Source organism: Canis lupus, chromosome 10, assembly GCF_048164855.1.
Source record: "Canis lupus baileyi chromosome 10, mCanLup2.hap1, whole genome shotgun sequence".
In the NCBI taxonomy this organism is placed as follows: Eukaryota; Metazoa; Chordata; class Mammalia; order Carnivora; family Canidae; genus Canis; species Canis lupus.
In genome coordinates this window covers 23,928,750-24,059,665 of record NC_132847.1, presented here as the reverse complement: position 1 = coordinate 24,059,665, position 130,916 = coordinate 23,928,750, and the positions used below count along the sequence as shown (strand labels likewise).

General features: G+C 39.2%; 3 protein-coding genes across 4 annotated transcripts; 1 reads left to right on the top strand and 2 right to left on the bottom strand.

The window, feature by feature from the left end:
• Window positions 1-1,837: 1,837 nt before the first annotated feature.
• CAMLG (calcium modulating ligand) lies at window positions 1,838-12,803 on the bottom strand. The gene is made up of 4 exons (XM_072841065.1): window positions 12,496-12,803; window positions 10,273-10,733; window positions 8,424-8,489; window positions 1,838-2,452 (listed from the first exon to the last, which is right to left on the bottom strand). The coding sequence occupies exons 1-4, from the start codon at window positions 12,665-12,667 to the stop codon at window positions 2,261-2,263; spliced, it is 891 nt and encodes a 296-aa protein (XP_072697166.1). The 5' UTR covers window positions 12,668-12,803; the 3' UTR covers window positions 1,838-2,260.
• Window positions 12,804-18,517: 5,714 nt separating this feature from the next.
• Window positions 18,518-127,001, bottom strand: SEC24A (SEC24 homolog A, COPII coat complex component). Of its 2 annotated transcripts, XM_072841101.1 has the most exons (25): window positions 126,899-127,001; window positions 115,771-115,834; window positions 115,271-115,337; window positions 64,777-65,268; window positions 59,419-59,589; window positions 57,051-57,128; window positions 56,297-56,457; window positions 55,857-56,029; window positions 54,479-54,581; window positions 52,289-52,415; window positions 50,590-50,699; window positions 48,655-48,767; window positions 46,239-46,357; window positions 40,179-40,234; window positions 38,899-39,105; window positions 37,373-37,493; window positions 36,653-36,811; window positions 33,428-33,601; window positions 30,818-30,928; window positions 27,630-27,805; window positions 25,993-26,130; window positions 23,673-23,777; window positions 23,263-23,355; window positions 21,745-21,848; window positions 18,518-21,474 (listed from the first exon to the last, which is right to left on the bottom strand). In XM_072841101.1, exons 4-25 carry the CDS (start codon window positions 65,246-65,248, stop codon window positions 21,360-21,362), a joined length of 3,186 nt encoding a protein of 1,061 aa, XP_072697202.1. In that variant the 5' UTR covers window positions 65,249-65,268; window positions 115,271-115,337; window positions 115,771-115,834; window positions 126,899-127,001; the 3' UTR covers window positions 18,518-21,359. The 2 variants fall into 2 exon arrangements, with proteins under 2 accessions (XP_072697202.1, XP_072697201.1); XM_072841100.1 differs by lacking the exons at window positions 115,271-115,337; window positions 115,771-115,834; window positions 126,899-127,001 and adding an exon at window positions 81,535-81,963.
• On the top strand, window positions 92,746-122,487 carry SAR1B (secretion associated Ras related GTPase 1B). Its single transcript, XM_072841102.1, has 7 exons — window positions 92,746-92,886; window positions 103,450-103,525; window positions 108,371-108,490; window positions 113,583-113,648; window positions 114,899-115,002; window positions 116,143-116,274; window positions 117,812-122,487. The coding sequence occupies exons 2-7, from the start codon at window positions 103,468-103,470 to the stop codon at window positions 117,926-117,928; spliced, it is 597 nt and encodes a 198-aa protein (XP_072697203.1). The 5' UTR covers window positions 92,746-92,886; window positions 103,450-103,467; the 3' UTR covers window positions 117,929-122,487.
• Window positions 127,002-130,916: the final 3,915 nt, after the last annotated feature.

Below are 130,916 nucleotides of genomic sequence, written 5' to 3'. Positions count from 1 at the left end.
TGATCATGATCTGAGTCAAAATCAAGAGATGGACATGTTGCCAACTGAGCAACCCCGGCATCCCTATAAATCTCCTTTAAGAGAACACATTCATGTGACAATTTTGAGAGGCTTTTTATGTTCATGAGATGTTTATGTTAGATTCACAGCAATTCTATGTCCCAGAAAAAGCTGTTTTAACTATTAGGGCAGGTAAAAGAAGTAATTATATTCGAGTATGTCTCCAATACATCACTTTTAACAAAATCCCCCAACTTCTTTTTTTTTAATGCCCCAACTTCTAAATCAGATTTTGATTCTCATTAACCCAGTTCTAGCTGTCTCAGAACCTTCTTGCTGTTTTTAGTACAAATGGTGGTGCACACACATCTGTTTATACACTAGTTTTAACCCATATACATTTCAAGCCCTTGATATTTTTAAGTAAAAACTTAATTACTTCCGACACTAAGAAACTACCATTTCTGTGTGATATTATTAAACATACTTAATTAGGAAGATGCCAATTGGCTAAATATTTTTTTAAGTGGCAACAAAAGACAGATACCTTACAGCTAAGCTCTTCTCCGAAAAAAAAATCAATAATGATCTACAAGTAGTAAAGCTTTGCAAGTGTCAACTGCAGGGTTTTGTTTTGTTTTGTTTTTAAGAAACAAAAGAATATGCAAAAGAAGTAAACATGTACAATTGAAGATCACTAGTATTTTCCCAGGGGTTGGGGGGGGGGCAATGACAAACCCCAGGGTGCTTTCTAATCCTCTAGATACTAGATGCATTAGGGAGTCAGGAAGGATGTATACTCAAAAAAAAATTTTTTTAAGATTTATTTATTTATTTATGATAGACAGAGAGGCAGAGACACAGGAGGAGGGAGAAGCAGGCTCCATGCCTGGAGCCCAACGTGGGACTCGATCCCGAGACTCCAGGATCGCGCCCCAGGCCAAAGGCAGGCGCTAAACCACTGAGCCACCCAGGGATCCCTTATACTCAAAATCTTATACTATGTCAGAGGAATACACTTAAACTATAGTTATTCTCTATTATTGTGGTTCAAAGTAAAATGCCAATGACATCAGGAGTGATAAAAAAAGGCATATATGTTTATAATTTCACAAGGATTAATCAATATGCCATACAAAAATCTTTAAGGAAATGTAATACCAAGCAATATAACTTAATTAACTTAATCTTATAACTTTCCAAATTATGGTAGCATTACCAAGTTATTTAAACGGGTATTTATGATACTAGGTTACATACCTCAGTTAATTTTCAAATCCCATTTTTATATGTACTAAACATGATGTTCTAGTTTACTTAAAAATCTTACTTCTAGGAGCACCTGGCTGGCTCAGTAGGAGGAGCATGCAACTCTCAATCTCGGGATTGTGAGTTTGAGCCCTGCATTGGGTGTAGAGATTACTTAAAAAAAATTTAAATCTTTAAAAAGTAAAAAATAAAAATAAGGGGCATCTGGGTGGCTCAGTGGTTGAGTGTCTGCCTTCAGCTCAGGGTGTGATCCGGGGTCCTGGATCGAGTCCCACATAGGGCTCCCTGCAAGGAGCCTGCTTCCCCCTCTCGCTATGTCTCTGCCTCTCTCTGTGTCTCTCATGAATAAATAAATAAAACCTTTAAAAAAAGTTTTTTTCATAAGTAAAAATTAAAATACATACCTTCATAAATACCTTCTAATTTCACATGTACGAATGTTAATCATTTCTTCCATTACTCCATATTTGCACCAGAGTAAAAATTAAGATATTCAACAAAAGAAGACAAAATTAGCTACCTTATTTAGCCCTTATAAGTTAACATGTGCAGACTTCACATTAGACAATTCAGTTTCATTCATTTTATTTTTAACATGGCTCCATTTCTCAAGACAGAACAACACAAATAGAAGTTGCAGCCCTTGGTGCTGGCTGTGACCGTGTTCATCTGCTCTCCCTAAAAGAACAGCTCAGCTCCCAAAAGAGGAATTACAAATCTTAGAAGTTAGTGAAAGGTAGAGACTAGGGATTCTAATTAAACAAGAAAAGTCAATTAATGACAATGGTAGTCTATTCTTCCCATTAGTGTTAATACAAACTCAATGCTTTTAAATCAGGGAACCTGCCATTCCATTCCTAATCAAATTATTTTAAAACTCCTATAAAGTAAAAGAATTACATAAAGGTGTAAACCCATTTGCCTCCTTTAGAGACACTGCACTATAGAAGAGAAGGTGCTTTTTGGAAAGCTTCTCTGAGTGATGCAAGCTTCATGGTACTTCAGAGCCCCAGTAATTAAAGAGTTCATGACAAAAGATAAAAGTGAAAAAGTAGACACAGAGATCTGTGAAAACTTCGCCCATTTTGCTATAGGTATCCATTGACCGATTTATCACTTCAGCAGGGATTCCAGACAATAGAAGAGCAGCTGTTAGTACGGTTGTCTTTATCTTCTTTTCACCCTGTATACAGAAAGAGTTCAATAAATCTTACAGCTTTCAGAAGACTACTTAAGCTCTATACAAACATTATCAGTGCTGCAATTTTTGCCTGATTCAGAGCTGTTAACAAAGTTTCAAAACATCAATCAGTAATATATCAACAACTATTTATTCAACATTAATATGTAAAGCAGAGAACTGCTAGGCAGTAGGAAAAAGACATCATTCATGCCATCAAAAGTGAAAAAAAAAAGTCTTATCTTGGAAGGCAAGACATAAATAACAATTTAAGATATATACAACAGCACAAGAGAAAAACAGGAAAAACATTACTACACGAGACATATATAACTGCTAAATGAAACACATGAATAATGTATGGCATACTGGCTCAAAGAAGAGAGAAATTACTTCAGGGTTATATGTATAAAGAAAGCCCAGGGAAGGATTTCAGGAGGAAGTAAAATTAAAAACAGGCCTTCAAGAATGAGCAAGATTTAGATGGAGAAAAATGAGAGGAGAAATCTCATCGGAGCTAAGTCTTATGACAGCAAAAGTCAGAAGAAGTCAGAAGAGTGAAAGCCATACTAAAGGAGTTATTTGTGACAGAATGATAGAAACTTTCTGTAGAGCCCTAAGGGTCATGCAAAGGAATTCACACTTGTTACACATGCAGTAGGATATTACTGAATATCTATTTCCTGATGAAATTTTCTTGTCTAATTTTTAAAGACATTCAAGGCTGAATTTTCATTTACTTAATCAATTTGGCATCACCAAATTCAGTCACTTGATTAAAAAACTTTTTAAATACAGAAGGCTCTTGTTACCCAGGAGAAATCAAAGCCTAGTCCACAAAAATAGTCATACAAATTCTCAGCTGCTTTAGTTCTTTTTTAAGACTTTATTTATCTGAGAGATAATTATTTATTTGAGAGAGACAGAAATAGCAACAGAGATAAAGAACAAGCAGAGAGGAGAGGGAGAAGCAGATCCTCCCAGGACCCTGGGATCATGACCTGAGCCGAAGGCAGACATTTAACCAACTGAGCCACCCAGATGCCCCTTTAGCTGCTTTTAAACATAATAACCAAAAATTCGAAATACCAAGATATCCACGGACAGGAGATCAGATAAACAATGGATAGTCACAAAATGGAATACTACTCAGAAAAAACAAAAGGGGAGGGGATGGCCCAATAAACTCAACAACATGAATGACTTTCAAAATTATTTTTTTAAGATTTTATTTATTTATTCATGAGAGACACATAAAGAGAGGCAGAGACTTAGGCTGAGGGAGAAGCAGGCTCCCCCTGGGGAGCCTGATGCAGGACTCGATCCCAGGATCCCACCCTGAGCCAAAGGCAGATGCTCAACCACTGAACCACCCAGGCATCCTGAATGAATCTCAAAATTATGCAGAATAAAAGAAGCTTTGTTCAAAAAAGTACAGACAGAAATTATCCCTTATATCTGAAGTACTAAAACAGGGGCCCCTGGGGGGCTCCGTCAGTGAAGCATGTAACTCTTGATCTCACGGTTGAGTTCAAGCTCCATAATGGGTATAGAGGTGGTGAAGAAGAAGGAAGAGGAGGAGGGGAAGGAGGAAGAGGAGGAGGAGGAGGAGGAAGAAGAAGAAGGAAAAGAAGAAGAGAAGAAGGAGGAGGAGGAGAGGAGGAGGGAGGACGGGGAGGAGGAAGAAGAAGGAGGAGGAGGAGGAAGAAGAAGAAGAAAGAAGAAGAAGAAGAAAAAGAAGAAGAAGAAGAAGAGGAGGAGGAGGAGGAGGAGGAGGAGGAGAGGAAGTAGCAGCAGCAGCAGCAGCAGCAGTAGTAGTACTAAAACAGGCAAAAACTAATCTACAGTGGGAAAAACTCAGTCAGACGCTGAGGTTGTACGGGCTAAAGATGACGAAAGGGGCATGGTGGAATGCCCTGACAATCACGTTTTAAATGTTGAAAGGATTTGAGTTTCACAAGCTGTCAAAATTCACTAAATCATATACTAAACACTTGAACGTTTCACTGTAAGAAAATTTTACCTTAAAGTTAAGAAGCACCACAAACCACCACTGAATTGTAGTTAATGATATTAGGCTGATACGTGTAGGGGTAAAGTACACGGATATCTATACCTACAACATACTTTGAAATGCATCAAGAGAAAAAAAAAAAGATGCGTTGAAAATGGATAAATTGGATAGATACAGGATAACATAACAAAATGTTAAAGAATTTATGTAATAAGTATAAATAAATGGGTGTTCACTGCACAGTTCTTCAAACATTTGATTTTCTTTTTTTAAGATTTTATTTATTTATTCATGAGAGGCACAGAGAGATAGGCAGAGACATAGGCAGAGGGAGAAGCAGGCTCTCCACCGAGCAGGAAGCCTGATGCAGGACTCAATACCAGGACCCCAGGGTCACACTCTGAGCCAAAGGCAGATGCTCAACCGCTGAGCCACCCAGGAGTCCCAATTTCTCTGTATTTAAAAACTGTCAAGGGAATCCCTGGGTGGCTCAGCGGTTTGGCACCTGCCTTTGGCCCAGGGCATGATCCTGGAGTCCCGGGATCCAGTCCCGTGTCGGGCTCCCAGAATGGAGCCTGCTTCTCCCTCTGCCTGTGTCTCTGCCTCTCCCTCCCTCTCTCTCTGTCTCTCTCTATGTCTATCATAAATAGATAAGTAAATAAATCTTTTTTTTTTTAATTTTTTATTTGTTTATGATAGTCACACACAGAGAGAGAGAGAGTCAGAGACATAGGCAGAGGGAGAAGCAGGCTCCATGCACCGGGAGCCTGATGTGGGATTCGATCCCGGGTCTCCAGGATCGCGCCCTGGGCCAAAGGCAGGTGCCAAACCACTGCGCCACCCAGGGATCCCAAATCTTTAAAAAAATAATAAAATAAAAACTGTCACAAGGGGTTCCTGGCTGGCTCCATTGGTGGAGTGTGCAACTCTTGATCTCAGGGCTCTAAGTTCTAGCTCCATGTTGCTTGTGAAGATTACTTTAAAAAAAAATCTTGGGATGCCTGCATGGCTCAGCGGTTGGGCGCCTGCCTTTGGCTCAGGGTGTCATCCTGGAGTTTCAGGATCGAGTCCCACATCAGGCTTCCTGCATGGAGCCTGCTTCTCCCTCTGCCTGTGTCTGTGTCTCTCTCTCTCTCTGTCTCTCATGAATAAATAAATAAATTCTTTAAAAAAAAAAAAAAAATCTTGGGTACCTGAGTGGCTCAGTCAGTTGAGTACCTGACTCTTGATTTTAGCCTAGGGTGTGATCTCATAGTCTTGGGATCAAGTTCTGCATCCAACTTGGTGCTCACTGGGAAATCTACTTGGGATTCTTTCTCTCTCTCTTTCTCTCTCTCTCTGCCTCCCTCAGTCCTCCCCCGCCCCACCCTATGCTTGCGCATGTGCGTGCGCTCTCTCTCTCTCTCACTCTCTCTCAAATAATAATAAAATAAATAAAATAAAATAAAATAAAATAAAAATAAAATAAAATAAAATAAATAAAATAAAATAAAATAAAATAAAATAAAATAAAATAAAATAGGTGCCTGGGTGGCTCAGTTAAGTGCCTGCCTTTGGCTCAGATCATGATCCCAGAGTCCCAGACTGAGCCCTGGAAGTAGGATTCCCTGTGCAGCGGGGAGCCTGCTTCTCCCTCTCTCTGTCCCTCCCTCTGCTTATACTCTCTCTCTCTCTCTCAAATAAAATATTTTAAAATAAATAAATCTTAAAAAAGAGTTACAAGAAAATGTTTTGTTTAGAGAAAAGTATATATACTATAGTCTCCCTTCCTTTTCTCTCTCCCATTTACCTAACAACACATACACTCCTAGCACAAATAACCACTGTTAATAGTTTCATGTAACATTCCTCCAGAGTGTTTGGGGCACCTGGCTGGCTTAGTCAGTGGAGTGTGTGAATCTTGATCTCAGGGTTGTAGGGTTTTGTTTTTGTTTTTTGTTTTTTAAGTAGGCTCCTTGCCCAGTGTGGAGCCCAATGCACGGATCAAACTCAGGACCCTGAGATCAAGACCTGAGGTGAGAGGCACCTGGGTGGCTCAGTCAGTTAAGCACCTGCTTTCAGCTCAGGTCATGATCCCAGGGTCCTGGGATACAGTCCCATGCTGGACTCCCTGCTCAGTGGGAGCCTGCTTCTCCCTCTCTGTCTGCCCCTCTCCCCCCTGCTCATGCTCTTGCTCTCCTTCTCTCTCAAATAAATAAATAAAATCTTAAAAAAAAAAAGGGGGACCTAAGCTGAGATAAAGAGTCAGACACCTAACTAACTGAGCCCCAAGGCGTCCCTCAGGGTTGTATGTTTGGGCCCCACATTGGCTGTAGAGATTACTTAAAAATAAAATCTTAAAAAAAAAAAAAAGATTCTTCCAGTTTTACATATACACAAGCAATTATTTTCCACCTTTCGATGAAAAAAGTAGCATACTATAGATCCTATCCTGCATTTTTTCTTCTCTTAATATTTCTTGGCAGGCTTACCATTATCTATATATCAGAGCTTCATCATTCTAAACAGGCCAGAATTTAATGAGTCATTTATTAATAGACATCTTTGTTGTTTCCAAACTTTGCTATTGAAAAACTGTAACTTGGGACGCCTGGGTGGCTCAGTAGTTGAGCGTCTGCCTTTGGCTCAGGGTATGATCCTGGAGTCGCAGGATCAAGTCCCACATCAGGCTCCCTGCAGGGAGCTTCTCCCTCTGCCCATGTCTCCGCCTCTCTCTCTGGATCTCTCATGAATAAATAAATTAAATCTTAAAGAAGAAAGAAAGAAAAACTATAACCAATCTTTCAATAAATACATATTACCCCTCAAAATTAATTTACATATAAAATAAAATCACATTACTTTATTCTTTTACTTTATATATAAAACCTATTTGACTCTTCATAAATATAAATGTTTCAAACCCATTAAAAACACATATGAGGTCTATCAGTTCATTACAAATGACTAAGCAAATGACCATGAACCTGTTTTTCAGTTAAAAATTCACACAACACTCAATGACATAAGTGAGGTTACCCTCTATGCCAGCCAAGTCCCATAAAACTGTGTATACATTTGTAGTTAAGCAGACTAGGTAAACATGACACTCTCCAGGATTCTGTTCTGCAATTTTGGACAAGTATTTCTTGCAAATACCAGGCCCCTGACATTAAAGATAAAGTGTGTTGTTACTAGGTGTCCAATAAGGAGCACAGTAAGGTAATTTAACCCGTTTTAAAATTAATTTCTGGGATGCCTGGGTGGCTCAGAGGTTAAGCATCTGCCTCTGGAGTGATCCCAGGACTCCGGGATCACATCTCGCATCCGGCTCCCCACAGTGAGCCTGCTTCTCCCTCTGCCTCTCTGTTTCTCATGAATAAATAAATAAAATATTTTTATTTTTATTTTTTTAATTATTTATTTATTTATGATAGTCACACAGAGAGAGAGAGAGAGAGAGAGGCAGAGACACAGGCAGAAGGAGAAGCAGGCTCCATGCACCGGGAGACCAACGTGGGATTCGATCCCGGGTCTCCAGGATCGCGCCCTGGGCCAAAGGCAGGTGCCAAACTGCTGTGCCACCCAGGGATCCCTAAATAAAATATTTTTTAAAAATTAATTTCCTTTATTACAGATAAAATGTATTACTAAATTCACTAAGTAATTAAACTGAACACTTTCTCAGACAAGTATTATTCAAACTCCATGGTTAAGTTTTCCCTCCAATCCACGGTGGACCAAAATTTTGTTAAATGTTAAGGCAACGTGGAATTGCTAAGAAGTTTCTAATCACTTGCTTTCTGAACTTGTTACAAACAAATAAATAGCTTTAAGATCAGCACTGGTGGGCCAAGGATACTTCTAGTAGCACTGATTCAGACCATGAGTATGACTAATTTTTTTTTTTAAGTTCTTAAAATTGTCAAATCATTAATCAGTCTAAATACATCACCATAATTTAGAAAAAGCTTAATTTACCTTGGGAAAATATTTGTATAGTCCCATGTACGCAAGTTGTAAAGTAAGAAACGGAGCAAATATGGACTGTGAAGATAGAAGATAAAATTATGTATTTCCAACATCATCATTTAAACCACAACAAATTAAACTAACAGCAACAATAAAATTCCAGGCAAAATAATTGTAATATATATATTTTAGAAGCTGAAAATAGTCTTGTTTCTGCTCAAGGGTGAAAAAAATAAAGGGAATGGATTTCCTTATCATAAAATATGTTTCTCAAGTCAAGTTACATTCTTTTGATGTCCCCCCAAAGTCTACTCTCGCAAAAATTTATTCTTTCAATGATTTAAAGTATTCAGAGGTGATATAGATGTATAATACATCATGCAGCAACATCTCTCTTGTCTAGAGGTAATTAACTGACAATTTCAAAGCACACATAAAAGACCCAGTATTCAATAGATGCCATACATTCCCAGACACTGTGGCAAGTAATGATCTCACTAGCTACATTGTTAAGCATCCAAATGGCAAGCTATTCTCACTATAGATAAAATGGAGTGGTTGTCTTGCTTCTCACACAATAAAATCGGAAAGGTCAAAACAATAATTAATTTACATTTATTCCTAAAACTAAAAATATTATGAAGGGAGTGAAGGAGTAAACATTAACAGATGAATGTATAATATAAGCAGTGAGAAGTAACAGCTGAAAATCTGATAGCAAAAAACCCCAGAAAACCAAAAAAAACTCACACAAAAATGAGGCACAAAAATAGGACATAACTTTAAAATCCTAAAAACACATGGCCCTTTAGATAAGAAAAAGGAAAAAGGAAGCAGCCATACATCTCATTTTTAAATACTGAAAGCTATAATGACAATTTAACCTCAGAAAAAAAGTCTGTATGACAGATTCACTTTTTAAAAAATGTCCATTAAGTATATTTTTAAAACCTTTCTTGCTGTTTACTATAAACTTTAATTATCTGAAAAATTTGCTATGTGCAAATTGGGTACTGGGTAGATATTCTTAAAAAATCTAGTGAATGAAAGTTCTTCCAAAAGCAAGACACAGGGATCCCTGGGTGGCGCAGCTGTTTGGCGCCTGCCTTTGGCCCAGGGCGTGATCCTGGAGACCCGGGATCAAATCCCACGTCGGGCTCCTGGTGCATGGAGCCTGCTTCTCCCTCTGCCTGTGTCTCTGCCTCTCTCTCTCTCTGTGTGACTATCATAAATAAAAAAAAATTAAAAAAATTAAAAAAAGCAAGACACAGAAATATGAGCTATGATTTTCTTCATTTCTCCTGGCGAGTGAAGTGAAGGCGTGGTGAAGATGGACTGCCATCACGATGATACTACAACATTATAAAATGCTGAAGTGCTTGGTGAATCACAGGAAATTTACATCATGTTCAGGACCACAGGGACTGCATTTTAAGGTTTCAAATTATTTAAATAGTAGTAATTAATATATGATACATGTAGATACTTTACCCTTTGGTTTTGGAAAGAAATTGCCTGCATTAAAGCCCAGCTGTCATTTAGTAGCTATGTGACCTTGGGCAAATGACTTAACCTCTGAGTCTTCATTTCCTCATCTATAAAACACAGTCAGAAGGATGAGGTTCAAGGAGTTTATATATGGAAAGCACTCAGAATGCTGCCTAGAATACAGAGTTAAGTAATTATTATTGGGCTCTGTATTCAACCAGAACATTTCATCTATATCTAGGGGGAAGAGCAGTGTAATAATATATCTCAAAACAGCCATATTAATCTGGTAAATATTAATACCGGCAATCAACTCCATGGATCAAAAGCACTCATTATATAGCCAATCTGCATTTTCCATGTTTCTTACCAAGTATTTGCAAACAAAAGCTCGGACTCCAAAGGCAAGAAGAGCACATCCCACCAATCTAAAGATTCGAAAAGAGTCAAATTCTTCTGTTGTATTTCCATCTTCTTGATTGGGTTTTTCACTAATCAGCTGTTTCCGTAACTTCATTGCTTCTTCAAATCTGGACAGGTACTGTTCAAGGCCATGGCGTGAACCCCGCTGAACAGTGTCTGCTGTCAGGTCCCCTCTGTTCCGCTGCCGGAGCTCAAGATTTACATCATTACTGCACTCAGGTGGTTTAATGAAAGAGTCCAACTTGTCTCCCAGCTGAGTCCCCTTTACCTCGGCCACACCACTTTGCTGGTCAGTTGTTCCTATACTGACCGAATCGCCCAGCACTACTCTCTTTGAAACTGAAGGAATGCTGAGGGAGTTCAGTTTGTCACTGTCCTGCTGCTTTGATTTTGTCTGACTTTCTTCTTCTGAGAAAAGAAATTTAGAAGCCTTATGGAGTGTATACTGGCAAACAGCTCTTATATTAATATTAAAAAATATGCCGCTGCTAGAACTCTGCAGTCTCTGAATCTAAACACTGATTCTGCGTAAAACATAAACTAGTTTCTTCCTCTACACCCCCAGAAGAGTATTCTGGCAGAGGATACAACCCAAATTCTGGGAGTAGAAGATAAGACTAGCAGACAAATTGGGCAAGATGGTCATGGAGATGGAGCAAGCTATACAGACCAGGTTTTCATGGATAATATATCCCAGAAGAATGACTGCATTGCCTGCTGTAGCTTATTTGATTAAAATCATTAAAGCTTTTACAAATCTGTACTTTAATATCACATTTCTGAACCCAGAATCTGGTCAGCATAGGGTGTGGCATACCCTACAGCTACTGTTTACGTAATCCTTCTACTGTAGTGAGGGAGCCATTAGTAGGTAATTAAGCAATTTGAGGATGCTGTTCTGCTTCCAAAGCAAAACAAAAGCTTTAGTGATAGAATTATCATAATTAAAGAACAAAATATAGAATATAACTTGAGAAGGACAATAAATGTCTTGGGAAATAATAAATACCTGCTGTCTGTTATTAAAGGGAGAAATGCGTCTAACTATTGTTCTAGGATAATCTGAAATAGTGCTCCTTACCTTCCCTGGTAGTTTTGGCTGTGAACCTGCAAACTATCTAAGTGTTCAGGACTGACTATCAGAAGCCCACAGAAATCACAAAGCGTTCAGTAGCTTGCAAATACTGAGTAAAGGTCAATTACTAAAGAAGCTCCATGGAAACTTAAGAGAACACTAGCACATACTACATGTTCAATAAATATTCACATGAATATTCATTGAATTGTACACGCACTGGGGGAGAAATGAGGAACTCTCTTTCGGGTTAAACGCGGTTCCTGACTTCAATCACATCAATCTCAGCAAATTGGGAGAAAAGACCTGGGGGTGGGGGTGGGGGTGGGGCACGTCCCACTTGTTGGGGTAAAGAATGGTCACTCAGTTTTATCTGTTTAGAAAGCCTGAAGAGGACAGTGTTGAGAGCACTGGACACAGGCACCAGGATAGATGACCACGTAGGAAGGACTGGGGGAGCAGGTAAATAAACACAGGCTCCGGGGGGCGGACAGAGCAACAGCGAAAGGCAAAAGAAGGTAGACAGACGCTATGGCAAAGGCACTGGAAGGAAAAGCATTTCGAAGGGAAAGAACCGAAGAGCAATTTTACCGAGGGACATAACAGGCAGAGCGGTGCAACCGGGGACAGAAGGGAGAGCGTGGGGAATGAAGCTGGGGGTGTCTGGCATAACGGGCCAGAAGGCGCCAAGGCGGAGGCGCCAAGGCTTCGCAGCCTGGGGCGGAGATGGGGACAAGCAGAGCGAAGCCCGCACAAAACGGGGGAAACGTGTGTGTGTGTGGGGGGGGGGGGTGGGTGACAAGTGAGAACTTGGGACATCACCTAAAAAGAGGGGACAGACGGGCACCTGGGTGGCTCAGGGCGTGATCCCAAGGAGCCTGCTTCTCCCTCTGCATCGGTCTCTGCCTTTCTCTCTGGGATTCTCATGAATAAATAAAATCTTAAAAAAAAAAAAAAAGTCCGGGACAGAGGGAAGGTCAGAGAGCAAGGCTCTGTCAAAAAGGCCAGCGGGGCGCTGGAGGGAAAGAGAGCAGGAATGGCCCTGGAGACTCAAAGCGGCGGGCGGGAGAGTAAGGGGAGACGGGAGGCTCTCACCCGCGCCACTCCCGGGCCTGTGAAAGCCCATGATGCGGTTGATGCGCTGCTCCGAGTTCATGAGCAGCTTCCTCCGCCGCAGCTCCGCACGACGCTGGGAAGCCGACAGGCCAGAGGTCGCTGGAGCTCCCGGCCGGTCGCCGCTGTCAGACGCGACAGTCAACGGCTCCATCTTCCCCACCAACACCAGGGAACGCTGAAGGTGTTGCTGGCAGCGGCAGCCGAGCCGCAGATGACTTCAGGCCAGGCCGCAGGGTACGAGCGCACCACCGCCCCCCCACCCCGCCGTAGACCCGCCCCCGAGCGCCAAGCCAGACAGGCGTGCTAGGCATGCGTGCCATCCGACCGGACAAAGCGCGAGGCTTGCGCCGCCATCTTGAATGAGGGCAGTCGGGCGGGGGGCGAAGCGTGGGGGAGGTACGAAGCGTTGGGGGAGGTCCTCCTCCCTGGGCTAGCCCTCGTGGCCACTCTCCCAGGCCACCGGGCTTCTCTACTGTTACCTCGAAAGTGAAGAAAATTAGCCCCCAGGCTGAAAAGAAGGAAAGGAAGGAGGGCAAGGCCCCAACCCACCAACGGCTGGTGCCCAAAAGCAAAATGGAGGCTATTGCGCCAGGCACTTGTTTCTAGTGACCGTCTGCGACCTCGCTTCTAAACGACGGAAATACGTCAGTAGGGAGCGACGCTTTAGAGAGAGTTGCGTTTAGGATGTGTTCTTGGCGCAGGTTTATTCTTTCTCCTCAGTCGCTCTTCTCCCAAATATTTATCTTACGTGTTTCTGGCCTTCTTCACGTCTTTGTTCAGGGTTGTCCCAGTGGAGATTTCCCTGTCCATTCTGTTTAAATTGCCACCCTTCTCAAGACTCCATATTCCCCTTACCTGCCTTATTTTTCTTAACAGTTACAACTGACTTGCATGCTAAATGTACTTATTTTGAATGTTTCTCATTAGATAGAATGTAGGCTCCATGAAGACAAGCATTTTTTTTTATTTTTATTTTTTACAATCCTGAGGTCTTTTATTTTCTTTACAGTTATCATGCCATGAATTCATAGGGAATGGGTTCCAGCAGTTCAGGCTCCTTTCCATTGGTTCTCACAAAGTGTGCTTCTCTGGGTGGGGCAGGCTGGCGCTTCAGTAGGACCCAAGTACCTTTCTCTTTGGCTTCCTTCTTTTTCTGATCATTTTCCTTCACACGCTTCAGGAAGCTACCTCGGCTCTTTGAGTGTTTAATATGCTCAATGCGGACATTAATTCTCTTGGCAAGAATCTTGCCCTTAACTTGTTTGTTTACAACAATGCCAACAAAAAAAAATTAAAAAAAAAAAAAAAAATAAAAAATAAAAAATAAAAAAATAAAAAAAAAAAAAAAAAAAAAAACAATGCCAACAGCATGCTGAGTAACACTGTAGACCCTTCCAGTTTTGCCATGGTAACATTTGTGGGGCATTCCTTTTTGAACAGTGCCCATTCCCTTGATGTCCACAATATCCGCTTTCTTATAGATTCGCATGTTATGTGGCCAAAGGAACAACTCTATGTTTTCTAAAAGGCCTAGAGAACATATAGCGGGTACCTCTCCTCTTTCCCTTTGTGTTGGTCATTTTGGCAAATTACTGGAAGATGGAGGTTCCGGCCGAAAGGCACAAGCATTGCATTTTGTTGGGAACTGCAACTCCTGGAATAGCATGAGCACTCAGCAGGGCCAAGTTATTCAAGGCAGCGTTGAGGACCACGGTAGCGGGAGGGACCCGAGAAAGTGTGTTTTATTAAAGTCAGAAGAAAGGTGTAATGACAATTAATATATAATAATAAATCTAGGGGGGATCCCTGGGTGGCGCAGCGGTTTAGCGCCGCCTTCAGCCCAGGGCGCGATCCTGGAGACCCAGGATTGAATCCCACGTCGGGCTCCCCGTGCATGGAGCCTGCTTCTCCCTCTGCCTGTGTCTCTGCCTCTCTCTGTGTCTCTCTTGCATAAATAAATCTAAAAAAAAAAAAAAAAAGAAAGAAAAAGAAAGAAAGAAAAAGAAAGAAAGAAAGAAAGAAAGAAAGAAAGAAAGAAAGAAAGAAAAGAAAGAAAAGAAAGAAAAGAGGAGCCAAGGTATAAACACGGACTTTCTCCCTTGATTGGATAAAAGCTAAATCGCAAGGACACACCCTATTTAATAATTATGAAGCACTAGAAAAGGTTGCCCTGCCTGTATGTACAGAACTATATCTCTAAGCCAGTTTTTTTTAAACTTCTAAAACTGAAGTAATTGTTAAGCATAATAAACGTACAGAACAAAAAAACAAATGTACAGAACATAATGACATAAAAAATTGATGAACCAAAACTAAATATAATTCCAGGATAAACTATTTTTTTCATTTAATAGACCCTATAGAAGCAAAATTTAAATTTTGTCTGTGTCGATGCATGATAGTGCCCTTAGTTTGCTAAGGATTCAAAGTGTGAGGATTTTATGTTACATGCTCACTTATCTCTTGGGAACCACTTCCCTGTGGGGTTTCTGTAGTTTGATTAAACTGCCTAGTACTTCTCCATGGTATAAAGGATTCTTTGATAAATGGTGTGAATACTTAAGATTCTTATATTAATTTCTATTACCCTCATTATGGACTTTACAAGGGCATACCCACTCATTTTTTTTTAAATTTACCACTTTCCTGAGTGCCTGGATGGCTCAGTTGATTAAGCGGCTGTCTTAAGTGGCTCAGTTCATGATCTCTGGGATTGAGTCTGGTATGGGGCTTACTGATCAGCAAGAGTCTGCTTCTCCCTCTGCCCTCTTCCATGCTCCTGTTCTCTCTCAAATAAATAAAATGTTTTTTTTTAAAAATTTACCACTTTGCCCCAAACCTATAGCAAAGCACTGATAGCACTAGGTCAAACCTTTATGAATAGTTGCAAAAATCTTTAAAATTTTACTATGTATTATTTTTTTAGAGATTTCATTTATTAGAGAAAGAGAGAGAGAGAGAGAATGAATGAGTGGGGGGAGGAACGGAGGGAGAGAGACAAGCAGACCCCATGCTAAGTGCAGAGCCAAATGCCAGGCTTATCCCATGACCTGAGATCATTACCTGAGCTGAAATTAAGAGTTGGACACTTAACCAATTGAGCCACCCAGGCATCCCTCTTTTAGTTTCAATTTTTGTTTTAGGGATCCCTGGGTGGTGCAGCGGTTTGGCGCCTGCCTTTGGCCCAGGGCATGATCCTGGAGACCCAGGATCGAATCCCACATCGGGCTCCCAGTGCATGGAGCCTGCTTCTCCCTCTGCCTGTGTCTCTGCCTCTCTCTCTCTCTGTGTGACTATCATAAATAAATAAAAATTAAAAAAAATTTTTTTTGTTTTATTAAGCAGGCTCCAAGCTGGCATGACCCTGAGATCAAGACCTGAGCTGAAAGAGTCAGATACTTAACTCACTAAGCCACTCAGGCACCCCAAAGAAATCTTTCTTTTAGAGGAAGTGTCAAAATAAGGCATTTTCAATTAGTTTCATGTATCATTTTTTAAATTTTTATGTAGCATTGTTTAGGCAGGTTAGCAATAATACTTTATTGATAACATGTAATACGAAGTTGAAGAGATTGAGTCAGAAAGTGATGAAACTAGAATTCAATTTCTGGGGTGAAATTTAGGTAGGAAGTTCATGCTCAGATCCCTCTTTACACAGAAATAACAGCTAGAAATATGAAGGGAGAAAAAGAAATAGCAAGACTAAAAAACAGGGGGTACCTGGTTGGCTCAGTGGTTTAGCATCTGCTTTCAGCTCAGGTCATGATCCCAGGGTCCTGGGATGGAGTTCCGCATTGAGCTCCCCACAGGGAGCCTGCTTCTCCCTCTGCCTATGTCTCTGCCTCTCTCTGTGTCTCTCATGAATAAATAATTTTTTAAAAACCTCAAAAACAAGAGAAACATCTTAGCAGATAAAAAGTATCAGAAACAGCATCGCAGAGCTAAACAAGTCAGGTGCCTATGGGGCTGCAGGTCTAGAGGCAGGCAACAGTAGCACGTTCTAGGGGCTAAAAGCCACTGAAAGTCCTCCACACAACACACAGAGACAAACAGGTTGAACTCACTTCTTGAGGCCTTCCCTCCCTCCAAAAATATTCAAAGTATCATTCACTATTGACCCACAAAGTTTTGGACTTCAACTTTTAATCTGGGAGGCAGAAGAAGGCAACAACTAGTCTTCCCACTGCTGGTGACTGAAATGGTGATTTCAGTCAAATCACTGCAGCACAGAAGCCCTAAAACACCACTATGAGCCCTCGTTTTGGGGAAAGGGCTAGAAAATATGACTAAAAACACCCATAGATAGGTGAAGGGGCTTGGATAGAGACAAGCTAAAACAAAAACAAAAATTCTCCCACTCAGGGCAGCCCGGGTGGCTCAGCGCTTTAGCGCCACCTTCCGTCCAGGGCATGATCCTGGAGACCAGGGATTGAGTCCCATGTTGGGCTCCCTGCATGGAGCCTGCTTCTCCCTCTGCCTGTGTCTCTGCCTCTCCCTCCCTCTCTCTCTCTCTCTCTCTCTCTCTGTCTCTCTCTCTCGGTGTCTCCATTAATAAAATACATCTTTTTAAGAAAAAATTCTTAAAAAAAATTCTGATTCTCTCACTCCAATGAGTCTACAAACTCAAATTTTGAAAAACATGGATATTTAAATTGCCAGCCGAATTAAAAATTGGAATTCGTGGGGGGTGAGGGTATAGATCAAATAGGGGATTAAAGAATGGGGAATGGGGATTAAAGAATGCAGTTGTTGAGGGGTGCCTGGCTGGGTCAGTTGAAAGAGCATGCAATTCTTGATCTTAGAGTCCTGAGTTCAAACCCCACAGGGTGGGGTAGAGTTGAAATTAAAAAAAAAAAAAAAAAAAAGAGGAAGAAGTGTACTTATGATGAGCACCAGGTGATGTATGTAAGTGCTGAATTATAGTATTGTACACCTGAAACTAATATAACACTGTTAACTAAATAGAATTAAAATAAAAACTTAAAAAATTACAATTTGCTCCAGAAAGAAATAATTTTATGAAAAGGCCTTTATAATTTTTTAATTATAAGCCTCTCTCTCTTTTTATTAATCCCTTTACAAAATCGGGGATTAATCAATCAAAACTACACGGATATTTTTAAAAAAATCAATCTTGAAAATGAAAAATAGTTATATAAATATAAAACTCATTAGATGAAATTAAAACTGCAACCTGGACACAGTTACAAGATGAATTAGTGGAAATATTCATCTAATAGGAACTCTGAGAGTAAAAAAGAAAATGACAACTTTTTTAAACGACACATTTTTAAAAGAAAATAGCTTTATGTCAATCATCTCTCACTTAAAAAAATAAACAGCTGAGAATTTTCCAGATATCAAGATACATGAGGATTTTCAGATTAAAATGTGCTCTGAAAAACAAGCACTATAAACTATAAACTCAAAGTAGCCAAACTATAGAATATTAAGGAAAAAAGAAAAATCTTGAAAGCTAACAGATTATCTTCAAAATAACAATCAGGTTGACAGTAGGCATCTTATCAATAACCAAAGGGTCCAGAAGACAACGGAGTAGTATCTTAAACATGTCAAGAATTTTAAAAAACAAAAACAACCCCTTTCAATCTAGAATTTTAAACCCAGCAATCCTTGAGGAGTGAGCATCCAAGAATTTGGTTTATGACATCCCAGACACCAGCTTAGATTCAAAGTGCTTTCCGCAATAGCCTCCGTTGACTTGAATGTAAAACATGGCACAATTCAGTGACTAGCAGGTATTCATATCCCTTTAAAAAATTAGTCACTTGGGGATCCCTGGGTGGCGCAGCGGTTTGGCGCCTGCCTTTGGCCCAGGGCACGATCCTGGAGACCTGGGATCGAATCCTACGTCGGGCTCCCGGTGCATGGAGCCTGCTTCTCCCTCTGCCTGTGTCTCTGCCTCCTCTCTCTCTCTCTCTCTCTCTCTCTGTGACTATCATTAATAAATAAAAATTTAAAAAAAATTAGTCACTATATGTAAGCTCTTTCAATAACTTTATTGAATAGCCAAATTGATAAGTTAGCACAGTTCAAACGATTATTTGCATGGGTTACAAATGACTGTTTCTTTTTACAGGAATAAAACAGTGAAAATTACAAACTGTAAAAAGGAAGACAAATCTTGTCTCTAATAGTTAAGAGAAGCAAGATTTAACACAGCACATTGAAGATCAATACATATTTGAATCTGAGAACAAGAATTTAATGTTACAATATTATACACTACTTTACAAAATTAAAATTTCTATATAAGGATTATATTTGAAATAGTTAACAAAATCTTGAAATCACATTTGATGGTCCCCTAGATAATAGCTGTTACGCATCTTTGATTAGAAGAAATAAATCTTTTGTTCTAATTATTGTGAAACAGTCTGTTAGACTCAATACATTAAATAAAACAATGAAATATATGCAAACTAAAAGGTACACAGCTTGAGCGAATATTACTATGTCAGACACACAGAAATGTTATTTTAAAAATCCTAGAAATTAGAAAAATAGAGTACTTTTTATGGTAGAATTGCCATGCTCAGATTTAAATACCAAGATTGCCCTTGTCTGTACTTTAGTAGTTGTAGATCTGTAGAAAATTCAAGGATCTTTCATAATTTACAACTACAATAAAAAAAAATATGGCATAGTGTAAATATTAGTTGCTTTACATTAAAAAGTAATACAAGATGAGATAGCAGGTAGTGCCCTACTGCAAAAAAAAAAAAAAAACTAAAAAAACATTCAATATTACAAAAAATAATTACTTACTATCAATATCTCCAAAAGGTTCATTCATTCCCTCATTATCCGGAGAACAAATATTACGAATTTTAACTAAAATTGTGTTTATGACCTATTATAAAATTATTCTAGGTTGCACATGTTATACACTATTGAAAATCATTTTTAAAGTGAAATTTTAAAAGTAAATTTGTGAACTATACTAAAAAAGCATGCTGTGGCAATAACAAGAGTCCTACCCACTCGGGGATGAAGTGAGGCACAAGGAAGGTTATTGTCCCTAGAAGCACAAACTTTTCCCTCTGGAAGATTCTTCACTACTATTAAGAAAGGACCTACAAATAATAACATTTACAATTCACATTAAGAAGAGAATTTTAGTTATTTTAAGAAACATCAATCAGTGCACAAGGATGACTGTTTCTGTAAAAGAGGGGAAAATAGAAATTTATTTTAATTTGCTACGATGTGAAAATTGCTTCCTAATCAATGAAGCAGCTTTCAAGAAAATTTCCAGTTCAATGCACCACTCACATACTGAAGAGAAATCTTAACACTGCTTAAGGGAGATGATATTCCTAAAAAACCCAGTTAGTCTGATCCAGCAGGCAGGTAGTAGTGTATACTCCAATGGGACCTGCTTCTTCCATATCCCCCAACAACTCAGTTAAAGTCAGCTCATACTGATGTAAACTTGAAAGTTACTATTTCATTGGTGATCCTATGAGACCAAGATTGTAAACACATTTTTCTAACTCATTGAAACAAAGAAACAAAAATCTTTTCATCAAGTATTACACACTGAACAACTTTTACTTTAAGAAGTTTATACAAGACAAGGTGAATCTGTGAAAAATGAGCCAAACTCTTTTAAAGATATCCTACCACAGCACTTTAAATATACAAATGTTTAATTTATCTATTTGTAAACAAAATCCATTCAATGGTTTTGACTATAATATTTCTCTGGCTCAATCAAAAAAGCAGTCTCTTGAGCATGTTCAGAAATCAAGTTTCTACCATAACTTCAATATTTTGGATTTGTGTAATCTTAATATCCACCAAATCAAAAGCAGCATTCATGCTTTAATAAGTTTTAATATCCAAGAATAAATAGCTTATGAGTGGCTTCCAATTATTAAATTCCTTAGAAAAATGTTACTGATGCATGAGACAGAATTTTAAAAACCTTTAATTCATCAATTCACCAATAATATAACACTTTTATTGTACATCACAGAGCAGAAATGAACCAAAGCCCATTTCAAGAATCAAGATAATCAGTTTCTCATCTCCCTATTATCATTGCCAGTCCCAATATATTTATGAAGACAGCTGATTCTTTTCACTGCAGAACATGATAGTGTGTCCAAACAAGTCTTCTGCAGTCACATCACATCAGAAAACCACTTAGTTTTCACTTCAAATCAAAGTGACTTTGTTCTTCAAGTATAGAGAATACTGATAGATTTTAAAGCTTGACTGTATTATTTCATATTTTTCTTCTCAAACTAGAGTGAGTTTACTCTAGCTTTAGTTAACATGATCCTTTTTCTTCCTTATATAAAAAAAACAACACAGGTATGGGGGATGGGTTCTAGTTTTCTACATAATATTTACTTCTGAAACTTTTTGATTTTAAAAAGATCATTATCAATGAATTGGTAACATCCCTGCAACACTAAGTCTTGTGAGGTTTTAAATGTAGCAGCCAAAATTTCAGGAAAAAATGAGAAATATACATTTGAAACACAGAAGTCTTTATTTTACAAAATTTACTTTGCCTCTGCAATATTGTCTCATCCTATTTCAATCCATAACAACTCAAACATTATTGGCAGCAAAGGAAAAAAAAGTATCCAATCAAATGTATGTAGATCTATTTTGATTTGAAAAATACAGTATTTCAGAGTTGCATGTTTGATTCTCTGTTGTGGTCCTTTATTTGCTATAGTTTGTTGAAATCACAGTGAGAACATATAATCATCACATTAGTCCACAAACCTAATAGAAAAGGAAGGTATTACACATTCTCAGGTGTTCTGCATTATCATGACTTTAAGTCAAATATCTTCATTTATTCATTTGTTCACTTGTTGTTGTATATGCAAAAGGAATTCATAATATGATAATGCAGATTCTGTTCTGTCTTCTACCATGTTTTGAAGGAAGTTTGCTTTCATTGGACTTTCATCCCTGTGGAATAAGACAAAAATATATACATTACATAAAATGCAATAGTAAAATAAACAGTGGATTTGTCCATTGTCATGATGCTTTTAACATACTCTTTGCTAGTAACTGAATAGAAAGCATAATTGAGTAATATTTATTGAACATTCTTTCTTTTTTTCTTTTCTAAAGGGTTTCCTTAAGCAATATGTCATGGGTAACTATAACTCAAAATAGGTCCTTGTAAAGCTAAATAAATTATTTCCCAATTAGCAAACAAAAAATGCAACTTACCTTATTACATAAAGTATGGGGAAAAATGGTCTCTGCTCTCTAAGCCAAGAGATGAATGCTATTATTCTGGCAGATTCTGGTGTATCAAGTTCTGGAAGATCTGTCTATTAAACAAAAATCAGCAATATCCAACTTACTTGAATCACACAGTTAATGCATCATTTACAGTGCTTCTCAAACTTTATCATGTATATTATTCACCTGGAGATCTTGCTGAACTGCAAGATTGACTTAGGAGGTCTTAGGGAAAGGGGCCTGGGAGTATGTATATCACAGTTTTCTAGTAAGGGGTAGGCAAACTTCTGAAAAGGCCAAACAATAGAAATACTTTAGGCTTGCACGTCATTTGGTCTCTGCTGCAATACACAACTCTGCCAATGTTCCACTACAGAGCCATAGACAATACATAAGTGAATGGACACAGCTATGTTCCAATAAAACTTTATTGACAAAAACTTTGGCACACTTTACTGAGCCCTGATCCAGAAGAAATCCAACCTCTTCATTTTATTATGACATCTAAAATTAACTGATTCAAAAAAAATAAAAATAAAAAAAATAAAAAAAATAAAAAAATAAAATTAACTGATTCAGGCAGTTATTACAAATATGACAATTATTTACCTCATTACCTAAAATGCCTTGTCAACCAAGCCAATAGTTTTATTTACAGCTTTAAAGATAGTGCTTATTCCAGCTATACTCCTGACACAAACATCTTTTAAATACATGATTTCCTAATGACTTCTGTGAATGGAGTTAAACCCATAAATATGAAAAAGCACTAACATAAAATACATATTCCAATGTTGGGGACAAATTGATAGTAGGGTCTAAAATATATGATACTAAATAATACCATGTTATAATCAATTCTAATTTTAATATTATACCTTTTTATTTATTTTTTAAAAGATTTTATTTATTTATTTATGAGGGACAGAGAGAGAGAGAGGCAGAGACAAAGGCAGAAGGAGAAGCAGGCTCCATGCAAGGAGCCTGACGTGGGACTTGATCCCCGGTCCCCAGGATCAGGCCCTGGGCTGAAGGCGGCGCTAAACCACTGAGCCACCTGAGCTGCCCATATTATACCTTTTAAAAAAAAGATAGATAGATAGATAGATAGATAGATAGATAGATAGATAGATAGATAATGAGAGAGGGAAGAGAGAAGCAGATTATCCACTGAGCACACAGAATGACCCTGAAATCATGACCTGAGTTGAAACCAAGAGTCAGATGCTTAACCAAATGAGCTACCTAGGCACCCCTAATTCTAACTTTAAAAGTGAAAATTAGGGGTATCTTGGTGGTTCAGTGGTTGAGCATCTGCCTTTGGCTCAGGTCATGATCCTGGGGTTCTGGGATCAAGTCCCGAATCGGGCTCCCCGCAGGGAGCCTGCTTCTCCCTCTGCCTATGTTTCTGCCTCTGTCTCTGTGTCTCTCATGAATAAGTAAATAAAATCTTTAAAAAAAAAAAAAAAGTCTACCACAATCACTATAATAAAAAAGTCTTACCATAGTCTGTGGAATTAATGCATAGTTTTGAACTCCTAGAACTTGGCTGAGAAAATTTTGTCCACAATTTTTTCCAACCCAAAGCATCAGCACCTGGGAACAGGAAGAAAATTATTTTGAGACACACACAATAGTGAGCTGCTGATTCACCTTTACCACTGAGTATGTTTTAAAAGATCAAAACGAAGAGTATGTTTAGTAAGATTATACAGATTTCAGCTGAACTAATAATTACTTTTTACCATGATGAGACTTTTATGCTTGGCATGAAAAGAGGTTATAGAGGGAGAAGGTAGCTCATACAAAAATAGATTAAGTAGCAAATAATCTGTTCAGGAAAAGAGATACTAAAGTGAATGAAGGTATAATAGTATGTAGAGGGAAGGATCCCGATCAATCAGACTACTCACAGAGCCTGCATCCATGAGGAAAGCTCCATCTCTGCTCAGCTTCTCCACGGAAAGCTGAAGAATAGGTGGCTGAGGTATGGTGCGATCATTGATGTTGAGTGCCCCCTGAGGATTTAAGCAAAAAAATTAAAGCTTTTGGACTTTATTAATTTGAGAGAGAGAGAGAGAGAGAGAGAGAGAAAGGGGGGAGGAAAAGAGGGAAAGGGAGCAAAAAAAAAAAAATCTCAAGCAGACTCCCCACTGAGTGTGGAGCCCAATGCAGGACTTGATCTCACAATTGTGAGATCATGACCTGAGGTGAAATCAAGTTAGATGCTTAACTGACAGAGCCACCCAGGTGCCCCCCAAAAAGTTAAAGCTTTTAGATACAACTGAAGAACAAAATACCCCAATAATTAGACAACAAGAGCTGACAAGATGCATTCCCCCATGTCAAGGGAGAAAAAATAAACTTTTAATCAGGCCAAATGACCATGGAGAACAAAACCAGTCAACAACATAGCCTGAGGTAACAAGCCCACACAAAATTCAGCACAATTTGCTGCCACACATCTTATCAGCTGGAGCTGCTACCATATCTTGAAGCTGCTACCAGAAATACTGAATTATATACAGCTTATCATTCTGCTCCTGAAGCTATAGTTTGGGACCTCAGTCAGAGGTCCCAAAGGACACAGAACTTGCAGTTTTTGCCTATTTAACCCTGTGGTGACTTTCTCCTTCAGAGCGGACTTCCAGTTTGCAAACTCTACAGCACTAGAGCTTTCCCGGCCTCTGACCTTTGCATTCCAAGAATTTTTTGTTGACATAGTTAAAAGCAGTCATAATTGTTTTTTAAGATTTTATTTATTTATTTATTTATTTATTTATTTATTTATTCATTCATTCATTCATTCATTCATTCATTCATGAGAGACAGAGAGAGAGAGAAGCAGAGACACAGGTACAGGGAGAAGCAGGCTCCATGCAGGGAGCCCAATGCAGGACTCGATCTCGGGACTCCAGGATCACACCCTGGGCTGAAGGCAGGCGCCCAACCTCTGAGCCACCCAGGCGTCCCAAATGCAGTCATAATTTTTTTTAAAGATTTTATTTATTTATTCATGAGAGACACAGAGAGAGAGAGGCAGAGACACAGGCAGAGGGAGAAGCAGGCTCCATCCAGGGAGCCTGATGGGACTCGATCCCCGGTCTCCAAGATCACGCCCTGGGCTGAAGGCGGCACTAAACCACTGAGCCACCCAGGGTGCCCGAAACCTCATATTTCATAGGTAATTTGTCCTTGATATATGTAAGACATCTTAAATTCTTTAAATTTTGTAAGGTTTTTAACCAAAATATTACTTCTAATATGTATATCCTAACTTGATCACAATTTTAGAAAAAAGATTATGATTTAACATTTTATGCATGTGACTTTAACTCAGGTTAAATTTCCTAATAAGGGCAAATAATATCTCGGTGGGACCTTCCAAAAAAAAAGAAAAGAAAAGAAAGGAAAAAAGGGGGCAAATAATGTTACAACTTAAATATTTTTTTCTTTAATTCAATAATACTATTAAACTCAATATTGACTTAGGGCTTTCAGATGTAATTCCACTCTCAGGACACTCCAGATCAATTTGTTTAAATAAATAAATCAGATGTCAATTTGATTATTCATTTACTTAGATCTGCTATAGAGATCTGTCTTAACAAAGTTTATTACTTTTATATCTTAAATAATATTTTAGTAAGAAAGGAGGCTCTATTCTCAGAGCTTCCTCAAACCAAGATTTCCTTACACAGATCTACCAAAGGAATAGAATTAATAGCTTTAAGAAACAAAACTTTACTGGGACGCTTGAGTGGTGCAGTCGGTTGACTGTCCACCTCTTGGTTTCAGTTTAGGTTGTGATCTGCCCTGATATGGGCTCCACGCTCAGTATGGACTCCGTTTGAGACTCTCTCTCACTCTGGCCACCATCCCACCCACACTCACATGCACACGTGCTGTGCTCTCTCTCTGTAAAATGAATAAATAAATCTTTATTTATTTTTTTTTTTTTAAGATTTACTTATTCATGAGAGACACACAGAGAGAGGCGGAGATACAGGCAGAGGGAGAAGCAGGGTCCCCGCAGGCAGCCCGGTGCGGGACTCAATCCTAGATCCTGGGATCAGCCCCTGAACCAAAGGCAGACACTCAACCGCTGAGCCACCCAGGTGTCCCTAGATAAATCTTTAAAAGCAAAACAAAACTTTCCTCATTTCTACAAGGGACTTAGTATAATTAAGCTTGTGAACCTCTAAGAAAAAGTCACTAAAAAAATAATCTTACCTCATCTGAGAGATTGTCAACTCTATACAAAGTGGGATGAGTTGTGAGCATAAGGTAAACCAAAGGCTGATTTTTCACTTGACACATGGCAAAAATGCGTTCATCCAGACGTGCATTTGTCCCAGTCTGAAACGATTTCTGTAACAGAAAACCACTGCTCATCAAAAAAAAAAAAGGGTATTTAATAACAAATACAAAGCTTTGCAAATATCAGATGTTAAAACAAAATTTTCAGGCAGAATTAGCAAATTTACTGTTATTCTTTTAATTCGTTCTGTTAGGTATCTTTTAAGAAGTTGCCCATCTATTAAAATGTGACTATATCCCCACCTGAAAGAAATTAACCACCTGACTATGGCAAAGTCATTAGATCTCTCTAGTGTTTTCTAATCAGTGAAATATATCTAAATACTCTATCTACCATAGAGGTATAGTGATATAAAAATCTAAATAATAGGGACGCCTGGGTGGCTCAGCAGTTTAGTGCCTGCCTTCGGCTCAGGGTGTGATCGCGGTCTGGGGATTGGGTCCTGCATCGGGCTCCCTGTGAGAAGCCTACTAAGTTATAAATAAGGAAAATACTCATAGGTCAGTGTTAAATGCTATGGAGAAAAATAAGGGCAGGAAGAGAAGTAAGAATGTAGGTTAGGTTGGCTAAAGAACATTGCTCAGTAAATGGGGAGATCAGGAAAAATAAGCCTCAGTGACAGGACAGCATTTAAGAAAAGACCTAAGGAGGGAAAAGCAGAGATTTTTAAATGTTAACATTTAAGTATATATGTAATTTCTGTACATTAACATCATATTCAGAAGTAGAAATATATATATATAAAAAAAAGAAGTAGAAATATATAATTTGGGTTAAAGAAACTACAAGTTGATCCTAATAGGATGAGTAGGGTTGCCCTTCTCACCTAGAAGAGATGACATACACCAGACAGGTCAATCCTGGAGTTCAGAAGATTATACAAATTGACAAGATCAGAGTAGTTTTCATCAATTTTGGAATCCAGGATCCTCTCCCAGGTGATTTATTAACATGAACTTTTTAATAAAATTTATAAGGGAAGGTTATCCTAAGTATACAAGCTTGGAAAAATAAGCCTCCTCTACTTGCCTAGTTGCCTTTCTTTTTTGGGCGGTGGGGAGAAGGGAGAGCCAGCAGAAGGGGCAAACAGCTGGCAACGGAGATAAGTAATAAATATCAAATGAAAAACTCTATAAGATCATAGAAGGAAAGGCAACTGCCAGAGAGGAACATTTGAGCTCAAACATAGGAATAGGAAAGTACAATGCAAGTATGGAAATAAGTACACAGATATGAGAAGGCATATCTACGATTAAGAAGTAGTATGTGGCTGAAATACTGTAGAAAGCAGGAAAAAGCTAAAAGAAGAGTTTTATCTGTGACTTTTTGCATAAGCAATAAAATATACAGCTCTTTTGTTTGGAAAACTGGGAAACTGATCATCATTGGCATCTTTGATTTCTTTCAAGATTTGAATAAAGTCAAAGTCACTGACTTCAGAAAATTTAACTGGCTTACAGTTAAACATACAGTGTTTAGTCATTCACAGGATAAAAATTTGAGCTATTTACATTTTTACTGTCTTAGTTTCTGATTTTGATTCTCTTACCTGTTTAAGGAGAGCCAACACAAAGAGTGGGAAAAGCCGCAAAGAAAAGGGAACCATGAGTCCAGGCTGCTGGCTACTTAAGACTGAAGAATGATAAGCTGAAAGAGAGTCTATGACGGCATTCACTAGGGCATCCCGAGCATCACTCAGACTGGCAGTCACAGATCTGTCAACAGCTAACAGAGTTGGAGGTAGGGACAAACAAGAGAAAAGAGAGTTTAGCTATCCACTGTTAAGGATAGAAGATATATAATTTTTTTTAATTATACAAAATCTCTCACCAATTTATTACATATATAAGGACACAAGTATAGCAGCAGTTAAAAGCCCATAATTTGAAGAATCAAAATGCATCTCTATTTCCTACCTGTATGACAATATGGCAAGGGATCTAACCTTTATGAGTCTGTTTTCCTATCTGTAAAATGGGAAAACTGTATCTTGTTGGATTTAAGATGTTATTAATTATAATCCATTATAACGTTTATAATTATAGATCTTTTATACACCACAGAGAAAGAAAAAATTGCAACTAAAAACACATGCTTTCACAGAGAATTTTATGTTTATTGAAAGACCTCTTAGAGAGCTACTTAGATGATTCTTATCACCTGTTATGCTTCTGTTTCTATGCATTTCTGCAAACTTGAAAAAAATTTTTCTAAAAAAACCCCTTTTTTAAATACTAAGAGCACTATTATTGTTTTGAAGACTTCTCCAACTACAACTAAACTCAATTCATGTGCTCTCAAAAATACAATCAATAAAGTGAGGTTATTAACTCCTATAACCAAATTTGTACATAGTAAAGAAAAAAGACCACTGTTACCTGGTCAACAGTAGCACTTTTTTTTTTTAAGTAGGCTCCACACTGTATGTGGAGCCCATCACAGGGCTTGAACTCATCATGACTCTGAGATCAAGACCTGTGCTGAGAACAAGAGATGGATGCTTAACAGACTGACCCCACCCAGGTGCCCCAATAGTAACTCTTAAGACTTTAATTGAAGACTTCCTGATTTTCAAGATTTTGATAAAATGTGAAAAAATGTGCATGTTGGGATAAGCCAAATTTAGTAACATAACTAACACCTGTTAAGCCAATTGTTGTGAAAAAATTTTTAATCTACAAATATTACCTGAAACAGTTCTTATTGATGATAATAATGATCATACAATTACTAAAAAGCATTAGCTCAACAAAATATAAAGGCAGTGACTCTCAAATTCTTAGGTCACATCTTTAAACAGTGTATAAGACTTATATGGAGTTGGATTCCTTTTTTTTTATTTCAAGATTTTATTTATTTATTCATGAGAGACACACACAGAGAGAGAGAGGCAGAGACACAGGCAGAGGGAGAAGCAGGCTCCACGCAGGGAGCCTGATGCGGGACTTGATCCCAGGACTGCAGGATCATGCCTTGGGCCGAAGGCAGGTGCTAAACCGCTGAGCCACCCAGGGATCCCCTGGGGTTGGATTCTTTATCAGGCTTCAATAAAGAAAGAATTTCCCAATAGGAAATTCAAGAAAATGGGTGGTTATTCCTACTACAGGCAGGCAGATTTGAGTTTGAAGCAAATGGACCCCAATGGCATCTTTCCTGAAGGAGAAAAAAAATAAGAACCAAAATGATGTTGGACACCTGGATGGCTCATTAGTTGAGCATCTGCCTTTGGCTTAGGGCATGATCCCGGAGTCCTGGGATCAAGTCCCACATCAGGCTTCCTGCATGGAGCCTGCTTCTCCCTCTGCCATGTCTCTGCCTCTTTCTTTCTCTGTCTCTGAATGAATGAATGAATGAATGAATGAATAAATAAAATCTTTAAAAACAAAACAAAAAAAACAAAATGATGGTAAGTTCTATGTATGTAAAAAGGGGCCAAAAAAGAAAAAGAGGGATGCCTGAATGGCCCAGTGGTTAAGCATCTGCCTTTGGCTCAGGGCATGATCCTGGAATCCCAGGATCAGGTCCCACATAGGGCTTCCTGCATAGAGCCTGCTTCTTCCTCTTCCTACATCTCCGCCTCTCTCACTCTGTGTCTCTCACGAATAAATAAAATAAAATATTTAAAAAAAGAAACTTTCCCTTTAGGGTTAAAACGAAAAAAAGGAAAATTTAAGGAGGCAACTCTATCTGATACGGAAATAAAGAGGTGAAGTTTGAAGTTATCAGTAAATTTTCTCCTAGCTCATGTGATCTGACCAAGGCTGCACATTTATGTGTGAGAGTAAACTGATCTTCTATCCTGAATTGCAAGTCTAAAGATCTTTTACAGTTCAAACTCTCTTGTAAATCCAAGTTACAGAGCTCATAAAATAGCTATTCACTACTAGCATTGAACATTAAGTAAAATATGGTTATTTAAGTCCATCATAGGCAGATTATGAGACAGAAAGTAGTTTAGTAGCTCCCTGAGGTCAGTGAGGGATGGAGGAGGAAGGAGGCCAGTAACTGCTGATGTGCATGAGGTTCTTTTGGGATAATAAAAATGTTCTAAAATCAGATTGAGGTGATAGCCACACAATTCTATAAATATACTATAAATAGTAGGGTCATATACTTAAAATGGGTTATATGATATGGTAAACTATTTTTCAATAGTTGTTAAAAATTTTTTTAAAATGAGGTTACCGGGCAGCCCGGGTGGCTCAGCGGTTTAGCACGCCGCCTTCAGCCCAGGGCCTGATCTTGGAGACCTGGGATCCAGTCCCACGTCAGGCTCCCTGCATGGAGCCTGCTTCTCCCTCTGTCTTGTGTGTCTCTCGTGAACAAATAAATAAAATATTAAAATAAATATATAAATAAATAAGGTTACCTACAACAGATCCTTTCATTCAAGTAGTTAGTTACTTAAGAGGTATACAGAAGATCCAAAACATTGAAATCTTTAAAGCTACATATTTATTTACTTATTTTTAAGATTTATTTATTTATTCATGAGAGACACAGATTGAGAGGAGAGACAGAGACATAGGCAGAGGGAGAAGCAGGCTCCTTGCAAGGAGCCCAATGCGGGACTTGATCTCGGATCCAGGGATCATGACCTGAGCCAAAGGCAGGCACCCAACCAGGGAGCCATCTAGGCCCCCGTAAAGCTACGTATTCTAAGGAAAATAACACTATATGAGTTTTTCTAATGTTATTACTTGTGAAATATTTATAATAGCTGATAACAATTCTTACCCATATTGGCCAATAACCCTGAAATTGCTTGAACATCAGCTCCCAGAAAGACTTCATTCAGAGTTGAAACTACAGGCAAACACAAAGTATGAACTCGAATTCTTCTTTCACCTTTGGGGAAAACACATAAATGATAGTAAGGCACAACTCCATTAAAAAAACTCTTTTTTAAAAAATTTTATTTATTCATGAGAGAGAGAGAGAGAGAAGCAGAGACACAGGCAGAGGGAGAAGCAGGCTCCATGCAGGGAGCCCGACATGGGACTTGATCCCCAGATCCCTAGACTCCAGGATCATGCCCTGGGCCGAAGGCAGGCACTAAACTGCTGAGCTACCCAGGCGTTCCATTAAAAAACTTATATTAAAGTCCCTTGGAAAAATCACTTCTTTTCAATTTAGAACCAAAAAGGGTTATTCAGTATGCAGAAATAATATCAAATATTTAATGAATAAAACTTTTAAGTTTCATCCCTTTTATTATTTGGCTACAAAATTATTTCTGTTTGGTGCACCTCAGATCAAGCCCCGCATAGGCATCCACACCTTCTTGCTCAGCAGGGAATCTGCCTCTTCCTCTCCAACTCTGCTCTTACCCACCCCCCACCCCACCCCACCCCACCCCCGACTTGAGCACACATGCCCGCTCTTTCTCTCAAAAATTCTTGTTGTTCAAGTTATTACTGAAAAGGGATAATTAAATGATGGTAACATACTACCTTCTTAATAATCTCTTTTCTGAACCTTTTGGTTACTTTATCTTTTTTCCTTTTATTTTTTATTTTTTATTTTTTATTTTTTTTATCTTTTTTCCTAATAAAAACTTTGAATATACATGCTACAACAACACTACTTCCACATGTGTTTTCGAGTCTGATTTGATATTTAAAGCCCAGAGAAATCTTACACTTTCTTCCTTAAACACAGAAAACAATTTTTTTTTTTTTAATTTATGATAGTCACACAGAGAGAGAGAGAGAGAGAGGCAGAGACATAGGCAGAGGGAGAAGCAGGCTCCATGCACTGGGAGCCCGACATGGGATTAGATCCCGGGTCTCCAGGATCGCGCCCTGGGCCAAAGGCAGGCGCCAAACCGCTGAGCCACCCAGGGATCCCCCAGAAAACAATTTTTAAAAGAGATCACTTAATATAGTATTTTCTTTTTGGTAATTACCAACAATAACAAAAACCAATATAGAAACAAAAATGAAAACTTTTTGGCAATCATCAAATATCAAATATTATGTCAATCTTTTAAAAATTTCTAAGCAGCAAGACCTTGAAAACTACTAAAAAAGAACAAGTAAAAAAACCTAGAAATGATACGCAATATACTCACAACCTACCTGTCTTGAGACATGAAGACTGATGAAAATGTACATATAAGGAGCTCATACATACTTTTTATTTTTTTTTATTTTTTATTTTTTTTTAATTTTTATTTCTTTATGATAGTCACAGAGAGAGAGAGAGAGAGAGAGGCAGAGACACAGGCAGAGGGAGAAGCAGGCTCCATGCACTGGGAGCCCGACGTGGGATTCAATCCCGGGTCTCCAGGATCGCGCCCTGGGCCAAAGGCAGGCGCCAAACCGCTGCGCCACCCAGGGATCCCTCATACGTACTTTTTAAAAAATTTTTATTTATTTATTGAGAAAGAAGAGAGAGAGTGTGTACTCAAGCATGAGCAGTAGGAGGGACAAAGACAGAAGCAGACTTCACCCTGAGCAGGAAGCCAGACATAAGGTTCAACCCCAGGACCCCAGAATTATGACCTGAGTGGAAGGCAGAGGCTTAACCAAGTGAGCTACCCAGGCACCCCCAAATTACTTTTAAAAAGACTAAACAGTATCTGCAAAAAAGAGTAACATTGTTTAGAGTTTCTATTTGAGACAAGAACAGTGAGACCTGAAAGAAAACAGATACAATGTTTAGCCTAAGGGACGCCTGGGTGGCTTAGTTGGTTAAAAGTCAGCCTTCAGCTCAGGTCATAATCCCAGCATCCTGAGATGAGTCCCACATTGAGCTCCTTGCTCAGCGGGGTGCCTGCTTCTCTCTCTGAGTGCTATTCCTCCTGCTTGTGTGTACTCTCTGACAAATAAATACAATCTTAAAAAATAAAAGTTTAGCTTATCATAACAGCAACTAAACATAGAGACAGAGAGAGACACAAAGACACACAAAATCAGAGACTGAAATAAAAAGGGCCCTTGATAGGACCACAAAGTGGTACCTTTCTGAAAAACAATCTGGCAATACCAAGGTTTTTCTAAACAATCAGTCTGACACTAAGAAGACTCTCAGTAAATATCTGTTAAATAAAATGGTTAAGGAAAATAAATATGACACGTTTTAGCTTTACCAGGGATAGCAACAAAGATTTTAAGATTAGAAATACTCTTTTGGTTTAATAGACATGAGTATCTCCAAAAGAGGGGGTATTTAGTATAAGCCAAAGAATACATGACCGAATCAAAAAACTTACCTTTGTTGCCACACACTGTATTTATAGTTAACAATACTGGATTGTAAACTTAGAAATCTGTTAAAAGTGTAGACCTCATGTTATCTGTCTTTGCCACGATAAAAACGAAATGATACAAAAAACACACTCACCTTTGCTGGATGTATACAAGAGTGCAGACTGAAAGGAAACCAACTGGGTGTCAGTAAGACTCTCTTCTACAGACATCTGTACTGCATACCCAGCATCTGGGTTTACATTAGGCAAAGACAGTAAGTCTGTTGACCGAACAAAGAAGTTCCCATGGAAAGTATGAATGGAAAGACCTAGAAGAGAAAACTTTATCAGAATGACTTATATAAACCTATATACAGATATGTATATTATATACTTATCCGATTGGCTGAGAGTAAATTTAAAATTTTAGATGTGAGGGACACCTTGGTGGCTTAGTCAGTTAAGCATCCGACTCAATTTCAGCTCAGCTCTTAATGTGAGACTTGTGAGTTCAAGACCCTCACAGGGCTCCACACTAGGTGTGGAGCCTACTTAAAAAAAAAAAGTTTAGGTGTGATATTGTGACTTATAATAAGAAATATGTACTTTATTTTCACTCATTTCTGGCACAGAGCTCCTAAACTCTTAAAATTTCCTATGTAACAAAAATCACCACAGTGTCTTTTGCTATGTTAATGGAGTGACTTTGGAAAGCACCTACATAACTAAAGGATAGGGGCTGGTTGGTTACCAGAGGACACAACCATATGAGTAGAAGGTTGGAAATTCCAGTCCAACCTCTTCCCCAACAATATCCTTCAGGGAGGAGAGATAAACTGGAGGTTCAATCAGTCATTAATGACCAATAATTTAATCACCCATGACTATGTAAAGAAGCCTTCATAAAAACCCAGTAGGTTGGGGACCTTTGGAAAGCTTCCAGATTGGTGAACACATGGAGATATATGAAGAGTAATGCATTCAGAGAGAACATGGAAACTACACAAGCTCTATGGCTTTCTTTCCCCTTCTCTGTACCTTGCCTTTTACATCTCCTCTTCAATCTGGATGTTCCTGAATTTTATCCTTTTATTTTTTAAATTAATTTTTTAATTTAAATTCAATTTGCCAACATATAGTATAATACCCAGTGTTGGGATCCCTGGGTGGCGCAGTGGTTTGGCGCCTGCCTTTGGCCCAGGGCGCGATCCTGGAGACCCGGGATCGAATCCCACGTCGGGCTCCCGGTGCATGGAGACTGCTTCTCACTCTGCCTGTGTCTCTGCCTCTCTCTCTCTCTGTGACTATCATAAATAAATAAAAAATAAAAAAATAAAAATAAAACACCCAGTGTTCATCCCATCAAGTGCCCTCCTTAGTGCCTGTCTGAATTTTATCCTTTTATAATAAACCAGTAACCTAGAAAATAAAATGTATCTCTGAGTTCTGTAAGCTTCTCTAGCAAATTAATTGAACCCAAGAAGGAGGTCGTGGGAGCCTCCAATCTATAGCCAGCCAATCAGATCACAAAAAGAAGCAGAAACAGAAAGCTACTGCGGTAACTAATTGGTTATGAGTGACACTACAAGTTGTTGGAGTGACAACCAACAAGTTGTTTGGAGATGTGACAACCTTAGAGAAGTGTTTGATACCTTACATAAGATATTACAAATGCTTTATTGTTAGTTGTTTCACTCAAACATTTTTTCTTTTTATTACAGTGATGGATAACAGAGAACTTCATTTGGCACACGGTTTGACCAACAGATTTCTTTTTTTTTTTTTTTTTTTTTTATTTATTTATGATAGTCAGAGAGAGAGAGAGAGAGAGAGGCAGAGACACAGGCAGAGGGAGAAGCAGGCTCCATGCACCGGGAGCCCGATGTGGGATTCGATCCGGGGTCTCCAGGATCGCGCCCTGGGCCAAAGGCAGGCGCCAAACCGCTGCGCCACCCAGGGATCCCTGACCAACAGATTTCAACATCTATCTAGTAGCCAGATCTGTGGATCCTTATCGTTGGATATCTTTCTATTGGCTAGCTATTTCATAAAATCTTTCCACTTCAAAAAAAATGATTGTTTTGCATCTTTTAAAGAACAACCTTATTTTAAAATCTGAATAAAGGGCAGCCCCGGTGGCGCAGCGGTTTAGAGCCACCTGCAGCCCAGGGCGTGATCCTGGAGACCCTGGATCAAGTCCCACGTCGGGCTCTCTGCGTGGAGCCTGCTTCTCCCTCTGCCTGTATCTCTGCCTCTCTCTCTCTCTCTCTCTCTCTCTGTCTCTATGAATAAATAAATAAAATCTTTAAAAAATAAAATAAAATAAAATCTGAATAAAAGAGTAGAACCAGATTGATAATGTAAAGGAATAAAATATCAAGAATTATTTCCCATTTTCCTAAGAAAATAGTTCTCATTTTAGCAGCCATAGGCATCTATCCTGAAAAACAAACTGGATTAAAGCATTCTGAAACTGTCAGACTATTTTCAAAGCAACACTGAGGCAAAGTGTCAGTAGTAGGACAGAATGAGAGATGCACAGATTAAAAGACCTGCTACTTCTAAAGATGAATGGTGGGAATGGTTGTACAACAATGAGAATATACTTAATGTCATTCAGTTGCATACTTAAAAATGGCTAACATGGTAAATTTTATATTAGGTGTATTTTACCACAACAAAAAAATAACTTTGAATAAAAAAGACATTTCACTATTATTGGGAATAAATGGAATAAAAATCATGCTTATTTAGTGGTGGGGGTGGAGGGAGATAGGATTTTTAAATGAGATATAATTCACATATCATAAAAAAATCACACATACAGTGTACAGTGCAGTGGCTTTCAGTACATTCAAAATAGTCCCTATTTTCTTTTGTTTCTTCTCTATTCTTTTTTTTTTTTTAAGTAGGCTCCACACCCAACGTGAGACTTGAACTCACAACTCTTGAAATCAAGAGTTGCATGCGTTAGCAACTGAGCCAGCCAGGTACCCTGGCTCTATTCTTCTCTATTTTTTTTTTAATATTTTATTTTATTTATTCATGAGAGACAGAGAAAGAGAGAGAGAGAGAAGAGACAAAGGCTCCATGTAGGGAGCCTGAAGTGGGGACTCGATCCCAGGTTTCCAGGATCATGCCCTAGGCCGAAGGCAGTGCTAAACTGCTGAGCCACCTGGGCTGCCCCTCTATGCCTTTTTTTTCCCCCTCTACTCTTTTTTTTTTTCCCCCTCTACTCTTAATTGCATATTCCATCAGTTTAAGTAAAATATGTTAGAAGACCAAAACTTATGAAATAAGACTAGATAAAAATGCATATTTACTGGTATCAAAAGTAACATCTAGGTAAATGTAAAAAAAAAAAAAAATAGTGCCCCCACCTTTTGTGCACCGAATCCTCATGACTGCCTCAAAGCCAATCTTTCGAGTGAGGTATCTCTGTAGTTCCTTCTGTAATTTCTGCACTTGTACTGGGTTCTGCTGATGGTGGTAAGAAGGATAGTAATAGACGCTACCTGCTGAATACCGAGAAATACAACCTGGAAGAAACACACACTTCTTAAATTCTGCAATTAACTATTACTGCATGAAAAAAACTACTGGTTTTTGAATCCATCTTTCCTTAGCCTCTCAAAGTATAATCAAAAAAGAATTTTTATTCCTTTAAATAATAGTACAAAAATGTATCCATTACAAATGTTTAGAAATATATAAACATTTAGAAGAAAAAAAGGGTTTTTTTTTAAAGATTTTATTATTATTATTATTATTATTTATTCATGAGAGACAGAGGGGGGGGGAGGGGGGCAGAGACATAGGCAGAGGGAGAAGCAGGCTCCACACAGGGAGCTGATGTGGGACTCAATCCCGGGACTCCAGGATCACAGCACTGAAGGCAGGCGCTAACTGCTGGGCCACCTAGGGATCCCCATAAATAAAGGTTTTTAATAGACTAACTTTCCCAAAGGAATAAAAATTCCAAAAAAAAAAAAAAAAAAAAAAAGGAATAAAAATTCCTTCACTTTGTCCTTTATTTAGAATATCATCATATAAATAGCTTCACATTCATTTGAGAAAAATAATCATGAGGAAGAACTCACCCAGAGAAGCCAAATCAGAATACTGTCCACTGAGAAGGAATAAGTCCACAGCAACCTGCTGACCAGAACAATCCAAGGCTAATTTCTTATAAAAGTCAGTGGATGGTGTCAAGTGAATTTCCTATTAATGATAAATTACATAAAGAAAAAAAATTTTAATTGTTAAATTGTCATAAAATTTTATTTTTTTATTTTTTTTAAGATTTGTTTTTATTTATTTATGATAGACATAGAGAGAGAGGCAGAGACACAGGCAGAGGGAGAAGCAGGCTCCATGCGGGAGCCCGACACGGGACTCGATCCTGGGACTCCAGGATCACGCCCTGGGCCAAAGGCAGGTGTGAAACCGCTGAGCCACCCAGGGATCCCCTTGTCATAAAATTTTAAAACCTATCTATATATACACCAAAATGTTAACAATTATTCTTGGGCATTCTAAAAATCCTTTATTTTATGTTCTTTTGGTTTTCTTAGTAAAAAACATACTACTTAAGAATTTTCTATTTTCGGGACACCTGGGTGGCTCAGTGGTTTAGAGTCCGCCTTCACGTCAGGGCATGACCCCGGGGTCCGGGATCAAGTTCTGCATTGGGCTCCTTGCGAGGAGTCTGATTCTCCCTCTGCCTATGTCTCTGCCTCTCACAAATAAATAAATTAAATCTTAAAAAAAAAAATTTAAAGAATTTCTATTTTCTAGTTTTAAAAAGAAATACATCTATTATGCTAATTTCAATAATCTATTAAATACTTAGAATGCCAGAAACTGTTCTAAATAATTCATGTGTAGGGCAGCCCCGGTGGCTCAGAGGTTTAGCGCCACCTTCATTCAGGCCAGGGTGGGATCCTGGAGACCCAGAATCAAGTCCCACGTCAGGCTCCCTGCATGGAGCCTGCTTCTCCCTCTGCCTGTGTCTCTGCGTGTCTCTCTCTCTCTCTCATGAATAAATAAAATTTTTAAAAATAAATAAATAATAAATAAATAAATAATTCATGTGTGATATCTATTTAGTCCTTTGAACTACTATAAGAAGCAAGTCCTTTGAACTACTATCATTACTTTCACAGTATAAATAAACATAAGGAAACAGAAGGGCAAAGAAATTAACTAATTCTTCAAGCTCCTACATCTAAAAAGAAGTAGAATTTAGGCAGACTGACCCCAGGACTGACACTGTCATCATTAGAGCATACAGCAACTCTCATTATCTTTATGGCAGACTACTCATTAATGGTCATCCACATTCTACTTAGTTCCTAACAGGCATATTCTTTAGAATGCCAGGCTTTCTCATCAAAGGCAGGCTGCAATGCTAATGGCTTGCTAAGGTCCAAAAATAAGGTAAGACTGAATCAGGTGGAAAGTGTAATAAAATAAAAATTTTAACATCAGCAAAACATGCTTTATCTATTTCCTTATACTCCCTCCTCTCCACAACTGAAAAATAAATGAAAAACAAGCTTTTTGGTCAAAGGGACAGAGCAGAGTACCAGCATATATGGTAACATACACTTGATGACTTTCTAACCTTAGCAGATGACCTTTGGTTGGGCTCCTCTCGTGGTCTCAGGGCTCCTACTCCAAGAGTAGGAAGTTGTGTTTGAAAGACAGACATTCGACCACCAGTTGGGGACATCAGCTTAAAGGCAGCCTGAAGTGCAGGACCCAAGGCACTCTGGGTTTCCAGGGTCTTGGTGAACATTTGTGGCAAAGTTTTCAGTAAATCTTGAACAAGCTTGTAAAATAAAGCAAGAAAACTCAAAGGTATTAACAATTAAAAATTTTTTCCACAAAAAGTCAGTAACTAATACAGCAGACAAGACACTGAATCATGATGATGGTCAGAAAATCTACAGACAGTACAGTAAACAATGAAGTTGGTCAAATGACAAGAAAGCCATTTTAAGTCAACATCATAAATTGGCAAGCAAGACAAATCAAAATTGGGGCCTTACAGTTCTTGCACATGCAGTAGTCCAGCAAGACTATAAGTCCAAAATGTATCCAAAAGAACCATCACAGTTTAGAGATTTGTTTTCTTTTAATGCCATCAAACATGGCCTTCTCAATCACCTCTACACACTTTATTCTTTTCAGTTCCAAAGTGAGTTTAACTCTTCCCCTATTGAAAAGTCTAAGATAGCCAGTAAATTTGCCAACTAGTAATACCACTACAAATGAAAAACAACTACCTATTCAGGTTAGGTTTTATAAATAAAGAGAGTTAAAGGGAAAAAAAGTACTTCACACTATTGTGAAGTCACTGTTGCCAACAGCTGAGACCATAGACTTGCTAGTTAAAATGTTACCCCTACGGCATATATGCATGTACAGGGTAGACAACAACCCCCCTTCAGACACATTCTGTTCACCTCTCACTGTATTATGTCATGGCAATTTCCAGGCAGGTAATAAGTTTCTTCTGAACTGACCCCAATGACACTCTGTGAATCAGAAAAGCAAAGGGCACTGAAAGCAGCCTAGCTAAAGTGCTTCTATGTAGTGACCAGAAGCTAATCTGAGCAACCCTCCCAATTTCCCAAATGGCTGGCAAGGCAGGTTTCCTTTATGAAATAGGCTTATCTTCTACCCTATTATAAGTATCTTGCTACGTTAGACTTAAAAGCCATCTGTTCAAGGGTAAATTCAAGAGCTATTCATCTGATGAATTTTAACTAACAGCAAATATAAAATGTTACACATCTTAGAAATGTCTCAGAAAGAAACAAAACTTTACTTAAAGTATATTTGGAGAATATTTTCCTTCAGTATTTCAATTAAATATGTCAAATAAGAAAATTAACTTACCTCTTTACTTTCATTTAAATTTACTAATAAATTCTCTGGCATAGGTATAAAAACATCTGAAAAATAAATAAAAATTTTTTAAACAAAACTTAATTGTTAAAGATGCTCCAAACACTTAACACTGATGATAATAATTAACCACCCTCATAATTTAAAGAAAAGCAATCTCCTCTATTATATTTGGCACTGTTTAATTATGTTCAAAATGCCACCAAAGGAGCACTGATTTAGGTATTTGTTGCAACTTATGTGTTAGCATGTAAAAGGTAAATAGCCTCCTAATCAGAAAATACTGATCTGTAAGCACACAGTATGGATTTACACAAGTGCTCTGCTTCTTAGGTTAAAGACAACAATTTAGAATCCTACCTTCCATTCTTGCTTAGCCTTCAAAGCCAGCACTCTTGGCATTAAAAAAAAAAATGTTGACTAAGATGACACACAAGAATGCTCTGTCTTGGGGCATCTGAGTGGCTCAGTGGTTAAGCATCTGCATTTGGCTCACGTCGTGATCCTGGAGTCCTGGGATCAAGTCCCACACATCAGGCTCCCTGCCGGGAGCCTGCTTCTCCCTCTGCCTATGTCTCTGCTTCTCTCTCTGTGTCTCTCATGAATAAATAAATAAAATCTTTAAAAAAAAAAAAAAGAAAAGAAAAGAATGCTGTGTCTTTATGAAAAAGTAATATAGCCCATGGGGCGCCTGGGTGGCTTAGTCGGTTAAGCCGTTAAGCATCTGTCTTCAGCTAAGGGCAGCCCACGTCAGACTCCCTTCTCAACAGGGAGCCAGCTTCTGCCTCTCCCTCTCCATCTCCCTCTGTGTGCTCATGCTCTCTCTCTCATAAATAATTTTTTTAATATTTTTTATATTTATTTATATAGTTACAGAGAGAGAGAGAGAGAGGCAGAGGCATAGGCAGAGGGAGAAGCAGGCTCCATGCACTGGGAGCCCGATGTGGGATTCGATCCCGGGTCTCCAGGATCGCGCCCTGGGCCAAAGGCAGGCGCTAAACCGCTGCGCCACCCAGGGATCCCTCATAAATAATTTTTTAAAAAGTCATTAGCCCACCAATAGCTCTGTCATTCAAAAAGTACATACTCTCTCATAAAGAAGGCCCCATTAGTCCCTATACTTATGGAACTACAAAATCAAGTAAATCAGAAGATATGCTAACTGACCACTTCATATGAGCTCCTTTGGATTCAAATTTATTCTTACTTAGGAATTAAATTCTCTTCCTTTAAAAGGAACCAAACTATGGGTGGTGGTAAAGGATTACAAGAAGTCTCACTTACTACATCATGGTATTGTTTTTTGTTTTGTTAAATTGGCTCATTTTAATGTTTGTAAAAAAAAATACCCCCAAAATAAGTTGAAACATTTAATATCTACAGTGACTGTTTAGCTTTCTTCTGTTTCTTTCTTTAAAATTTAGATTTTCTTCTGTTTCTTTAAAATTAAAAATCATTTTGGGCAGCCTGGGTGGCTCAGCAGTTTAGTGCCGCCTTCAGTCCAAGGCATGATCCTGGAGACCAGGGATCTCCCACATTAGGCTTCCTGCATGGAGCCTGCTTCTCCCCCTGCCTGTGTGTCTCCCACTCTCTCTGTGTGTGTCTCTCATGAATAAATAAAATCTTTTTTAAAAATAATAAAAATAAAAAAACATTTTGGGGTAATTTGGGTGGCACAGCTGGTTAGGTGTATGACTCTTGGTTTCTACTCAGGTCGTGATCTCAGGGTAGTAAGATCAAGCCCCATGTTGGGCTCCACACTTAGCATGGAGTCTGCCTAAGACTTGCTCTCCCCTGCCCCTTCTCCTCCATGCACGAAAGCTCTCTCTCTAAAATAAATCTTTAGGGATGCCTGGGTGGCTCAGCAGTTGAGTGCCTGCCTTTGGCTCAGGGCATGATCCCAGATTCCTGGATTCGAGTCCCACATCAGACTCCTTGCATGCAGCCTGCTTCTCCCTCTGCCTGTGTCTCTGCCTCTCTCTCTCTCTGTCTCTCATGAATAAATAAATAAAATCTTTTAAAAAGTAAAAAAAATAAATCTTTAAAAAATTAAAATAAAAAATCTTTAATAAAAGTTTTATTGAGGGATGCCTGGGTGGCTCAGTGGTTTAGCACCTGCCTTCGGCCCAGGGCATGATCCTGGAGACCCAGGATCAAGTCCCACATCAGGTTCCCTGCAAGGAGCCTGCTTCTCCCTCTGCCTATGTCTCTGCCTCTCTCTCTGGGTCTCTCATGAATAAATAAAAATCTTTAAAAAAAAAAAAGTTTTATTGAGATAGAATTCACATACCATAGAATTCACCCTTGTAGAAGATAACAATTCAGTGATTTTTTAAAAAAATGTATTCACAGAATTGGACAACCATCACCACTAATTCCAGATCCATCTCATTATCCCAAAAAGAAACCCCATGTGAATTAGCAGTCATTCTTCATATCCCTGCCAACTCCCCCACAGCACTAGGCAGCCACCAGTCTATCTCTGGATTTGCCTATGCTGGACATTTCATAATTTTTAAAATATTTTATTTATTTATTTTAGAGAGAAAGGGAGCATACACCATAGGGGTGAGGGGTGGGGAGCAAAGTGAGAGGCAGAGAATCCCAAGCACCCCCAAGATCATTATCTGAGATGAAACCAACAGTCCAATAGCTAATAAATAGACTCTTGATTTCGGCACAGAATGTAGTCACACGGTCATGATTTTGGAGTCGTGAGATCAATCCCCACATCGAGCTCTGCACTCAGTGAGGAGTCTGTTTAGGATTCTCTCTCCCTCTTCCCTTCTCCCCACCCACCACAGGAGTGCACATACTCTCCCTCTCCGAAAGGTATAATCTAAAGAGTCACACAGTATGAGGCCCTTTGTGACTGGCTTCTGACACTCAGCATAATGTTTTTATGATTCATCCATGTTGTGTAGCACCTATCAGTACTTTATTCTTTTATGTTGACAAATAAGATTTCATTGTATGGATACACCTTTTGTTCATCCATTCATCAAATAATGGGCATTAGGGTTTTGGCTATGTTGGTATGAACATGCGTATGCATATTTTTTTTAATAATACATTAGATTTTTAAAAATAATTATTTTTAAAAATATTTTATTTATTTATTCATGAGAGACACACAGAGAGAGGCAGAGACACAGGCAGAGGGAGAAGCAGGCTCCATGCAGGGAGCCCGATGTGGGACTCGATCTGGGGTCTCCAGGATCACACCCTGGGCTGAAGGTGGCACTAAACCGCTGAGCCACCCGGGCTGCCCTCGTATGCATATTTTCTTGAGTATGTTGTACATGCTGAGTAGAATTGCTAGGTCATATGGTAACCTAACTTCTGGAGGAAGTGGCAGACTGTTTTCCATAGTGGCCGCAACATTTCCCATCCCAACTAGCAGTGTATGGGGGTTCCAATTTCTCCACTTTCTTGCAAATACTTCACTTGTTACTGTCTTTTTTAAAATATTTTTAAAATATTTAATAGACACAGAGAGAGAGACAGAGACAGAGACACAGAGGGAGAAGCAGGCCTCATGCAGGGAGCCCGACATGGGACTCCACCCCGGGTCTCCAGGATCACACCCTGGGCTGAAGGCGGCGTAAACTGCTGAGCCACCTGGGCTGCCCCTACTGTTTTTTTTTTTTTTAAAACCCCCACTATGTGACATCCAGCAAGGGACTTTTCATCTATCACCTTATGTATAAAACTGAGAGGATGGACTGCATCAGTGAATTCACAATTTGGCCAATCATCAGAATCACCTGTTCAGTGATTTCATTTTATGCAAAGTAAGTATTTCGGTGAATAGGTTAGAGAATGAATGAGTAACTTGGTGATTTGTTGTGAGATGTAAAATAATCAAGACAAAAGGGGGCTCTCCTCAACTACTGCCCTTTAAAGATGTACATTGAATCCTCACTATTTGTGGATTCCATATTTGCCAGTTTGCCTACTCACAAAAACTTATTTTTAACTCCCAAACCAACACTCGGGCTACTTCCATGGATGTTCAGAAACATGCTCAGGACAGCAAAACAATTTGAGTTTTGAATTTGAGAATTTTCTAATTAGTCTCGTCGTTTTCATTTTTATTTCCCTGGTAACTTAGGATATGGAGTATCTTTTCAAGTGCTTATCAGCCAACTGTTTATAGAAAATATTGAATACTGTGCATTGAGTAAAGACATGTCTATTCAAATCATTTACCCACTTTTTAATTAAGTTGTCTTTTTGGTTAGCTAGAGAATTTCTTTATATAATCTAGATATAAATTCCTGATCAGATATAGGATTTGCAAATATTTTCTCTCGTCCTGTGGATTGTTTTTACTTTTTTGATGGTGAAACACAAAAGTTTTTAATTTGGGGGCACCTGTGTGGCTCAGTCAGTTAAACGGCCAAGTCTTGATTTCATGAGGGTCATGAGATCAAGCCCCAAGGCGGGCTCTACACTCAGTGCAAAGTCAGCTTGAGATTTTCTCCCTGTCCCTCTGCCCCTCCCTCTGCTTATGTGCCCTCACTCTCTCTCTAAAATAAATAAACCTTTAAAAAATTATTTTTTTAAATTTTGAAGAAACCAAGTTTATCTATTTTCCTTTTTTTTTTTTTTTTTTTTTTTAAAGATTTTATTTATTTATTCATGATAGTCACACAGAGAGAGAGAGGCAGAGACACAGGCAGAGGGAGAAGCAGGCTCCATGCACCGGGAGCCCGACGTGGGATTCGATCCCGGGTCTCCAGGATCACGCCCTGGGCCAAAGGCAGGCGCCAAACCGCTGCGCCACCCAGGGATCCCTATTTTCCTTTTTTTAAAGGTAATTCTACATCCAACGTCGGGCTCAAATTCAAGACTGCAAGATCAAGAGTTGGATGCTCTACTGATAGAGCTAGCCGGGAGCAGCTATTTTTTCTTTTGTTATGCTTTTGGTGTTAGAGCTAAGAAATCACAACCTAATCCAAGGTCACAAATATTTTCTTTTACTTTCTTCTAACAGTTTTAATTTCACATTCCAGTCTATGATTCATTTTGAGTTAATTTTTCTTAACTGTGGTAAAACACACTTAATATAGAAAATTTACTGCCTTAATTTTTATCTTTCATTTTTTGAAAAATTGATTTTTAAATAAGCTCTACACCCAATGTGAGGCCCCAGCCTCAAAGGCCTCCTTGCCTTTTTAATATGCTAAGGGCCCAACTTCATTCTTTTGCAAGTTTACTTTTCCCAGAACCATTTGTTGAAAAGACTGGCTTCTCCCCATTGAATGGTCTTGATATCCTTGTCAAAAATCAAGTCAGCACAGGGACGTCTGGATGGCTCAGTTGGTTAAGTGTTGGACTGTTGATTTTAGTTCAGGTCATGATTTCAGGGTCATGGGATCAAGCCCTGCATCAGGCCTTGCACTGGGCACCAAGCCTCCTTGAGATTCTTTTCTCCTTATGGCACCCCCGCCCCCACTCATGTGTGTGTGCTCACTTTCTCTCTCAAAAAAACAAAATCAGTTCAGCATATATGTGAGTTTTTTTTTTTAAGAGTATCTTTATTTATTTGAGAGAAAGACAAAAATAGTCACAGACATTGAGAGAGAGCACAAGTTGGGGAGAAGAGGGCGAAGCAGGCTTGATCCCAGGACCCTGGGATCATGACTTGAGCCAAGGCAAATGTTTAATCGAATAAGCCACCCATGCACCCCGTATTCCATTATTCTTAACATGTCTATCCTCAGATATTTTTTGAACGAATGAACGAGAAGGGAAAAAGTAACCTACATTTAATCTGAGTTTGAACATTAACTTGTTTTTGTTTGCCTCAGAATTAACTTTATCTCCATTACTATTTCCTTTTCTGTAAAATGAGGGATTGGAGTAGAGGACTTTTACAATTTCAATAAGCTTATGATTTTATACTCAAGATCTTTTCCCTCAATATATTAGAGTCATATCATACACACCATACATACATATATACATAATGTCAAATACTCATGCTACATTTCTAAAACTGAAAATTCCTAAGGCATTTCAATAATTTAAGTATATACTACATACCTTCGATATCTGAAACGATTAGCATCTGAGGTTGAGAGAGACCTTCTTGAAGACTGTAGAAGTGGATTGTACTATCAAATGTAATGAAGCCAATTTTTGTCCTAGTGTTGCCAGGAAGCCTACAAACAAATTCAGAGAAGTATTGTATCGAGTTGTTTTGTTTTGTTTTGTTTTTTAAGATTTTATTTATTTATTCATGAGAGACACAAAGAGAGAGCCAGAGACACAGGCAGAGGGGGAAGCAGGCTCCCTATGGGGAGCCTGATGCGGGACTCAATCCCAGGACCCCAGGATCATGACCTGAGCCAAAGGCAGACAATCACTGAGCCACCCAGGCATCCCTGCATCAAGTTTCCCATATACATACATATATAAAAATATCTGTGAAAAGTTAACATACAAAGAACTACTTTTGTATTATAGAAATTGTCCCAAGTAAATGTTTAATCCACCTTATGTGCATGAAACATACCCTACCCAAAGTGAAAACACTATGCATAAGCCAAACAATCAACAAAACCCTGCAATAATACAGCAATCCCAAACTTATTACACCTACAGAAAGTTATATCAGTCACATAGGAAATGGTATATAAAAAGATACTTTGAAATATATACAAACCTTTTCATGTTCTTTTTTTTTTTTTTTAAGATTTTATTTATTTATTCATGAGAGACACACACAGAGAGAGAAAGGGGCAGAGACACAGGCAGAGGGAGGAGCAGGCTCCACGCAGGGAGCCCGACGTGGGACTCGATCCAGGAACTCCAGGATCACACCCTGGGCCGAAGGCAGGCGCTAAACTGCTGGGCCACTGGGGCTGCCCCCTTTTCGTGTTCTTGTAGTGAAAACTTTGTAGATGATTTTATCAAAAATATTTCCAAAAATTACCATTTAGCAACTCTAAAATATTATCTATCTCTCTGTCTATTTTTAAGTGGGCTCCATTCACTACCCTGAGATCAACACCTTAGTTGAGATCAGGGATTGGACACTTAACCAACTGAGCCACCCAGGCACCCCTAAAATAAAATATAAATTAAGGTACTGCACATCTGTTCTTATGTTGTTCATCTTAAGAAGAGCAGCAAAAGTGTCTTAAATAACTTAAATATGTGGACCTACAGTTTCTTAAGGAGAGAGATAAACTAGTTTTCATTCTTGTTGTACATTAAAAATACAAATGCTGGCAAGAACAAGAAGGCTCCTTTCGCCCAGGTAAGGGACTTAGTCCATTTCTGGTAAGTTCTGGCTCTTCACATTCTTCCATACCACACAAGAGCACATATTTCATTACAGAAAAGTCATACTAGCTTTTACAGGTTACACTAAGTATCTAAGAACCATTTAAAGTATAAATATTTCGGGACGCCTGGGTGGCTCAGTGGTTGGGCGTCTGTCTTTGGCTGAGGGCATGATCCCAGAGTCCCGGGATGGAGTCCTGCATCGAGTTCCCCACAAAGAGCCTGCTTCTCCCTCTGCCTTATATCTCTGCTTCTCTCTGTGTGTCTCTAATGAATAAATAAAATCTTAGAAAAAAAAAGTATAGATATTTTTAAAACTTAATGGATATGACAATTAAATGCAATGTGTACACACTGTTTGGATTCTTATTTTAACAAACCTGTAATAAAGACATTTCTGACACAAATAAAACCAAAAATTGAACCAGGTATTAAGTCATATTATGGAATTATTGCCAATTTTGTTTGGTGTGATACTTGTATTTTTAGGCTTAAAAATAATCACAAGTAAGAGGTATATGCTGACTGAGAATTGAGTTAAAATACTCAAGGGGAAAAAAGTGTGTATGGGAGGGATTAGATGAAACAAAAACAGATGAACACTAAAAATGTTGAAGTTGAGGGATGGGTACCTGGAAGTCTACTATGTTCTATTTATTACATGTTTGAAGTTTTTCCCTAATAAAAAGTTATAAATAAAAAAATAAATTTGTTTATTACATGTTTATTGCATGTTTATTACATGTTTATTACATGTTATTACATGTTTATTACATGTTTGAAGTTTTTCCCTAATAAAAAGTTATAAATAAAAAAATAAATTTGTTTCTCAGAGAATGAGCCCTGAAACAAACCAATTTATTTATTTATTTAATTTTTATTTATTTATGATAGTCACACAGAGAGAGAGAGAGAGGCAGAGACACAGGCAGAGGGAGAAGCAGGCTCCATGCACCGGGAGCCCGACGTGGGACTCGATCCCAGGTCTCCAGGATCGCACCCTGGGCCAAAGGCAGGCGCCAAACCGCTGCACCACCCAGGGATCCCCTGAAACAAACCAATTTAAATGGACTTTTATAACACAATATACAGCTGTTTTTGTATTTTGAAACTATTTATTCATTTTGCAAACACTGTTAGTTTCAAATTTAAACTGAATTAAGATACTTACAAATCCAGATTGTCTAACAAACTCTGGCAAACTGAATTCAAGTATCCTGTTTCAACTGCATTATGAGATACATCAAATACAAAGAGGTACACTGGAGGTTGAGGTGGTCTTAACTGAAGAAAAAAAAGATCTCGTTAAATACATTATCAGGATTAAATCTAAATTTACCATTTCTCCAATCCACCTACAGCAAAACAATAAACATTATTTATAGATTAAATGGAGACAATAATAAACAATAATGGATTCAGAAAATAAAACAGAAAATAACAGGAGTTTTTTACAGGCAAAACTATCTTACATTGTTCTCAGATGCAAAGTTAGAAAAAGAAAAGTGAAGATGTGACTGCCTTAAGTCAGAAGAGTTTTTCTCTAGGACAAGGAGAGAAAATGTAATCAGAGAGCTTCTGGGAATATTAGCAATGATCAATTTCTGTCCTGCATGGTGCTAACACAGGTGTTTATAATCATTTAGTAACCTACACATTTATGATTTATAGACTTTTCCATATGTACACTATATTTCACAATTTAAGGAAATTGCAACTGTAAAAGTGACAAATCAAGTTAGCCTGAGCTGGTTCCTTAACTAACACATTTTATACAAGATCCATAAAAATGTACAACTATATATTTTTTTAATTTATTTTTATTGGTGTTCAATTTACCAACATACAGAATAACCCCCAGTGCCCGTCACCCATTCACTCCCACCCCCCGCCCTCCTCCCCTTCTACCACCCCTAGTTCGTTTCCCAGAGTCAGCAGTCTTTACGTTCTGTCTCCCTTTCTGATATTTCCCACACATTTCTTCTCCCTTCCCTTATATTCCCTTTCACTATTATTTATATTCCCCAAATGAATGAGAACATATAATGTTTGTCCTTCTCCGACTGACTTACTTCACTCAGCTACAACTATATTTTAAAATTCTAAACTCAAAGAATTGTTCTCCAATTCAATAAAAAGCATCAAATAACCACAATGAGAACTGGGCATGGAGTGTACTTTCTAATTTTTTTTTGCACAGACCACTTGCCAAATTCAGAGCATCTGTCACCTAAGAGATAAATGAAGAAGGAGCAAAATATCTTGAAATAGGCAAGTTTACAAATTTAAAGGAAGTCAGTTCTGCAAAACTTGGGAGACAAGACACCTCAGGAAGCCAATACAAAAGAACAGATGCTTCTGATTTTCTGGCTTTAATTCAACAAAGAGACAGCTGCACTAGGAAAAACTATTACCAACCGTTGAAATATCACAAAACTGTGACTACAGTGTCTTCTACATTGAAATTTCTGTGGTGAAAAGAAAATGAACCTTCATAATTTCTATTTCCCATTGCCCAGACAGATATTACTCCATAAAAACATAAGATAAAATAAAATATATAAAGTTGAGGTTATGTCTTATCTTCACATTCCCTCTATTAAGAGGCAACTATGGTATGGTGAAAGAGTAACCAAACCAAAAGGCATAGATTTTTACCCAAGATCTCCCAACTTGCTTTGTAAAATGTAAAGTGCCAGTTAAACATTAGGCATAATTATTTTTTTTTAAATGCAAGACCTCAGATACTCAACATAAAATTTTTTTTTTATTTTTTTTTAATTTATTTATGATAGTCACACAGAGAGAGAGAGAGAGAGAGAGGCAGAGACATAGGCAGAGGGAGAAGCAGGCTCCATGCACCGGGAGCCCGACGTGGGACTCGATCCTGGGTCTCCAAGATCACGCCCTGGGCCAAAGGCAGGCGCTAAACCACTGCGCCACCCAGGGATCCCTCAACATAAAATTTTGTTAAAGAATGCTACAATGTTTTATTTAAGGCTCAGTGTTAAAATAAATAAATAAATAAATAAATAAATAAATAAATAAATAAATAAATAAATCTCAGTGTTAAATAAATATGTTATATAAAAAAATAAAAGCTTACCATGTATTCTGAAGGAGCCATAAACTCAATTGTAGCATTCTGAACTTCAGGCCTTCTATGAGGTTCTCCATAAACTCTGGTCAAAGGGTTGTACATGAATTCCTCAGGAACTGTAAGTTAACAATATACAATGATAAAACTGAAAGGATTAAGTATTATATTATCTTGCACTTAGCTGTTTTCTTAATTTGAGCATTTATAGATAAGTCAATACAGACTAAATATTAAGGGATAAATATACTTTGTTTTTGAGTTCTGCTTTTATAGCCACAATCACAGTGATTTTTCTTTTTCTATCTTCTAATATGCTATCTTAATTCTTGCTAATACTGCTTTCCTGAAACAGCTTGAAAGGATAAAAACTCATTAAATACCAATTATTATCTTAAACATGAGACTAAATTTTGTCTTAAATTTCGTAATGGTACACTTGACATGAAATGTATAGACTCTGGCTGCCCCTACACAAAGCGATGGTGAAAATACTTTATAAGCTAAAGCTAAAGCCTAACAGTTCTGTGAATTCCATTAATTAATGAGGTCTTTATGGAACATCAGTTGCCTACCACTTATAATACAATACACTAGTGCTCAAAGAATATTTTCTAAATTATCATTACATTTGTCTTCCCACTAACTGTTTAGAAATTCAAATTCCTGTATATGTTGAAGGGTAATCCATAGTTCATGAAATGTTCTGGGCTGCATACTAAAGTAACTTCTATATTTATTATAATTTTATAACATTATAATTTTATTTCACATACTGAAGCACATATACATAAGATTTTAAAGGCATACCAAACATCATACATACATTTTCTAAATTATTAGAGAGTAAAAATAATGTTCTTACTCTTCGCTTACTTTACTCCTAAAAAACTTAAGAATGTTTTTTAAAAATCTCTTAAATTTCCCATTTCCCAATGCTTAATGAAATTTCCTTCCAAACAGAGACCCAGTTTTCTTTTTTTAATTTTTTTTTTAAAAAGTTCTATGTACAACATGGGGCTTGAACTTACTACCGCAAGAACAAGAGTCACATGCTCCACTGACTAAGCCAGCCAGGTACCCCAGAAACCTAATTTTCAATATTAATATCAGTATACCCTTTTTCCTCTCTAATCCTGATAAAATGTTATTGTTTAGTTGATACTCCTTAAACATAGACTGTAAACAGCTCTGAAAGAGATGTCTTCTCCTTCAATTACTGAAAAAACTACATTCAACTAACCTTCTAGCACTGCCCACCTCCCTTCATACAGCAGTGAATGAAGCTAGCTAATGCCCACCTCCCTTCATACAGCAGTGAATGAAGCAGCTATTCTGTGGACTTATTTTCTTTTACTCTAGAGGAAAGGCATGGGACAATTTCTAAATAAAAATATTTCTTAAATTATAGGCTTAAATAATACCATGAAATATGCCATTTATTATATACCCAATATAATAATGTGAAAAAGTGGTATCAAATATTACTACATTCTTTGCTCAAAAAGTATAAATGTGTGTGTGTATACACACACACACACACACACACACACACACACAGAAAAGTTAACAGAAGTTATATCTGAATGGAAGGACTACAGGTAAGTAAGACAGAGTATTGTTTGTTTGGATTTTAACTTCACATTTGTGGTATCTGCTTTTCCCTAAAACGCAAAGTGAAATTTGTAAATATTTAAAAAAAACATACCATCATTGACTCGGTAACATAAGTTACACTTCCATCTCCTTTGATCAAGAAAGTTGACAAAAGGGTTGATATATGTCCTACAGGAGCGGCATCTCACAATTGTACTGGAGGTCACCACAGGCAATTGCTAAAAAAACAAAACTAATTTTTTAAAGGCAGTGATCATCATGTCTAAAGGCCAAACATTAAACCATACCTCCCAAGTAACTTCTGAAATACTGTAATTTTGGAGAAAAAAACCAAAGGGTAAAAGGATGTGTTCAAATTGTCCCATACAAAAAATTATGTAGCTAAAATGTACTGATTTTTAAAACTACTCTTTTTCTCCAGGAACATTCTCATTTAATCTTGCCTTTTAAAAAGCATTTATTTTCTCCTTAAATATTTATATTCTAAGACCAATGAAATGACCAAGTAAATTATTAGAAATTTTCTTCAAGTTACATTAAGAGGCTTTCTAAGTTTGAATAAAAGAACTGTCACAAAGTAAGGTAAGGATAAATTATATTTAAATATTGAATTAAACTCTGCTGTTATACTTCTATTTAAAGTTTATCCTGGGGCACCTGGGTGGCTCAGTTAGTTAAGTGTCTGCCTCTGGCTCAGGTCATGATCTCAGGATCCTAGGATGGGGCCTCACAAGCTCCCTGCTCAGTAGGGGAATCTGCTTCTTCCTCTGCCCCTGCCCCTGCTTGTGTTCTCTCTCTTGTTCACTCTCTCTCTCTCAAATAAAATAATAAATTAATTAATTAATTAATTAAAGTTTATCCTTCACATTAAAAGTTCTCAAATCTTTTTTTTTTTAATTTTTATTTATTTATGATAGTCACAGAGAGAGAGAGAGAGAGAGAGGCAGAGACATAGGCAGAGGGAGAAGCAGGCTCCATGCACCGGGAGCCCGACGTGGGATTCGATCCCGGGTCTCCAGGATCGCACCCTGGGCCAAAGGCAGGCGCTAAACCACCGCACCACCCAGGGATCCCAAAAGTTCTCAAATCTTAATATAAATTTGTTTTGGGATAGCCACTTCACTTATGTAATGATCCTCTCAAAAGTAAGTCAAGGTCCCAGAGCCTATGACAAAAGTAGAAGGGCTTCTTTGTTCTTCCCATGTGAGCAGAGGGAACGGCTTCCCAAAGAAACATACTTAATCCAAGAATGGCAGAAGTGGGAGACTGGGTACAGTATTTTTTTTTAAATATTTTATTTAATTTCAGAGACAGAGTGAACAAGAGAGAGAAAATGAAAGCACACATGAGCAGGGGGAGGTGTAGAGAGATAGGGAAGCAGACCATACTCTCTACCCCTGTGGGGACAGGGAGCCCAAGGCAGGGCTCGATCCTTGGACTCTGCGATCATGACCTGAGCTGAAGGCAAATGCTAAACCAACTGAGCCACCAGGCACCCCCTGGGTAAAGTATTTTATTTTATTTTTAGTTATTTATACATTTATTTTTTAAGATTTTATTCATTATTCATGAGAGAGAGAGAGAGAGGCAGAGACACAGCCAGTGGGAGAAGCAGGTGCCCTGCGGGGAGCCCCATAACAGCCTTGATCCCAGGCTGCTAGGATCACGACCTGAGCCAAAGGCAGACACTCCACCACTGAGCTTCCTAGGCACCCTGGGTAAAGTATTTTATTTTATTTTTTAAAAGATTTTATTTTATTTTATGTTTTTAAAAATTTTATTTTTATTTTATTTTTTAAAATATTTTATTTATTCATGAGATATTTTATTTATATTTGAGAGAGAGACAGAGACAGAGATAGCGACAAAAAGCACAAGTGGGGATGAAAAGAAGCAGGCTTCCTGCCAAGCAAGGAGCCCAATACTGGGCTCCATCCCGGGACTCTGGGATTATGACCTGAGCTGAAGGCAGACGCGTAACCATCTAAGCCACCCAGGCACCCCAATTTATAACTTTTTAAAATAGCATGGTTTATTTTTTTTCATTGCCTTTATTCTATTCAGTACCTCTTGAGTTTTTCAAAAATAGGCTTATTTTGCCTAATTTTGAAGTGTTTGGTAATAAAGGTGATGGCCAAATTAGAAATAAAGGAACTTGTCAATGGTCAAATTCCTAAAGATTGCTCAGAAATTCTATATGTGATTCTTGCACTACTATAGAAAATTCCTCACCATCAAAATAATTTTGCATTAGACATTTACTTTCATTAGTGAAACATACCACTAGGTCTTTGAAAGGATGAAGCAGCAGTCCCAAAGGAAGTTTGGCTTTATTCAGTAAGGCCTGAGTCTGAGGAATGCTAGTCAGCGTGCATCGAAATAACCTATACCAAAGGAAAAATCATGTATCAAAATAAATTTTTTTCTTTTTAAAAATCATGTGTCAGTTGTTGCTATGATTATTTCTGGACCAAAGAAAGTGGTGAAAGGTACACATTTTAACAGTGGATCAAATTACAAAGAAACATTTCAATTATCCCTCTCAAATTTTATCCAATTAAATATTTATGTCCTACTCAGAAAGAGAGGCAGTATAATTAGTTGCAACCCAGTTGTATAATAGAACCAAAATAAAATATCTTCTTGGCTTGGCTTATTCATAAAAGACAATCTGGACTAACATATGACATACTTTTCTTTATATAAATCTAAATTACGCTGGAATTACAAGGTGATGACAATGTGCAAGTGCAAATTTAAGTTTATTACCAAAAAGATCAGTTTTGTTGAAGGTTCTAAAAAGACCGTTTAAGAATAACAAAATTAAGTATATCAGAGAGTTATCACCACATACATTTAAAAAAATTTTTTTTTAAGATTTTTATTTATTCATTCATAGAGACACAGAGAGAGAGAGGCAGAGACACAGGCAGAGGGAGAAGCAGGCTCCACGCAGAGAGCCCAACGAGGAACTCGATCCAGGGTCTCCAGGATCATGCCCTGGGCTGCAGGCGGCGCTAAACTGCTGTGCCACTGGGGCTGCCCTCACCACATACATTTAAACTAATGATCCACTTTAAGAGACAAAAAAAGTATTATGTTTGTTATGAAAAATAATTTAAAATGAGAGCAATAAAGGATTATATAGAATCAAATCCCCATACTTTGTTTTTTTTTTGTTTTTTTAATTTTTTATTTATTTATGATAGTCACACAGAGAGAGAGAGAGAGAGGCAGAGACACAGGCAGAGGGAAAAGCAGGCTCCATGCACAGGGAGCCCGATGTGGGATTCGATCCCGGGTCTCCAGGATCGCGCCCTGGGCCAAAGGCAGGCGCCAAACCGCTGTGCCACCCAGGGATCCCAAATCCCCATACTTTGGACTTTAAAATATTGTATTCACCGCAATGATAATGAGATGTCATAGTCCCATTAAAGCTCATAATAGCAATTATCAGCTTAGAAATTACAACCTTATTTCTTGAGCTAGAACATTTCAAATATCAAGTAAGCAATTAACAGAGTTCTTTTTTCTACATGAAAAGTTATTTTCATAAATTAAAGTTTGTACAGTTTATTCCTAATACATGAAGCCCCCAAAATCCAAAATTTCTAGGATAAAATATCATACTTAAGAAGAAATGCTATTTGAAGCCTTACTCTGGGTTACAATTGAGTTTCTGGATATCTTCATGCAAATTTGGAACAGGAGGCTGCAAAGGTGTTGATGGAAGCATGTTTCTTTCTTGAAGAAGATTGATAACTCTTAGCCCCTCTGGATGTAGACTTAATCCACTCATGCTTGCAGTTAAATGATTAGCACCTAAGGGAGTCTAAAAATACAAAATTTCAAAGTAACTAGACTTTATAATGTTAAGGACTTGGTTACTGGATTTCACTCTAAATAACAAAGCCAATCTAGATATCCTGGTCAATCTTTTTGGTTCTGGGGATATGTAATAAAACATAAGTCTTATGAAATAACCACTATCCTAATTGGTTAGAAGTATTAATTACACCTTCCTAAAACTTACATCTACATAGTTTAAATCAAAAGATGGAAAATTGGTAAAGAAACAAATCACAACCAAAAAGTTTACCTGAGTAAAGCCCTGTGGCCCACTTGAGTAATTCAAGGAAGAGGGTGGCATTCCAGTTGTACTAGGTGGTGCGGTGTTCTGATAACCAGGTGGTAAGGAGGGATATGAATATCCAACACTTCGGCTCATTGTGGGATTCTTATTAGCATACTGTGGTGTTGCTAGAAACAAGGTAACTTTTAAGTTCTATTTTATACTCCAGAATACTTTAAATAAACACCTAACTCTAAAATCCCTCAGGTAATTTAATACTTACATTTATCACATTTGCAACATAAGACAAATAAACAATACTAACAAAGTAATAGCAATGATTAATAATCCAGTTAATGTAGACTATAGCCATAAACATACAAAAATGAACTTGGTATATAAAAAAAAGCTTGATACAGTTAATTTACTTTTGTATCATTTACTAAACTTTATATTCAGACTAAAATTCTAATTCAAAACACTTCAGTGAAAACATATTAACGTTCAACTCGTTAAACAGAATAAATGTATTTATATAGATTTAATTGATAAAAATACTCTGGAGCCGTATCATAATAAAGCCCATAATCCCAATTCTGAAAGGAAAAAAAAGAAAACTAAAAAAAAAAATGGATATAAAAAATGCTACCATAAGGTATTGTTGTATGACATGATTATGAATTTTTTCTTCACTGTTTCCTATAATGAACACATACTAAAACAAAGAAAACAGAAAAAAAACCCCAAAAAATAAAAAAAAACAGCTTTCATAGCATCTCACCCAAGAAGCCACCGCCTTCAATTTCATCGTAACTATTGTGAACCACCATAGATCCATTATTGGTATTTGATGCAATACCTAAAAAGGAAGTTTATTAATAATATTTAAACTAGAACAATTATAACAATTTCTGAAAATTCTGAACTAATGTCTAAAATTGAACATAACATTCTAAGTACTTTAACCCACAGCCCAGGAAAAGTGTCAAATGTTGAAATAAAAAATTCAAACAATTCAAGTTTTTAAATATAGAAAACATACATTTAAAAAAAGAAAAGAAATCATACATTTTAAATAATTTTATGAACTTCTAAAACAGATGGTCTTTGTGCAGTTTATAAAATTATACACTATCTGAAAGATTTCAGCAGGTGAGAGCAGCATTAAAAACCTTTAAAGAAAAAAAAAAAAACCTTTAAAGAATCATAAAAAGGGATCCCTGGGTGGCGTAGCGGTTTGGCGCCTGCCTTTGGCCCAGGGCGCGATCCTGGTAGACCCGGGATCGAATCCCACATCGGGCTCCCGATGCATGAAGCCTGCTTCTCCCTCTGCCTGTGTCTCTGTGCCTCTCTCTCTCTCTCTGTGACTATCATAAATAAATAAAAATTTAAAAAAAAATTTAAAAACCTTTAAAGAGCAGTACACAACAAAAAAAGTTATCAAAATCAATACTATTTAAAAAATAAATTATGAAGATAAAAATACTTTTTTTTTTTTTCAAAATATGGAACACAGTGGAATCTAGAATTAATTTGAAGGTGATATAAATAAATCACAATGATTGCTTTCTTCTGGGGAACAGCCACTAAAATAAATAAAAATCTTAACTTTCTTTCCCCTCATTTTAAAGACTTAAAGATAAATGCCAGGGACATCTGATTATGAAGAATCTATCTATTTCTAGATACCTCTATTACTTATGAGCTCTAACTCGGGTATAGAAGAAACTAAACTTAGTGAACAGCATCAACCTTTAGCTTCTAAGTACAAAGGTGCCAACTTTTAATAGTCATTCTAACACCAAATAGATTAAGTTTAATAGTTTCAATAAAACCAACTTCTTGGGCAGCCTGGGTGGCACAGAGGTTTAGCGCCACCTTCAGTCCAAGGATTGAGTCCCATGTGGGGCTCCCTGCATGAAGCCTGCTTCTCCCTCTGCCTGTGTCTCTGCCTCTCTCTCTCTTTCTCATGAATAAATAAAATAAAATCTTAAAAAAAAACCAAACCCAACTTCTTTCCAGTTCTCAAGACCACCATGACTTTAACCATGAGTTGATACAGAAAACTTTAGTAAAACTGTTTATAGGGATCCCTGGGTGGCTCAGCAGTTTAGTGCCTGCCTTTGGCCCAGGGCCCAATCCTGAAGACCCAGGATCGAGTCCCGCGTCAGGCTCCTGGCATAGAGCCTGCTTCTCCCTCTGCCTGTGTCTCTGCCTCTCTCTCTCTCTCTATGTCTATCATGAATAAATAAATAAAATCTTAAAAAAAAAGTTTATAAAAGTAAACAAAACCATTGGGTGTATTTTTAGTTGGTTAAAAATGCAAATATTTATTGTAGCTTAATTTTTAAAGTTATAATGTGGCAAACAATGGGACATTATCATTTTGTTACTCATCATTAACACCATTGTTTTCAAAATATTTACAAGTTGGTCTTTTCTCTACTTAAAATACTTAAAAAAAAAAGGAAATGCTAGAAGAAAAAATAAAAATAATATTTATTATATTCAGTAGTAGGATATGCACAGTAGTTTTTCCACTCCTGCTTTCGTATTTCCACATTTTGCTGCAATGGTTAGGCTAAAATCAAATTTTTTACTTGACAAAATATATTGTTTAAACTAATAAACTTGTATTTTTTAAGTTATATCTGAAGATAATGCTTTAAAAGATGTTACTGAAAGAAAAAAAACATGTTACTGTTTATATGTAACTTCAAAATACTTGCATATTTTACTTTTTATTTATGCTCATAAATATTTGTTGACATTTACAATAATAAATGTCATAAGTCAAAATACTGCTTCTATGGAAAAGAGCCAATATATTAAAAGGATAGTTCTAATACCATGCCTAGAGAAGCAGAAATTCTCCTCTCATCTTCATCCGCCAAAAGGCACCTAACTTTACAGCTAAAATTGTTAAAATCTGCCCAGCAACAAAAAAAGTTAATAGCAGTAGTTCCCAAATACTAGGCCTAGCACAGGGTAGTAGAATCCTAAGGGGCTTTTTTAAAACTCTAAATTTCTGAAGGCCATCCTTAACCAAAACAACCATATTTTCTGGAAAAGGTATTATGTAAATGAACATAATTAATATTCATCCTTCTACAAGTCAAAACTTAAGAACTTGGTTTTGCCTTGCTTACCTTCTTGGTTGACAGCTGAATTAAATGAGGGCTGGGTTACAGCTCTTTGTGATGATTTTTGAGGAGTGAGGGCCCTCACTGGAAGTGGTCCTCCAGTTGGAGGGGGCCCAAGAGGAGCTCCTGGTTGGAAAGTGGTAGGCAGAGGTGGATTCACTAAGGGAGGTGCAGAACCTATAGAAACAGTTTTTCACAAGTCACTTAAAAACTTAAGAAAAAGGGCAAAACAGCCTTTTACCAAATATGAGTAACTTTCAAATTTATATTTTAATTAAAATCACCAACAAAATACCAGGAATATGTTACCTGCCCAGGTTTATGACTTTTTCATTTATATGCATGCTTTACACATTTACAAGTCTCTTTTATATGCTTATTTGCCAATTATTAAAGCAGCATCAAATCACTTAAAGGGTAGATATAATGTCCTGTTTATTGATTAATTTTTTATTAACTGGTCACAGAGGTTCAACAAGGCCATATCAAATATTCCAATAGAAATTAACATAAATAAAATGTTATCCATGGCCTGTTAATGTATCCATTCAATTAACATCAACATCAACTAGAAAGCTTGACAGCTTTCTAAAACTAAAAACTATTGTGGTTATTCTAAATTCTCCAAGTTTTATTTCATTTTGCTTCATTTTAATTGAGGCACAACCTGTTAAAATGGGATTATAAATTTGTACCTTGTTCCATGTTTACCTAGTTATAATTAAAGGTAGTTTACTCTTAATGATGGTTCAAAGACTGTATTAAGAATAGTCCCTAGGGGCTCCTAGATGCCCCAGTTGAGTGATGGACTCTTCTTGATTTTGGCTCAGGTCATAATCTCAGGGTCGTGGGATAGAGGCCTGTGTGGGAGTCTGCACTGAACATGAAGCCTGCTTAAGGTTCTCTCTCTCCCTCTTCCTCTGTCCCTCTCTCTGCCTCTGCTCAGGAGTGCTCCCTGTCTTAAAAAAAAAAAAAAAAAAAAGGGCACCCCCCTCTCCCACTCAAAAAGAAAGAAAGTAAAGAACACTCCCTGGGCTTAAAAATCAGGAAATGAGGGCAGCCCGGGTGGCTCAGTGGTTTAGCGCCGCCTTCAGCCCAGGGCCTGATCCTGGGGACCTGGGATCGAGTCCCAAGTCGGGCTCCCTGCATGAGCCTGTTTCTCCCTCTGCCTGTGTCTCTGCCCACCCCACCCCCCCGTGTCTCTCATGAATAAATAAAATCTTTTAAAAAATTAAAAAAAAATAAAGCAGAAAACTTTTCTAAAAATCAGGAAATGGGGATCCCTGGGTGGCGCAGCGGTTTAGCGCCTGCCTTTGGCCCAGGGCGCAATCCTGGAGACCCAGGATCGAATCCCACATTGGGCTCCCAGGTGCATGGAGCCTGCTTCTCCCTCTGCCTATGTCTCTGCCTCTCTCTCTCTCTCTCTGTGTGACTATCATAAATAAATGAAAATTAAAAAAAATCAGGAAATGATTTAAAGTATATACTTTATAAAACACTGGTATTCAAGAGGTTTAACAGTACTCATCAAACTAAACTAAGAATGACATGATATCTGTCCTTTATATCTATTAGATCTCGCTGCCTTGATTTTACCAGTTTTCTATAGGACAGTAAGTTCTGATGAGTGTAAAAACATCATCAGTTTCGACAGTTTTTATATATCTCTATGATATCAAAAGTTCTAAAACCCACACCACCTGCTCATTCAAGTCAACAGTGTTCCCACCTTCTCATTTGCCAAAGAAGAGGAACAAAGTAGACAAAACAGATAAAATACTAGTGTTAAGAATGTGATTAATTTTTCGTTCCAGGACTTTTTTTAATCCTCTGAATTTGTAAGTGAAATAGATTATTAATAAGTAAAATTTACTTCTATTCTACCCGTATTTGTAAAACCTTGTAGTTTTTTTAAAATAAGGGAATAAAGATACCCAGATATGAAAATTTTCAATGTTTCTTCAATACTATTCAATTCTCCACGGTCAAACTGAAAAAATGATCGTATTACTGAACCTTATAGCTCCCAATAAGATGAACTGGTGCCCTGTTGACAACTGAAGACAAAGATTACTGCCCATATAACTCCCTTATCAAGGAAGCACTGATACATATCCAGGGCAATACAGACAAGTCAAAGGAACAAAAGGACAAGGTACACTACCAACTCAGCAGGAGCAAGAATGTATGATACATCTGACCACAAAGGTGTAACAACCTAATGTTCAACCAAATACAAGTGAGCGTAGAGAGATTTTTCAGAGGTTTGGGAAAAAAATTTGAAACTACAACATGCTACATTTCATAAAGTACACATTTCTTTTTCTAGCTGAATAATTTTTTTCCTTTTCAAGTAGGCTACATACTCAGCATGAAGTCCAACGCAAGGGCTTGAACTCATGACCTTGAGATCAAGCCTGAGCTGAGTCCAAGAGTTGGACGCTTAACCAACTGAGCCACCCAGGTGTCCCTCAAGTTGAATAATTCTTATTTGTAATTAATAGCTAGAGTTTTAGAACCTGCCCTCTGATATCTCTAAAGCTAATGTAAAAAATGTTAAAAGATGGGTTATTAGAAAAAAAAAAAAAGTCAGGTGGGTCACCCGGGTAGCTCAGTCAGTTAAGCACCTGCCTCACTCAGCTTAGGTCGTGATCCCAGGGTCCTGGGATGGAGCCCTGCTTCGGGCTCTCCTGCTCAATGGGGATTCTGCTTCCTGCTCTGCTCCTGCCCTGTTGATGCCTGCAAATGCTAGCGTGCGTGCTCTCTATCTGAAATAAAAATAAAGTCTTAAAAAAACAAAAAAAAAAAAAAAAGAAGAAAGAAAAATAGAGAAATTTGATATGTGGACTCAAAACTTAGGATAACCTACAGTTTTGAGAACAGATAATCAGGCACCTACTATGAATGATGTGTTTTAAAAAAAATGAAAGTAAAAAATGAGCAATTTTTTAGAGGTATCTAAGAAAAAAAGAGTAGTCATACATTTATTTAAGGTTCATTTTCTTAGTGCATGTATCTTTCTTTCCTCTTATATAGGAAACTTCTTAAATTTTGTCACCGGCTTATGTCTCTTTCACCACATCTGTGGTGTTGCCTTCTACCTAATGACTTGTGAAACCCCCCGAAATTTCAGATTATTGATAATGTGCTTTTTAATGAGAAAATACGTCTACCACTAAATAATTTTTAAATAGTAGCTTTACCCATTTTCTTGTGGCTCTGGGCAAAGTATTCAAGCCTTACATTTATCTGTAAAAGAGACTGTTGCGAAGATAAGTAAGATATCACATATAAAAGTTTGGTAAAGTGCTGGAAAATAAAAATATTCATTAAATGTTACCTATAGTTATCAACAATGACATGAAAATTCATTAATTTCAACTCACTGATGCTCATGGTGCCAAATGACTAAGAATAAAAGTAATCAAAGGATTTCAGTTTGACTACTGCAGAAGACTTCTACAAAGAAACCAATTTCTAGAAGCAGCTTTAACCTTTATAGGCCATAATGCAAAATGAATTCACCAGAACCAATGACTGATCAGAGGCTAAGAAAAATAATTTCAGCAGTTAAAATGTATGTAGTATACAGAAATACATATAAAAGGTAGCCATTGACATTATTATTTCATCTGGAAGTTTTTACTAGTTCCTTGACAATGTTGGCTGAACAGAATCAATCTGCAGATCTCAATACAGAATTTTAAAAGCTTTTCAAAGTAACACTATTAACTTTGTTAAGTGTACAAGACACTAATTTTAAAGCTAAATAGGAACAGTGAAATGATTAAGTGAACTTGTGAACTAGATACAAACAAACACTGATGTACAAGCTGATGTATAAAATCCACACAATCCCAATCAAAATCACAGGTGCCTTCTTTGCAAAAATTGACAAGCTAATCCGAAAATTCTTATGGAAATGCCAATGGACCCAGAACAGCCAAAACGAAGTTGGGAGGATACCTGGGTGGCTCAGTCTGTTAAGTGTCTGACTTTGGCTTAGGTCATGATTGTGGGGTCCTGAGATGGAGCCCAAAGTTGAACTTGCTCAGTGGGGAGTCTGCTTCTCCCTCTCCCTCTCCACCCTCTCTGCTTGTGCTCTCTCTCTCTCAAATAAATAAAATCTTAAAAAAAAAGAAAAAAGAAAAAGTTGCAGGAGTCATACTTCCCAAATTCAAAGCTTACTATAAAACCTACAGTAATCAAAACAAAAACAAAAACAAAACACCTACAGTAATCAAGTTGTTTAGTACTAGTATAAAGATAGATATAGATCATTAGAAAAGAATTCAGAGTACAGAAATAAACCTGTACATTTGTGATCAGTTGATTTTCAATAAGGGTGCCAATACCATTCAATGGAAGAAAGAACAGTCTTTCCATCAAATAATCCTGGGACAAATGTATACCTATATGCACAAGAATGAACACCATACACAAAACTCCAAATTGATCAAAGACCTAAATATGAAATCTAAAACTATAAAACTCTTACAAGAAAAGATAAACATAACTCTCTGCCCACTGCTTTCTGACTGCACTTCTGCTAATACCACTCCTCACTACAGAAGTTACTGTCTGTTCTGACCTGCCCCTCTAGGATCCTACAGTTTCTGGGGACCAAAACTGTCTAAGCCATAACAAAAAGATAACCTAAACCTCAGATCCAGACCAAAAAGAGACCACAGGGATTGAGCTTCTTAAGATGGAACCAGTTAGGGACACCTGGGTGGCGGCTGAGCATCTGCCTTCGGCTAAGGGTGTGATCCTGGGTCTGGGGATTGAGTCCCACATCGGGCTCCCTACAGGGTGCCTGCTTCTCCCTCTACCTGTGTCTCTGACTCTCTCTCATGAATAAATAAATAAAATATCTTAAAAAAAAAAAAATGGAACCCAGTTAATAAAAGTAATGCAAGTCCTAAGGAAGTGGTTCTGCATACACACCTGATTCCCTGAAATATCATGGGTGACTTAAAAAAATACAGAGGAGGGATGCTTGGGTGGCTCAGCAGTTGAACGTCTGCCTGTGGCTCAGAGCCTGATCCTGGATTCCCAGGATCAAGTCCCACATTGGGCTCCTTGCATGAAGGAGCCCTCCCTCCCTCTGCCTGTGTCTCTGCCTCTCTCTCTCTGTGTCTCTCATGAATGAATGAATGAATGAATAAATAAATAAAATTTTTTAAAAAATAGAGGATACCTTCAAAGGAAAAAAGCAAACTATTTTTTTAAAAAAATCAATAGTCCTCCATACATTTTAAAGCTTAAAATATTATAACACCTAAACAAGCAAAATTTTCCCATCCCTACATAGTAAGTACTCCTTTTGAGAACTCTACGAAGAAAAAAAAAAAAGAACTCTACCTGATTTTGTGAGGTTGTTCTGAAGTGAAGGATCTCCAGAAGAAACATACTGATGACTTGTCAAATTTGTATTCCCAGATATAGTTGGTTGGGATGATGAACGAGGACAATGGTTTATCTGTGATCCTGTGGATGGATAGTTATACTGCCAATTCAAAGGTGGCTGTATGTTGGCTCCAGGAAGAAAGCTACCAGAAGGCATTGGTGTAGCAGCTGGGTTCTGAGAAGTAGGTAGTGGCATTCGGGGAACAGGAACACTGGGAAGTGAAGATGTCACTGGATTAGAAGCCACAGGTGGTCTATAAAGAGTCTGCCCAGGTCCCTGATAATTACTTAATGGAGAAACAGTCTGAGAACCACCATAGTTAGACTGTCCAGAGACTGGATTCAAAGTCTTTGCTGGTATTAGATGAGGGTAGGATCCTGGAAGCTGGGAATTATATCCTTGGTTCACTGACACTTGTGAAGACATCAGTGCATTTTGGACAGGACCTTCCAATAAGATGGAGAAAAATTAGTCTTGCAAACAAAGCAATAAAAATACTTTAAGAAATACAGTAAAACACATGGTACTCTTACAATTCAACAAGAAAAAGACAAATAATCCAATTTTAAAATGAACAAAGGATTCATTCAAATATATTTCCAAAGAGATATACAAATGGCCAATAAGCATATGCAAAAACACCAACATTATTAGTCATTAGAGAAATGCAAATCAAAACAAAGGTGATATAGCACTCACACCAAATAGGATGACCAAAATGAAAAAGACCGTAAACATTTTAGTGTTAACAAGAATGTGGAGAAACTGGAACCCTCACACGTTGCTAGTAGATATGTAGAATGGTGCAACTACAGTGGAAAACAGTTTGGTTATTCCTCAAAGTATTAAACATAGTTTTCTTTTTTTATATATTTTTATTTATTAACTCATGAGAGACACAGAGAGAGAGAGAGACAGAGACACAGGCAGAGGGAGAAGCAGGCTCCATGCAGGGAGCCAATGTGGGACTCAATCCCGGGTCTCCAGGATCACACCCTGGGCGGAAGGCAGATGCTAAACTGCTGAGCCAGCCAGGCTGCCCTAAACATAGTTTTCATATAATCTAGCATTTCCACTCTTACCTTGCATAAAAACTCGTGTACAGATGTTCATACCATCATTATTCATAATTGCCAAAAAGTGGAAACAACCTAAATGTCCATCAACTGATGAACAGATAAACAAAAGGGGTATATCTATACAATGGGAATTATTTGGTCATTAAAAGGAGTGAAATATTAATGACATTTTACAACATAGATAAACCCTGAAAACATTATGCTGGTCACAAAAGAGCACACATTGGGGACACTGGGTGGCTCAGTGGTTGAGCATCTGCCTTCAGCTCAGGACGTGATCCTGGGATCAAGTCCCGCATTAGGCTCCCTACAGGGAGTTTGTTTCTCCCTCTCCCTCTGCCTGCCTCTGCCTCTCTTTCTGTGTCTCTTGTGAATAAATAAAATCTTTAAAAAAAAAAAAAAGAGCATACACTGTATGATTCATTGATATAAAACATCCAGAACAGCAAAATCCACAGATACAGAGATTTGTGGTTGCAGGGGATGGGGGAAGGAGGCAGTGGTGAGTACAAATGGAATAGTTTCTTTGGGGGGGGTTATAAAAATATGATAAAATTGATAGTAGTGATGGTTGCAACACCCTGTAAATACACTTAAAAATCACTGAATTGTACATTTTAAAGGTGTTATTAAAAAATCCCTAAAACTATCACTTCTACTCAGGAATATACTGTTATTTCTGTGGCTAAAATTAGACAATAAAAGGAAATAAGATTTTTTTTTTTTAAGATTTTCTTTCTCTCTTTGAGAGAAAGAGCATGAGCATGAGCAGGGAAGAGGGACAGAGGAAGAAAAGGAAACAGACTCCCTGCTGAGCGGGGAGCCCCACATGAAGCTCTATTCTAGGACCCTAGGATCATGACCTGAGCCAAAGGCAAACGCTTAACCAGGATCACACCCTGGGCGGAAGGCAGCCAGGTGCTCCAAGATAAACATTTTTTAAAAGACAGCACTCAGGGGTGCCTGACTGGTTCAGGTGGTAGGGTGTGCAACTCTTTTTTAAATATTTTATTTACTTAGGGACACCTGGGTGTCTCAGTGGTTGAGCATCTGCCTCCAGCTCAAGGCATGATCCTGGAGTCCCGAGATCGAGTCCCACATCGGGCTCCCTGCATGGAGCCTGCTTCTCTCTCTGCCTATGTCTCTGCCTTTCTCTCTGTGTCTCTCATGAATAAATAAATAAAATGTTTAAAAAATTTTTATTTACTTATTTATCTGAGAGGGAAAGAGAGAGGAAGAATGAGGAGGAGCAGGAGACAAGCAGATTCCGTGCTGAGCTTGGAACTCTACTCAAGGCCTGATCTCATGACCCTAAGATCATGACCTGAGCAGAATTCAAAAGTTGGAGGCACATGGGTGGTTCAGTGGCTTAAGCGTCTGCCTTCAGCTCAGGTCATGATCTCATGGTTCAGAGATGAAGCCCTGCCTCAGGCTCCCTGCTCAGCAGAAAGCCTGCTTCTCCCTCTCCCTCTGCCTCCTTCCTCCTACTCATGCTCTGTCTTGATCTCTCAAATAAATAAACAAAATCTTAAAAAAAAAAAAGGGAAAAGAAAAGAATTCAAGAGTTGAATGCTGGGGAATCCCTGGGTGGCTTAGTGGTTTAGTGCCTGCCCTTGGCCCAGGGTGTGATCCTGGAGTCCTAGGATCAAGTCCCACATCAGGCTCCCTGCATGGAGCCTGCTTCTCCCTCTGCCTGTGTCTCTGCCTCTCTCTCTCTCTCTCTCTCTCTGTATCTCATTAATAAATAAATAAAATCTTAAAAAAAAAAAGAGTTGGATGCTTAATGCAGTGAACCACCCAAGCACCACAGTCCCTAATCTTTAAATATGTACCTATAACAAAAACCCTCATCTTTGAGTTTAATAAATGTATATGGTAAAGTCACTGTCAACTGACATCAATTACTCCACTTAATGGTGAAATACCTCATAAATAAATAAGCTATTTGAAAATTTCCTACTCCTTTTCCTTTTAGCTCCAGCCACACCTACCCTCTTAATGTTCCTTCCACAAGCTTAATATGCTCCCACCATAGGGTTCTTCACTTTTTACTCTGCCAAGAATGCTGTTCCCCTGGATAATCTCACTCAATCTCTTTATTTTGAATAATCTCCTCAAAGAAGCACTACCTGAACACATCTCAAATAGCATCTTTCATTCTTTTCACCTCTGACCCTGATTTATTTTTCTTTCTAGTGTTAAAGTGACACCACATTATTTATTTATAGTCTATCTCACTATAACATATGGTCCACGAAGATAGGGACTTTATTTGGAGAAATGTGATAATCAACTGTAATAAAGACTAGTTTCTTTTTTTTTTTTTAAGATTTTATTTATTTATTCATAGACACAGAGAGAGAGAGAGAGACAGAGACAGAGAGACAGAGACACAGGCAGAGGGAGAAGCCGACTCTATGCAGGGAGCCCGATGTGGGACTCAATCCCAGGTCTCCAGGATCAGGCCCTGGGCTGAAGGCGGCACTAAACCACTGAGCCACCCAGGCTGCCCAAAGACTAGTTTCAAACGTTATTGTGATCACCTGATGGAATCCGTTAAAAGTAAAAAACTTATTTCATGATATGACACCATGTTAGATATTCTTATAAGCAATACTTTTAAATAAACTTAGGGCACCTGGGTGGCTTAGTCAAACAGCCCACTCTTGATTTCCGCTCAGGTCATGATCTCAGGATTGTGAGATCAAGCCCTACTCAGTGTGGACTTGCTTAAGATTTTCTGTCTCCTTCTGCCCCTACCCCCTTTCACAATTAATTAATTAATTAATTCCCCTCTCAGAATTAATTAATTCTAAATAAATAAATAAGCTAAAAGGCAAAGTAGTCCCTTTCCTAAAAAATTCAGTCCTCAAGACATGGAGAGGGGGATGAGGTGTAAGCATCCACACTGGAGGCAAGCTGGTATAGAATGAGGAAGCAACACCAGCAATGGGAGAATGGTTATATACAAGAGAATTGACCAAATAAATACATATAGGAATCCCTGGGTGGCTCAGCGGTTTGGCGCCTGCCTTGGGCTCAGGGCATGATCCTGGGATCCGGATCAAGTCCCACATCAGGCTCCTTGCAGGGAGCCTGCCTCTCCCTCTGCCTGTGTCTCTGCCTCTCTCTCTTTCTGTCTCTCATGAATAAATAAACAAATCTTAAAAAAAAAAAAAATACTGAGGGACGCCTGGGTGGCTCAGCGGTTGAGCACCGGCCTGCCTTTGGCCCAGGGCGTGATCCTGGGGTCCCAGGATCAAGTCCCGCATTGAGCTCCCCATAGGGAGCCTACTTCTCCCTCTATGTCTCTGCCTCTTTCTGTGTCTCTCATGAATAAATAAATAAATCTTAAAAAACAAACAAACAATGATAGCCTCCAGCAACTATAAAAGGCAAAACATTCTTTGTTAGAGCTTCGGATAAGGAATGGAGCTCTAACGACCTATTTCCGGCTTCTGACCTCCCCAACTTTAAAATGACAATTTTGTGTTGTTTTAAGCCACCAAATTTATGGCAATTTGTTATAACAGCAATACAAACTAATACATCGTAAGAATATGATTTATATGAAACACAGTGATGCTTCTCACAGAGTTAGTATTCAATAAATGTTTGCTGTCTTCATCGAAGAAAACATATATTTGTGCCCTTAACACTGCAGCACTCACTTACATCTGTTCATAAACCAAATAATTTCATCTGAACTAAACATTTTTTTAATCTTTCATTTAGTTAAAAACTGATCCTATAATTAGTCTAAATTATTCACCTTATTCCAAATAGTTAAGAACATTCTATTTATGTCATCATTGAAATAAACACATTTATCAATACCATCAGAGAAACAAAGGTCCACTCCAACCCTGCCCTCAAGTAGCTTGTGGTCCAGATTGGAGGACAAAGAACCAGGCATGGACAATAAAGCATGATGTGACAAGTGGCAACTCAGGACACTGTGAGAGCACCAAGGAAGCAGCACTTAGGTTAAACTGAAGGCAGAAAGGTAGCAGAGATAATTTCCTGAGAAAGGGAAGTTTCAACTAGGATCTTAAGAGACAATCAGATTTAGTTCCAGGAAAAGGAGTATCAAGAATGTTTCCAGAAAAAGGAGCAAGATGTACAACAGCCTGTGGTCAAAAAAGGGTGTTGTGAAAAAAGTTCAGCATAACAGAACAAAAGTCAAGTGACTGAAGCAAATGTCTGAAGTGAAACATGAGTTCAGAACTATTCCCTTAATGAATCTGTATTTCAGGGGCACCTGCGTGGCTCAGTCAGTTAAGCGTCCAACTCTTGATTTGGGGCTTAGTTTTTTATCTTAGGGTTGTAGGATGGAGACCCCAGTTGGGCTCCATGCTCAGCGCCAAGTCTCCTTGTTCCTCTCCTTCTGCTCCAACCCTGATCACTCACACTCTTTCTTTTTTTCTCTCTCATAAATAAACAAAATCTTAAAAAAAAAAAAAAAAGTCTAGATTTCAGCCTAAGGGCACTAGAAGAACTTTGGAAAGGCTACCTTGGGACATTTTAAATTTGCACAAAAGAGAACTTCTCGGGGATTAGAGGAGATTAGAGACTGAAAGGAATCTATTGCTGTAGTCCAGGCAAGAAACCATTGACTAAATAGCAGCAGTGGGAATCCAGAGATCTTTAAATCAATAAAAACATTTGCCAAAAACTAATTCATAAGCATATTGTGGGACATGTGGATAAAAACAGACATCTCGGGCAGCCTGGGTGAGGCAGCCATTTAGCGCCACCTTCAGCCCAGGGTGTGATCCTGGAGACCTGGGATTGAGTCCCACGTCAGGCCCCCTGCATCGAGACTGCTTCTCCCTCTGCCTGTGTCTCTGCCTCTCTCTCTCTCTCTCTCTCTCTCTGTGTGTGTCTCTCATTCATTCATTCATTCATGAATGATTAAAAAAAAAAGACATCTCACAGCCTGGTTTTATCATAAGATTTGTATTTTTAGGGCAGCGGGGGGGGGGGGTGCTCAGTGGTTTAGGGCCGCCTTCAGCCCAGGGTGTGATCCTGGAGACCCGGGATCGAGTCCCGCATCGGGCTCCCTGCGTGGAGCCTGCTTCTCCCTCTGCCTGTGTCTCTGCTCTCTCTCTCTGTCTCTCATGAATAAATAAATAAACTCTAAAAAAAAAAAAAAAAAAAAAAGATTTGTATTTTTATTTATTGTTTTATCATAGGCTAATGCAAAAAAGGCCTTTGAGCCACGTGCTGCCAAATGAAAACTAGGGATCATCAAAATGCACAAAATAGGGGCACATGGATGGTTAAGAGTCCAAGTCTTGGTTTTGGTTCAGTTTGTGATCTCAGGGTCCTGGGACTGAGCCCCATATCAGGATCCTTGCTTAGCGCAGAGCCGACTTATCAAGATTCTGTCTACTTTGCCCCTCCCCGCCATATGCTGTCTTTCAAATAAATAAAATCATTTTTTTAAGTGCACAAAATAAATAGGTGCCTGACTAGCTCTGTCAGTAGAGCATGTGACTTAAAAAAAAAAGAGGGCAGCCCGGGTGGCTCAGCGGTTTAGCGCTGCCTTCAGCCCAGGGCTGGATCCTGGAGCCCTGGGATGGAGTCCCACGTCAGGCTCCCTGCATGAAGCCTGCTTCTCCCTCTGCCTGTGTCTCTGCCTCTCTCTCTCATTCTGGGTCTCTCATGAATAAATAAATAAAATCTTAAAAAAAAGAGAGAGAGAAAGAAAAAAAGATTGCTGGGCTTAAACCTTACTTAAGTCATTAATAAATTAAGGAGCCCATGAAAATTACAGATTAGAGATTATGAATCAGTCCAGAACACACCTCTGTGGCATGTGAGTTATTCTGACCATAGGGCATGAGTTCCTGAAATCTTTTATCCATCCAAAATAGAGCGTCCCAAAAGAATGCCAAAAATTCAATTATCATAAATCTCTAACCCAGGAACAACCAAAGATAACTGACTCTTATCATCTGAGAAGTTTCCACACCACACCTAAACGTACACTGTCACAAAACTATCAAATCTCCCATTTATTCTACTAAGACCCTATTTATTTTTCATAAAAATCAGTTTGTTTCCTCTTACATGCCCTTCTCTTCTTCCCCTTCCCCTATTAAGATTGTACCTAAGTCACAAATTCTATCTGCCTCCTTGAGTCATTTTTGTAAACTCTCATACTACATAAGAAAATGATGTCTTCTTTCTTGATAATCTGTCTCTTGCCAGTTTAATTCACAGGCCCCCAAACACCCAATCTAACAATGCAGAAAAAGTTCTTCCCCAACAACTGAAAACAAGTCTCACCTTTTTTTTTCATTTTGTAAAAGATTTTATTTATTCATTCATGAGAGATACAGAGAGAGAGGTAGAGACATAGGCAGAGGGAGAAGCAGGCTCCATGAGGGGAACCTGATGCTGGACTTGATCCCAGGCTGCTGGGATCACGACCTGAGCCAACCTGAGCTCAACCACTTAACCACCCAGGTGCCCCCTTTTCTTCATTTTTTAAGATTTTATTTATAAGAGAGAGAGAGAAAGAGAGAATGAACTGGGGGAGTAGAGGGAGAGGGAAAAGAAGACTCCTCATTAAGTGCGAAGCCTGATGTGGGGCTCAATCCAGGACCCCAAGATTATAACCTGAACCAAAGTCAGAGGCTTTACTGACAGTCACCTAGGTGCCCCTCATTTTTTTTTTAAGTAGGCTCCATGCCCAGTGTGGAGCCCAATGTGGGGCTCCAACTCACGACCCTGAGATCAAGATCTGAGCTAGGATCAAGAGTCAGACACTCAACCCACTGATCCACCTAGGTGGCCCTTGTCTTTAAAAAAAAAAAAAAAAAAGAAGGGGATCCCTGGGTGGCGCAGCGGTTTAGCGCCTGCCTTTGGCCCAGGGCGCAATCCTGGAGACCCGGGATCGAGTCCCACGTCGGGCTCCCGGTGCATGGAGCCTGCTTCTCCCTCTGCCTGTGTCTCTGCCTCTCTCTCTCTCTCTCTCTCTCTGTATGACTATCATAAATAAATTAAAAAAATTAAAAAAAAAAAGAAGAACAGTGACCATGATAATCACCCAAATGATGTTCCAACATTCAAAATTAAAACAATCCGATCAATTTTGGCTTCAGCCAAACATAATCCATTGGAGTAATGTTTTAACTTTGAACTGTACTGCTTTTGCAGATGTTTTTTAATGTTTTAGTTTTACCTTGTACAACAGCTATAAACCTATGAAGTTTATGCCTAGGTTTTCTGTTTGCATATACATTTTATAAAAAATAAAATGGGGTTGCAAGGAAATACTTAACATCTAATATAAGTTTCATAAAACTGACTGAAGAAATACAACTGATGGGATTTGATGTGGAAGTGATTATGTGAATTCATGTGGAAGTGAACAGAGGAAGCAATCAGGGATAACTCCCCAGATTCTAACCTGAACAACTCAGTGGATGGCAGTACCATTCACTGGATAGAAGGAAAGGAAAAGAAAAGAATTGGGGGGGATCCCTGGGTGGCGCAGCGGTTTGGCGCCTGCCTTTGGCCCAGGGCGCGATCCTGGAGACCCCGGATCGAATCCCACGTCAGGCTCCCGGTGCATGGAGCCTGCTTCTCCCTCTGCCTCTCTCTCTCTCTCTATGTGACTATCATAAATAAATAAAATTTAAAAAAAAATTGAATTAAAAAAAAAAAAAAGAAAAGAATTGGGGAAGGCTGAGAAGAGAAAAGGGAAGAAAGACTGAAGAATTATTTTTTTTTAAGATTTTATTTATTTATGAGAGACACACAGAGAGAGGGGGGGGGCAGAGACACAGGCAGAGGGAGAAGCAGGCTCCATGCAGAGAGCCCGACATGGGACTTGATCGCAGGTCTCCAGAATAAGGCTCTGGGCCGAAGGTGGCGCTAAACCGCTGAGCCACCTGGGCTGCCCTGAAGAATGATTTTAAAGATACTTTCAGGTGCCACCAAGAAATCCAAGTACAGATGTACAAGAGAAAGAGATTTATCTGCAGCCAAAGATATGGGTTTCTACTTACGATATAACGTTGGCAATCACTGGCATATGTACAACATTTGATACCATGGGGATTAATGATATTGAGGAAATATGTACAGAGTAAGAAACCGTGCCACAGAAATGATGTGAAATAATGTTTATAGCTATTTTTTGGAGATTTTTTAAAGGCTTTTTGTTTTGTTTTGTTTTAGTACAATCTCTATAGCCAATGTCGGACTCAAAATCATAAGAGCCCGTGCTCTACTGACTGAGCCAGCCAGATGTCCCTAAATATTTTAAAGTAATCTCTACACCCAACATGGGATCCAAACTCACAACCCTGAGACCAAGAGTCACATACTGTACTGACTGAGCCACCTAGGCACTCTTATTGTTGTTGTTGTTTTTTTTTTTTTAAAGAAAGAAAAAGAAGAGAAACAGGTCAGAATGCTGACAAACATTTAAGAAAGAGAAGAAAAAAAGCAGTAAAAAAAGGTAGAAATATTGAGAACATTGCTGTTGAGAAAGAGCAACCAAATCAGAAGGGTCTTAAAACAAAACAAGTAATGTTAAAGGGTATCAGATGTTGCTTGAAAAATAACAATGATGGGCAGCCCGGGTGGCGCAGTGGTTTAGCGCTGCCTGCAGCCCAGGGGCATGATCCTGGAGACCCTGGGTCGAGTCCCATGTCGGGCTCTCTGCATGGTGCCTGCTTCTCTCTCTGCCTGTGTTTGTGCCTCTCTCTCTCTCTCTCTGTCTCTATGAATAAATAAATAAAGTCTTAAAAAAAAAAAAGAAAAATAACAATGAAAAATGAAATATATTTTTTTATTTAATAACCAAAAAGTCATTTGTAGCCTTATTTAGGGCTGTTTTGAGGGAAGAATGGAAATAGAAACCAAATTCAGAGAAGTTAAAGAGGCAAAGAAGCAAACAAGGAATTAAAATAAAAGAAGATGGGGCACCTTGTGTGGTTCAGTAGGCTGAGGATCTGACTTGGTTTCTGCTCAGGTCTCAGTCTTCAGGTCCTGAGATCAAGCCTGTGATGTACTCCATGCTCAGCACGGAGTCTGCTTGTCCCTCTCCCTCTGCTTGTCCCCCTGCTCTCTCGCTCTCACTCTCTCAAAATAAATACATAAAATCTTTAAAGTAAAAGCAGATGATTGCTTCTCAATTATCCAAACAGCAGCTTTAGAATCAAAGATATAGGGCAGCCCGGGTGGCTCAGCGGTTTAGCGCCGCCTTCAGTCCAGGGCGTGAACCCGGAGACCCGGGATCGAGTCCCACATCGGGCTCCCTACATGGAGCCTGCTTCTCCCTCTGCCTGTGTCTCTGCCTCTCTCTCTCTGTCTCTCTCTCTCTCTGTGTCTCTATGAATAAATAAATAAAATCTTAAAAAAAAATAGAATCAAAGAGATAGAGGTTCCACCCTTGTAAATTTCTATTCTGTAGTACTCAATGAGGTCCCAGAATCTCCATTAGTGAAAATTTTATGTACTAGTGGTTCTCATGTACTTCAGAATAAAGCTATCAAGTTTAGAAACCATTGATGTGTCAAAATGATTGATATATGATTATTCATGAAAGCTAACATGCAAAAATTAAAAGATACTTCTACATACCACCCCAATGAATATAAAATAAATTTTAATTTTACAAGTTTCTACAAGAAAGCCTACTGAACAGTCACAAAATCACAATCCATAAACTATCCTTTTCATGCAAATTTAACACTCAGGGGAAAAGATGTTGCCCAGAATGGTTTCTCCTAAAATTTCAAGAAAGATAAAGACCTACGATCTTCACATTCTTAAGCAATTCATTCATCAATCCATTCAGTAAATACATATGGAGCTACTATTTTCCAGGGACAGTTCACATTTTCCATCTATCATACATGAATCCAACTGAATAACCAATTCAAATTAATTCAAGGGGGATCCCTGGGTGGCGCAGCGGTTTAGCGCTTGCCTTTGGCCCAGGGCGCGATCCTGGAGGCCCCGGGATCGAATCCCACGTCAGGCTCCCTATATGGAGCCTGCTTCTCCCTCTGCCTATGTTTCTGCCTCTCTCTCTCTCTCTCTCTCTCTCTCTCTCTCTGTGACTATCATGAATAAATAAATAAAATATTTAAAAAAAACAAATTAATTCAAGGCTCTTAGAGTATGGGTTCTACTAATTATGGTGTCATACATGGAAGTATAAATAAAACTTAGAGAAAAGAAACCAAGTATTCAAAAATATAATATTTGAGACAGCAATATTTTCTTTAAACTTTGAAAAGTTCCTTTTTTTGTCTGTATATGCTTTTAAATACAAGAGGTTTGAAGGATAAATTAACTACCAGGAAAAAATTTTCACCCCACGCATCAAAATATATTCTAATCACTTAGCTAACCAACTTTACGTGCAACAAATGGATGTCTCTGTACTGAACACAGAGCCATTGGTGGGGCTCAGTCCCATGACCCTGAGATCGTGACCTGAGCCGAAATCAAGAGTCAGATGCCCAGCCATCTGAGCCACCCAGGCACCCCTCTATTGCTTTCTTTCAACAGCTTAAGTTCTCATACACATACACAAAAAGTTTATAGAACTCCACAGTTACTGCCCCTACTGAAAACATGAAAGGACCACAATAATCATTGCTATAGACCACATGCTAACTTTATTCATAGCATGCTTTGATCACGACTAGAGACTTCCTATATCAAGTACACAATCATAAACATGGTTTATATCATAGTGAAACTAAAAACGATCTACATTTCTGTCATATCTACAATAAAGATAGCACAAGTCTAGCATTTAAATTGATGACCAAACACCACCCCCCAACATATTTTATGGTTTTGGCTAATACTGTAGAAAAATAAGCTGAAAAATTAATCGGAAAAAAAGGAGTTGGAAATGAGCTCTAATCCTCTATGAAGTGAATACATGTTTAGGGACTTAAATTGCAAAATATCCAACTCTAAAACTTTTATTCAATAAAACTGGTAACTCCTAAAATGTGCTAGACACCATGTGAAAAGCTGGAGAGAAGATGATCTGCAATCTAGGTGGGACAGAGAGTGGCAAATATCCTTCTGACCTTTATATAGGAAAAAGTGAATATTACATAAATATCACAAAAACAAAATGAGTAAAACTGCAGTTTCTAACTGCCTTGGCAAATTGAATCAAATAGTCAATAAACAAGCTAATTAAAAGTGGGAATCATGGGATGGCTCAGTGGGCTAAGCAGCCGACTTGATTTTGGCTCAGGTAATGATCTTAGGGTTATGGGATGGAGCCCTGCATTGGGCTCTGCACTCAGTGCAAAGTCTGCTTGTCCCTCTCCCTCTTTTCCTCTCTCCAATCCCCCACCCTGCGTGCATGCACTCTGTGAAAGAAATAACTATGGGACGCCTGGGTGGCTCAGCAGTTGAGCATCTGCCTTCAGCTCAGGACATGATCCCGGAGTTCCGGGATCGAGTCCCGCATCAGGTTCCTGCATGGAGCCTGCTTCTCCTCCCTCTGCCTCTCTCTCTGTCTCTCATAAAATAAAATAAAATAAAATAAATAAAATAAAATAAAATAAAATAAAATAAAATAAAATAAATAAAATAAAATAAATAAAATATAAAATAAAATAAGAAAGAAAGAACAGACTTAAAAAAAAAAAAAAAGTGGGAGCCATGAGGAACACCTGGATGGCTGGCTCAGTCAGCAGAGCATGCAACTCTTGATCTTGGGGTTGGGAGTATGAGCCCCACACTGGGTGTAGAGATTACTTAAAAAAAACTAAAAATAAAAAAAAATAATAAAATCTTTAATCAAAAAAAAAAAAGTGGGAGTCATGATTTGCCTTTAGCCTTATTACATAACAATAAGATGAAGATATGTCAGTTTAAAGCCTTGAAGTTTTAGGGATGCCTGTGTGGCTCAGCAGTTGGGCACCTACCTTCGGCTCAGGTCGTGATCTTGGGATTCGGGATCGAGTCCCCCATCGGGCTCCTTGCATGGAGCCTGCTTCTCCCTCTGCCTGTGTTTTTGCCTCTCAGTCTGTGTCTCTCATGAATAAATAAATAAATCTTAAAAAATAAATAAAATAAAAGAAAATAAAAGAAAAGAAAAGAAAAGAAAAGAAAAGAAAAGAAAAAAAAGAAAAGGGTGACTAGGTGGCTTAGTTGGTTAAGCGTCTGTCTTCAGCTCAGATCATGATCTCCGGGTCCTGGGATGGAGCCCCACATCAGGCTTCCCACTCGGTGGGGAACCTACGTCTCCCTCTCCCTGCTACTCTCCCTTCTTTCTCTCTGTCAAACAAATAAAATCTTAAAAAAATAGGGAGAGAGGGAGAGAGAGGGAGGGAGAGAGAGAGATAGAGAGATATCACAACTCCAGATTGATCTTTTTATAAAAAATAAAACAAAATAAAATTAAAATAAAATAAAAAGCTACACTGAATTTACAGTATGAGTATTCAAAAGAATATTTAAGCAGCAATAAGTGCCTTGAAAAAGTTAACCAAGAGGGATCCCTGGGTGGCGCAGTGGTTTGCCGCCTGCCTTTGGCCCAGGGCGCAATCCTGGAGACCCGGGATCGAATCCCACGTCGGGCTCCCGGTGCATGGAGCCTGCTTCTCCCTCTGCCTATGTCTCTGCCTCTCTCTCTCTGTGACTATCATAAATAAATAAATAAATAAATAAATAAATAAATAAATAAATAAATAAATAAATAAATAAATAAATAAAGTTAACCAAGAGAGCTGCCTGGGTGGCTCAGTGGTTGAGCATCTGTCTTTGGCTGAGGTGGTGATCCCGGGATCTGGGATCGAGTCCCACACTGGGCTCCCTGCATGGAGCCTGCTTCTCCTCTACCTCTGTCTCTGCCTCTCTCTCTCTCTCATTCTGTCTCTCATGAATAAATAAATAAATAAACAAATAAATAAATAAATAAATAAATAAATAAATAAATAAATAAATAAAATCTTAGGGAAAAAAAGTTAAAAAAAAAAAAAGTTAACCAATAAAACCAGATTCCAGGACTGAAGTTTTTTTCACCTAGAGAAATACCCTCTCCAATTTTCCACCACATCTCTACTGTTGTCACTGTTCGCGATATGAAGAAACCCAGTACAAGCCATCAGCCATTTTACTGAGAATAACTCTACAAAAACTTTAGAAATGGGGATTTAAAGACTTTCAAAATTATATTTTAAAAAGGATACATGTATTTGTAACCTTATGATTTCTTTTTCTAAGTGAATCCCCAATTTTTTATTGTTACATATATATTTTTTAATTTTTTTTAAATTTATTTATGATAGTCATCACAGAGAGAGAGAGAGAGAGAGAGAGAGAGAGGAGAGACAAAGGCAGAGGGAGAAGCAGGCTCCATGCACCGGGAGCCCGACGTGGGATTTGATCCCGGGTCTCCAAGATCGCGCCCTGGGCCAAAGGCAGGCACCAAACTGCTGCGCCACCCAGGGATCCCCTATATATTTTAATTTTTTTTTAATTTTTTTTAATTTTTATTTATTTATGATAGTCACAGAGAGAGAGAGAGAGAGGCAGAGACACAGGCAGAGGGAGAAGCAGGCTCCATGCACCGGGAGCCCGACGTGGGATTCGATCCCGGGTCTCCAGGATCGCGCCCTGGGCCAAAGGCAGGCGCCAAACCGCTGCGCCACCCAGGGATCCCATATATATTTTAATTTTAATGCAGAGTCAGATTTTAGAAGCTGTACAAAGGAGAGCCAAAAACACTTTACACATTCATGATTAGCTTTAGTATTTTTTACGGTACATACTGAAAATGTTATCATTTACTAGTAAGGAATGCCAAGTGTGTCCATCACCATTTGAATAGCTTGTAGGGGATTTGTGATTTCTTCCATGTTATCTCTTCTCAAAACCCAATCTGGTTTAAGTCTTGAAACTATTCTGGGCAACTTGTGTACAAGGACTGTTTCCTTGTTCTCTTTTACATTTCCAAGGACAGAACTTAGAAGGTGTGCAAGAAATATCTCTTGGATAGGATCAAATCAACATAGCAACAAAATCTTTTATACTACATATCACAATGGCTAATTTCCTTTAATACTTCAAAAATACCACAACTACACTTACATATTTGCAGGATGTATTTTTGTTGTTGTTGTTGTTGTTAAGATTTCATTTATTTATTCATGAGAGACACACAGAGAGAGAGAGAGAGAGGCAGAGACAGGCAGAGGGAGAAGCAGGCTCCATGCAAGAAGCTGGGGGTGGGACTCGATCCTGGGTCTCCAGGATTAGGCCCAGGGCTGAAGGCGGCGCTAAATCACTGAGCCACCCGGGCTGCCCAGGATTTGTCTTCTAAAGCTCACATAAAATTCCAATTTATAGGTTTTAAGAAGAAGCTATAGCTATGTGACATTTTTTTAACATAAAAGTGAAAGCCTTAAAATGATTTCATTCTCAGTATAAATGTTACTAAATAGCTTAGAATAAAATGTAGTTTATATAATCTGTTACCACAAATGAGAAAGAACGATTCATTCAACCTAACGCCATTACAGTGCTTACCACTTATTCTTGCTTCTGCCTACATACCTGCCTACTCACAGACATTTTTAAAAGTCTTTTAGAGCCTTCTTTGTAAAGCAAACAGCAGTCTTCTCTTAAAAACACTGTCAATTAGCTATTTTAGTCTCTGGCTATTTTCCCAAACTTCACGACAATCTTAGGTTCTAGTGGGCGATTGAAGTATATTAGTTTTATACGACTAGTTTTGTTTCAACCAGCCAAAGATTTATAGGTAAATCAGTAACTTGGCAAGATATTAGCAAAAAAAAAAAAAAAAAAAAAAATCTTTCTCTAATGGGTAACAATTATTGTAAGTTCAGCAAATCACAAGGTAGGACGATGTAAAGAATCCTAGAAGAGGCAGCAAACTATGTAACTCTCACACCAAGTGGCAAAGTGTAGTGCCACACGTACACTATCGAGGGAGGTTCAACCACTTTCCTAAGTGCGTAAAGAGCCCTAGAAATCAAACAGGAGATGGTCCCTTATTATTTGGTCCTTCCAAAGCTGAAACACTGAACAGGTGGCATAAGTACAATTTGGGTAAGGTTCTGGGAGACACGAGCAGGGCTTCAAGGGGACTCCCAAAAGCACAATCATTCACGTCCACAAATTGAGACTAGGTACGCCCCCCACCCCCACCGCAGGCCCTGCAGAACTGAAATAAATCAGCATCCCCCTCCCGCCCCCCGCCGGACGAAAACTGCTCTCTGGAAGACAGGGTGAAGTGGCAAGGAGGGGGAAAGCACATAAACAGGCACTAGGAGTCCTGAGGTATGCACCAAGTCTGTATTTCTCACCCATGTATACCCAGCGTTGCTCCATTCAGCTAGCGCTCATTACCTGCTCCCCGAACGCACGAATGAACCCACAGGAGACCCCCTAAGACGAGCCCCGGCTGCAGCGGCGTACCGCTCCGCCCAGGCGCCCACCACCCCCCGTTCATTGGCCCGACCGGGAGGTCACCGTCTCCGGTGGCCACAGGCAGCCGCAGTAACCAAAGGTCAGCTGGAGCCGGAGCCGGAGCCGGAGCCGGAGCCGGAGCCGGAGCCGGAGCCCGGGCCCAGGCCCCGCCGGCCGGCCGCCCCAGGAGGGACTCACCGTTGGTGTAGACAGACCCCGAGGCCGAGGCGGCCCCGTTCTGGGCCTGCAGGCCGGTCAGGGCGCCGCCGGAGGCCGGTATCCCCGGCTGGGACATGACGACAGTGCGTGTCGGGGTTGGAAGGGGATGGTCGGGGTCTGAGACACCGCCAACCAACAGCTGAACGACGACTGCTGGAAGCGGAGGGCAGGAGCTAACGACTCAGGACGGAGGCGAGGAGGAGAGAGGGCGGTGCATCAAGCCCTAGGCACGGCGCGGCATTCTTCCCAGCCCGCCAGCGGCCACCGCTCGGCCTGGGAGCTGGGGCTTGGGTGTCGGACCGGACGGGCCGAGAACGCCAGGCTGGAAGGCGGCAGCCTAGCGAGACAGGAGAGAGGCCCCGGCCGGAAGTGCCTGTCAGCCGCTGGCCGCGCAGGCGCAATCGGGACACGTGGCACTTCCGGCTCCGGGCTCGCAGCCGCCGCCGCGGCCGGGACGCTCTCGTCTCCCCGTCGGGGCTGCCCGGAGGCCACCTGACAGCTCCGGGTGTCCCAGCGCGAAGCACCGTGCTCGACCTCGCCTGCCACGTCACGGAGTCTTACGGCCGGCCGGAAGTGGCGTGTGTCACCGCTACGGAAATCCCCGCCGTAGTGAACGTCATCTGGCGGGCAGGGCCAGGATCTGAGCGCTGGCCGGGCTTTCAGTGGCCACTTTCGGGGGGTGGGTCTGACAGTTCCTCTCTTACCGTTTGTGCACCTTACCTGGGACGACAGACGTCAACGATGCCTCCGCTAGCTGAACTGATGAATAGTCCTCGCAGGTTTCATTTCACTGAAATTTCATCATCGTATGGCACGTGTAAATTGTAAGGGAGGTTATTGTTTGTTTGTTTTTTAAGGGGGTAGTTAATGAACGTGTATTAAAGGTGTAGTCACATCGAGGACTTTGTTTTTTGACTAGACGACGACTCAACTAATTTTTATTCTGAAACTCGCTGATTCATAGCGTAGTCACGCGAAAGTTCATTAACATCATACTCAACAGTCCTTTTAGTGGCAGTTTTTAGTTCCTCTTCTAAGAGTTTACAGTAAGGTAAAATATTCAAACTTCCTTTCTGGGCAAGTGGATCCCCGCCCCCCCCCGCCCCCCCCCCCCCAGACTTCTTTTTTTTTTCTTTTTAGGCCAAAGGGAGGTAGAAACCGAAGTGATAGGATAATAGTTAATTGATCTCGGTAGCCATTTTAAAGCTACCTTCATTCTTCTTAGGTTTTTCCTGCTCTGAGCTGATGACAAAGCTGCTCTTTAAACTATAGATTTATGCTGTTAAAATGTCATGCCAAGGGTTTTGCAACCCGTGAAGGGTGAAGTACACCTTGCTTAACTCCTTCGATATCAAGTGCCTCCTAAGAAATGCTGAATTTATAATATGTTCTATTACATATGTAATCATTAGAGCAAGAGTTAAACTGCTGTGTCAGACAAGAAAAGCAAACAGTATGCAAATAACGAAGGGTAAAATTTTATCCTAACCCTGTTTCCCTGTTTTTATCCTTTGCCTCAGAATCTTTTTTTTTTTTTTTTTTAAGATTTCATTTACTTATTCATGAGAGACACAGAGACAGAGACAGGCAGGCTCCATGCAGGGAGCCCGATGGGGGACTCGATTCCAGGTCTCCAGGATCACGCTCTGGGCTGCAGGTGCTAAACCGCTGAGCCACGGGGGCTGCCCTTTTGCCTCAGAATCTTACTAAAAATATATTTGCCATGTATGGAGTTAAACAATTAAACTCCTTTGTACAAGATTCAAATATGAAAAGTGTCTTTAGGATGAAGATGATACTTTTGGTCAAACTCCATATAACAAAGTCCCAAATCATATATCACAAGAATGCTTTCCTCTCAATGTTTAATTTTTTTTTTTTCCTCTCAATGTTTTAAAAAGAAAACAGATCTCAGAGAAACTGTATCTTCCTGAGGTCAGACAGAAAATCAGGGTCAATCTTCAAAGGGGCAAATGCTTAGATCTGGTCTCAAACTTGCAGGACTTTAATGTTGTTTCTCTTTTTTTTTTCTTTCTTTCTTTCTTTTTCTTTCTTGCAACTCCTTAGTTGGTTTATTGACCTTGGCACAGGAGTTTGATTCAGTTAAATCAAGCTTCTTTTGGACTTTGTTCTGTTTAAGCAGTATCTGTGTGTTCAGAGGAAAAAAAAAACTGACAGAAAGGATTACCCATTTTAAAACATAAATCACGGTTGGTTAAATAAGGTAAATAAACATAATATGCAAGTAAGTAAACAGTGCTTTTTCTAAAATTTGTTCTCCTCCCTCCATGTTGTTATTATTCCCCAAAAACCTATGGTTAAGTCTCTTCAGAAGTTTTTTTTTACATTTTCAATAGTCAGTTTTAAAATATTTTGAAAAGTAGCTGCCCACCCTCAGGGACAATATGAAGTTTAAGAATTGAGATGAAACATGGGATCCCTGGGTGGCGCAGCGGTTTGGCGCCTGCCTTTGGCCCAGGGCGCGATCCTGGAGACCCGGGATCGAATCCCACGTCGGGCTCCCGGTGCATGGAGCCTGCTTCCCCTTCTGCCTATGTCTCTGCCTCTCTCTCTCTCTCTCTCTCTCTCTGTGTGACTATCATAAATAAAAAAAAAAAAAAAAAAAGGAATTGAGGTGAAACAGCATACTTAAAAAGGTAACTTTTTAAAAGATTTTATTTATTTATTCATGATAGACACACAGAGAGAGAGGCAGAGGCAGAGACACAGGCAGAGGAAGAAGCAGGCTCCATGCAGGGAGCCCGACGTGGGACTCGATCCCGGGTCTCCAGGATCACTCCCTAGGCTGAAAGTGGAGCTAAACCACTGAGCCACCCAGGCTGCCCGGTAATTTTCTTTTTAAGTGTCACCTACACATTGTCACATCCTTCTCTGACTTCTTAAAGTGTGGCTACATAAATATCAAGGAAAAATTGTTAGTGCTATTATCAGTTGTTAAGGGTACTGATTTTTTTTTAATTAACTACCTGTATCTACCCTACAGTACCATACATTTTCCTAAACTGATGTCAAGAATATATTCTACCTTTTTATCCTTGTTTTCCAGAACAACAGGACCCTTCTGCCATAGATATGCCCTTCATGTATGTATGTATCAGATTTTCTGCACATTATTTTCAAAGCCTTCCACTGCAGAAAATGATAAGCAAAAAAATAAGTGATACTGCAGAGTCTCAGCAAGGAGACAGAACTATACAAAGAATATTCCATTAAGGTTGATTTTTTAGGGGCTCCTGGGTGGCTCAGTTGGTTGAGAGTCTGCCTGGGCTCAGGCCATGATCCCGGGGTCCTGGGATCGAGCCCTATATCAGGCTCCCTGCAGAGCCCAGAGCCTGCTTCTGCTTCTCCCTCTCCCACTGCCTGCTGCTCCCTCTGCTTCTGCGTTCTCTCTCTCTCTCTCTCTCTAATAAATAAATAAAATCTTTTTTAAAAAATAAATTAAGTTTATTCTTTATTTTAGACCCAAAAGAGGTAGATAGGCATTCCTAATAAAATTTGCTGACATGCAGAAGTGGAGTCAGGCTCACACACTAGGGCCCCTTTGCCTGCCTGCTCATCACTGTTGAATTGTCAGCTGATAAACAGGAGCAATTCTATTTACTTTACAGAATAGGGGGAATTATTTTAGGTCCTTTAATTATTTAAAACATGTTCTATTTCAAACATACCAATAAAACGGTTTCAGTTACAAACAACAGGTTTGTTCTGAAACTCTTGTGACACCATTTTAAGAACAGTTCTTTTGACCTCATTTGCCTGACAGGACATCTGTTTGTATCTAAAGTCAGCGGCTCTGAAGCTATATCCCAAGAACACTCATCTCACACCACGCCAGCAAATCCCATTGTTTTCTTTGAAAACTTTTCATCTTTATGTAGTTCTTGCCGTTCTCACTGCCCACTGGTTAATTTTCAACATCTTGCACTGAAAATACTGGCATAGTTTTCTGGTTTCCTTCTCTCCAATCCATCCTACATGTTGAAGTGAGTCCTCAATACTGATTCTGTCTTTATTTTCCTGTACCCCCAACACCTGTATTGCTCCCTATGCCTGTTCCATAAAGTTCCTCTGTATGGCTTTTCTCATCTCGCACTGAGTAAAATCCAAAGTCCTACTCAGCCTTCAAAGTTCTACGTGACCTTGCCCTGCTACCTCCTGTCTTAGCTTCCACACTCTATCTCAGTCATTCCACTGCTATTTCTCTAGCTACCCAACCACAAGCCTGCCTTTTACACTTATTTCCATTACCTCAGACGCTCTTCCTCAAGATACACATGTGGCTCAGTCTCTACCCCTTCAGCCTTTATTCAAATGTTAACTTATTGTTGACCCCTTCTCTGAACATCCCATACAATAGCATACCATTCCTGCTCACTCTATCCCTTTTATACTGCTTATTATTTTTTTTCATAGCACTTCTCATAATTAAATACTTGGGTCTATGTTTGCCTTTCTTCAGTGGAAGAAAATTCTATATATATCCTGCCCATTTTAAGGTAATTATTTTGATTTCATATCTGTCTCCTTGTTTAGACCCTCAGAGAGTAGAAACCAAGGACTGTGTCCTTTTCACATCCGTATTACCAGCACTTGACTTGGGGACTCACCATTAACAGGTGTTCATTAAATGTTTTTGAATGAATTAATTTAAAGTGTCATTTTTTCCCATCTTCTGACTATTTTGCCCCTCATTAATTCACTACTACAAGTTCATGTTTGAAGTATAGCCTAAATCATATTACTAGCACTTGTTTCTGAATTATGTCCTCTTTAATTCTTTTGGGTTCCTACCTATTATTGTACATTGTGTCCCATCTGTTACAGACCTAATAGAGTAACTGGTCAGGCCCCATCTGCCCAGGCAGCACTGGAAGTACAATATCAAGTGCCAATTTATTTTCCTTTTCTAACAAAATAATTCCCTCTGTCCCTATACCCTTTGCAAACACCTTAGCACCACAGTATCAGAGATCTGGGATGCATCTTCCCCTCTAAAACCCATCTTTTTGGGGTGTCTGGGAGGCTCAGTGGTCAAGCATCTGCCTTTGGCTCAGGTTGTGATCCCCGGGGCCCTGGGATTGATTCCCCCATCAGGGTCCCCACAGGGAGCCTGCTTCTTCCTCTATGTTTCTGCCTCTCTCTGTGTCTCTCATGAATAAATAAATTAAAATGTTTAAAAATAAATAAAAAATAAAACCCATCTTTTCATCATACTTTCTGCTGAATGATGTCACCAGTTCCTTCATTTGTTGATTATTCTTTTTTAAATTTTTTTATAAGATTTTATTTATTCAGGAGAGAGAGAGAGAGAGAAAGAGAGAGAGAGGCAGAGACACAGGCAGAGGGAGAAGCAGGCTCCATGCAGGGAACCTGACGTGGGACTCAATCCTGGGTCTCCAAGATCACATCCTGGGCTGAAGGCACCACTCAATGCCATCAACCATTGAGCCACCTGGGCTGCCCTGATTAATTTATTCAACAAATATTAAGTGGCTTCCATATGCCGGGTACTTGCTAAGCACCAAGCAAAAACAGAACAGGACAGACAAGATCTCTTCCTACTGTGAATTTTACAGTGGAGGAAGCAAAAGAAAACTGTAGGGGTGCCTGGGTGGCTCACTTGGTTAATCGTCTGCCTTTGGCTCAGATGATGATCCCAGGACATTGGGCTCCCTGCTTCACAGGGAGTCTGCTTCTCCCTCTCATTTTCCCCCTAACCCTCCTCCTGCTTGTGCATGTGCACTCTCTGTCAAATAAATAAATAAAATCTTTAAGACAAAAAAAAGAAAACTGTATGTAAGCACATATTTTTAAGTGTAAAATTTGTGCTAGTGAAGTACTGGTACTGAGAGAATAGCTTGTTGGAGCCTGATTTGGTTAGGATGGTCTGGATAAGAGGTGACATTTAAGGTATGATCTGAAGGATGAGACAATTAGCTATACAAAGAGAGAAAATGGGAAGAAGAAGGGCGCTGGCCAAAGCGAACAGTACCTACAAAAGTGCAGAGACAGGAATGATCTTGCTGTGGTGAGCAAGACAGAATGGCAAGAGAGAAGATTGGAGAAGTAGAGGGGGCCAGAGCAACAAGAGTCTTGTAAGGCATTGTAAGGAGCTAATAAGCCTTGGGAAGCACTTGAAGAGTTGTAAAGAGAGGAGTAATTTGATCCAATTCATGCTTTAAGATGAATTCGTTAAAAAAAAAAAAAAAAAAATCCAGGGTGCCTGGCTGGCTCAGTGGGTGGAGCATGCGACTCTTAATCTTGGGGTCATGACTTTGAGCCCCACATTGGGCCTAAAACTTACTTAAAAAACAAAACAAAACAAAAAACAACAGCTGTGATGGTCACTGATTGTAGGGAGAAGAATGGAGTTGTTGCAGTAAACCAGAGATGTCAGTAACCTGAAGTGAGGTTTGTTATAGTGGATAGAGAAGTAATCCAAGTTAAAATTTTGGACTTTGATATCTCCTTTATTTTTTGCTACTAACATGCCATCAATCATGAAATCTTATAGGTTTCAATGTTTACAGTTTCTCACACACAACTCTGTGTTTCTCAGTTCCCACTGACCCAACCCAGGCCTCTCTTCCCTCTCACCTGCATGAGTGGAGCGGCCTCATTCCTGACCTCGGTTTTCAGGCAAACTGTTCCAGGTCAACCCACATACTGCTGCCAGAGCAAACTTTCAAAAACAATACTGAATGTGTTCCTGCTCTACTGGAAACCCATAAAGTGCTCTACAGTTTGGGAGCCAAGGTCCCAAATAGTCCACTTCAAATCTACCCAGTCAAATCATACTTGCCTGGTACTTTTCAAATCTCTCTTCCTTTTTGTATGTTATTCTCTCTTACATCATCCCTCTGGACATTAATCCCCATTTTACATACACAGAAACACTAAGTGGCTGGTGACTTTAGAAGCATAGTCTTATCTCTTATATTCTATTAAAAATGCTGGGATCCCTGGGTGGCGCAGCGGTTTGGCGCCTGCCTTTGGCCCAGGGCGCGATCCTGGAGACCTGGGATCAAATCCCATGTCGGGCTCCTGGTGCATGGAGCCTGCTTCTCCCTCTGCCTGTGTCTCTGCCTCTCTCTCTCTCTCTCTCTGTGACTATCATAAGTAAATTAAAAAAATTTTTTTTAAATGCATCCATTAAAATTCATAGTTTGGAGCACCTGGGTAGCTCAGTGGTTGAGTGTCTGCCTTCAGCTCAAGTTGTGATCCCAGGGTCCTGGGACCAAGTCCTGCATCAAGCTCCTCATGGGGAGCCTGCTTCTTCCTCCGCCTATGTCTCTGCCTCGCTCTGTGTGTCTCTCATGAACAAATAAAATCTTAATAAAAAAATCATAGTTTAGAATACTTAATTATATGGTAAATTGTCTGTAATAAATGTTTTTAATTTTAACCATTTTACAAAACTGTGTATAGTCTGATTATAATCTTATAAAAGTGGTTTAATCTGTGAGGTAAGACTGGGGGTGATTTTTGTTTGCATGATGTATTTTCTGGATTTTTAGAATTCATATGTATTACTTTTATAACAACAATTACCAAAAAGAATGTGGGAAAATATGCTATGTAGCCTTTAAGACTCTCCTCAAACATGGCATCACCATCCATTTCACTCCCTCACCGCCACCACCATTTTGTACATTATCATCCCCTCTCTCCCTACCTTCTTTGAGAGTTAGGTGTGACCCAACATACTTCCCTGCCAAATGGAAAGGTCCTTGAGTAAAGACATTCACTGTCTTGCTTATTGTCACACTCCCTTATTGCTAGCCATTTTATAATTTGTTGCTGAAGCCAGCAAGTATTTAGATTTTTTTTTAATTTTTATTTATTTATGATAGTCACAGAGAGAGAAAGAGAGAGAGGCAGAGACACAGGCAGAGGGAGAAGCAGGCTCCATGCATCGGAAGCCCGATGTGGGATTCGATCCCGGGTTTCCAGGATCGCACCCTGGGCCAAAGGCAGGTGCTAAACCGCTGCGCCACCCAGGGATCCCAGTATTTAGATTTTTTAAAGGCTGACTAAAATTCCAGCAATACCAGGAAAGAAAGAGCTACAATTTTTAGGAGTCCAGTGAAGTGACTTTGATTACTTAAATGTGTTTGTTAAACCCGTTGACCTTAGGGTTGCCTGGGTGGTTCTATTTGTTGAGTATCAAAGTCTTGATTTCTGGTCAGATCCTGATCCCAGAGTCATGGGCTTGAGCCCTGCATCAGGCTCCACACTGAGCATGGAGCCTATGGGATTCTCTCTCTCCTTCTCCCTCTGCCCCACCCGACTTACGCACTCTGTCTAAAATTAAAACAAAACAAAACAAAAACTGTTAACCTTAAAAATAAAACTGTCAGTTATCCTACTGGGGAAAAAAAAAGTTTATTCTGAAATAGCAGAGAATTGCATTTCCAAAGACACAAGCTAGGGCTTTGAAAGTCTAGAGGATAAATGAGAGGACCACTCTTTATAGAGGAATGGCAAAGTTGAGAGATATTTGTTATTAACAAAAAGCCCATTGAAACAAACTGAGAGTTTTAATGTAGTAGTTTTTCATTGGCTGAGTTGTGACAGTCTCTCATTGGCTGGGCTGTTGCTGAACAAAGAAATTCTTTCCTCCTGCTACCACAATACAATAGAATCTTTTTCCTACGGGGAAGGCAAGGTAAGTCTCTTCCTATTGGGATCTGCCAATAGGAATCTTCCTATGGATGGGAATAGGAATCTTCCTATGGATCTTCCTATGGAGGAAGAGTGGTAGGGTATGAGAGCTCCTACTTCTGGCTCCTGACTCTATTTTACTTTACTTTATAGATGTATTTTTAAGATATATATATATATATATATATATATATATATATATATATATATTTTTTTTTTTTTTTTAAAGATTTTATTTATTTATTCATGAGACACACACAGAGAGAGAGAGAGAGAGAGAGAGGCAGAGACATAGGCAAAGGGAGAAGCAGGCTCCATGAAGGGAGCCCGATGTGGGACTCGATCCCGGGTCTCCAGGATCACACCCTGGGCCAAAGGCAGCACTAAACTGCTGAGTCACCCAGGCTGCCCGATTTATTTATTTATTTATTTAATCTCTATACCCAACATGGGGCTTCCACACATGATCCGAAGACCAAGAGTTGAGTCCTCCACAGACTGAGCCAGCCAGGCGCCCTTCCTGACTCCATTTTAAATGAGATTTCCTCATCAATTTTAACAAATCGAACTAAACTCAAGAGTAGGTAAGTGGGAAAGGAGAGCAGAGGGGAACCCAGATGGAAAAACAAGTTCCGGGATCCCTGGGTGGCGCAGCGGTTTGGCGCCTTCCTTTGGCCCAGGGCGCGATCCTGGAGACCTGGGATCGAATCCCACGTCAGGCTCCCGGTGCATGGAGCCTGCTTCTCCCTCTGCCTGTGTCTCTGCCTCTCTCTCTCTCTCTCTGTGTGACTATCATAAGTAAATGAAAAAAAAAAAAAAAAAGAAAAACAACTTCCTCTAGCTCAGATCAATGGACTCTAGGGAAATTCTTCAATATCTCTCCTTTTTTAAATATTTTATTTGACACAGAGAGTACAAGCGGGGGAGCTCAGGCAAGGAGAGAGAGGGAGAGGCAGACTCCTCACTGAGTGGAGAGCCAATGCAGGACTCGATCCTAGGACCCCAGAATCATGACCTGAGCTACAGGCAGACACTTAACTGACTAAGCCACCCAGGGGCCCAATTCTTTAATCTCTTGAGAACAAAAATATACCTAGGAGTTTTTCATTTATGAATGGATCACTTGTTCATATGAACTGATCACTTACTGTTTGCCAAGCACTGGAAACAGGTTTAAGAGAGGAATAAGCAGATATGGTTCCTCACCTTAGGAAGCTTACAGAATGTCTGTTGGGGGAGACTTTACACAAATACATATTTACTTGGGCAATTATAAGGTAACTTGAATGATAATAGGCTAATTGTACGGTTGCTGGGAAAACCATATGGGGAGGCAGGTTGTTTTTGTTCTTTTTCAAAAGATATTATTTATTTGACAGAAAGAGAGAGAGACAGAACACAACAGGCAGAGGGAGAGAAGCAGGTTCCCAGCCAAGCAAGGAGCCCAATGTGAGGCTCCACCCCAGGACCCTGGGATCATGACCTGAGCTGAAGGCAGATGCTTAACCGAGCCACCCAGATGACCTGAGATTTTTGGGTTTGGTTTTTTTTTTTTTTTTTTTAAGATTTTATTTATTTATTTATTTATTTGAGAGAGAGAGTAGGAGGGGGTGGTTGTGCAAGAGGAATAGAGGGGGAGGGAAAGAATCTCAAGCTGACTCCCGACTAAGCATGAAACCCTCTGTGGGGCTGATCTCAAAACACTGAAATTATGACCTGAGGGGAAATTAAGAGTGGGAAGCAAAATGGACTGAGCCACACAGACATCCCTAGGAGGGAGGTTTTGATGAGAGAGGGCTATCCGTGTTGAAATCTGAAGAGTGGGTATGACATAGATGGAGAGGAGAGGTGTAGAAAATTTGTTCTGGCAGAAGAAATGGCAAATGTGAAGGGAAGACACTAGGATAAGGCATTTCCTGAGGCTGCAGTAGAAAGGGGGAGATTCAGCTTGAGCAAGTTATATAGGTTTTTATTCTATGGAATAACCTATTCCTTAACCCCCAAACAGCTCCTCCTCTGTCCCCATTACCTAGAAACCTGACTTAAAGCAATTTGGAGAGCATCACACTTCCATTCAAGGCACCCAGCTATCCTTATTTAAACACATTTAAGGAAGGTAACATGAATCCATTAGTAAAGAACAGCAGAATCAAGACAGTCTTGTTTAGCTCAAAACCTAGCATCTAACACGTTATCTAGCACATAATTACGTTTTGTAAGTTGTGAATTCAAGAAACAGGTGTACTTTAAAATATATATATTTTTAAATGTAGTATTTTTAAGAAAAGATGTCATGGATAATGTTCCTAAGCTACGGACCCGCGTTTCCTTCTCTGCCCAGGCCCTCGGGCCCCTGCAGGCCTTTGGGGGCGGGGGGCGGGGGCGGACGTGGGGAGACCAGGTCGCGGGAAGGCTGGCTCCAGGCAGCAGACGCGCTCCGCCGGGGCACTGGCGGCGGAACCGCGAGGAGGCGGAACTTTAGGCTCGTGGAACTGTAGCCCTGCGGACCATTGCGAGGGAGGCACACCCCCGGCCCGGAAGTCGCTGACGGGAGCTGGTGCTTCGGCAGCCATCGCGCTTTGCAGTTCGATCTAGGAGGGTGTAGGGCAGACGCCAGGCGAGGAATTGCGACCTCTCCGTTCGCTGGTGAGTGGTAGTCTCTTCCGCCGGTGGCACCGGCAGGCGGCAGCTGTGGGTCCCAGGGAAGGTGTCTGTTTCGGGCCTGAGCCCATCGGGGCCCCTGCTGGTGGCCAGGCGAAAGGGGGTCTCTGTTTTCGTGTCCGGAATCGGGCGGCACTCAAGCGGAACGGGTTCCTTTCCTGCTCTGCGGTGGTCGCGCTCAGAGTCCTCTGGATAGGACACCTGCTTCTGTCAGACGGTGGCATTGCAGGAAAGGACGGGATGACTTTAAGCTGCACACGAGCCCTTCCTTCCCTTCGTCCTCAGTTTACTCACCTGGTCAGGTGAAGGTGAAGGTGCAGGTACAGGGGATCACTGACAGCTCGAGAGCCCGTGACGCGGTGTTTTCGGTTCTCCTCCTTAGTTTGGGGGCAAAGTGAGCTCCCTGACTAGTACGAGTTAGCGTCCGGCCATAGCCCAAGGCCAGCAGAGTGGGGGAACAGATAAACTGTCGGGGGGAAACTAATGATTCATAAATTTTTCCAAGATTTTTGAACAACATAGAAATTTGTTTTGACAACGGCTGAAACTCTGACCTCATTGGCCGAAAGAACCAAACTCATTAGGAACGTAAGGTATTTGGTACATTGGGCAAAACAGTGAGGGAAATTTTTTTTTTTTTTTTTTAAGATTTTATTTAGGGCAGCCCGGGTGGCTCAGCGGTTTAGCGCCGTCTTCAGCCCAGGGCCTGATCCTGGAGTCCTGGGATCGAGTCCCGTGTTGGCTCCCTTCGTGGAGCCTGCTTCTCCCTCTGCCTGTGTCTCTGCCTCTCTCTCTCTCTTTCTCTCTCATAAATAGATAAATAAAATCTTTTAAAAAATTATTTATTTTTTCATGAGAGACACAGAGGCAGTGACCTAGGCAGAGGGAGGAGCAGGCTCCCCGCAGGCAGCCAGATGTGGGACTCGATTCCAGGACCCCGGGATCACGCCCTGAGCCAAAGGCAGACTCTCAACCACTGAGCCACCCAGGTATCCCTGAGGGAATCCTTTTAACTTGAAAAATTAAACCTAGTATTATTTGCATATTCATCTGTCAAGCTCAGTGTTACCCCGTATCTTACTCTAAACAATATCCTAGGTTCAGTGTTAAAATTCCAGTTAAGAGTATGAAAGTAAACATTTACTGACTGTCTCCTTTCTGTGAGGTACTAGCCATTCGCACAACAATCCACTAAGGAAGGTAATGGTATCCTCTCTATTTTACAGGTGAGGAATAAGGAAAAATTACAATTTGTCAATAATTAGTGGTGCAGACATAACACAGAAGCAGGATTTATATTCATTACCAAAATATCTTGAACTTTAAAAAATTAATGTTATAGTTCAATGGCATTTTCTGAGTTTGCAGAAGAGCAATGTTTTGCTTTTATTTTAGAAATGTTAGAGAAGGGGCACCTGGGTGGCTAACTTGGTTAAGCCTCTGTCTTTTGCTCAGGTCCTGATCCTAGGATCCTGGTATCCAGTCCTGCATCAGCAGCCCCCCACCCCAGCCCTGGAACCTGCTTCTCTCTCTCCCTGTCTCCTCCCCCCCTGCTCATGCTCTCTGTTACCCAAATAAATAAAATCTGAAAGAAAAAAAAGAAATTTTAGAGAAGCATTGTTAGTAATTACAAAGATTAGCAGTTGAAAAAAGTACATTTTAACTATCCTTTCCTTGCACTTGAAGCAGGAATTGAGACAAGAGATTAGGCTATCAGAAATGAAAATCACTGCCACATTATTTGAAGCTTATAAATCAGAATTCTGTAGTAATGATTCATTAGTTCTCCACCCTCTTCTTTAAGTATACTTGGTTGATACTCATTTAAATGATTTCTCTGCAAAACATTACTAAGCAAATACCTTTAAAATCACGTGTTTGAAAATATTCTCTTGGAAGTGATGAACCACTAAATTCTTCTCCTGAAACCCAGATTGCACTCTGTTAAATACCTAGAATTTAAATAAAAATTTGAAAAGAAAAAGGAAACTTTCTTTCTCTTGTGTATAGCTTTTAGAACAGTTTCAATTAGGAGTATTTTAAGGGGGCGCCCTGGCTGGCCCAGTTGGTGGGGTATGCTACTCTTGATCTTGGGGTTATGAGTTCAAGGCCCACACTGGGCCTAGAGCATTTTTAGAAAAGTATTTTAAGGATGGAATTTGACACTGCTTATATCTATACATTCATTTTCTTAATTCAGTATAGGCAAATTCAATCCTCAGACTTAAAACTTTATTCATAGTGTTCTTTCCTTTCTCACTCTTAAAAAAATTCTATATATGTCACAGATTTAACCTTTCTTTTTTTTTTTAAACCTTTCAATTGAATGTCACTTTTCCCCAAAAGAAACTTGCGTTTGTACTTTTTGTTGATTAAATGGAACCAAAGGTATAACTCCATTACTATGATTGCTATGCATTCAGTCATAAAAATGTTCTTTTGAGTTTTGTATTTTGTATTCACTGTTTCAAAACTTTAAGGGCTGTAGAAAGAAAATCTAACAGTTCTACTGAAGAGTATTTATAAGGCAGAATTGTCTTGAAACATTCAACATTGTTACTCTCCATCCTTAGTAATGCACAGGGCCTTGCTGAAATTTTATAAAACATGGTCAAGCAGAGCTTGGCATTGTATTTCTAGTACTATTCGAATTTTATATAAATAAAGTTTGGGGTTTGAATTTCAATTTAGTTGGAATGCCACCTTATATTGTGTAGTATTCAAAATGTCTTCAGGTACATTATCATAATTGATCAATCTTAAAACTGTGAGGCCGATAGTATTCCCATTATAAGTAAGAAGAAATTGGAGCTCAGAAAGATTAGTTTTCCCAGAGTAATAGTACCTCAAAAGATGCATATTAAATCCAGATTTTCATTTTTTTAAGGTTTTTTATTTTCACTTTTTTAAAAGATTATATTTATTTATTCATGAGAGACACAAAGAGAGAGGCAAAGACATAGAGGGAGAAGCAGGCTCCACGCAGGGAGCCCCATGCAGAACTCGATCCTAGGTCCTGAGATCACCACCCGAGCTGAAGGCAGACGCTCTGCCACTGAGCTACCCAGGCATCCCTAAATCCAAATTTTTTTTTTTTAAGATTTTATTTATTTATTCATGAGACACAGAGAGGCAGAGAGAGAAGCAGTCTCCGTGCACGGAGCCCGATGTGGGACTTGGTCCCGAATCCTGGGATCACTCCCTGAGCCAAAGGCAGATACTCAACCGCTGAGCCACCCAGGCGTCCCTAGATCGAGATTTTTAAATTCTTAGGATAAGTACTTACTTTCCCCATAGCTCTACCACCCTTTGCTTCCTGAAGTTAATAATGTATTATTTCTACAGTGCTACTCTGGTATTATATTTGCCTTTTTAGGTTATTGGAGCTTTTATTTTTATTTATATTTTAATAATAGCTTTCTTGAAAGATAGTTCACATTTCATAAAATTTATCCTCTTAAAGTATACAATTCAGTGTTTTTGGTATATTCACAATGTTATGCAACCATCACCACTTTCTATTCCAGAACATTTTCGTCACCCAGAAAGAAACCCAGTACCTATTAGAAGTCACTCCCAGTTCCCCTTACCTCCCGTGTCTGACAACCACTAACTGACAACTTACATGTTCAGGACATTTCATGTAATGGAATTTCATATAAACTTAAACTTTCATTTGAAAGTTTAATGGAAGAAGACTTTAAGAAGTTATTTGTCATCTGAGAGGTTCTGCTCCATTATAATCTTTTGTACTGATTTTCATGTTACAGGAGTAGATCACTTTTCTAATCTGCATAGGCACTTTTCCTGTTTGTTGTTCATGCAATAAATAAATCTGCTGACGTGTATATGTTTCCTTATTCTTGACCTTTGCTTTTCACATGTCTAATAGTGTATTCATGATGTTGTGTAACCTGTTCTCAGGGCTCGGATATCTGTTTGTGGCTATGTAACTTTTATTCTTAGTTGGGCATTTTTACTTCTACATTAAAATGATTAATGCTTCCCACCTTGTTTTAAGATTCTTAGAAACCATGGCTTTATAGAAATATAAATATCTCATTATATTCTAAATAAAGTTTCTCTGTATATGTTATTGAATTATTTTTCTAGGGACAAATTTTATAACAGCAAATGTGGACATCTTTATGCAAAAAATCTTTTTTTCTTCAAGGCTCACCCATTCCACTCCTTCAGTCTCACAGCTCTCACCTCCTAAAAATCATCTTCAGTGAGGACTTTTTTTTTTTAAGTAAATTCTATCCCCAATGTGAGATTCAAACTTATAACTCCGAGATCAAGAATCACATTCTCCCCTGAATAAACCAGCTAGGTACCCTTCCAATGAGGACTTTGTCACTTGATTCAGTGTTGCTTCCTCTAGCCCTCCATTCTTCTAGGTAATTCTGCTGTCAACTTGGACAGTAGACCATATAGCCTGGCTTCCCCTTTCACTCCAGTTTCCTTCAGCTCTCTGTGCCAGACCCAGGCCTTGGAATTGTCACTACCCAGACCTGATCCTCTTGAATTTTTGAACCTTACATTCTCCAGTTTGCTGACACAATTCTGCTCGCCTTTCACTTTTCTATGACTGTCTATAGTTGCTTTTCAATAAGATTTTTCCCCCTATTCTCTTCTGTGAGAAGCCTACCTTTGCTCCCCAGTTTATCCCCACATACTAGCTGCCTTTATACCTTTTTTACACAGCCTGAATTTTTGATCAAATCACTTCAGCCTCTCACTAGTACTCTCAAATTCCTGTTCCCCTTGTCTTTTTTCATTCCTAATCCCTATTCATTCCATGTGCTGTGAAGCAGATCCTCCCTGGGAGGTGAGGGTGGCAGGGAGAAGGGGAGGTTGGAAATCCATGCAGTGCAGATGGGCAGTGCTATGAATGTTTTTCAGCCCTAGCCAAGCACTTGCCTCTTTTTAGCAGTCTTTTAACTTGATCTTTTCCCCACAATAGCTATAGCTATTCAGATCCTCACTCTGCTCCTCCGAAAATTCTCTATACCCCTTCTTCACTTCTAGAGTCTGATTCCTGATACCTCCACTGTACATTCCCCTGACCTCCTTCGTTCCATTCTTAGAGGAGATGTTCTCAGCCCTGGCTTCTCTTGAGACTTTCCCCCTTTTGCTTAATTCCTTCCTTCCCTTTCTTTCTCATCTTTAACCTCTCCGTTTCCGCTAGCTCCTTCTTACCAACATATTTAGCCTTCCTTAGGAAGAAAATCCCCTCCATCATACCATTTCAGACTCTTTGAAAGAGGAATCTTGCCTTACTATCTCCACCTATTGACCTTCTGTCCTATTCACTTCTCCATAATAATAGCAACCAGGTATTAAGTACTTATTTTGTGCATTTTATCTCATTTAATCTTTATAACACCCTGAGAGAGTTTGCTAAAGAAACTAGCTTGTTCCAAGGTCACATAGTTAATGACTCCTCAAGACCTAGCTCTGCTGTGCTTTAAGTAGTACTGGCTTTAGTCTCTCCTGGACTACTGCTCTGCTGTGGGCTGCTCATGCTCTCAGCAGTTATCTCCTTGTCACTAAGCAAGCTGTGACAACTCTGCAGTAGTACTTGATGGAGAACTTCTTTCCACTTTGCCACTGTCTCTTCTAGTTTTTTTTTTTTTTTTTTTTTTTTTTGATTTGAGGGAGAGCACAAGTGGATGGAAGGGCAGAAAGGGAGAAGCAAACTCCTTGCTGAGCAGGGAGCCTGATACGGGGATTGATCCAAGGACCCCGGGATTATGACCTAAACTGAAGGAAGACACTTAACCAACAGAGCCACACAAATGCCCCTCTTCTAATTCTTCTATCCTTGCTGGGTTCTGTTGGTTCTCCCACCCTTCTGTGTCCTTTAACAACCATCTCAAGTGAAAACTCCTTTCTTCCATACCATTTGACTGGTGCTTAAAGCAGGAGGCCTTTAGGCAGAGTTGGTGGCAGAAATTCTGATGTTGGTTGGGAAGGAGAATGGACAGAGATTGTAAGGTGGTAATGTATAGGTCACCAGTAGTGAATGGCAAGTGGTTTACTTTGAACCAGGGAAAGCTACAAGTGGAAAAGATTTAAGCTCATAAAGGGGCCAGAGGTACACAGTGGAAGTTCTGGAATACTAGACCAGGAATTGGAATCATTTCTCAGCTCCCTTGGCTCTATCCACAGGTATAGGGTGGCCATATAATGTCACACCTAATCAGCATGCTTTCAAGAGTGAAAGGAAGCACTATTAATAATTGTACTGAAATAACTTTGCTGAGACCATCCCCAGCAGGCCAGGAGTTATAGTCACCCTGACTATGCAACAAGTCAACTCTAGATGACATTTTCATGAAACCACTCTGAAGAGGGTCTACAGACTGGTACAAACAAAATTTGAGGTTAAGATGTTGGGGAATGTGATTTAAGGTTCTTCATTAAGTAGCTCCTATAGGAATTAAAGAAAGCTTGAGACTGCAGAAATTGATAGAGCTGGGGAATAACTAACTGGATGTGGGATGTGAGAGAGAAGGAGGAATTACATGTCAGAGTTATAAGCTGGAGTGATTCAAAAAATAGTATGTAACCATTTAAACAAATTTAAGGGCAGCCCAGGTGGCTCAGCGGTTTAGCGCCGTCTTCAGCCCAGGGCCTGATCCTGGAGACCCAGGATCGAGTCCCATGTCAGGCTCCCTGCATGGAGCCTGCTTCTCCGTCTGCCTGTGTCTCTGCCTCTCTCTCTCTCTCTCTCTCTCTCTCTCTGTCTCTCTGTCTCTCTTGAATAAATAAATAAAACCTTTAAAAAATTAAAAAAATAAAAATAAACAAATGTAAGCCTTTAAAACTGTTTGTTATAAAGTTACTACAATGTAAGAGAAAGGGAATGGACCTGGAAGTCAGAAAGACTCAAGTTTGAATTTAGATGTGCCAATAACTAATGCTTCAGTTTTAGTTACTTTAACTTCAGTTCCTTTTGTAAAATGGGAACAGTAATGTATTTATTTACTTTGGGGCCCAGTCAGTAAAGCATGTGATTCAGTAGAGCCACTAAAGCACTCAACTCTTGATTTCAGGACCCACAATGGGCATGGAGCCTACTTAGAAAAAAATTAATAATAAGGTATTCACTTTGAAAGGTTGTTTGGGGGTACCTGGGTGGCTCAAATGGTTAAGCATCTACCTTCTGCTCAGATCGTGATCTCAGGGTCCTGAGATCAGGCCCCACATTGGGCTGCCTGCTCAGTGGAGAGTCTCCTCCCTCCTCATCTGCCCCTCTCTCCACTCATGCTCTTATCTTTCTCTGAAATAAATGAAATCTTTTTAATTCTTTTTTTTTTTTTTTTTTTTTTTTTTTATTTACTCATGAGAGACATACAAAGAGAGAGAGAGAGAGAGGCAGAGACACAGGCAGAGGGAGAAGCAGGCTCCATGCAGGGAGCCTGACGTGGGACTCGATGGCGGACCTCCAGGATCACACCCTGGGCTCAGGGCGGCGCTAAACCGCTGAGCTACCCGGCTGCCCAATAAAATATTTTTAAAAAAAGAAAGAAAGGTTGTTAGTGTGTTTAGTGTGACATACACAAAGTACCTAGTCATGTAGGCTACATGGTAGAAGAAATAACAGCAGCTAACATCGAATGCTTCCTCCATGTCAGATGTTAAGTGTTTTGTCTAGTAATGGATTTAATCTTCACAGCCATCTCAGGGAGCTACTGTTATCCCCAGTTTACAGGTAAGGAAATTGAAGTAATTTGCCTAAGGTAGATAATAAGTGGTAAAGTCCTGGTTCCATAGCTCTTGTTTTCAACCTCTTGACAAATCATAATGCTCATAGGGGTAGATGCTAATTTTTGCTTTATTAAATCAAAAGACTGATTCATTATTGTTTCTTATGTCTATATGTTATAGGTAGCAAGCATGAAGACCAAACGCCTAAATTTAGTCTCAGATTGGTTTTTCATTCTGACTCATTGCCTCCCTTGTGAGCACCTGTGGACTGACTCGAAGTTTGCAGTCCCTTAAACTGTCCCATCATTTCACAGTACCTGACTTTTTGCTGTCCCCACTTAGTTTCACACCTCTGCACAAAGTACAACAGCTACTTAGCAAACTCTTATTGAATCTTCAAGATTCAGGCTGAACATCATCCAAAAAATGTTTCCTTAGCTACAGTTTGTTGCCTCTGTAGAACTGTGGTAATGGACTCTGGATGTAGAGACAAGGAAGTCTGTTTTTCTCTTTTTCTATACAGAGCATAATGTACATTTGTGAGCATACCATCCCCCTTCCTACTGCTTTACTTCTTCTTATTCTGATTTCATGCTGTTATGATCATTAATCCCCTAATAGCTTCTGATTTACAACATGAGTAGTTCTTTTTCTTTGTGTTTGTATAAGTTTTGAAATTCTAATTCTTTTTTTTTTTTGAAATTCTAATTCTATAGGGTAAGTTATTACCATCCTAGATAATATCATCATACTCAGTTTTTTTTTTATCATACTCCGTTTTAACATTTTTGTTGAATTACATTTGTGTAGCTAACTTACTCCTAGACTATAACCTTTTCAAGAGAAAGAGCCATGTTTATCATCAATGTTTTAATCCCCTATGGTGTCTAGCTCAGGACCTTGGACATAATATGAACTTGGTAATCATTATTGAATTAAGTAAAATGTCTCAGTATACCAGTACTTTATTTGATTATCTACAGTAAAAATTATGATTCTCTTTGAAAAACCTGTATCTTACCTAAAAATCTTCAGAAAAGCCACTTGTATATATTTTCTGTGACTACATGTTTCAATTTCTACATGACCTAGAATAATAATAGAATGAGTTATAATTTTCAACTTAAGTAAAATAAGAACTTCTGAGGTACTGGATTCTTCCATATACATGTGTCTCTTCTAGTTCTCATTCTTGTGATACTAACACATGAAACTTCATAATTTGTGAGTCATTCTCAGTCAGGAATGGACTGGTTCCAAGAGCAAAATTTTGCTCTTGCTAGTTCATGTAAGGGGATGGAAGAGAGGTGAGGCTATTGCCTGGATCCAGGGAATCCCCTAGTAAATACTTCTAAGCCTCCTAAAACTGCAGGTAGGTTGTCTCTTTTGTTTCTCAGTCTCAAGGCAATGTAATCTCTTAACACCTTATCCTCTAGCAATTCTGAGTTTGGTGGGCCTGTCTGGATCAAAATTGGCAGCCCCCTGACAGAGAGGTGGTTAAAGAAAGCAGTGTTGTATGTCACACTTTGTCTAAAGAATGTCAAAGAGAGAAGAACCTCTGAAATTGTTTGGACTTGTTTAGGCTCAATTTTTGGGCCTGGGTTCTATTTAGCTCTAGAAAATGAACTTTGTTGATCTGAAAGTGTATTTTTGTATATGTGATTTTTCATTTCTCGAGGATTTTTTCCCTCTTTTTTCCATATTAGCTTTATTAGTTATCAAGCACATATCAAGTAAATGCTAAACTGAATTATACTCTGCATTTTCTACTGTGATTTAAGAAAAATGGTTTTTAACATTCAGTAATATAGTTAAAATTTGAAAAAGGTCCAGAAAGTTTACAAACCCAGAAATTTACCTGGTACCATTTTGCTACAAAAGACCAAAAGTAACAGAAAGAAACAGAAAAGGTTTTTACTCCACATAGGTATAATTAGACCCAGAAACTTACTTCATTATCATAAACTTCTTTTTACAGCTCTTTGCACTTCTTCCCCTATTCTAAGGTTTTGGTAAATCTGTTATAGGTTGATCACATAGATTTCATTTAACTTACTGTTGAATACAGATTATTTCCAAAATTTTTCCTACATAATGCTTTGAATAACATCTTTATACATAACAATGTCCCTATTTAGGAGAATTTCTAAAAGTAGATTCTTGGGGGCCACCCGACTCCTCATCTCAGCTCAGGCATGGATCTCAGGGTTGTGAGTTAAAGCCCCACATTAGGCTCCACAGTGGGCGTGGAGCTTACGTAAAATTAATTAATTAACTTAAAAGTAAAATTCTTGGGTCAAACAGTATAACTAACATGTTACTGCTGAATTAATTGTTAAAAAGATTTGTACCAATTTATACTGCCACTAACTGCTTCTCTTACCACATCTTTTCCAGTTCTGGCTGTTACAATTAATTTTCGTGTTTGCTACTCTGACTGGCAAAGAATGGTCTCTAGTTCCTTTTTTTTTTTTTTTTTAATTAAAAAAATTATTTTAGTTTGTTTTCTTAAAAATGGAAAGAGATCTTTTACTTTTTTGTCTTTCTTTTCTTTTTTTATGTAAGCTCCACACCCAACATGAGGATTGAACTCAGAACCCTAAGGTCAAGAGTCACATCTTCTACCAACCAAGCCAGCCAGGCACCCCACTAGTTTGTATTTTAATGGCATTTTGTTTTTTATGCATCAATCTATGTCCGATTAGAACACCCTGGTTAAAAATGGCTAACTACTTATAGTAAGGTTGTTGTAGGATTTTTTACTCAGAGTTCATGTTTAATATTGTAGGTGTTTAATGTTGACTACTGAATTCAAAACTCTTTCTTTTCCAGACCCTGTAAGATTTGGATATGTCCTTCATATTTGACTGGATTTACAGTGGTTTCAGCAGTGTTCTACAGTTTTTAGGTAATGTTGGCCCTTTTTTCTCTACTGTTATCCCATTTATTCCTACTTAAATAAAAGTGCTTATTTGTCTGAAGCTTCTTTATATAGAACCCAGTAGTTGCAAATGTGGGCTTTGAAATCATACAAATGAAAAAGAAAAAAAAAAAAAGAAATCATACAAATGTGTTCAGTTACTCGTTGTATCCCTTTTAATTATGTAATCTTGGGTACATTACTTTCTCCGCCTTAGCTTTGTTTCCTTATCTGTAAATTAAAAATAATTCCTACACCTTAAGGTTGTTGATAGGAATATTATTTACAGGAATAGCTACCTTTGATTAGCCAGTTTACCTAAGTGCTTTTAGATACTTTATCTCATTTAATCCTCGCAGGATTCTCTGCACTATTTTTGTTATTATAAAACGCACTTCCATAAAGTGCCTTGCATATCATAACTGGCAGCATATCATCTTCTTTTTTTTTTTTTTTAAAGATTTTATTTATTCATGAGAGAGAGAGAGAGAGAGGCAGAGACACGGAGACACAGGCAGAGGGAGAAACAGGCTCCATGCAGGGAGCCTGATGTGGGACTCGATCCCAGGTCTCCAGGATCACAGCCTGGGCTGAAGGCGGCACTAAACCGCTGAGCCACCCCGGCTGCCCAGCATATCATCTTCTAAATGAGACTTGTATACCCAGCAATTCTGACTAGAGATTTTCCTCTCTTTATAGATTTTGTTTTCTTTATAGATTTTAAAAAGGAAAAATCTTAGCATCTCATTCTCTTAACACTCTTCTCACATTTTCCAATGAAACAAGCTTTTGATTAACTTTTATGTTACAACGTACACAATTTTATTATTGTAGTAATTAATGAAGATATTTCCAGTCTCCTATTTTCAAATCATGCCCTAAGTTTAGTCTCCATGTAATCATCATCTTGAACTAGAACAAAGAGAAGCATTTCATATAATTACAGAGTTGTCAACATAATTCCTAACTGGCCACAACCATACTAAGGAATTATTATCTCCTATATAAATAGTTCTTTTTCCACAACATCTTAACAAAGGAAATAAATTTTGCTTGGAAAATACACATTTTGTTTGATTACTACATATTAAAAGGATAAAAATGTAAGATCAAATTTTGTCGATCTATTTTTATATCTTATTTGGACCTCAATGTTTGCACATTTTTTAAAAAACAAGGTTTCTTTTTTTTCCTTTTTAAAATTCCTCACATTTTTTTTTATTTATTTATTTTTTAAATATTTTATTTATTTATGATAGACATAGAGAGAGAGGCAGAGACTCTCTCTCTCTGTATGTGTGTCTATCAAAAATTCCTCACATTTTATACTGTCACTCTACCACGGGTCAAATATCAGATCTCTCTACACTACCTCCTCAAGAATTCTTTAATATTTTTATCAGACCAGGGACACCTGGGTGGCTCAGCGGTTTAGCACCTGCCTTTGGCCCAGGGCGTGATCCTGGAGTCCCAGGTTTGAGTCCCACATCGGGCTCTCTCATGAATAAATAAATAAATAAAATCTTTAAAATATATATATTTTTTAATCAGATCGAGATATTTTGTTACATATTTGCAACAATTGAGTCAGAAATAAACATTTTCAATTTCATTATACTGGGATAACCTTAGTTGTAACAAGTTGGTATCTATATCTCAGTTTATAGAAATACTAATCTATGCTAAACTATGTTGAAAGAGCAAAATAAATTGCCGCCTAAGCAGGAGCAAAAGGTTAATAGGACTAATACTAGGAGGCAGTGTAGAGAAATGAAATAAACCAAAGCTTTGGCATCAGGCATGGTTTTAAATCTCAGATCTAACTTCAGCATTTGAGCAAGTTTAACTCTGAGCCTTTGTTTCCATCTGTAAAAAAGAAGATAATAATGTTTACTTCAAAGAATTATTTTCAAGATTAAATAATGTGTAGCAGTTTGCTTAACAGTGCCTATCACAAAATAAGAATTTAGTCCAACTCACTTGAAAGATTAAAGTTTAAACGTTCTAGGTGTTCCTTTTGGAATCTTATCTAGTGCACTTTTACTACTTAAAAGGATAACAAGATTGATTGTGATTGCACTGGTTGAAAACAATCTGTGTAGAAACGTTTTAAGAAATAGAAATGTCAGGGCACCTGGATGGCTCAGTCAGTTAAGTGTCTGCCTTCAGCTCAGGTCATAATTGCAGGGTCCTAGGATTGAACCCCACATGTAGCCACCTACTTAGCAGGGAGCATGCTTTTCCCTCTCCCTCTGCTGCTCCCCCTGGTTGTGCTCTTTCTCTCTCAAATAAATAAATAAAATCTTAAAAAGAAATGTATAAAAAATTATTAGTCACAATTCATGATTAAATAAGAAATGTAGTATCCCAGCTCAAGGAAATATGGAAAACAATCCTGCCCTTAGGATCAAAACTCTTGGTCACTGGGTGATCAAAAGATTAGGACATCCTACAATTTACTTCTTAAGGTTCAATGTGGATAAAGAATTAGGTTTTATTTTGGCATGAACTTATTAAAAAATAGGTAGCCTGAATTACAACACCTAAAATCTTTAAAAGTTCATTCATTGATTGAGTAAATATATTTTGGGCTTGCTATTATGTCCCAGTCCTCATGTAATTCCATGGGTGTTGACAATTAAACACATGAAACATAAAGTTCAGTATTACCACATACCTTTTTTTTTTTTTTTTAAGATTTTATTTATTTATTCATGAGAGGCACAGACAGAGAGAGGCAGAGACACAGGCAGAGGGAAAAGCAGTCTTCATGCTGGGAACCCGACATGGGACTTGATCCTGGGTCTCCAGGATTACACCCTGGGCTGAAGGCGGCGCTAAACCACTGAGCCACCCAGGTTGCCCTCACATACCTCTTAGAATTTTCAAAAGCTAGGGCAGCCCGGGTGGCTCAGCGGTTTAGTGCCGCCTTCAGCCCAGGGCATGATCCTGGAGACCCGGGATCGAGTCCCACGTCGGGCTCCCTGCATGGAGCCTGCTTCTCCCTCTCCCTCTGCCTCTCTCTCTCATTCTCTCTCTCTCTCTCTGTGTATGTCTCATGAATAAATAAAGTTAAAAAAAAAAAAAGAATTTTCAAAAGCTAGATGTTGACAACACCAGAAACTGACAAGGATGTGGAGCAGCAGAATGTTCATTCACTGCTGGGAATGCAAAATGGTACAGACACTTTGGAAGATTGGGGGATTTTTTACAAAACTAGACATACTCTCACCATATAATCCAGCAGGTGTGCTCCTTGGTAGGTCCACACATGAACCTGCATATTGATGTTTTATAGCAGCTTCATTTATAATTGACAAAACTTGGAAGGAACCAAGATATCCTTCAGTAGGTGAATGGATAAATAAACTGGTTCATCCAGACAGTGGAGCATTACTTAACACTAAAAAGAAATGAGCTATCAAGCCATGAAAAGACATGGAGGAAGCTTAAATGCATATTACTAAGTGAAAGAAGCCAATCTTACAAGGCTACATACTGTCTGATTACAACTATATGACATTCTGACAAGGCAAAAAGGCAGAAATATGGAGACAGTAAAAAGATGAGTGGATGCTGGGGAGTGGGGACAGGGTGGGAAGAATAGGCGGAGCATACAGGATTTTTAGGGCAATGAAAATACTTTGTATGATAATTATAATGATGGATTTATGTCCTTATATGTGTGTCAAAATACAGAATATACAAACCAAGTGAGCCTTAAGGTAACTGAGCGATTATGATGTATCAGTGTAGATTCATTGCTGGTTAAAAATGTACCATTTTTGTGAGTGATGTTGATAAGGGGGAGGCTATATATGTGTGGGGACAAGAGGTATTTTGGAAATCTCTGTACCATCCTGTCAGTTTTGTTGTAAACCTAAAACTGCTCTGAAAAAAAGCCTTTAAAAAGAAAATAGGGATGCCTGGGTGGCTAGTGGTTGAGTGTCTGCCTTCGACTCAGGGTGTTATCCCAGGGTCCTGGGATCGAGTCCTGCATCAGGCTCCTCTTGAGGAGCCTGCTTCTCCCTCTGCCTGTGTCTCTGCCTCTCTCTTTCTGTGTCTCTCATGAATAAATAAAATCTTTAAAAAAATAAAATAAAGCTCAACTTGGAATTTCACAGGAAATTCCAAACTACTATATTGGTCAGTGTTCTTTTTTTCTGTCACTTCCTGTACCAGTACTTGCTTGATACATCCAAAATTATGTGCTTGGTTTCTTTGTTGCTGCTTTAGTTTTATGCAATCCCGTGAATAGTTTAACTGTATTCTCAGGGAAATTTGACAATGACCTAAGCATTTTATTGAAAAAACTCACTATGATTTTTATTGTCAAAACTGCTTAATTTATTTTTTGCCTATGGAAAATCTCCTTAATTTTCCTTTTGGTCTAGCTTCATAAATACATGAGGTCAAGTATTTTATCAGTGTTTCTCTAGTAGAGGACATTGATATTTATCCCTAAATTGTAAAGGGAATCAGCATTGTGGTTTTGCAGACAAGTTTAGGTAACACATTTAGTGACTGGGACGAAATTTAGTTTTAAAATGATGTAAAAAAAAAAAAAAAGATAAAAAAATAAAACGATGTGAATTAGCAAATCATGATATAGAATAACTCTTCAAAACTAAAACTAGAATAGAAATCCAGACTTTTTCAAGCAATTTATAAAATCTTAAAGTTCAAAAGGTGTTTCTTTATTAAAAAATCTAGAATAATTAGGAAAGGTATCTAAATATCTAACTGTAAATGTTAAGTTATTCTTTTATTCAAAGTCTTTTGTTTGGATAATCTCTGTCAGAATTTTGACTAATCATAGCTCTTACTCTACAGGATTATATAAGAAAACTGGTAAATTGGTATTTCTTGGATTGGATAATGCAGGAAAAACAACATTGCTACACATGCTAAAAGATGACAGACTTGGACAACATGTCCCCACGTTACATCCCAGTAAGTATATTCCCACATACAACATATTACATTATCAAGTGATACCACTTCATAGGCACTAACCAAAAACTTTTTGTTTTTTGGTGGGGTTTTTTGGTGAATAAATTATGATTTGACCTAGTCTTCAAATACTATAATAAATCATAGCTGATACACTCTACTCCCTGGGAGTATATATAGATCTTGAAATAATACTCCTATCTTATCAATTAGTACACCCTTCTCCAGCTAGAGGAATTAAAGTTACTGTCTCAGGGATTATAACATGATTGAGGTCTATCCAACCAAATACTGCTTAGGCTATAAATAGTTACCATTACCTTGTTCAGATAACTTCAGTTTCTTTCAGGTTTTAAAAGTGTACTTTTAATCTTTATTCAGTGGACAGGTTATATAGTCTTACACTTTGCTGGTAACTCTCAATTTATTAACCAGTTATTTTCTACTCAGAGAAACCTCAACAGTATCTGATATAAAGACTGTAGAATAATTCCAAAAAAAAAACAGGGCACATACTGATACATTTATAGAAAGCTTTAGAACAATTTGAAAGATAATTTACTGTGGTTTCTTTAAGAAAGACTACCTGAGGGGATCCCTGGGTGGCTCAGCAGTTTAGCACCTGCCTTTGGCCCAGGGCATGATCCTGGAGTCCCGGGATCGAGGGGGACTCCCTGCATGGAGCCTGCTTCTCCCTCTGCCTGTATTTCTCTCTCTGTGTGTGTCTCTCATGAATAAATAAAAATCTTAAAAAAAAAAAAAAAGAAAAAAAAAGAAAAAGAAAGACTACCTGAAAGACATTAATACTTAATATTGACTCTGTAACTCACTTAATACATACCATCCAGTATATAAAGTTATGTCATAATACTGTTCAAAAAAGTAAATGTTAAAGTGACAAAATTATTAGAACAGAAGCCTAACTTATAAATACCTGTGATAAATACCTGTAACCTTACTTTCACTTGCAAAGACTATGAATCAAGTAGACTTAAAGTTCTGTTTTGTTTTTTAATTATATATTTTTAGGCATAGAGTTTAAAAACAAGTTAATCCACAAATTTTTTTTTTAATATTTTTTATTTATTTATTTATGATAGTCACACACAGAGAGAGAGAGAGAGAGAGAGGCAGAGGGAGAAGCAGGCTCCATGCACCGGGAGCCCGACGTGGGATTTGATCCCGAGTCTCCAGGATCGCGCCCTGGGCCAAAGGCAGGCGCCAAACCGCTGCGCCACCCAGGGATCCCTAATCCACAAATTAACTGTGAAAAAATGACTGTGGCCTTAATAATGAGTGTAAAATTGAGCACTGGATCAAAAAGTAGATAATATGATAGTTATTTAATTCACTAAATATTCAGAGAACAGGGAAGGAGAACAACAAAAACCATGTATCATTTTATTGATAGAGCTCTTAGTGAAGTTGGAAAGGGAAGATTTCATAAAATTGATAAAAAAAATTTTTTTTATATTAGGAGAAGAATAGGGCTTGGCAAATAAGATTCTGATACAAGAACAATACTATTAAAAATGATCATGGTGAAGTTGAGTATATAAATTGTGTGCCTAAACAATTGGAAGAAACAAGTGGTATTATATTAGGTGTAATCAATTTAAAAACATTTTTTAGGGGTGCCTGGGTGGCTTAGCCTGTTAAGTGGCTGCGTTTGGCTCAGGTCATGATCCCAGAGTCCTGGAATCAAGCCCCACATTGGCTCCCTGCTCAGTGGAGAGTCTGCTTCTCCCTCTTTCTCTGCCGCTCACTCTTTCTCTCAAATAAATAAATGAGGATAGCCCGGGTGGCTCAGTGGTTTAGTGCCGCCTTCAGCCCAGGGTGTGATCCTGGAGACCCGGGATTGAGTCCCATGTCAGGCTCCCTGTGTGGAGCCTGCTTCTCCCTCTGCCTGTGTCTCTGCCTCGCACTCTGTGTCTGTCATGAATAAATAAATAAAATCTTAAAAAATAAATATTTTTTATAAATAAATAAATGAAATCCTTAAAAAATTAAAAAAATTTTTTTTCTTAAGATCTTATTTTTAAGTAATGTACACCCAATACGGGATTCCAGTATACAACCCTGAGATCAAGAGTTGCATGCTCTATGGACTGAGCCAGCCAGGCACCCCCACTTTTAAATTTTTGATGTTGCTCTCCTTTATTTATTCATCAGATATTTATTGAGCACCTACTTTATGTCACACATTGTTTGAAGTACTAAGAGTAAAAGCAGTGGCACAAAACAGTTGTCATCTCAACTTTCCTGCACCTCACATTTTATCTTACATTTTTCATTAATCAAAAGCATATGTGAAAAGTTACTATATATCTTCCCTATGATCTGGCAGTTCCATTGCTAAGTATTTATCAAGGAGAAATGAAAAACATATGTTCACCGAAATCCTTGTACAAGAATGTTATACCAGCTTTGTTTGTAATAGCCCCAAACTAGAAACAGCTCAGATACTCATTAAAAAAAAAAAAAAAGGATAAATAATGAAACTCTGTTCAACAAGAAAGAAGAATGACTGTTAAATACAGTATATATTATTATGCTGCTTGGAAGAAGCTGGTCACAAAAAGTTACCTATGGTATTATTTATATGAAATTCTAGAACAGGCACAACAAGCCTGTGGTGACAGAATTCAGATTACTTCTAGGAATGGACAGTGACTGGGAAGAGGCAAACTCCCTGGAATATTAAGTTTTCTGTATCTTAATGAAACTGGACTTCTTATAAAGCAGGGAGTAAACTAGGGATTTTAACCAAGCATTATATTTTCCTTATGGAAAGGAACACATTTGAACACAAATTGTTTTTAAGATTTTACTTATTTGGGGCAGCCCCGGTGGCGCAGCGGTTTGGCGCCACCTGTGGCCCGGGGTGTGATCCTGGGGACCCAGGATCGAGTCCCACATCGGGCTTCCTGCAGGGAGCCTACTTCTCCCTCTGCCTGTGTCTCTGCCTCTCTCTTCACTCTCTCTGAATGAATAAATAAATAAATCTAAAAAAAAAACAACAACAAGATTTTACTTATTTGGGGCACCTGGGTGGCCCAGTGGTTGAGCATCTGCCTTTGGCTCGGGTCGTGATCCTAGGGTCCTGGGATCGGGTCCTGCTTTGGGCTCCCTGTGGGGAGCCAGCTTCTCCCTCTGCCTATGTCTCTGCCTTTCTCTCTGTGTCTCTCATGAATAAATAAATAAAATATTTTTTAAAATATATTTTAAAGTATACTTTTAAAAATATTTTATTTATTTATTCAAGTGAGAGAACACGAGGGGGAGGCAAGGAGAGAGGGAGCGAAATATGGGGCTTGATCCCAGGACCCCAGGATCATGACCTGAGCCAAAGCCAGATGCTTAACTGACTGAGCCACCCAAGCACCCCTACATGAAGAATTTTTTAACAAGAAACTACTCTGGGGCCTCAACAATTGTTATGAATAGTTAAAATTACACTGAACCTTTCATTATAATTGTGGGGGACTTCTGCTTTTGGCTGTGGGGCAGTAAGAGCATCTGGAATTACCCTCCTACTGTAAGCAGCTAGAGAACTGGACAAACATATATACTATTTTCGGAACTGGACAATAGCACAGGACTACAATTCCTGAGAGAAGGAAAACAAACCTTTCTTTATTCAAGTTTTATCACAGAGGAGGTCATCTTCAGACCATGGTGCAGGGAGAAGAAACCCAAACATAACACAGTGGTCTTGCTGAGTTGAGGAGACAGAGACCAGAATAAAGGGAGACTGAAGTGATGCGAATTTGCTTGGCATAGTACTAAAGAGGAAGAAGCTCTATACACAAAGAACTGTAAAAATGTTCATGGCTAAATACCAATCTATGCAGAGGGTAAAACTCCCCATGGCCAGTCAAGGAATACTTTCTGGAGAAAGAGTAATTGTAGCAGAGTTGTTAACCAAATAATTCTCAGAGCAAACTGGGCCCAGGAATCATTCATGTTCCCACCAGCCAGAAGGGAGAGATCTGGTTGGATACATAAGGCGTTCAATAGAGACTCCAGAAGGATCATACCTTAGTAATGGGGCTGAAGTACCTGTAAAGGCTATTATAACCTAATGAAACTCAAAAACTGATCTGAAAGCAGTTGAACTGCCTGCCAGAACAAAGTTCACTTTACATCAAAAGACTACAACAAAATCCAGCATCTAGTAAAAAATTACTAGGCATGCAAAGAAGCAAGATAGTGTGATCCACAGCCAGGAGAAAAATCAGTAGAAACAGACTCAGAAGGGACTAAAATGATGGAATTAGCAGATGAGGATGCCAAAAGAGCTATGATGAATGTGCTCAAGGACTGAAGGAAAACATGAACAGAATGAGGAAAGAAATGGAATATAGAAGACAGAACCAAGTCGAACTTCTAGAAATGAAAAGTATAATGACTGAAATGAGATTTTCATTACATAGGATTAACAGCAAAATAGTGCTAGTACTACAGAAGGAAAGACCAGTGAACTTAAGTCAATATAATAGAAACTATGTAAAATGAAGCACTGAGAGAAAAATGGAAAAAAAAAAAAAAAGAACAGATACTCAGTGACTTGTGGGACAATACTAAGCAGTCCAGCCAACCTATACTTGAAGTCCTAGAAGAAGAAGGGAGGGAGCAGAAAAAAATTTGAAGATATCATGGCAAAAAATCTGTATTGCAACTGTGTCACTAAAGACTGTCCCTTGCTAATATGACAGGCATGGGAGAAAATTACTTTCCTGGTATCAGCTAAGATGCATTATCAGAAAAATTATTAGATTACAGCAGTTACTTGAATTCACACCAAATGGTTATCTGAATAGTTAGTATTTTCAGCAGGGGAAATAGAGAAGGAAAAATGAATGTCAGATTTGTGATGGATAGTGAATTCGAGAATATTACCATTATTTGTGTTATGTTGTCAATATAAATTAGAGAATATCTAATTACAACATTCTTTTATCAATTCCTAAATGTTTGATTTGAACTTATTTGCGGTTAAAGTCAGTCAAACATTAAATAGCAGTACATAACCATGAATGGAAAATCAGATGATTTTCTTGTTGTAAAAATATTTTATATTATTATTTAGCTTCAGAAGAGTTAACCATTGCTGGCATGACCTTTACAACTTTTGATTTGGGTGGACATGTTCAAGGTAAGATACTATTACTCTTATAGTTGCTTTATTTTAATTAGCTTAATAAAAATGTGGTTATTATTTTCCTGTGCGTGAAATCTCATTCTATTAAAGGAAAGCCAGAATAGACTAAAAAAGAATTATTACCACCAGATAAGCTTTAAACCAAAGTGATTTTCATAATACTCCTGAGCAATTTAACTCTGAATTGCTTTTGGTGTAAAGCATGTAAGCAAAATTTAGCCTCTATTTTCTGCTCCAATCCACATCTCACTGATTGTCATAATCATATTATGATGTTACTGTTCTGTATTAAAAACCTTCAGTGGCTGACCTACAACATGGAAGCCAAACTCATTGATGTGGCGTTTGGGATTCTTGTAATCTGATCCCATTTTATTTAATTTCCACTCTTCCCTTTCCTATTCTCTGTACTCCAACCAAACCAAACCTTGGTGTGCTCCCCACTCTGTGCTTTTGCTCATGCTATCCCCATCTGCACACAAGTAACCCACCTTCAGGGCCCTATGACAAAGAGTTGAAAAGATTTTGAGTAGTTGTGGTTAGTGAATGCACACTTGAGACAATCATTCTTTGAAATATATATGAAGTACTTTCCAGAGTTTAATGGTTAGAGAGAACTGGAACCTAATACAGTTTGTCTGAGACTTCATTTCTGTGTTATATTTAAGATATAAAACTGAAGTCAGAAAAAAGTTGCCTACTCCTAAGGCACCCCTCAAACTTTTCTAAAAATAATGTCTTGGAAAAAAATTACTCTAATGGTTTCATTGACCTTAGTTAATTTCTGTTATAACAGTTTGCTTTTATTATTTTAACTTAACAAATCTGTACCCACTAATTTTCTCTTTCACTGACTCTGAATATATCAGTGGCAAAAAAAAACTGATAAACTTGAAATGTCAAAAAACAAATACTGCATATAAATAAATAAAATTTTAAAATAGTAATAGTCATTCAGTGAACTTAATGTGTATCATCGTCCATTGGTAGCAAATAATAATTCCACTTTGAACTTGGGAGAATTGGGGCAGAGTAAAATATTTGACTTGTTCCCATCAAGGAAAGCCTTCCTTGGTCTTCTGGAAAGATTTGGCAACCCTGGGTTAAAGATTAACTTGAGTATATAGTGAAGTGGTAGCCACTAAGGGATAATTATACTTGATATCTTGTTGGACTCTTCCATCAAACCTTATCTGCTAGGTTTGACCAGCAAATAAAATCTAACTCCTGATTGTTTTTGTTAGCTCGAAGAGTGTGGAAAAACTACCTTCCTGCTATCAATGGCATTGTATTTCTGGTGGATTGTGCAGACCATGAAAGGCTGTTAGAATCAAAAGAAGAACTCGATGTAAGTTAACTAAAACTAAACATAGCTGAATCACTCTGGTAAGCTTGAGGAAATAGGTTGGAGATCTAGGTATCAGAGTGCAGCTTTTGTGCAGTTTCTGATATAACTCCTAGCAATTTATGGAGCTCAGTGATTACTCCACTTAGAATACAGAGACAGTAGCTTGGAGTAGTTGTAGCTATTAAGGACATACTAATACAGACTTTCTTCCTGAAGACCTAAGCTCACTCTGTACGGTGTGCCTTTGTATTTCACGTCTGCCGCATACCTGCAATGGCTTGGTCTTGAGTCCCTGGCCATCCTCGATGCTATATTCTTCAGGAGTTGGCCAGAACCTGAAATGATATAACATACTCTCTTTGTCACCACTTCCAAGAGTGAGTAAGGGCACATGTAGCCACTTCTCATCCCCTCTCCAGATCAGATTCTTTGTAAAGAGGCTCTGGATCAACCAGGAAGGCCAGGGCTAGATCTGAGACCACAGAACAAGCAATGATTTGATCTGACCATGCCTCTGCCCAGAGCAGGCAAACAAATAATTGTTCATGTGGGAAAGTCCAGGTAGGTTCTGTGGTCATGGAACAAGGTCAGGGAATTCCTAACTACCTACTTTGTGCCAGGCACGTGTATACCAACTCTTTTAATTCTCAAATCAACTCTAAGGTAGGTGGTACTATACCAAATTCTCTGAACTTTATTGAGGCTTATCTGTCCAAGATGTGACAATTCATAAGCAGTAGAACTAGAATTGAAACCAGGTTTGCTCACCTTCAAGGTATTTTAGAGTCCCTTAGTGATTCACAGAGTAAGCAGAGTTGAGCATTTACAGGAGCTGTAGGGAAACAGAAAGATTGAGCTTACAGTCTTACAGTTAACTTGAACTTTTTTTTTTTTTTTTTTAACTCATCTCTGTACCCAGCTTGCAGCTCAAACTCCCAGCTGCCAGATGAGGAGTTGCATACTCTACTGACTGAGCCAGCGAGATGCTCCTGAGCTTACTTTAAATGTAGGAAAAGTTTGCCAGAGATATTTGGCAAAACTGACATAATGATAGAGAATGAGTCCTTGCTACTCATTTGGTATATTGTATTATTGAGCTCTTTAGACAGTTTCATATCAACATCTTGTGTTTTGTTTCAGTCACTAATGACAGATGAAACCATTGCTAATGTGCCTATACTGATTCTTGGGAATAAGATTGACAGACCTGAAGCCATCAGTGAAGAGAGGTTACGAGAGATGTTTGGTTTATATGGTCAGACGACAGGAAAGGTAAATAAATTTTTTTTTTTTTACTACTGTGACTATTTCATTCGATAGCATGAGTCTTTTAATGTCTTACTTATTTTTATCTTCTGAAATAGATTATTCCAATACTAGTGCTAACAGTAATCATGGTGGTTAGTCCAACTGGTGGTCTTCCTTTGTTTTTAATTGAGGTATAACTGACATGTAACATTAGTTTCCAGTGTACAGCCAAGTATCTTTTTAAATTACTATTTTCCAACTACATATGCCCATTATTAGTATTTTTTCTTAAATACTCATTTGTAAAAAAAAAAAAAAATACTCATTTGTATAGTCTTTGGGTCTTTTAAAATATTTTCATGTTGTTTTCTTTCTGCCACTGAATGAAATCTTTTCTTGGGGATAACAATGTCAAAGCTCATGCTTGTGGGAAATCAAATGAAAGCTTTCAAAGTTTTCAGAATTAACCACCAAATAATATACTTAAATGTTTAAGCATTCCAGTAGTGTATAGGCCCTGAATTCATCAGAGATATAAATAAAATGTAAATTTGAACATAGGAATGTTTGTAGATTTTCTGAATACTTTTTAAAAAAAGATATTGCTTATCTGAGAGAGATAAAAGATAAAAGATATCACTTATCTGAGAGAGTGAGAGCAAGCTCATGAGCAGGGGGAGGGGCAGCGGGAGAGGGAGAAGCAGAGCAGGGAGCCCTACATGGGTCTCAGTCCTGGGCCACTGGGATCATAACCTGAGACGAAGGCAGAGGCTTAACTGAGCCACCCAGGCATCCCTGAACATAATACTTTATGATAAGCTTCAAAATGCATTATTTTTGCATTCATTTTTACTAGTATTTGTTTGGGGGGAGGGACCTTAATATTGAAAATTTTCAGTTTTCAAACAAAATTTCCTTGGCTTATATATATATTTTGAGAGTAGAGAAATATACTGCATTCTTTGATAGGAGACTCTGATGTTAGGGTAGACTTTAAGCTATTTTTCTGTGGCTTCTTTTCAGTAAGTCAACTCCCCATTTTTAGAAAATGCCTTGTTAATCATAAACCTACTCAGAAAGTTTTGTCTTTAATATTAGTGAAGCCGGGACGCCTGGGTGGCTCTGTGGTTAAGCGTCTGCTTTCAGCTCAGGGCGTGATCCTGGAGTCCCGGGATCGAATCCCACATCGGGCTTCCTGCATGGAGCCTGCTTCTTCTCCCTCTGCCTATGTCTCTGCCTCTCTCCACCCCCCACCTGTCTCTCATGAATGAATAAATAAATAAATGAATGAATGAATGAATATTAGTGAAGCCAGCTTGGGTGACTTAAATTTTTCCTAAGTCAAAGGTTATTTTCATTCTTGTGTGCCTCACAAATTCCCCTCTTTCTACTGAGAGAAGGAGGTTTCCTGTGTGTCTAAGAGACTTATCTGCCCAACACCCAAGGCTTAGCACAGTTACCCTTTGTTCTGAGATGTAGAAGCTGCATTCGGCTGTAAAGTGGAGCTTTTATTTAAAAAAGGGGTCATCCATCATAATATAATGTCTCTCTTCCTTTCTAGGGCAATGTATCTCTGAAAGAACTGAATGCCCGACCCTTAGAAGTTTTCATGTGCAGCGTGCTCAAAAGGCAAGGTTATGGAGAAGGTTTCCGTTGGATGGCACAGTACATTGATTAACAACCTCTTGCATCGGTTCCAGGTCTCACCATTCAGGCCTACTCAGAGATTTGATCATTCAACATGCATAACTTGAATTCAATAGACTTTTGTTGGTTAGAAAACATGTTTTTTAGATTATTAATATTATATCAACTTAATTTGAGTGGAAATTGAAAACTGATTCAAGTAAGTTTGAATATCACGTTAGCTTTCTAATTCCATAAAAATAGTTTATACAGTTTAATATCTGACATTTCCCCCAGTGCCATTTATAAAGAACAACTTTCCAGCAGTACATTTGAAGCACTTTTTAACAATGTGAAGCTACAAATATAAACCATGTTTAAAAGCTCATCATGTTAAATTTTTATGTACTATTTTGGAACTAGTTTTTAAATTTTAGATTATATGTCCACCTATCTTAAGTGTACAGTTAATAATTAGCTTATTGATGATTGCATGATGCCTTACAGTTTTCAATAATATTTTTTCTTATGCAAACGTCATGCAATAAAACACACCCTGATGTTTGGCATCCTTCTTGGGCAGATGTCTCATTTTAATGTGTCTTATCTAGCTAGTGTCCTCTGAAATTTTGAGTATTTAATAACATACATATGAGGGGGTTGTGGGGAAAGGAGACCACTTCAGAATTTTTTAGGATAATGTTTAAGTCTCTAGAGGCTTTTGCATTTACCAGAAGAAAAGTTGCTTATACCACATTTATCTCTGAATCATGTGTATTTGTAACAGTAATGCTACTATTGTTAGTGCTGTTGGGGTCCACATCCTCATTTCTGTGAGATCGGTCTTCTGAAGAAAAGCACATCTTCTGGTACAACACAAAGTTAATCTGGGGTTTGATAGGCCCTGTAGCTCTATTCCAGTTGTCAGATTCTGAAGTGTTCCAAACTTTTTGGTGCCTGGTTTGGTCATTTGTGCCTTTTCCCCAAAAGTAGTGACAGGCAGCAGTCTCCCCACATTTAGAGGTACTCCTCAGTTCCTTTTACATAATGGTATTCCCAGGGCAAGCAACAAGTAGCACCTTGTGCATAGTTTCATTGTGGAGGCCTGCATGTGTGAGGAGAAAGGATGCCTGTTCCGCTTCAGTTGTCACTGAGCTGTGTGGGGATTCTGGTCCTGTCCTATAGCTCTTTTGCATTATCTAGCATATTTTATTTCTCAGTAGAAATAAATGAATGCTGTGTTCAATTTTCTTAACTGCTCTCAGCTCTTTATATAGCACCAAGGCTTTGGTTTTAGAAATAATACTTGCCATGTGATAGTGTCTGCAAGCCTCGCTGGTAGACTAACATTTTAGTTAGCTTTTAAAGCACTTTAACCTTCTAAGAAATTGAGTTCTTTTTTTCCCATGAAATTCTGAGATTCCCATGATTACTAAAATAAGCTGAAAGCTAAGTGCCAAGCGTGTATTTTTTTAAAGACTCAAACTTGAGAGTTAGTTCTCTCTTGGTTATAAACCAGGATTTTATAATATATTTAACCAATTCCATTGCAAATAGATTGCTCCAGTTCCATCAAGAATACTTTCAGTATCAGAATTAGTGTTTTCTTTAGCTGTTTTCCAAATCAGTTATTCTAGTTCTTTCCGTCATCAATAATGGAACATCTGAGATACACAAGGATTGAGGGATATAACTGGAAGGACTTACCAGTTAGCTAAACTAGCAAGGTCATTTCAACGTGACCTTTGGTTTTAGTAATATGGCTCTTCTGTTGCACTTTAAGCTTCCTTTCAAATGAAAATAAGAGCATCTTCCCTGCTTAGAATCATTGGTAGCATCATGGAAAAAGGAGGAAATGACCTATCAACCTTTTTGGTTTATTCTGCCACATGGGGTTCAAATACTCACTTCTAGGGGCACCTGACTGGCTCATTTGGTGAAACATGTGACTCTTGATCTTGGGGTTGTGAGTTCAAGCCCCACATTGGGGTGTAGAGATTACTTAAATAAAAAAATCAAGTACTTCTAATATCCTGACTAAACAGAACCAGGCTTTATTAAAAGTAACTGCCTCTCGTTGTTGGTATCTGTCTTGAGCTCCTATAAAGACATGCCTTTTCTTCAAGTATTTCCTTATACTATGATATTGAGAAGTTAATTATTTGTGTCATAAATTGGTATAAAGGAAAAATTCTTTGTGATACAAAATACATCACTCCAGAATTCTCATTCTGATTCTGACAGTGAGATCAAAGAAACAAAGTCAGTTGTGTACCACAGCTAAACTGTGGATATTTTCCCAATGATTTAAGATTCTTATGGCCTGAGCATTCAGAAATGAAGCAGCACTTAGCAGCAGCCGGCTTTCCCCACCCCCAGTTCCAGCTCCAGGGAGATGGGCTCTAGATATTGGGCTTACTATCTCACTCTTCCAGCTCCTCCAGGCACATACACTGAGTCACTGTTCCCCTTCCTAGAGAGGCCTATTAAGAAGATGGCAAGAAACAATAGAAACATAGGGAAAAAATGTACTCTCTCTGTGCCCGTGCAAGTGGGTGCACCTGTGCAATATTCTGGGGTAATTGGTAGCATTGCAGACATAGGTTAATTTTCTACCTTCTACCATAAGGTGTGAAAATGTACACAAGGCAAGATTGGATTCCATATAAATCAGGCACTGCTCAAAAGAGGTTTTAGAATCTTTAGTGTAAAACTCTAAAAGACAAGATCTCAGACCACATTTTTCATTTTAATGAAACCTTTAACCCCATACCTCTTTCAGGGACTGCTATTATATACTTTTGGGTAATGTTTTAAATTGATTCTGGTTTGTCTTTATCTCAGTGAATTTTTAGGATGGACAGCATAGCATTTTTTTTTAATTGGGGCCAGACATTTTCTAAAATACATGAAAAAATATTCTTCACCATTGGCTTGGTTGACCCAGTATCTTTGAGTGCCAAAGATGTATGAATTCAGATATTGCCTGCGCAGATGTAAAGTTTAGTTTTGTGTGCCTGTGTATATAGACACACTTATTGTGGTTTACAGTAGTGTTTCTTTTCCTTAGTTTTGAACCAGCTCACACTTCCTAGTGCTTTCCAGCACATAAACTACTTGCAAGGTTTACATGTTATGAAACTACTGGTTGTGATTCAGTGTGGCATTTCAGTCTTGATAGTTATGTGAATAAAATTCACAAGGGAATATTGCCAAATAAATTTTGACCAGAGTACAATGAGAAGAGCTAATATGAAGGGAATGCTCTCAAAGTATCTTGTGTTCATTTTAGAGTATATTGCTTAGATCATTTTAAACCTATGTAAAAGTTGAAGCTTCAAAAAATCTCGAAGAAAGCATGAAAACATACAGATTAACAAATAAAAATTCCTTAATGCAAAATTAATGATAAATTAAAGGTTCTCTATAAACCTTTTAATTTTTTTTTGCTATAAATATAAGAGTTCAGAAAACAGTGTATCTTCAATTAAGGTCTAAATTCCTAAGGCTACAAGGGGGTAGCTTCCATCATTGTTCTTTTGAAATGCAAATTAGTGCTTTTTAACCAACAAACAAATCTTGGAATATAGGACTGTGCCTCCGTGGAAAATGGGATTTTGTTAAAACCGTTTCCACTTCTGAACCCTGGAACCATCCCCTCTCACACTCCCACACCACCCCTGGATAAAAAGAATGAAGGGAATCTACAGAGTCTATTGAAGATGTAGCTCTGAACCAACTCATTTTTGTCCTCAAAATTTAGAACATTAAATAACATGCATTTAATACCACTGACCGATTGTTCAGGGATTTGACCACACTTTTAAAGAGATTCAAAAGTAATTAGAGTGAGCAAATTTATCCAAAGTAAACTTTGTTTCAGGAGCATCCTTGCTCCAAATAGATTTTAGGGCCATTTTTTTGCAAAGCCTTTTTGAGTGGTTTCACGCAGTTATTTTTGGAAAAGCTGCATTGGAGTGGATAAATTCTTCTTCAGCATGCATTTTAAATGAGGGAGGAAGAATTCGATTTAATTTCAGTTTCAAATATTTTGGGGTAAAAGATAGTTCTACAGCTTTTGACATTCAAGAGGTCTTTGGAATTGTTTTATCAAGTGTGGGCACATCAGAATGGCCAACTTCACATGGGTTTCTCTATTCCCTGGTGCTGCTCATAACCTGAACTCATCATCAGTTGCCATACTGAGGTGAGAGCACTCAGGGTGAATGTAGTCACGTTTCTTTAAAAGTGATCAAAGTGTTTTCTGTGGTGAGGCCTTCAGTATTTGAACGCAGAGTATGCGGAAGTGGTAAGTCAGTGTAAGTTTTTCGTCATTAACCTTGTTTGCACTTTTGTACACTGCTGCTTGCACTAGCATCTTAGTGTGAATTTTAACAATGGTTTTACAGTGTATACAGATTGTTAAGTATAATTTATATAAATATGTTTCTGTTTACCTTTATGTATTTTACAAAGAACAGCTATGATAGATGGTTAAAGGTTCTTGAATTGTGTTTTTATGTTATTTTGATTGTGTTCTATTATCATTCACCCCCTATGAATTCGAGTGTCAGGAGTAGAAAAATAAATGCTAACACAGTCTTTGAAAAACTCTAGTGTCAAGTTCCATTTTTATCATCCAACTATAATTTTCATTTTGCTCACTGGAAATTTCTTAGACTTGGAAATTATGAAGGTAATAGAACTTTCCATTTGTACAGAGGTTCTGAACAATCTGCTTAAGTACCAAATCCTCATTTTACCTGAAAACAACTTAAGGACAAACTGAAGTATGACTGGTACAATGTTGACTCGGCTGAAATGTGAAAAATCACGCTTTTATCTACAAATCGTTGTTTTTATCTACATCATAGTTCTCTAGCTTTAGTATGCATCAGAATCTCCTAAGATTTTATTTTTTACAAAAACTCTATACCCAGTGTGAAGCTTGAACTCATGACACCTGAGATTAAGAGTATCACATGTTCTGACTGAGCCAGCTAGGAGCCCCTCCTGGAAAGGTTTTTCTTACAAAAGAAAAAAGTAATCCTATCAAAGATCATGATTTGGTAGATCTAGGGTGGAGGGCAGGAACCTGAATCATTAACAAGCTTCTCAGGTTTTTCTGATGCGAGAATACGTGGATTTTTCATTTAGCAGAAACAGTGATATAAGAATACTAAATACTAATAACACTAAATCATCATTGGTTCATCAGTGAAGAAAAAAATCATTTTGGTAAGGAATACTGAGCTACTTTTGAGATTCAATCCTTCCTATCTTTAACCTTTCTCACTAACAATGTGCAAAATGACAACAAGCTTTGGGCTAGCTCTTTTAACACAAGCAATCATGATTCTATTACAGTCCATCAAATAGATTTACCTCTGGACTCAAATGATTTGTTGAGTTGAAACTAACAAGAAGATAGAAATAGTGAGCAATGAAGGGATAATGTGAAATAAATGATATCGTTTATTTAGCTCATTTTCTTGAATTTTGCTATGTCATCTTCAGCTAGACTATCTGATATTTGTACCAAAGGTCCAAGTCCTTCAAGAGTCACAGACCCCTGCAGAACATGAAACACCTTGTTGGGAATAGGGACCCTAACCCCAAGAAACAATGTGAATGTAAATGAAGGCTTTTGGGTGGTGGCCACTGTTTTTAGAAAGGTAGGACACTGCTTAAAAACTTTTTAAAAGTCCTAAAACATGGGCAGCCCTGCTGCCCACCAACAAAGGCCAGAGCCTCTGAAAAGCCTCTTATCTCGATTTACTTAAAATTAGACATTAAGGGGGTACCTGGCTGGCTCAGTCCGCGGAGCATGCAACTCTTGATCTCAGACGTGAGTTTGAGTTCCATGTTGGATAGACTTTACTTAAACTTAAAAAAATAAAAATTATGGGCACCTGGGTGGCTCAGTCAATCAGACGTCTGGCTTTGGCTCAGTTCATGATCCCAGGGTACTGGAATAGAGCCCTGTGTCAGCTCCACACTCAGCTTGGAGACAGCTTCACCGTCTGCCCCTTCCCCCCACCCTCCCTGACACCCCCCACCTCCCCGGCGCTTGCGTGCGCGCGCACTCTCTCTCTCTGTCAAATAAATAAAAATCTTTAAGTAATTGGGGCAGCCTGGATGGCTCAGCGGTTTAGCGCCTCCTTCAGCCCAGGGTGTGATCCTGGAGCCCTGGGATTGAGTCCCACCTCAGTCTCCCTGTATGGAGCCTGCTTCTCCCTCTGCCTGTGTCTCTGCCTCTCTCTCCTCTCTGTGTATTCTCATGAATAAATAAAATCTTAAAAAAAAAAAAAGTAAATGAAAATTACAAAATAAATTTGACATCAGGGTCAATAATTTTCTGCCTATTACTTAGGATATAGAGTAAGCCTTGCTTTGGAATATGGGTTTTTGATTTGAGGAGTTATTTAAGATGTTTATTAAAGTCACTAACTTCAGTGATGGCAACATGCCACTACAAACAAGCTCTTTTATGTTGCAAAAATAAACTCATGAGCTTTCAAGAAGAAATAATTGGAGGCGAGTTACAGGTAACAGGAGTCAAAATGGAGATTTTTGTTCACTGCTTTCTTTTTTTAAGTTGAAGGGGCTGAAGCCAGGCGCCAAACCGCTGACCCACCCAGGGATTCCATGTTCACTGCTTTCTTGAGCAAAAAGCAACTAAAGGTGAAATTCAGTAATGGAATTGTATTCCCTTTTGATCTGGGATTAGCAAAATTTCAGAAACTAGAGAGATTACAAACATTACCAAGTTACAGCACCACTTTTATGGTTCTCCTAGCACTTGGGTTTGGGTTGAAGTCTGTCTAGATGTATCTCTTGACTGAGAAGCCATACCAGACTGAATACAGTCTGGAGAAAATCAAGTTGACTTTTGTCTATTCTAGGGACTTAAAAAAAAAAAAGTTGGGGCGCCTATGTGGCTCAGTGGGTGAAGAAACTGACGATTTCGGCTCAGATTATGATCTCAGGTTCCTGGGATCAAGCCCTGCTTTGGGCTCTGTGCTCATCAGGGTGGGTGTTTCAGGATTCTTTCCCTCTGCTCCTCCCCTAGCTTGGAAACACGCACATGTTCCCTTTTTCTCTAAAATAAATAAATAGGATCCCTGGGTGTCTCAGTCGGTTAAGCATCTGCCTTTGGCTCAGGTCATGATTCTAGAGTCCTGGGATCCAGTCTCACCTTGAGCTCTCTGCCCCGTGGGTGGCTTCTTCCTCTCCCTGTGCCCCTCCCTTCTGCTCATGTGTTCTCTCTCTCTCTCTCTCTCTCTCTCAAATAAAATCTTGAAAAATATAAATATTAATAAAATTTTTAAAAAATTTAAAGCAGCATACAATGTTATATTAGTTTCAGGTGTACAGCATACTGACTTGACAATTCTATACATTACTTAATGCTCGCCACAGTAAATATCGTCACCATCTGTCACCATACGTTATTATGATATTGACTATATTCCTTATACTGTCCTTTTCATCTCTGTGACTTTGTTATTTTTAAACTGGAAGCTTGTACCTCCTAATCGTCTTTATGCCCTGCACCTGGCCCAATACAAGAGCCCTCTTGCCTTCATTTCTCTCGCCTGCAATGCCCCACACGTGCCTTATCCAAACTTTTCACCTTTAAGGCCCGCATCAAGTTCTGCCACCTGAGACACATCTGTGACACCTCCATAAAAACAAATTACTGGACTCAAGGCACTGCCTCTAGCCAAGTGTTTTGCTGTACAGATTCTCTAGATTAAGTAAATTAGTATATTTTCCTGGAAAACACACACCCTTTAACTGTAGCCGAGAAACATTTTGTTAAGGCAGTTTAGCAGAGGAAGGGGTTTGGACATCACAATGTGGTAACAAAACCAGTTCAACTCCATTAGTGCCTTACTTATGAATAACTGTAGCATGGGGGCACCTGGGTGGAGCAGTGGGTTAAGCCTCCAATTCCTGGTTTTGGCTCAGGTCATCATCTCAGGGTCTTGGGATCAGGCTCCACGCTCAGCAGGTAGCTTGCTTCTCTCTCTCTCTCTTTCTCTCTCTCTGCCTCCCCCCCCCCCGTTTCTCTCTTGCACCCTGCAGGCGTGTGCTCTAAAATAAATAATCTTTTAAAAAAAATAGAGAACTCTAAAAAAATAACTGCATGGGGGCACCCAAGTGGCTCAGTGGTTGAGCGCCTGCCTTTGGCTCAGGTTGTGATCCCACCGCCCGATGGGAAGCCTGCTTCTCCCTCTGCCTTTCTCTCTGCCTCTGTTTCTTATGAATGAATAAAATAAAATCTTAAAAAAAAAATTAACTGCATGAGGAACCACTATTAGCTTTGGGAGTGGGTCCTAGTCTTCAGATTGACTGAGTGTAGCTGACACACAATGTTACATTTGTTTCAGACGTACAACCCACTGATTCAACAACTCTATACCCATAATTGTAGCTACCATCTGATATCATTTTCAGTCTTACCGCAGGAAAAAAAAAAGGACGGTCAAACACTGATCATCTCTCAATTTGGGAGGAATGAAAAAGGCCTAAATTTTATTCGAGGGAGCAATGGCACTCAACAAATGGTAGTCATATATATAACAATGTACATTTATGTACAAAATTTAACGCCTGGATTATGTCCGAATAGGCAAAAGTGTTGGTAGCAGGCTTAGGTCTCAACATGAGATTCCCCGACTTGTCAGAAGTCCTCGATCTCTTGAAATGTGATACAGAACGTCGTGTTCAGTTGTGTGGGTATATTCTACTGCGAAAACGGTTCACAGTTTGCATCACGGTCGCAAATAAGTTCCTGAACCAAAATAGGCGGGGAACCAGAAAGACCGTCAAGCTTTGATTTAGGGACAAGGAATTGGGGGTGACCTCAGGAAGCGCCTCGGGTCACCTGAGGAGAGTAAAAACCAGCAGTACGGGCCTCGGCCTGCGGCCCCTCCTGCAAAAGGTAGGCCCACCCCGGCCTCCCTTTCCTCTGCCTCTTGGGCCCGGCAAGGCCTCCAGATCTCCCTCCGATTACCTCCAGAGCCCCGCGCGGGAGGAGGAAACGCACCAAGCCTCAGCCGCCAGCAGGAAGCACCACCTGCCCACCGCGCCATGACGACTCGTCAAACCGGGCGCGGGGGCGGGGCCGAAGCGCGGGGCGGGGCGGCGGGGGAGCCTCGGCCTATGAGGAAGCGGCGTTCGGATCCCGGGGGCGGGGCGGCGGGGAGAGCCCCGGCCTATGAGAGAGAGCGGCGTTCGGGTCCCGGGGGCGGGGCGGCGGGGAGAGCCCCGGCCTATGAGAGAGCGGCGTTCGGGTCCCGGGGGCGGGGCGGCGGGGAGAGCCCCGGCCTATGAGAGAGCGGCGTTCGGGTCCCGGGGGCGGGGCGGCGGGGAGCGTGTGGATTCCGCGGACGTCACACCTGAGAACCTCCGCGAGTCCCACTGCGTGCTGGCGCCGCTGAAGACCTATTAGCGCTGATGGAAGCCGCTGTGCGCCTAAGGGTCCCACTGCGCATGAACACAGCTCTGACAGCTTCTGGACGGAGCTCGGCAACGCTGCTGTCTCTCCTGACTGCCTGGCAGCAGATGGCAGGGGCACGGAGCTGTTTGGAGAGCAGCCCGAGCTTTGCTCCACCCCCGCTTCTCTGTAGGGCCAGGCTCAGAACCATCAGTCCTCTGGCACTTGGGTGGAGAAGCAGTGTTCCCACCGTTCTGACTACCTGATGACTGGACGGCCTTTGCCTACCACTCCATCTGCTGGGCTGGGCAGAACAGGGAGGAGGTCCCTACCGGGGCTCTTGCTCTTCTTCTTCTTGCCCTTCTTCTTGCCCTTCTTGCCTTTCTTCTTTCTTCTTCTTTCTTCTTCTTCTTCCTCTCCTTTTCTTCTCCGTCTCTCACACACATAGCTTTATATATGGGGAGCTATTACTTATCACCAGGCACTTGCCAAGTATTGTGCTGGTGTTAGATTGGGCGCTTGGCCTCACATTTTGTCTGCTTTTCCCTTAGTCAACAGGCATTTCTTGAACACACACCTGCTGTCAACTGGCATCACATATCAAAAAATGGGTAAAGATATCCCCAAGATATACCGTGGGAGGTGAAAGGAAGACACACCTAGGGCAGCCCGGGTGGCTCAGCGGTTTAGCGCCGTCGTCAGCTCCGGGCGTGATCCTGGAGACCCAGGATCGAGTCCCACATCGGGCTCCCTGCATGGAGCCTGCTTCTCCCTCTGCCTGTGTCTCTGCTTCTCTCTCTGTCTCTCATGAATAAATAAATAAAATCTTTTTTTTTTAAGGAAAGAAATATATTAATGGAAGTTGTGTTTCAATTTATGGGAGTTTGTGACTCCTGGTCATCAGTTTGTGAGTTTGGGCTCCACGTTGGGTATAGAGTTTACGAAAAAATAAATAAACTTTTTAAAAGATCAGTTTAGGGGACTGATTTTTTTCCTTTAGTTCTTTCTATATTTCCCAAATATTCTTTAGTGAGATATAATACCTTTACTATAAAATGAGAGAACTTTTTTTTTTTTCCTGAAAGCCAAATGAGGTTTATCAGGAGAGGTAGTATAAAGTGATGCATTCCTGGAAAGCAATTAGGCAATATATAACAAGAATCATAAACCTACTCCTTTGACCTGCTCCTGGGAACCTTATGCTAAAGCAATCCCAAGAAGGGGGAATACTAGCTTCAGAAAGATGTATGGCAGCCCAGGATGGAATACGGCCTGGTTTCCAGCTTGAGCAAATTGAAGCTTACACCCTCTATAGAGCATTCATAGCCTTGAGGAAAGGAGGTCACAAAGACTTCCGGTGGGGTAATATTTACTACAATGCTAATTGCAGGCAATTGTGTATTAGTATTACTGCAACCACGACATTAAAAACTGTAGAGACGGGAATGCCTGGGTGGCGCAGCGGTTTAGCGCCTGCCTTTGGCTCAGGGCGCGATCCTGGAGACCCTGGATCTAGTCCCGCGTCGGGCTCTGGGTGCATGGAACCTGCTTCTCCCTCTGCCTGTGTCTCTGCCTCTCTCTCTCTGTGTAACTATCATAAATAAATAAATAAAAATTAAAATAAAATAATAAAATAAAAACTGTAGAGAGAAAAAAATAAAATAAAATAAAAACTGTAGAGACGGGACGCCTGGGTGGCTCAGTGGTTAAGGGGCTGCCTTTGGCTCAGGTCATGATCCTGGAGTCCCAGGATCAAGTCCCGCATCAGGCTCCCTGCATGGAGCCTGCTTCTCCCTCTGCCTGTGTCTCTGCCTCTCTTTCTCTGTGTGTCTCTCATGAATAAATAAAAAATATATTTTTAAAAAGACACACCTAAACATGGCCAAGGAGGTTTCTAGAAACCAGGGACCAGAAGGACTGGTTAGGTGGAGAAGAGGGGATGTGCCAATTAAGTAGCTTGCAAAGACAAAGACTCAGCAATAAAGACCAGGATGTAATTTGGGGACTGGTAGAGGTCAGTGCCTGAAGAGGACTGTGGGGAGAATGTAGTTGGAGAAGGCAAGAGTGGAGAGAAAGACTGGAGAGCATGTCCCCTCCACCTGGGGAGGAAGCGGGAGAAGAGGGGCATTCTTTTCCCATTCTCCGACCTTTTACCTGTAATGATATTTATTTATTTTTTTTATTTTTTTTTATTTTTATTTATTTATGATAGTCACAGAGAGAGAGAGAGAGGCAGAGACACAGGCAGAGGGAGAAGCAGGCTCCATGCACTGGGAGCCCGACGTGGGATTCGATCCCGGGTCTCCAGGATCGCGCCCTGGGCCAAAGGCAGGCGCCAAACCGCTGCGCCACCCAGGGATCCCCTGATATTTATTTCTAACACTGGTTTCAAAACCAGCATTGTATGATGTATGGCCATGTTTTCCAACCCACGTCCGAGCTAGTGATCCACAGGATAGGCTGCTCTTGGGACCATCAAATCAGGATCAGGATATGGTATTTGAAGCTGGGACCATCTGGATAGACGTGTCCTTCTCAGAATGCCACACTGACTGTTGAGCATATGTACCAGAATGTGTGACATTGACAATGGGCAAGATGCTGATCTGAGGTAAAACTAACAGAAAAGCTTGAAGGTGTTGAGACAGCAAGGATTGGCAACCTATAAAATGCCTGGCTTGAGCCCTGTGGTCAGTTGTGGGTGCTCACTGAGGATGCTGCTGGGAGATGGGGGCTGAGACAGCATCTGTCCCATCTGACCCATCTCTCTGTAGACCTCTGACCTGGGACTGGCTTTACCTGAAAAAATGGGGATTTGGTGGTTCCATCTATGAAGCAAAGCAAGTGTAATTGTAGGGGAAAGGAGGAGCATACATACCCTGCATTCTAATCCCCTAGTAAAGTACCCAACTTGAAGAATCAGATGGGCATATCTTAACTCCTCAGGTAGCCTAAGGGCTGTCCAGGGAACACTGGACTGGACATGATCTATCTCTGTGTCTCATGGGCTCAGGAAGACCTGTGAATAGAAACACCCAGGTTTCAAGGAGGCTTTTTTTTTTTTTTTTTTAGCACAAATGACTTAGCACAGGATTGCTTTTATTTATTTATTTTTTAAGATTTATTTATTTATTCATGATAGACATAGAGTGAGAGAGAGGCAGAGACACAGGCAGAGGGAGAAGCAGGCTCCCTGCAGGGAGCCCGATGCGGGACTCGATCCTGGGTCTCCAGGATCACGCCCTGGGCCAAAGGCAGGCGCTAAACCGCTGAGCCACCCAGGCTGCCCACAGGATTGCTTTTAAAATGACAGTCTCTGTGTCATTAAAATTCAGAGGCTGTTCTAAAGAAGTTGGCTTGTAAGACTGAGTAAGGGACAGGCAAGGCTAGAGAGGGAGAGACAGGTCGGGGGCTAGTAGTCAGGCTCACAGAAACCCCCATGTGGAGAAATGTTATAGACAAGATATTAAAGAGGAAGGGACCATAACATACCCACCTTGTTTATCTTCAGTGTTACAAATGAGATACTTTTCAAGTTCCCTGGTCAGTTTTCTTTAAAAGACGAACCATAAAACCCTCAGTGGCAACCCATTTG

What these genes read in the sequence shown, in the direction of transcription:
- CAMLG (XM_072841065.1), bottom strand. Translation starts at nt 12,667, where the DNA reads ATGGAGCCGTTGACTGTCGCGTCTGACAGCGGCGACCGGCCGGGAGCT. An exon ending in CAGGCCCGGGAGTGGCGCGG is followed by an intron (nt 10,734 to 12,495) that starts GTGAGAGCCTCC and finishes TTCTTTTCTCAG; the next exon opens with AAGAAGAAAGTCAGACAAAA. An exon ending in TATACAAATATTTTCCCAAG is followed by an intron (nt 2,453 to 8,423) that starts GTAAATTAAGCT and finishes TTCTGTATACAG; the next exon opens with GGTGAAAAGAAGATAAAGAC.
- SEC24A (XM_072841100.1), bottom strand. Translation starts at nt 81,631, where the DNA reads ATGTCCCAGCCGGGGATACCGGCCTCCGGCGGCGCCCTGACCGGCCTG. An exon ending in ATCCTTTCAAAGACCTAGTG is followed by an intron (nt 52,416 to 54,478) that starts GTATGTTTCACT and finishes TTGTTTTTTTAG; the next exon opens with CAATTGCCTGTGGTGACCTC. An exon ending in ACCAAAGGTCATCTGCTAAG is followed by an intron (nt 37,494 to 38,898) that starts GTTAGAAAGTCA and finishes TATCATTAATAG; the next exon opens with GAAATTCACTTGACACCATC.
- SAR1B (XM_072841102.1), top strand. Translation starts at nt 103,468, where the DNA reads ATGTCCTTCATATTTGACTGGATTTACAGTGGTTTCAGCAGTGTTCTA. An exon ending in CAGTGTTCTACAGTTTTTAG is followed by an intron (nt 103,526 to 108,370) that starts GTAATGTTGGCC and finishes CTTACTCTACAG; the next exon opens with GATTATATAAGAAAACTGGT. An exon ending in TTTGGGTGGACATGTTCAAG is followed by an intron (nt 113,649 to 114,898) that starts GTAAGATACTAT and finishes TGTTTTTGTTAG; the next exon opens with CTCGAAGAGTGTGGAAAAAC.